This window comes from Saccopteryx leptura, chromosome 2, assembly GCF_036850995.1.
Source record: "Saccopteryx leptura isolate mSacLep1 chromosome 2, mSacLep1_pri_phased_curated, whole genome shotgun sequence".
Lineage (NCBI taxonomy): Eukaryota > Metazoa > Chordata > Mammalia > Chiroptera > Emballonuridae > Saccopteryx > Saccopteryx leptura.
In genome coordinates, this window is record NC_089504.1 from 244,910,573 (window position 1) to 245,033,482 (window position 122,910).

The 122,910-nt window shown below is 41.9% G+C and overlaps 1 protein-coding gene and 1 pseudogene across 1 annotated transcript; one reads left to right on the top strand and one right to left on the bottom strand.

Annotated features, from left to right (window-relative positions):
- Window positions 1–37,709: 37,709 nt before the first annotated feature.
- IFT81 (intraflagellar transport 81) lies at window positions 37,710–102,491 on the bottom strand. Its single transcript, XM_066370946.1, has 19 exons — window positions 102,416–102,491; window positions 98,719–98,883; window positions 98,101–98,204; window positions 96,938–97,118; window positions 95,710–95,799; window positions 93,234–93,299; window positions 92,815–92,925; window positions 91,857–91,941; window positions 86,621–86,784; window positions 84,029–84,124; window positions 82,684–82,830; window positions 65,638–65,787; window positions 59,038–59,166; window positions 57,787–57,876; window positions 48,365–48,451; window positions 47,307–47,378; window positions 47,140–47,225; window positions 43,104–43,149; window positions 37,710–38,351 (listed from the first exon to the last, which is right to left on the bottom strand). The coding sequence occupies exons 2-19, from the start codon at window positions 98,860–98,862 to the stop codon at window positions 38,169–38,171; spliced, it is 2,031 nt and encodes a 676-aa protein (XP_066227043.1). The 5' UTR covers window positions 98,863–98,883; window positions 102,416–102,491; the 3' UTR covers window positions 37,710–38,168.
- Window positions 102,492–120,791: 18,300 nt separating this feature from the next.
- On the top strand, window positions 120,792–121,962 carry LOC136391888 (V-type proton ATPase 16 kDa proteolipid subunit c-like; annotated as a pseudogene).
- Window positions 121,963–122,910: the final 948 nt, after the last annotated feature.

The window sequence follows — 122,910 nt, forward strand, 5'->3', positions numbered from 1 at the left end:
CAGGAAAGTAGAAATCTGATAAGTCATTCTCCTGCCTCCTTATCTCCCATAATACTTGATCATACAGCGTTAGAACACATCATTCTTAGAACACACACACAAAAGCAAAAGCACAGATCATTCTTTTGGTTGTCTACCTGACACAGTCAGCTTGACTTAAGGATCATGGTATATGAAAAATATGTATCTATGTGCTAGGATTGGAACTTGGCACAGTAAGGTGTTTACAGTGATGGTCAGGTAGGAACTAAGGACATCCAACTTAGTCACTTCTGTCATCTCTTACTGACTGGAACACATGCTTGTTGAGAGGAATGATGGGCAAAACTGTCTACACTATTTTTTTTTTAGAAAGATTTTATTTATTGAATTTAGAGAGAGGAAAGAAAGAGAAAGTCATGGTGGAAGAGCAGGAAGCACCAACTTGTAGTTGCTTCTTGTAGGGGCTTAACTAGGCAAGCTGGGGGTTTCAAACCGGTGACCTCTGCATTCCAGGTCAACACTTTTATTTTATTTTATTTTTTATTTATTTATTTATTTATTTATTTATTTTTCTGAAGCTGGAAACGGGGAGAGACAGTCAGACAGACTCCCGCATGCACCCGACCGGGATCCACCCGGCACGCCCACCAGGGGCGAAGCTCTGCCCACCAGGGGGCGATGCTCTGCTTCTTCGGGGCATCGCTCTGCCGTGACCAGAGCCACTCCAGCACCTGGGGCAGAGGCCAAGGAGCCATCCCCAGCACCCGGGCCATCTTTGCTCCAATGGAGCCTTGGCTGCGGGAGGGGAAGAGAGAGACAGAGAGGAAGGAGGGGGGGGGTGGAGAAGCAAACGGGCGCTTCTCCTATGTGCCCTGGCCGGGAATCGAACCCGGGTCCCCCACACGCCAGGCCAATGCTTTACCGCTGAGCCAACCGGCCAGGGCCCAGGTCAACACTTTTATCAGCTGCACCACCACAGGCCAGGCTTAAATTCTTTGTTATATAAATTAGTCTCTAGGGTGATTATGGGGTGATAGTGCACTGCACTATTAGCTAGCCCACATCTCTCTACTTGTCTATAAGAACTTAATGAGAGCCTGACCGGGCAGTGACGCAGTGGATAGAGCGTCGGACTGGGACACAAGGTTCGAAACACCGAGGTCACCAGCTTGAGCATGGGTTCATCTAGTTTGAGCAAAGCTCACCAGCTTAGGCCCAAGGTCGCTGGCTTGAGCAAGGGGTCACTTGGTCTGCTGTAGCCCCACGGTCAAGGCACATATGAGAAAGCAATCAATGAACAACTAAAATGCCACAACGAGGCCCTGGCCGGTTGGCTCAGTGGTAGAGCGTCAGCCTGGCGTGCAGGAGTCCCGGGTTCGATTCCCAGCCAGGGCACACAGGAGAAGCACCCATCTGCTTCTTCACCCCTCCCCCTCTCCTTCCTCTCTGTCTCTCTCTTCCCCTTCTGCAGCCAAGGCTCCATTGGAACAAAATTTACCCAGGCACTGAGGATGGCTTTGTGGCCTCTGCCTCAGGCACTAGAATGGCTCTGGTTACAACAGAGCGACGCCTGGATGGGCAGAGGATCGCTCCCTGGTGGGCATGCCAGGTGGATCCTGGTTGGGTGCATGCGGGAGTCTGTCTGACTGCCTCCCCGTTTCTGGCTTCGGAAAAATACAAAAAAAAAAAAAAAAAAAGCCACACGAAGAACTGATGCTTCTCATCTCTCTCCCTTCCTGTCTGTCCCTATCTATCCTTCTCTCTGACTCTGTCTCTGTCAAAAAAGAACTTAATGAGAGGACTCACAAGTGTGTTGCTCACATCTAAGTACATTGTCTACAATGGTTTCCAAGCCCACATTCCTAATAATCACAGTTGGCCAAGTTTAGCGATTTCCATAGGGGAAAGGTCTAATATTTTCTCACGGTCACGTGCCCCACATTGAGGCATGGGCTGTGGTCAGCCCCACCTGAATTCTGTGGACTGAGAGTGGGGAAGAAGTGATCCCCTAGGGCAGTGGTCACTGAACTTCAGCATTAACTAGCATCACCTAGTGGGCCAATGAAGACAGACTGCTGGGCCTCACCTCCAGAATTCTAATTTATGTGGTCTGGGGTGGAACCCCAAAATTTGCATTTCTAACAAGTTCCCAGGTGATATTAATCTGCTAGTCTGGGCCCTGTACCCTGGAAAACAATGCGCCAAAGGAAAAATCATGGTGTTGGAACCAGGAGGAGGAGAATAAATGTTGGGTTGGCCAAACAAAAAGTGTCCACCTCCCTGAGGAAAGTCAAAGATCTGTGCCTCAACTCAGGCAGCTCCTGACGCTTGGATCTGCCCGGTGAGCCCTTACTATCCTTTCAAGATGAAGGTTCAAATCCCACCCCATCTGGGAAGCCCTCTCTGATAATGGCTCTCTCCATCACTTCCATTCTCGCCACCCAGAAATCAGGTGCTGCTCCGACGTCCCACGCAGCATTTTGTATATTGTTCAGCTATATTCCAGTAACTCAGGTTTGCCTCCTGCTTCTCTGGCCGATCTTTTGTGACCTCCTTTCCATACCTCTCCAATCATTTACTTGACTTGAAACGTGCAGCTGCCCAGGACTCAGGACTTGGCATTCTTCCCCATCTACGATCTTCCCTTGGCCCTTTGCTTGGAATGCCACAAAAATACTAATGACATATGTGTGACTCCTATACCGAGCTGTCGACCTGACCTTGCCACTTAACTGGGACATAGACTCACATGGGAAAGTGACAGGCAGAGGGCAAGGCGGTAGGTTGGTCATCTTCCCCTGAGAAGCGAGCCATGAATAACTTGCACCATTTGCATTTTCAGCGCAGCAGTGGGGGCAGAAGGAAAAGCAAAGGGGCAAACAAACATATGAAGAGTTCTCTCTTTCATAGCACTTATCACCCAGGTCACTTGTTTACTGTCTGTCTTCTTCCACCAGATTGTAAACTCCAGGAGAACCCGCTTCATACCCACTCAGACGGTGCACAATAACGAATGAATGCATGATAATGATTTGCTTTCAGGGCTTTGTATCCTCGGTGCCTAGCGCAGTGTGAGGTATGTAGCAGGTGCTCAGTACATATCTGCCAAACGAATGAGGTCTTTCACTTGCTTCGTGACCACTGCTTTGGAAAAATAAATGTGGACATTAAAAAAAGAAAGAAAAGGCCTGACCAGTGGTGGCGCAGTACATAAAGTGTCAACCTGGAATGCTGAGGTCGCTGGTTCAAAACCTCGAGCTTGCCTGGTCAAGGCACATATGAGAAGCAACTACTACAAGTTGATGCTTCCTACTACTCCCCCCACCTTTCTCTCTCTCACTCCTCTATCTAAAAATTAAATAAATAAAATTTTTTTAAAAAAAGAAGAAAAGAGTGGTGCAGTGAACAGAGCGTTGATTGGAGCGTGGGCTTATCAGGCATGAGCACAGGCTCACCAGCTTGAGTGTGGGGTCACTGGTTTGAGCCCAAGGTCACTGGCTTGAGCAAAGGATCACTGTCTCAGCTTGAGCCCCCCAGTGGATGAACAACTAAAATGATGTAGCTACAAGTTGATGCTTCTCATCCATCTCTCTCCCTTCCTGTCTCTTTCTCAAAAAAAAAAAAAAAAAAAAAAACTTGCTAAAGGAAAAAAAGGACTAAAAAAAAACTAAAGAAACCCATGTGGTAGTGCCAAACAAAGTCCTGCAGAATGGTATTCAAAACCATAGCTCCCTGATGGGATAATGTAGTTTAAATATAGCAGCGATTTTTCTCTCCAGTTGGTTTGTTCTTTGATTTCTGTGGAAGGATTTCAAAAGTTCCTCCCCCACCGCCCTCCTTCCTCACCCCCATCCCCAAGGTGCTCAGACCTTAAACAGTGAAATGCTTAAAATGCAGCCCTGACAGGGCCTCCCAAGCCTGGTGGAAGACGAACAGTGATTAGATGCAATTTGAATTTTAAATGATGAGTTACTCAGACTCCGCCTCCGCTGCTGGGTGCCGGGGTGCTGCTCCAGCAGAGGGGGTAGCACAGCGAGCAGGTAGAGTTTCCTTCGGGCAGAAGTCCCAGGACTGTGAGTGTGATGGATAGGGTTGCAGTGGACAAATTCCTAGAATAGGATCTTTGTTCCTGAGCTGACCAGCTCACTCCCTTGATGTCCCACAGTAGACAAAAAAAAAGGAGGGTGGTGGTGAAGGCATGTCTAGGTCTCCTATTGTGATCCCTCTGTAGTTACCTGATAGTTCACAAAAGGTCCCAGGAGGTTGGCTGCCCTCTCAAGTCACCTTGTGATTCTCTCCTGATTTTGGAGAGGGGGAGGACGGGGGACACTGTGTATCCTGGGGGAAGCGTGTCTGACCAGCCTGATCCCTTCCATCTGGAAGGAGGCCCTGGTGAGCCCCATCAGGCTCCAGCAGGTCCTGTCCGGGCTCACCCCGCCTGCTTCTGTCCCTCTGCAGCCTGTTCAGTCTTCATCTTCCCCCGAAAGCAGCAGTTCCGGCTTCTCTCAGTTGCAAGAACCCCCTCTCTTCCTGGGCCTGGCCTTTTTTTTTTCAGTCCCCCTTTCTCCTCTCTCCACCTCTCTGAAGGCGTGGAGTTGAATGGAAGTTCTCTCATGCAGGGACAGCCCTGTTCATTCACTCAATCCTCCCACACCGCCCAGATCTTGTCCTCATTGGGAGACAAATCTACCCATTGCAAACTCCCATCCTGCATCTCACACGCTGGAGTCCAGAGGTACCAGCTGACGGCTTCCCCTTCTCTCAAGGGCTTTCCCTCCCAAACTCATGCCTCCTGCTTTAGCTTTCAAGCTTAGCATTGAAATCTTCTGTGGTGGGGTGAGTCTGCCTAGTGGGGGGATGGGTGGAGTACAAGAAAGCCAAGGCTTGGCTGGAGATGTTTGCAAACATTAGAAGTTTCTCTTCCATGACTCATCAGAGGAGAGCAGAGTCCTCCCTCTTCCTGGAAGGCAGCAAATCCATGCCCAACTCCTGACCCACCCCACCCCCAAAATAAAACAACCCACACTCAGAGCTTTGTCCTCAAAAATCACATTTCCCCCAAGGATCTGACATGACTACTTGGGAAGGACAGCTTTCTGAGTCCTCAGAAGAGCAGTCTCTAAGAGCATCCTCTGACCCAGAGAGATAGGGAGCTGCAGAAACAGCCTGGTCACTCACAAGCAAAGAAAGTGCATGTGTTGGTAGCATGGGTCTTTTCAGGAAAAGTGGCTTCATAGTCTCATCCGCTTCTCCCAAGCTTTCTACTCAGTGACTTCCTGCTAGAGAACCTGGGATAGCCCATCTTTGGGCCATTCCAGCTAGACTTGATTTCAGTGGTCCACAAAAGGGTTTAAGGAAAATAAAAAGGCGGACGGAAACAAAAAGACATCACTTATCAAACATGTATTTGCCAGGCATGCCATGTGCTGGCAACTTCTCATGTGTTGTCTCACTCCATCCTCAGGACAAGCCTGTCTGGTAGGTATCATTATCATTACTATTTTTTCAGATACCGAAAGCTGATTCTCAGAGAGGACAAGTCATTTGCTGAACTTACACAACTAGAAATCACTATTCACTGAAGTGTTGAGAATAGGCTATTTGTAAGAATTAGATTGGACCCATTCCTAACACCATGAAGTGCAATACATTTCATATGAAAAAGAATTAAATGTTAGAGGAAAAAAGCTGTAAAACAATTAGAAGAAGCAACAAAAGAAAATATGTATGGAAAGGAGATACATTTCTAAGGACTTCAGATAAAGAAATGTTTCAGATAAAGAAACATTTTTAATTTGTATAACAAAATGTTACAAAACAAATGGAGAAAATAGATGCCTCCAGTTTTGGAAACAAACTAGACGTTCCTGAAAACCCTTTAAAGCAAGGAGTCTGTGAGATGTTCTGTGACACATGCACAGAGATCCTAACTGTAGCAAATGTCTCCCAGGCTGGTCCTTGGACCAAGTTAATTTCCAGGTCCCAGATCAGTCCCCTCCTCCAACTGCGGTAAAAGGAGGAGATAACCCTGAGTCCCACAGAACTGTATCCTCCCCAGGGTGGAGAAGGGACAGCTGTTTAATTCACTGCACACGGAGCTGAGAACGAGGCAAAGCAGAAAGCTACATCCAGTGAAAACTGCACAAGGAGGCTTCCGCCAGCAGAATGCGGTGACCTGAGCTGGAATTCGGCCAGGACAATGGGATTAACTTCCCAAGCGCTGGCCAAAATGGGCCCCAGGGTTTTTATTTTTATTCATTTTCCATTACAACTGCACGGCAACGCAAACCAGCCCCAAAACAATGTGAGCCACCAAGAGGCATTTTTCCTTGCGAGGTGCCATCTCAATACCACACATCTTGCTGACCTTATCTTACCCAAGTGCTTTTTAAACACTGATTGATTGATTGATTGATTGTAGAGAGAAAGGAAGAGAGAGAGAAAGACAGGAACATAAATCTGTTCCTGTATGTGCAACCTCTGCGCTTCAGGATGATGCTCTAACCCAGTGGTCCCCAACCTTTTTTGGGCCACGGACCGGTTTAATGTCAGAAAATACTTTCATGGACCGGCCTTTAGGGTGGGACGGATAAATGCACAAAATAAAATTATGCGACCGGCGTAAAAACTGTGGTATTTTAAAATATAATTGTCGAACTTATGAGACAAGCATCAAGAGTGAGTCTTAGACGGATGTAACAGAGGGAATCTGGTCATTTTTTAAAAATAAAACATCGTTCAGACTTAAATATAAATAAAATGGAAATAATGTAAGTTATTTATTCTTTCTCTGCGGACCGGTACCAAATGGCCCACGGACCGGTATTGGTCCGCGGCCCAGGGGTTGGGGACCACTGATCTAACCAACCAAGCTATCCTATCCATCCAATGCTCTAACCAACATTTTAAATCGAGAGTTTGATTACTCACTTCCCTATCAATGATAATAGGAGAAAGATATTCTAAGATTGTCTAATTAAAACAGTATGCATTAAAAAAAGGGGGTGGGTATAAAGCAGTGGTAGTCAACCTGGTCCATACCGCTCACTAGTGGGCGTTCCAGCTTTCATGGTGGGTGGTAGCGGAGCAACCAAAATATAAATAAAAAGATAGATTTAACTATAGTAAGTTGTTTTTTAAAGACTTATTCTGTCAGACTTAGCGAAAATCTGACATAAAGTACTTGGTAAGTAATTATTATTATATGCTTTAACTTGCTGTAACTCTGCTTTATAAACTTTATAAAGTAAAGTTACTTCCCTACTTTATAAATCACCATTACTGTGGAAACAGTGGGCGGTTAGAAAATTTTACTAACAGAGATACAAAAGTGGGCGGTAGGTATAAAAAGGTTGACTACCCCTGGTATAAAGCAAGATATGCCCATAGTAAGCAGGAATAAAAACTTGAGAAGTTCGTGGAAATCTAGGAAAAGAAAGTCTAGCTCTCCCAGTCCGCCAAGATCAGGTGACCCGTAGGCACTGGGATTGAAAAAGGTCTGACTGCAGGCAACTTAGCTTCAGACTTCAGGCTAAGGACACAATCAGAGGATGCTCTGGATGAGTCAGATATTAGGTATGTCTTTACTTGTGATTTGCTCTGTTCTTCCACCTACATGATTCCATGTTACCACAGGTCCTCAAAGTATCACCTTTTGGAAATTGTAGGAAAACAAATTCAGAAAATTGCAGTCATCTGGTAAGGAATGTATGATCTTAGGCAAATGACCTAACCCATGTTCCTAGTTCCTAAGTTGGTCAAACATGGATAAGAGAATCTACCTCTTGTGGCTTTCGTGAGAGTTAAATGAGAGAAGGCACATTAAATACATAGCATAGCCTCTGACAGAGCTGATGAGAGACTTTATCTTGGGCTCATCAGAAGATCAGCCCTCTTAAACTGTCTAGTTCAATCTCATAACAACAATCGGATTGATCAATATAATTGAAGATACAGAGGTTTCATATTTTTCATTTTTTTTTTTTTAGCAAGAATCATGCCGGACATATAAAAAAGTACAATAATAATATAATAAATATCTGTATAGCCACCATCCCGTTTAAAAATTACATAATAAAAAAGACAAGAAAAGAAATACCTGATTGGTACAAGAGGAGTTTCTTGTGAGCTCCTCAAATTCATTCTTCTTGCTTTTCAAGTGGTAACCTCTGTTCTGAATTTGGAGTTTGTTGTCGTCATGTATTTTGAAAAAAATTTTTCCATTGATTTGAGAGAGAGAGAGAGGAAGAGAAAGGGAAACATTGATTTGTTGTTCCACCTGTTGACGTGTTCGTTGGTTGATTCTTGTATGTGCCCTGACCAGGGATCAAACTCGCAACCTTGGTGTATCGGGAGGACACTCTAACCAACTGAGGTACCTGACCAGAACACATTTGTTATTTAAATAAACAAGACAGGCCCTGGCCGGTTGGCTCAGTGGTAGAGCGTCGGCCTGGCGTGTGGGAGTCCTGGGTTCAATTCCTGGCCAGGGCACACAGGAGAAGCACCCATCTGCTTCTCCACCCCTCCCCCTCTCCTTCCTCTCTGTCTCTCTCTTCCCCTCCCGCAGCCAAGGCTCCATTGGAACAAAGTTGGCCCGGGCGCTGAGGATGGCTCTGTGGCCTCTGCCTCAGGTGCTAGAATGGCTCTGATTGCGGCAGAGCAACGCCCCAGATGGGCAGAGCATCGCCCCCTGGTGGGTATGCCGGGTGGATCCTGGTTGGGCGCACGCGGGAGTCTGTCTGACTGCCTCCCCGTTTTCAACCTCAGAAAAATACAAAAAAAATAAAATAAGTAAATAAATAAACAAGACAACACAGAAAAAGCTGAAATCCTCATCGTTCCTTTTCCTCTGCAGTTCATATTATATGTAGCTTACAATATCAGGTTTCCCAGATAAAATCAAAGATGAGGATTTCATTTTCTCTCTCTTCTGCCAAACTCTTAGCTCTGTTTTCCCCCCTGCTTCCAAAATTGATGACCAAATTGGTCTTATTACGACCCAATGAGGCCCAGAAACGCGACTTCTACATCTTTTGTTTTCCTTACCCTAACAGCTGCTCTACCCAAAGACAGGGCCACTGGTGCTCTACCAGCACAAGCAAAGTGCCTTCCTTGGCCTTCCGATGCATGTCATTATCCTGTCCCTTCACAAGTGCCAGCACCTTCACGGTGTGGAGCATACCTCCCATCTTCTGATATGCTAGAATCATAGAAGGGGGCCGAAACATGACCCGAAATAGGGAAAAGAGCCAAAGACATGACTTTGATGTAAAAAACAATAGTAGATGCCCTGGCCAGGTAGCTCAGTTGGCTGGAACATTGTCCCGATGTGTCAGGGTTGTGGGTTCGCTCCCTGGGCAGAACACGTGCAAGAAAGAATCAACCAGGAGTTGTGCCCAAATATTGACTGAGGGCACAGTGGTACTGAGTGGGTCCACTGATCTGACAGCTGCTCTGTACTTGTGTGGCTTTCTTTTCCTCAATGCTTATTATTATTTTTAAAAAATCTATATAATTTGTTTAGAGAAATTTTTATGGTGTGAGATGTCAATTGAACAAACACAAAATTGAATATTCCTTCAGCTTTCATTATATATAAAATGTTTCTGATACATAGAAATAGATGTGTGCTAATTGATTGAATGATTAAAAATACAAAATGTCATTACCAGATCTGTTATTCTAAAAAATGTATGACTCCATTATTATTTTATTTTAAAAGAGATGGGTCTTTTAAATGTTCCATTATAGATGTTTAAAACCTGATTGATAAATACATGTTCTTTAAGGGTCTCAGATTTTTAAATCCACTTTCAGCTCACTTTTTAAACAGATTAGAATTAGAATAAATGCCAATTAAAACAAAATCCAATTTACTTTTCTCGTTTAATTACAGGAATATTCTAGGATATCTAACAGAGTAATGCAACACAATTAACTGTGCATTACATACTTTATAAAACTGTAATCTTGAAATGTTTCATAGTTAAACAATCAAAAAACAATTTCAGAAATCAATAGTGTCAAGATAATGTTTAGAGAATAAATCAAAGCATTTGATCAAATGTCCACTATCAGAGGAAAAAATGGTTTAAGGGGAACTATATTAATGCATTTTTAATAGTGTTCTACATCATAATATATAGTATTATGAAATTGATCAGATTGACTTCATATAGTAATATATTTTACATAGTTTTATTAAATTACATTCAGTGCTTTGTAATAATTTAAAGAAATGTCATTTTAAATGTTATAATGTGTTAAATTGTTAAATAATTTAATGTACCAGGGTTTATAGAAAATTAGTTTATCTTTTACTCCTGAATCTTTAAAATAAGGAGTCTCAGTATATGATAATTAATTTGTATTTTGTCTTTTAAAGATTCCCCTTTAGTAGATTTAGAATACAATACTTTTGTGAATCTAATAAAATTATTAACTTTGAAAAAAAAATCAACCAATGAGTGCATAAATAAGTGGAACAACAAATTAATGATTTTCTCTCTCTCCCTTCCTCTCTCTTTAAAATCAACTTTACAAATTTTTTTAAAATTGGAGTTATGTCAGGAGGCTAAGGAAAGGTCTTATTGTCCAGTCCTCAGGCCATACTTGTCCTTCTCCACGTGCCAGACCAGCAGAGATTGGAAGTCCCCTCTGGTTCCATGCAGGCAAAACCTGAAAGAACTTGAAGGCCCAACAACCTGAGCCAAAGCTCTTAAGTGGAGGTGAGGAGAGGGAATCATGGTGGCTAAAAACTAGAGCTTGCTGGAGGAAAGAATCCACAGAAGGGAGATTCCCAAGTTCTCCAATGACGGTAAGAGAGCCCCACCCAAAGTGAACACACAGTCCAGACAGGCATTTCGGGCTGAGCCTAAAGCCAGGAGGTCTGTGCAAATTCCTTCTGGATCCAACCCAGGAGGTCTGTTCAAATTCCTTCTGGACCCCGAGGGCACGTGAGGAACCATCTAGCACCTTCTGAAGGTTTGTAGCTCCAGGCAGAAGGGGATACTTAACCTGTCGGAGTGAAGGGTTTCAGGGCTCTTAAAAGACAGGGGTTCCTGGTCAGAAAGCTCTGTAGGGGGGACTCACACAGCCTCAGCCCTGGGGCTCAGGAGAAAGGGAGTTTCTTCTTCTGGCTCCCACCCCTTCCTCACCTCCTGAGAACAAAAGGAATTGAAGCTTCTTGGGAGGAGAAAGCAGAGTTCATGGGCCTCATGGGCTATAGCTTAGCTACTTCCTGAATAAAACTCAACTGTCCCCAGAAAGATCTGAGATTGAAGACTGCGCTTCAGGCTGTCAGGAGAGCCTTGAACTCTGGCCTTTCCTCTGAGGCGGAGCAATTCTGAGCAAATTGCACAGTGTGGCCAGAGCCACGAGGAGGGACAGCAGGGGCAGGATGGGGACACCAGCCCTCACTAAGAGCGAAGTTCTACTGGATATATCAAATATGAAAGAATTTTCCCTTGCTGATGCATTCCTACATTATCTGGGTCCAGGCTGAAACGCAAAATCAACAGTGAGAGAGAGAGAGAGAGAGAGAGAGAGAGAGGGCTGGCAGGAATGACAAGCTACAATCTGTGACGATTACTCATGGATCCACAACTCATAAAGGCATGAAAGAAATGTTCACCCTCACGAGCAATCAAAGAAATGCACATTAAAGAGAAAACCATTTTTACTGACTAAACAAGATTGTTCTCAAAGAACAATGCGGGTGGGAGTGCGTATGACTTTCTGGAAAAAGCCACTGGTAATAAATATATAGCAAGGCTTTTAAAGCAATGACTCTGTCATTTCACTTCTAGGAAAGGATTCTAAAGGAATAACAAAAGATGTGAACACAGATGATTTTATGCCCAGATGATTAGTGCTTCATTATAAGAGCAGAAAAAGGCAACAATTAAAATGTTCAAAGGAGAAGACTTAATCATGATACATCTACATTGGAGAATATTAGGTAGTCATAAATACGGCCATTGGCATAGGCAATTTGATTGAAAGATGTGTGAAATCTGTCCCTGGCTGGGTAGCTCAGTTGGTTGGAGCATCATCTTGATTTACCAAGATTGTAGGTTTGATCCCCGGTCAGGGCACATACAGGAAGTAACCAATGAATGCATAACTAAGTGGAACAACAAATTGATGCTTCTATCTTTTTCTCTCCCTTCTCTCTCTCTCAAATCAATCATTACACTTTTTAAAAATGTGTGAAATCCCATAGGCATTTTAAGTCTTTATTAGCTGGGACAAGTTCTTTTACTTCTGTAAGGCTTCATTCTCCTTGTCTGTAAAGTGAGTTTATCAGTATCTACCTGGGACAATTAAATATGATCATTGAACCCTTAGCAGGGCTTCCAGCTTATTATAAGACAATCAAGGTGAGCCATGGTTATTTCATCATGGGCGTGTAAAACTATTTTTATTGATTTTTAGAGAGAAAGAAGAAAAAAAAAGAAAACATGGATTTGTTGCTCCACTTACTTATGCATTCATTGGTTGATTCTTGAATGTGCCCTGACCAGGGATATAAGCAGCAACCTTGGTGTACTGGGGTGACACTCTAAACAAATGAGCTATCTGGCCAGGGCCAGGAATATATAGTTTTTTAATAAGGAAAAGAATCCTAATTTGTGTTATTTAAAAAATAATATTTCAGATGGATTTTTGGTGAAATGGAACACAAAAATAACGTATTAAGTATAAAAGCAGAATTCAAGCAACGCATGTGCCTACAATCCCCCTTCTGCAAATGCGCATACATCTGTACACAGAGATGTGCACCCATTTCAAAAACACTGAAAAGAGCAACCAGTAGTCAAATTGTGGGTCATGGGTGATTTTCGTTTTCTCCTTTATACATTAGTATATTTTCAAAGGTTTCTACAATAAGCCCTTCACAGTTGTAAAAAACATTTTCAGGAGATTCCGGATCTGCGGTGGGAAGAACACAGAAGGGAGAACTGTGACCTCCAGCTGTGAGCGGCCCCTCAGTGGGAGCTATGCTCTCCAGAGAGGCCAGAGTCACCCCTGTGGGGCCAGGGTGTCCTGTGAAATATATAGACCAGGGTCAGACCAGCTCCTGAGGCACTGTGGCCTCAGCAGACCTTTCCAGGGAGCGGGCACTCTGCCACCCGGCCTGTATCGTAATGAGATAATGTCTGTGAAAGCACTTTGCCAAAGAGAAAACTCTGTCCAGATAGGTGATTCTGAGGCTTATTCCAAAGAAAGGAGGTTCTCCGGGCACATTCCATTAAGGAATTTCACACTCTGCCTCCTCCTCCAAACTCTTCTCTTTGTCTCCCTCCCCTGAACAGAAATATATTTAGTAACCCCTATCTAAATCCTCTTCTTTCCCTTAATTTTGATTAAGGAGCCAGGGGAGCAAGGGGTGAGGTGGGAGGTGAACAGAGGGGGAGACTGCGTTATGGGGAAAGATTAGAGGAGCTGACTGGCTATCTCGGGCCGAGTGACGGCGGAGTGTGGACAGGACAAGGGCCTCCAGCTACTTAGTGCAGAAGCTGAGAGGGCAGAGGGAGGGAACACAGCTAGTTGATCACGGAGCAGCCCCATAAGGGGGGCGAGACCCAAATCAGGGAGGGTCACACTTTGAGGATGAAGCAGGAGAATAGTGGGGACGTCTCCTAAAGGAGGCACTGGCGCTCCTCTGGGTCTCTTCTGGTTTTTTGGAGCTCTAGGGTGGGGGTCTCAAACTCAACTCAGCATGTGGGCCGCAGAGCAAGATCACAGCCATTCGGCGGGCCGCACTAGGTCTACAAAAGGCAACTGTTACGCAACACTTTTCTCACTGCAGTTGAAAACAAAAAAAAATCAGTACAAAATTGTTCAGCGGGCCGCGAGTTTGAGACCCCTGCTCTAGGGTCTCCAGATCCTTAAGAAGTTCCAATGGCCCTGGCTGGTTCACTCAGTGGCAGAGCGTCGGCCTGGTGTGTGGAAGTCCTGGGTTCGATTCCCGGCCAGGGCACACAGGAGAAGTGCCCATTTGCTTCTCCACCCTTTCTCTTCTCTTTCCTCTCTGTTTCTCTCTTCCCCTCCCACAGCCAAGGCTCCATTGAAGCAAAGCTGGCCCAGGCGCTGAGGATGACTCCATGGCCTCTGCCTCAGGCGCTAGAATGACTCTGGTTGTGGCAGAGCAACGGCCCAGAGGGGCCAAGCATCGCCCCCTAGTGGGCATGCCGGGTGGATCCTGGTCGGGCACATGTGGGTGTCTGTCTGCCTGCCTGCCTCCCCACTTCTCACTTCGGAAAAATACAAAAAAAAAAAAAAAGTTCTAAGGAACTAACGGGCTTAACTCCTGCTATGTGTTAGGGACTTTTGCATACACCGACTAATTCATAATAGTTGAGGAAATTATCACCAACCATGAAGCTGATGCTCAGAGGCAATCTTGTGCCCGTAAGCAAGTGGTTGTTAGTGGGTGGGGAAACTGAGGCTTGGGTCCAGCTCTGCCTGCTTCGACCGCGCTCCCTGACAAACGTTATCCTTGGGAGGAAAGTAATAGCAGCCAGCATTTATTTAGCCCTGTAGGCCTTGTGCTAAGTGGTTCTGTTCAATCCTCACCATGTCTTCATGAGGTTGAAGACTATTAATAACCCCATTTTACAAAGGAGCAACCTGAGGCTTAGGGTAAACAATGAAGCAGTAGTTAGAGTGACCGAGGGGGACCCCAGAGAACCTGGGAAGGTACAGGAAGGTTGGGCATGAGGCACTGCGGGTGAGAGGGGCCCTTGCTTTCTATGTGCCTGGTGGCCCCTCACTCAAGGACAGGGACCTTGCCTTGTGGATCCTGTCCTGCCAGCCCTGAACACAATGCCTGGAGCAAAGGGAACGTTGGCTGGAATAACCAGTGGTACCTGATCAGCTTGGCCAAGGGAGAGTCACTGTCGGGGCCAGCATGCAGAGGGTTAAGTGAGACCTATTTGTCTAGGGATTTCCGAGTCTAAAAGGTCACGGTGCAGGGCTTCAGGAAGGGCTCCAAAGGCTGTGTTGGCAAGGGGATCCCTACAGGCAGCATTAAAGGTGACCAGAACCTTGACAATAGGCAGGCCCAGGGCAAGGGCTACAGCTCCCTTGCGGGACTGGATTCAGACTGAAGTGACGAAGGAAATGGCGGGGTGGGGGGAGGCTCTGGCACATGCTCCCCACTGGTTCCTTCCACAGGGACAGATCAAGGACATCTCCAGACCCCAGGGACTAAAGCAGTATGGGAGATGGGGTGGGGGTAGGGGGGTGGACAGGGGGTGGGAAAAGTGCCAACTGGCCAGCTCAGAAAGACAGGACAGAGAAGTGGGAGGTTAGTGCTTAATCAACAGGGGCCTAAGACTCTTCCTGAAATGGGTTAGAAAGAATAAAGGCAGAAAGTTGGTCTCCTGTCGAGAGAACTAACATCCTCCCGGACGTCAGGCTTCAGCAGGAGTCTCTTGCTGATTAATAAATATCTCGTTGCCTTAGGGGCCCCACAGCTGTACACGGAGCACGCGTGGCTCCCCTCCTGCTGTGAGCAGGAGGAAGGCCTCCAAAGGGCAGAGAACAGAAACAGCCACCCAGTTCCTGGGCCAAGTCCAGGCTTCCTGGCCCGTATTCAGCCAGCCTTGGCCTTTCTCCCCCTCTTGCCACAGTTCTGGGTGTCTTTATGTGAGCTGCTTATTAACCAGAGGCCATCAGGATGCAGGGAGGGGTGAGGTGGCCAGCATGATTTGGAAATGGAGAGCGGGATGGAGCCAGAGCGTGCCGTCTACGTGAGAGAGCTGGCTGGCTGGGCCGGATGAACCAGACCCTGGTCACCGTGTTGGAGGGTCCTGTGACCTTTGAGGAGGGCCAGGAGAGCCACGGGCTCACTGGCCAACACTGTTGGTCTGTAGAAGAGTTCCATCAGCCAGGACGAAGGCTACAGATGGCTTTGAAGGCAGCTGGAGAAATCCTAGTTGGGGTGGGACAAGGCATTGTGTTGACAGTCCCCTCTCAAAACAACACATGGAGGGAGCTCTTTCAATGCTGAGGGAACTCCTGGACCATCTTCCTTTTCCAGAGACGACTTTTCTAGACGAGACCCCAAATGAAAGATGAAAATCCTGGGCTTCGCCTTCTATCTCTTCTGTAAGCTGCTGCTGACAGTCCAGTCCACAGAATTACTACTAGTGGGCTTCATGGTTCATCTGACCCGTTGGGGTCCTATGGGCCAGCTGACCCCTTGGGGTCAAACCAAGGAAGCAGAGTCCCTCCTGGGCCCTGAAATGGTTCTTGATACTAGACCACAGGATGGCTTCCCACTGCATTTAAAGAAATACGGCTGAGCCAGGCTTCAGTTGCTACATGTCTTAGGTTTCAAGCTGGTACCAGCTGCACGGAGGGGAAACGGTTGGGGAAGTTCTCCCATTTGGCTTCTTTCCACATGGAGGCTGGCGAAAGGAAGAGAGAGCTTAGGGCTGCTGTGTGGGTGCTGGTGCCTTAGAAATAATGATATAAACACAGCCACAAAAGTCAGCCGGTGGAGTCCCTGATGTGGACCAGAGGAGAAATGGTGTCCTGACTCACCCTGCAACTCCACGCACAGAAGTGACCCAGCCCTCATCCATCACCTCAGAAACTAAACAACTTCCTCAGATGGTCCCATGGGTATAAAAGGGCAGAGCCCAGCTTCTAAGAAGCCTGCGCCCAACTGCAGAAATACTTGTCCTCATATTCTTTCTTCCTCAACGTCCAGAACAGGGTGCTCGCGAGTCATTAACGCAGATGAATAGGGCAGGTCACTTTAGGTCGTTACTCAACTCCTCTGAGCCCGATCCTCACCTGTAAATGGGGAGCCTGTCATGGCTACCTTAGGGGTTTGAGTTGGAATTTAAACGTGATAACTCAAGAAGACTGCTGAGTATAGCACCGCGATGAATGTTACCTGCTCTATCATTGGCTGAAGGCCATTCCCAGGTACAAAGAAGGAAAACAACCCCCCCCCCCCCCAATACCACTCCTAATTTGAATCTCAAACAAGGAGAGCTGTGGGTCAGAGCCTGTGATTTCATCATGCACAAAGCTTCTTCCTCTTGCTGGCTCTCACGCCAAATCGTGCCAGACCTGGTTATGCTTGGCAACCTCGATGGCCTTCAACTTGTTCAAAACTCTCACGGCGAATCCCAACAGCTACTTAGACTTGCTGGAGCAGAGACCGATGCAAACACACTGGGGTGGCGATGAAACGAGGTAGTCTAAGAAGTCATGATAAAGAAATTTTGCTCAGGTTTTAAGTGCCTGAAGAGCAGTAGTTTATACAGAGGACCCACCCCCCTTTTCAGACACGTAGGGGAGGGAGCTAGCTTACAAATTCTTTCCTCTCCAGCATACTCCTAGGATAGCATCATAACATGCGTAACAAACAGGTAAAGACACGCCAGCCCTGAGATTTTAAAGCTATCGAATGCCAATGCCTTCGCTTCTGCCCAGGTGTCCTAACCTTCCCGGCCCAGGAACTGGATCTGGGGTAATGGGTGACCCAGCAGGCTCAGAGATGACAGATTCATGCGTCGTGTAGCAACGCCAGGACAACCTGGGGCAGTGAGCCTGGCGGAGAGGCAGGCTTGGAGAGGCAGCCTTGAGTACACCGACCTTTGTCCCTGTTTGCTCTTGGTGAGGGCAGGAACTGCCAACTCTGCTCTCGGTGTCCGCCTGGGATGCCTGGCCAATCACAGTGCTTTTGGGGAACGGAGAAATCCTGACCCTGGTGCGTGGCAAGCAGAGACCTCTTCAGACCTCAAAGGGTGCTTGGAACCTCGTTCAAGACATGGCAGGTGCCGACTCTTAGGCATGTGGGCACGTCTGCCCTCCTCCCCACGCCGCCCGCCCAAAAAAAAAAAAAAAAAAAAAAAAAAAAAAAAAAAAATCTCTTCCCTTCTGGCTTTGTCCCAGCTAGAAGGCTTATCATTAATCAGCCACCTGCCCCTCTAGAAAGCTCCGTCTACTCTGGAGCACTGCATTTAAACCACTACAGGGTTCAAAGGAACATGGTCAAGGACAGGATCCCCACCTCTGAGCTCAGCAGGGCTGCCTGTCCTCTGGGGAGGCCAACGCCCCTGTTTCTGCCTCGCTCGCTGTCCCGAGGAACCTGCACGTCCCTTCTCCTGGCAAGGTTCTCCGGCCCTTGGGTTCCCCAGGCTGGATGAGGTCTGGTGGGGGGGGTGCGTTCTGGCTCTTTCAGGGTCACACCTCTTTTTTTCTTTCTTCTTCCTTTTTGTTCTTAATTTCACTGAATGATGTTGCTGGAGCTGGAGGCCGATCGAGCCAGAAAAGCAGTGTCTCTTTAGAAAAGTCTGAGGGTTTTCTCTTCTATGTAGGAAGTTAGGCCCTGGTTCCCAGTCCCCTTCACCTAATGGAGGGCACGGTGCCTGCCGGGTCCCAGCCAGCTGGCGGCGGAGCCCGTGGCCGCAGAGAAGCATCCTTGTCTTTAGCAAATAAACAAACCCAATCCATGTGCTAGAGGACTTAGGGTATATTAATAGCCAGATATTTTGTTTTCCTATTCTGGTGCTTATCCCCTTCTACTTGTATGAAAGATAAGGGAACACAAAATGTTCTCCACCGGCCACCCTTCTCTGTCTCCCCCAGGGAGAGGCAAGCCAGGGGGCGTGAGCTATTCTGCTTAAAGCTATTACTGATGTCTGACTCTGAGAAAATAGACTTAAAAGTTTATATTCAGTCTCTCTTGGCTACTGTTGCCGCTCAGCAAAGAAACTCTATATTGTTTAAATGCTCCAGGCAAATGGGTTGCAAGGCAACCTTCAAACAATAGAAAATACTCTAAACTAAAAATAAAGGCATGGAAGGAAGGATGGAAGGTGGGGTGGTGCTTTGGTGAGGCGATTCCAAAATCGGGGTGAAGAAGAACGTAGTCAACTAGGCTACTTTTGCCTTTGTTAATTGAGTTTCTTATATCCCGGACATACTGGGTGCCTCTTCTGTTTATTCCTGGACTCTAAGTTCTTTCCATGGTCATCAACACCTTTCAGTCCAAGGAGGGCGAGAGGGGAGCTCAGATGGCCTGTTATGTTGGGCTGCCTCCTGTCCTAAGGAAAATTCCAAAGACTAATCAATGTATTTCCCACTGGCTCCAGCCCTGACAATGACTAGAACTCCTATCCTAAAAAGTCCTCAGAAACCCAAGAAAGGAGAGGGCCAGGGCCCAACTTAATCACAAGGGTCAGAGTTGGAAATGTGATGATAGAAACGAGGTTGAAATTATAGGCTTGGAAGACAGATGAAGGGACCACAAGCCAAGGAATGCAGGCGGCCTCCAGAAGCTGGAAAAGACAAGGAGTTGGCTTCTGCCCTAGGGCTGCCAGCAGCAACCAGCTCTGCCTACACCTTGATTTTATTTATTTACTTTTTTAGATTTTATTTATTCATTTTTATTAGAGAGAGAGGGGAGAGGGAGAGAGAGGGAGAGATAGAGAGAGAACAGGGGGAGGAGCGGGAAGCATCAACTCCCATATGTGCCTTGACCAGGCAAGCCCAGGGTTTTGAACCGGCGACCTCAGCATTTCCAGGTCGACGCTTTATCCACTGCGCCACCACAGGTCAGGCCCCACACCTTGATTTTAGCCTCAGAGACTCTGACCTCCAGAAATGTAAGAAAACGCATTTGTGTTGTTTTAAGTTTGTGTTAATTTCATACAGCAACAAAAGGAGGCTAAAACAGCAACTGAAAACCTGAGGATCTTTCATAAGGACAAGAAACCAACGGTTGGCTCTTGGGCGAACTAAGGTGTTTTCTTCATGGTACACCTGACCACGGACGACCAGAACATCGGAGGGCACTGAATCAGATGGGCTGATTCCTTACCACCTGTCAGGGCTCCTTTAAACAAACAATCAAATAAACACAAATTGATAAAAAGCCTCTTCTTTTTCTTACCCACTGACTAGGCAGGCTGATCAATGTATTACACAATAGGCAGGCGTGAGCAGCTGGGACATTGTTTTCTCTCATAACCTGTGGCCCCACCCCAACCAGTGTCAGTCAAAGACAGATCTGGCCAGAAAGGGAAACTGGAAGAAAGAAAAATAAATCTCCTCTATCCTCCTACGCCAGGCTGCCGGCCAGAAACTACTGAAGAATCTCCTGGAAACACTTGAGAGACTTTAAGGCTCCTTTTCTCGTGTGAACAGGTTTGCTTCCCCCAGACTCTTTTCTGATTAAATGTCTTCTAAGGGCTTGAATGAGAGTGTCTAGGAAACCCTATCTCAACAAAAAAGGACAAAAACCACAGAACTTCCCTGGTCCCCTGCTCCCAGACTCATAAGTGCTTGAAGTTCACCATTTACTTTGTTCTCATGATATTTCTAGGTGACAAAACCCATCAGCCTTCTTTTATAATTTGGGACCCTGTATTATAGAGAGGGCAAGCAACATGGCCACAGTCACATGGCAAATCAGACCAACTCGGCCAAACCACAACAGGGCTCTGCCAGCTGCAAGATGGGCACTGCCTTCCTGATCATGTGCTCGGTCTCGGGCTCTAGCTGACCAGGTCAGCAGGGTGGGGCCTCTGGGTTGGTGGTCCCTGTGGAATGCAGAGATATAAACCCATTAATCCTGTCATCACAAGACAAGCTCCTGATGCTTCGATGCAAAGATTTTCCAGACCAGAGCTTCGAATTGCTCCATGTGTCTGATGAGTGCCTGCACGTGCATGTGTTTAAAACTGGAAGGGGGTTCAGGGTTGCAAAACAACAGCCAGGTCAGTGTATTTGCACTCTACCTTGCATAAGTCAACCCATGGAGAGCTCTTTTTTCTTTCTAGCATCAATACAAATCTCATTCTAGCTTCTTTCTCCTTCATTGCTCCTCCTCTCCCGTTCCTCTACCATCCTTCTGAGCAAAACTAATGGATTTCCCAACATGCCCTGCAAGGGGTGTGGTGCTGGCTTCTACAGAAGAGCTGCTGAAGCTCTGGGGCCAGAATATCGATGCCTACAACTCCGCACACATGCTCAGAAGCGCTGCATGTTGTCTCCCATGTTTACTGCCCTTCCACACACAGTGCACTTTACAGAGCCACCTTCTCTCTATTTTTTTTAAAAATTAATTAATTAATTATTTTTTTTACAGGGACAGAGAGAGAGTCAGAGGGATAGACAGGGACAGACAGACAGGAACGGAGAGAGATGAGAAGTATCAATCATTAGTTTTTTGTTACGAGACCTTAGTTGTTCATTGATTGCTTTCTCATATGTGCCTTGACCGCGGGCCTTCAGCAGACTGAGTAACCCCTTGCTCGAGCCAGCGACCTTGGGACCAAGCTGGTGAGCTTTTGCTTAAGCCAGGTGAACCCGTGCTCAAGCTGGTAACTTTGGGGTCTTGAACCTGGGTTCTCTGTATCCCAGTCCAATGCTCTATCCACTGCGCCACCGCCTGGTCAGGCACCACCTCCTCTCTTGCCACCCACATTTGGTGACTCTCAAAGACTACAAAAGGACGTTCCTCTCTCTTCTTGAAGGTATAAAGAAAGGAGAATGGAGTGAGTTGGTTTAAGTATTGTAAAAGTGTAACAGACTCCTCCTAATGGGGTTGTCACGTAAAAGCGGATGTGGAGATGAGGCTGATATTGCTAGGCTGCCTTCCCTAAGGACCCAGAGTGGGCAGAGCCATGACATGGACCCCATGTCACGTCAGGCAGAGGGCAGAAAACAGTAGCTGACAAAGGCCAGGTCAATGAGCCTGAACATCTAAATGAAGGAGGTGATAAAATACCACCACTGGGTCCAAAGATAAGATGAAAGTTAGGACTGGCACTTGGAAAGGACTGGTTAGTGTTTTTTAAAACCAGAGCTATCTCAGGTTTGGGTTTGATTGACTATCCTTCGACCTTATATTAGTCCTAAACAAAAAATAACCGATGCCCTCAAGTCCCCTTCCCTTACGATAGAGATGCACACACAGGCACAATAGGAGAGAGAAATGGATTTTACTGGTGCAGAGAAGTGGGAAAGGAAGACGGGAACCCAGGGCAAAGGATCCGACGGCAGAGATCCTTTTTATTTTCATAAAATATTTATTAGTTTTTTGTGGGGTTTTTTTGAGAAAGATCAATTTGTTGTTCTACACATTCACGCATTCATCGGGTGACTTCTATATGTACTCTGACCTGAGATTGAACCCACAACCTTGGTGCATCAGGACGATGCTCTAACCATCTGAGCTATCTAGTCAGGGCCTCCCAGAACCTCTTTATAAGATTAACTCCTGAAAAGAAAACTACTACGAATCCAAAAATAATCATGACTGCTGCTCCAAGTCAGACACATCATAGAAGATGTGTACATAAGTGAGGTGACTGAATGTCCAGTTACTGTGCTTATAGCCATTCGAGAACGACAACAGGGGGAAATACCCTCTGGTCTGGAGCACCCACGAAGTTGTAAGGGAATAACGAGAAAGACTATTGAATGGAACTCAAGAGCATTGAGGATGGAGGAGTAGATGGGAGGAGGCAATGAGAATTGAGTCTCCAATCTCTATCTGCAGCCCTCACTACTCTTTGGAATACCAGACTCCTAAATGTAGCTCCTACCTGACAATTTCTCTTGTGTGTCCAACAGGCACCTTCAACTTAATGTGGACATGGCATATCTCTTCACTTGACCCAACCTGCCTAAATGTGCTTCTCTTTTAGTTGTTCCTAACTCAGCCCATGACAAAAATCTGAAAGTCATCCTTGATACCCCTCCCCTGACCCCTGACCTACAGAAAGTCTGTGACTCTACCTCCAAAATTCCCTCCCAAATCTGTCCACTTCTATGTCCACTGCCATTGTCCTCGTCAAAGCCATCATCATCTCTCATCTAAGTTATTACCATTGAATTTTTAAATGGGTAAATTGTATGGTATGTGAATTATATCTCAAAATATACCGCTTAAAAAGTTAAGATAGAGAAGACTGAAAATGAATGACCTCTGTTTCTTTTTAAAAATGAGTATTGTTAGGTTCTGTGACCTAACAGTATCTATAGCTGATGACTGTATTCTCTTAATGAGCTGTGGACCATGAGGCTGTTGCTATGACAGAATAGGGAAGGAGAGGTCTTCACAAACAGGAATATAGTTAACCCAATCTGAAGAAGTTAGAAAGAGGCTTGAAGGAAAAATATAACCCAACAGCAGAGATAGATTAGAAGGCACTTAAAAAAAAAAAGTGGTAATAGGTCAAATACATTTCTAGACAAATAAGACAACTCAAAACCGCCAATACAAGGGGCTTGCCAAAGGTTTTTCAGGCCTGATTGCTAGCTAATTTACCATTAAATCATTTTTCTCACACTGGTGAAGCCCTACATTGTTTAATTACTTTGTAATCTCTCTTGATTTCCTGTCAAGGGAATTTGGAAGGTCAAACGTGCATTTCAACTTGCTTCTCATCGGTCTGCATTTGAACAGGCTCCTGGAACATTAAAATAGATAATACTGGTGAAGATGTTTGAGATTAGAATAGACTGTACTATAAAAATGACATTAAAAAGGACTGTTCAGCCTTAAAAAGGAAGGAAATTCTGTCACATGCTACAGTGTGGATGAACCTTGAGGACATTATGCTAAGTAAAATAAACCGATCAAAAACAAAGATAAATATTGTATGACTCCACTCATATGAGGAACCTAGGGTAGTTAAATTCATAGAGACAGAAAGTACCATGGTGTTGCCAGGGGCTGGGGGAGGGGGAATGGAAAGTTGTTTAATGGGTAGAGAGTTTCACTTTTGCAACATGAAAATGTTCTCAAGATATATTGCACAACAGTGTAACTATATTAACACTACTGAACATTTAAAGATGGTTAATATAGTAAATTTTAGATTGTTCTTTTTTTCACTACATTTAAAAAAATTTAAAGGACCATGTTGAATTAAAAGCCTTAATAAAAATTTCATTCTCTTAAGGTATGACTGACATGGAAGGAATTTTCAAATTTGAAAAAGAAACTCGCTGGCTGTTTGCTGTTTATCATTTTTTATTCTGGCTGGAGTAATAAAAACAGACCACTTGGTTTAATTTTGTGATTATCTTTACTCCCTGGTTCCTGCCTAATTATGCAATGCTTTTGGTTACCAATAGAAAAAAAGGAAAGTTTGTGTGCTAGTCTATTATTTTTATGGCATTATATTACAAAGGACTAGACCAAGAAATATTTCTACTTACATCAAGTTTTTATAGAAACTTATTTCTAAATAAATTGGATTTTGGGGGCCTGGGCCACAAGGTAAGGTCTCTTCCCTAAGGCCTGTGGGCTGATTCTATTTTATATGTCCAAGTGTATTCTAAATTTAACTGGTTTTACAATATATACTTGCTTCCTCTTTAAACCAACTTAAAAGGTAATAGAAACTATCTTGGGTGAGACATACAATCTCTCATAAATTTTGATTTTATCACATTCATTCCAAAATGTAACCACTGCTTTAAAATGGTCTCTGAAAATCTGACACAAGATAAGTAAAAAAGGACAGATGTTCATTATAATTATGTAACTCTGAGAATAGCTACTATTCCATACATATATCACATGCTTGCCTGAGTTGTCATCTATTTTTAAGCAATAATCATACAGATGCATTTGTGTTGAAGGCTTGACATCATTTTCTATAAACTTTATCTGAGGTCTGATGGGTGTTCTAGCATTAGATTTATAAAAGATACTCTTGAATACTGAGAACAAGGCAGTGGTTAAGATATCAGAGTCTTTAGAATATACTAATTATAAAGCTGTATTATGTAAATAATTACAGGTTATTTCTAATTATAAACTTACATTATATGTACTTTATTCTTCATTTGGTTAACAAAGAAGATGATCGTTGGGCAGTTGCTACAGTAGGGACTCCTTGGCCTGACTGGCAACTGAGCCTAGCTCTGTAAAAATAATTAGACAACCAACTTGGAGAGGGCTTCCAAGCTGACCCACACCTTCACACATTACAGCTGTCCCTTGGTATCTGCGGCGGTTTGGTTCCAGGAACCCCCTCAGATACTACAATCTGTGAATGCTCAAGTCCCTTATATAAAATGGCATAGTATTTGCGTTTAACCTACAAACATCTTTCTGTATACTTTAAATCATTTCTAGATTACTTATAATACCAAATACCATGTAAATGCTACATAAATAGTTGTTATACTGTATTGTTGAGGGAATGACAAGAAATAAAAGTCTGTACATTACCTTACAGATGCAACCATCATAGGCCTAACTACATAGGAAATGTCAGCAACAGCATTACATTTTTTTCCTGAGTATTTTCCACCGCGGGTTGAATCTGTGAATGCAGAACCCACGGATACGGAGGGCTGACTATACCTTGTTTAATCCTTTCAATAATTCTTTGAAGTTGCCAGAGAAAGAAACTGAGGTTCAAAGCTATTAAGTGATTTACTCAAGGTCACATTCGTTCACTTTTCATTCATTCATTATTCTAGTACAATATTTATTGATCAAAGTTGCCTATGCGCCTAAGTAGGTAACAGAATACAACCCTGGATTCCATGCTTCTACAGTCCGAAATGGGATTCAGATAAGGAAACATGGTTACCACACAGGACTCGTGTCTTTGAACGGCTGGCCTTTTTTTTTTTTTTTTTAATTTTAGTGAGAGGAGAGGAGGCAGAGACAGACTCCGGTATGTGCCCTGACAGGGATCCACCCAGCAAGACCACTAAGGGGCGAGGCTCTGCCCATCTGGGGCCCTTGTTCTATTGCAACTGGAGCCATTTTAGCATCTGAGGTTGAGGCCATGGAGCCAACCTCAGCACCTGGGGTCAACTTACCCTAATCGAGCCATGGCTGCAGGAGGAAAAGAGAAAAGAGAGGGGGCAAGGAGGAGTGGAGAAGTAGATGGGCCCTTACTGGGAATTGAACCCAGGACATCCACATGTCAGGTATATACTCTACCACTGAACCGACTGGCCAGGGCCGAATAGCTGACCTTCTATGGGAATAATTTTACTTTTCCCCAGGTGTCTTCTGCATGCTCCTGTCTTGGCTTACAAACCTCATCTCCTGTTTTGTGTGTATGTGTGTGTGTGTGTGTGTGTGTGTGTATGTGTGTGTGTGTAATTATATATACATATATGGTACACACCTACATAAACATACATAAGTCCATATCTACATTGAAAGCAAACGTGTGTGCTTTCACAGAATTCCTCTGTCCCTCATGTGATTAAGGGATCACAGAGCTCCATCTCCTCCACTGGAAGACCTACCGGCTCCTAGGAAACCTAATCCAGCGGGGCCCTGGTAGTGACAGGGCAGTGTCAAGGAAAGAATGCTAATGATTTTTCCACTAGCTGATCCCATCGAATATTTATGTAACACCTTGATTAAAAGAGCTCAAAGCAATATTCTAAGTAACTGAGTTGAAACCTCATTTTGTAAACGGTGTGTTTTAAATACAAAAATAAGCTGCTTTACCAATCCTCATCGTTTCTTAAAACTAATCACAGGGCAACTTTCACAGAAAGAAGACTGGAAGTAAAATTATGAACCAGCCTAACCTGCGGTGGTGCAGTGGGTAAAAGCATCGACCTGGAACACTGAGGTCACGGGTTTGAAACCCCGGGCTTCCCTGGTCAAGGCACATATGGGAGTTGATGCTTTCTGCTCCTCCCTCCCTTCTCTCTCTGTCTCTGTCTCTCTCTCTCTCTCTTCTCTCTAAAATGAATAAATAAAATCTAAAAAAATAAAATTATGAACCATAATCATCTCTGAGTGCTGGGATTATAGGTGATTTAACTTATTTCCTGTATTATTTAAGATTTCTACAATTAACATTACAGACTTTTCAATTAGAAAAAATACATTACATAAGAAATTTAAAAATAGGTCATAAAAACTCAACCTCAATCATAATTTTAAAAATAGCAATTAAAATAATTCATTAAATCTATCATATCGACAAAAATGTTATAAAGCCAGTATACCTCGGGTAGGCAAGGGGACAGCAAACTAGGCCCCGTCGTACATGACGCATGGGATTTCAAATTGTCACCAGCTTGTTGGAAGGCAATTTGGCAACAGCCATCAAAATTTTACCTGCACATACTTTTTTTTTTTTTTTTGTATTTTTCCAAAGCTGGAAACGGGGAGGCAGTCAGACAGACTCCCGCATGCACATACTTTTGAATCCAACAATTCTACTGCTAAGGTGTTTTTTTTTCTTGCATAAGGGTGCAAAGATATATGTAGAAGGATGTTCAATAAGTAACTTGTTAATTAAATTGTACTATATCCATGGAGTAAAATACTCTGAAACTGTTAAGAATAAGATGACTTTCTATGTACATATGATTATAGTTTACTGTTTGGTGCAAAAAACAAGTTGCAAATCTGTGAATATAACTTTTGTATATAATATTAAAAAGCTGTAAATACATATACATGTGCTTGTGTATCCAATTAAAATATCTGGAAGGCTATTCTAAAATCTAACTGTGAAAATACCTCTGAGAGTCAGAAGACTGAGATAGGTAAGGGCATTTTTAAAAAAACTAATACTGCTTGATATTATTTGAATTGTGTTACATTAAGCATATGTTTTTAGGCTTTTTAAAAATAAATTTAAAAAATTTATTTATTGATTTTTTTTAGAGAGAGAGAAGGGGGAAAGAGCAGGAAGCATCAACTTGTGGCTTCTCCTATGTGCCTTGACCAGGCAAGCCTGGGTTTTGAACTGGTGACCTCAGCATTCAAGGTCAATGCTCTATCCACTGAGCCACCACAGGTCAGGCTGTGTTTTTAGTTTTAACAGCTTTATTGGGACATACTTCTCATACCAATAGACTCATCAATATAAAGTGGTTTTTAGTGTATTCACACATTCAGTGTTTTTCAGTATATTCACGGTTCTACAATTATCACCACAGCATGCATTTTTATTTATTTTTTAAAGATTTTATTTATTCATTATAGAGAGGGGAGCGGGGGAGGAGCAGGAAGCATCAACTCCCATATGTGCCATGACCAGGCAAGCCCAGGGTTTTGAACCGGCAACCTCAGCGTTTCCAGGTTGACGCTTTATCCACTGCACCACCACAGGTCAGGCTCAGCATGCATTTTTAAAATGATAACTCTTTTCTGAAAGAAGCTCCCAAAGTGGCAAGAGAACGTGCATACGAGATATGATCAGAAGAAGTTTCAACAGAAAGGGAATGGTGCACATAAACAGGGGAGGGAAAAAATGAGAACAAAAGAAGACAGAGTGTGTCAGAGACAAAAAAGGAAAGATGTTAAAATGAGTTTTAACGAAGAACATGTTAGGTCTGCTTTTGCTAAATAAACACATCTGGATTTTGTAACAAATAGATCAAGGTAAGATATTCAAGCATGATAAGGAGAAAAAGAAAATAAAGAAACTCGTGATTCGATGGTACTACAAATATTTGGATAAACCAGATTCGACATAAATCTGTGGACAGCTGGATATGAAGTCTATCTTCAGAAGACACAGATAAAAAAAGAAATTAGAGAAATATATTCACATTGTAGTTGCTGGAAGTCTCTTGTGTCTTAGAAAGGCTGACAAAGGGATACTAATGCTCAGGCAAGGAGTACTGCCTGGGCATCATAACGCTCTGATTTGGTTAAGAGGATCAGAGGCCGCAAGGAGGGCCGGACGGAGGGCAGGGCTCCCGACACACACCGACAGACTGACTCACGGACCACACAGGAATATGCCGACTCTGGCCACAAATTTTGTGTATGTTTTTAGAAGAAGGAGGACAAAGCATACATGTGAAAGATAGCGTTTTATGGAAAACGTTCAGCAAAACTCACATTTAATCTGTGTTACTTCAAGGAAAATTATATTTTTTCTGAGACTTGCCCTCATTAAAATCTTCTTTTGAGCACAATAGATTATAGGAACGTTTTGTAGAAAATTACCTTATTTTCCTCTTCCATATTTTTAAAAAAGCACAGGTCAAATGTCTCTGGCACTAGAAAAAGCACACTTCACTGCTTATCCTATAAAACCAATTAGCTTGGGTCCTAGGAGCTCTTATTTACTTAATCAGGGAAGTGCGGTGACTGTAGCAATTGCACTAGTTTAACATCAATAAAATAATGGAAATGTACACAGGATAGCCACACCCATGCAAAACCTGTTTTTATATAGGAGTAAATGTCAGATGAAAAATAAAAGTCACCCATTTTTGAATTAGGAAACTTCAAAATAATGCTGGTGAAAATTTTATAACAATTTATATTTTAAGATCAGTGTTATCTGATGGGGCAGATCATCTCTATGCTTCTCTCTCTCTAAAAAATCAATTAAAAAACCTTTATAAAAGTATCATAGCTTAATAATAGTTTTAAAATCTGTTGACTACCTGTTCAAAATCATTCACTTTGTGGCTATCAGTTGACATAATATTTGCTTCCAACTCAAGAAACAAGGAATCCTCAATAACAAGCTATCCTTTGAAGTATTATAATACGGTGTGTTTTTCTTAATAGCTTTTTATTTTTGATTCTTAAAAATTGACTTTAGAGAGGGAAGAAAGGGGGAGAGGAGAGAGAGAGAGAGGGAGAGGAACATCAATCTGTTCCTATATGTTCCCTGACTGGGGATCGAACCAACAGCCTCTGTGCTTTGGGATGAGGCTCTAACCAACCGAGCTATCCGGCCAGGGCATATTTCTCTATTTCTACATGTGCTTGTATGTGTGTGCATGTAATACAACATTTGACTGGGAATTAATGTATTGTGTGTGCTGGAGACTGTTGCTAACAACATAATTATCCTCTGATTGACTGTAACATCTTAGGAAACCGTGTGAAAATAGAAAATATTACTATTCCTGGTAATATGTCATGTAGGACAATATTCAAACCATAATTCTTAGTAATTATTTTACTTAAAAGTAAAGTCACTTTATCAAGAAGGTTGCCTAAGTCTTGTCCTGTGACTGTGACAACAAATTAAAAATGGAACTGCTTATGCCTTCAAAATGTACAAAATGGTGACCGAAAGAACGTTGCTTTAATGATAGTTAAAACCATCCATCTCCACGGGCTAAATGTAGATACAACTGGAAGCTAACCTTGGCTTTCAGGCTTGAGGTTAGACTAGCAGGACTTCTATTGTCATCTGGACAGGTGGCAATAACCTTAGACGGGGATGTCAGAGCCTCCAAAGTCTTCTTTTAGATCTTACATCAAGCTACAATGAACCTTGGCTTGGAAACAAATTGTGAATGCCAGAAAGCAAAGGTGAAGGGTTAAGTGCTTGTTATTTTTTATTTCTTAGATGTTAAAATGTTTTAAAAAGCAAGGACAGCTCAATTTAGATTACAAAAAGGCACTCTGATGAAAAGCAAATGTGTTCCTACAATGTATTTTGAAGTAGATGGTTAGAAAGCTAATATAGAGTTTGTGGTCTAAATATATCATTCTTTTAGAGGCAGAACATATTGCTGAGAGGAAAAAAAACACCCTCTTTGCCATAGGACGTATGGCATATAGTAACTAAAATGTTTCGCCATTCGTTGACTTTTCAATGTTAAGGAGTATTATTCAGTAGACCCAGAGAGAAGTCCTAAATTGGAAAAGCAGCTGAGCCCAAGGTCATCTCTCTTGTTTCCAAATATATCTTGAAACAAATGCAAGAAGGGCACTTTGCTGAGTGTTATCTGGACATATATAGTTTCAATCAAATTCTTCAAGAAGTGTCAGAATAAAAGTTGAACATTTGTTTGACACTGCCAACTCACTAGCAAGTGGGTCTCTTTCGGGGCTGAGGCTCTACTCGGAGACCTGGCAATTATTACAACAAAAAGAGGTTCTTTTTCCTACTCTCAAGATAAAGAAATCAAGCACGGTTAAACACCAGCTCTGAATTTTTTCTCACATTTTTTTGATATATAGGAAATCATATAAACATAAAAATATCTCTTAACAAAAAGATAACTTTTAAATATTCTGCTTCCCAGCTAAATTGCTGGGGCTTATCAAGTCTTTTTACATATCTGAAAATGTTATATGTAACCAAGAAGGGAGGGTGGGGATGACATAGGGTTGTAGTCTGAATCAGAGAATAAGATGCTTATTCTCTAAGTTAGTGTAAAATATACCCCCTCCCCATACAAAGAAACAAATAACTGGTTAATTGCCTATATTGCTCTCCTTCGTTATAAAAAACAAACAAAACCAAACTTAGTCCAAGATAGCCGTCTCTAGTGGAGGTAATCATTTGTCATTCTCTACAAGGTAGTGAAGCTCTCATTTCGTCAAGGGTCCAAAAGGAAGCAGGAATATTAAGAACAACTCCGATTATTATGTACCAAGTGGACAATGACTCGCAATCGCACCAACTGGAAACCTCCAGCAATTTTGTCTTTCTCCTTTTCCAGCTTCAGCTCCCTTATTCCCTCCAGCCTTGTTGGCTCTTCCTCATGGCATTCCCTTCCTCTTCTCCACGGAGCTCCTCCCCGAGCCAGATTCCCGCACGCTCACAGGAGGGTTTCACCTCGCACTGCCTCCTCCTCCAGCCTGCCCAGATTGCTCCAGCCCTGCAGGGTTTTCCCACCTTTTAATTACTTTAGGACTACTAATTCTTGATTCTATTCCCCCAAAGCTGAACTGAAACTTTTAGAGACCCTAACCCCACACCCGCCAAGAATGTAAGGAAGTCTAACAGAGTTCTGATTTTTCTAATGAAAACTTCTTTGATTTCTAAAACAGCACACACTTTCAGAAAATTCGAGGTGTTTGCTTGACTACTAGATAAAGTAATCCAGGGCTGTAAACTGTTTCAACCGTTGGGTGCATTTCTCATCTTGATAACTGGACTTGAAGCTCCCCCTGAGAGGAAGAGCCACGCCTTCTCCTGCTTGTCTGCGTCACGCAGTGCGGGGTGCAGGAGAGGGACAACGCGTCCTTGTTGGTTTCTTTCCCCCCCCCCCCCACCGCGGTCTTCCCTGTCCTCGCGTGCTCCCCCATCCCATCCACACATCCGATTCTAACTCATCCTCCTAGGCCCAGATCACTTCTCCCTCCCTGACGCAGACTTCTGAACTTCCCTTTGATCCTTTAATTTTCCCTAGATTTCCACTTTGATTGAAGTTCAATAGCACCACAAAATTGAGCACTTGCCTTTTAGGTTTTAATATGTTTATTGTGTTTAGTGTATGGTTAGTCCTGTTAACAACAGGAGACATGTCTTACATTTTTTATTACACCTTTTCATAGAATCTAGCTGAGTGCCCAGCACATCAAAGCGCAAGAGCTTGGCACCTTATAGGAACTCCTTCTCTCTCCCCATGCAACTGGGTAACTAACTGTACCATACTAGACTTCTTGTCATCCCCTGAATATGCCATGTCCTTAATTGCCTTTATGTTTTCCACCTTACCTAGGCCTATCAAGGTGTTAACTCATCCTTACAAACCCAGCTCTAGTCCAATCTCTTCCATCTATCCTTATCCCCCATGTCAGAATTAATTGCTTCTTCCTGAGATCCTTGTTCTTCTTAAAAACAAGAACTTGACATTTTTTTTTTTTTGCTACAGATTATAAGAGTCTTCTAGACAGTGAGATCTTCCACAGCAAAAACCAGGTCTTGTTCATTTTATATTTAACAGCACACAGAAGACAATTAATATGTGCATATAAATAAATGAATCAACTTACAATTTCATTCTCCAATTAATCATGTAATATCTTACTAAGTTCTTTGGTTTAGTTTTGGCATTTTCATAGAGGAAGACAAAAAAATGGCTATAAAATTATTCAATGGATTCTATATTTGACCAAATTAAAATAATATTGTGGCTTTGCTTAATATTGATATTTCATTGTATTTCAATCTTTAAGTTTCACTGCAGCATTGTCATAAAGTAAAAAACTGAAATTAATCGAAATGTCCAGCAACAGGAGACATGTATGATTTAAACATTTTCATAGAGAAAGGTTTAAATTATTATTATTATTTTTTATTTTCATTCAGTGAGAGGGGAGGCAGAGAGAAAGACTCCTGCATGTGCCCCAACTGAGATCCACCCAGCAAGCCCACTAGGGGATGATGATCTGCCCATCTGGGATGTTGCTCCATTGCTCAGCAACTGAGTTCTTCTTCGCGCCTGAGGTGGAGGCCATGGAGCCATCTTCAGCGCCTAGGGACAACTCACTTCAATCCACCATGGCTGCAGGCATGGGGGGGGGGGAGAGATGGGGGGGTGGAGAAGCAGATGGGCACCTCTCCTGTGTGCCCTGACTGGGAATTGAACCCGGGACATCCATACACTGGGCGACGCTCTACCACTAAGCCCACCAGCCAGGGCTGAGAAAGATATAAATTATAACCTACAAAGCTTCCATTTGCTCTGTATCTAAAACTGCTATTCATTTTTTTAACGCATTTACTTGACATTTATTTCTAGTATAATTCCCTCATCTGGTTGGTTCAGTTTATTTAATCACTTAGCAAAGTTTGTTATTCAGGTATAGTTAGTGAACACATTAAAAGAAAAAAAGAACTATAAGACATATTAAAAATAACTCCACACATATTCTAGTTCATCAATGGATATCAACCTGTCTGCACCTACACAAGCAGCATGTACATGGATGGGCACACTGCAGTGCAGTGTCAAGTTAAGAGTACAGGTCTTAGACCCTGGCTCTGCCCCAGTTATTAGCTGTGTTAATACTGTAGATACCTCAGCATTACTGAGGATAACAGTATGTACCTCATAGACTTATTGTGAGAGTTACAATGTTTCTTCCACGTAAAGCACTTAGGACAGTGTTTGGTATATACCAAGCGCTCAACAATGGCTTAGCTGTTGGCATCGTCATCATGATCATGATTATGATTGCAGAGCTACAGGGAGTCAAGTTTGTTAGATCTCGCTTTGCCTAACTGCTGTTTAAAAATTAATTGTTTTTCCTCCTCTGTGAGTGTGCTTCACTTTCAGGACCAAGAAACTAATCAGACTGTGCTCCTTAACAACATAACAGGCTCCCTAGTGAGGAGCGAGCAGCACTGCGGTTACTTACCCGGGTTGGGGGGCGGTCTGCTACACTTGCTACAGTGCCAACTGCTGCACTGTGCAGAGGCTGAGAGAGGTCCTTCAAAGTTCCCAACCTAATAAATGATTACATGAACCATTCTGAGGCTCCTTTCAAGGTCAAAAATTCTGTGACTGTTGACCAGGTTTCCACATGCAGCGCTCAGCAGCAGCCTTGCCTGGAACCTGAACTGAGGTGGAAACTAATGCTTTCACTGAAAAGAAGAAATCTGTAATCTCCTCCTGTGTTCTGGGGAGTGAATTTCCATAAAGTCAACCAAGTTTGGTGACTCAGGTCTCTGAGCAATTCTAGACAGGAAATTGTGAAATTTCGAGTTTGCTGAGAAAATACTTCCGGTTTGTCAAAAGAGGGAGCACAAGAGCAGACAGCGTGTGGGAAAGTGCTTCCGATTTGCGGAAAGAGGGAGTATAGGAGCAAGAGACCGTGCAGCTAAGCCTTTGTAAAAAGTTCTCTGCTGGATTCCGTTTTAGTCTTTGATTACTTTTGCAAGGATGGGCCCGGACTGCACAACAGGTATAGCTAACTTTCTGCTGTCAGACTGCCTTAAGAGAGGAGGGTCAAATACTGAAAATATACAGATAACTTGGAACAATCACTCTCTTTCCTCCCCAGAGAAGGATGCTCACCTCATGCCTGGCTGCCCCACAGCAAACAACTCTAATTAAAGTGCTCTCGTTAAAAGATAGGAGAAACAATTACAGATTCAATAAAAATGCAACTTTATTTCTCTCCTAGCTGCCACGGATTGTTAAAAAAAAGTATTCGTTGTAATCTGGATCTTACCTTCATTCATTATAACAATGTAGAAGTTATTGATATAACCAAGTTTAATAAATGTTACCCACTCCCTAGGGCCAGACACTCCTTCCTGCCAAGCAAGAGCAATGATATAAGCGCCTAGAACCCTTTGTAGAAACAAGTCTCTGATTCACACTCATTAGTCACTAATGGGTGAACAAATGCCTGTGTAAGACAAGGTTTCTATAAGACACACATTCTCCATACAAAGCCATTTTTCAATACAAACGATTCTGCTTTTGTCAAGGCAGCTTTGGAAAATGACCCTTTTGTGTGTATTTTCAAATTCAATTCAGAAGAATTCTACAAATTTATACATTTTTAGTTTCAGCAACATATTCAAGTCCCTTATTTTACTCAAATTACTCTATATCACATAAGCCTACACACTTAAGAAACTCAGAAAATGCAGAGCTGAAAATTTTCCAAAAAATTTATATATGTTTTATAAACTAATTAGGCAAAGAACATTTGGATTTGATAGTTTAATAAAATGGTTTCTTTTTTATTGCTGTCCACGGAAGTAAAGCAAGATGATAAAAAGTATTCATCTAAACAAGAAAGTTAAATGTTCTGCAATTTGCTGAGACCTGTTTTGATTCTCATGTCAGGTGTCGGGAACCTATGGCTCGCGAGCCAGATGTGGCTCTTTTGATGGCTGCATCTGGCTCGCAGACAAATCTTTAATAAGCAAAAGAATAACGTTAAAAATATAAAACATTCTCATATATTACAATCCAATCATTTCCTACCGTTCATGTTCATGGTTGCAGGTAGCTGGGGCCAATCACAGCTGTCCTCCAGGACACCACCAAATTTTTATTGGATAATGCCTAACGTACATGGGTCGTTGTATGGCTCTCACAGAATTACATTTTAAAATATGAGGCGTTCATGGCTCTCTCAGCCAAAAAAGTTCCTGACCCCTGCCATATGCCCTTGAACAATATTCTAAGAGCCTTCTGGGACTCTCTCTGGACCCAGAAAATACATGGTCTTGGATTCAGTTGTTAATAGGTTTATAGCAGAAAAGACGTTATCCTATTAGAAAATTCTTCTTCCAGGACAACCTTTAAGATTGGATTATTCCTGGAACTGATGCAGAAAGCAAGGTAAGTAGTGGCCTTTGAAACTGAGAGTCAGCCCTATGCAACAGCAGCTGGCGACGCCACGCCCTCGAGCCCTCAGAGAGGCAGCTGTGGACACCGTGCAGGTTGCACAGGCACATTCTTCTCCTTTATTTGGGCCATCATATGGAAGACATTATTTTCCGAAACAATTAAGCATGCTCATCAATAAGCTAGTGAGAGTTTCAGTCCTGAAGGGGAAATGTAATAAGCTCTTCTGTTAGGGCCAGCTGTCAAGAACTGTTAGAGTCAGTCAAAGCTTTTTAATGGTACAATCAGATCTCAAAATGAGTGGAAAGTCACCATACAAAACCCATTAAGCTGCATTACTAAATGTCCAATGTTACATAAAAACTATAAATAACTTTGTACTTTTGGTTTTATTTTATTTTTTTCCAATTTGCTTTTCTTGAAGTAATGGTGATGTTCTGCTTCAGTTAATAAAGTAATTTTGAGGCTGCCTTAGTGTTTAATCCACACACTCTTTCTGTGTGGAATGAAACGGCAAGCAATAACCAGATCAAAATTAAAAGCATTCCTGGGAGTATCTGTCGTTAACAATTTTAAGAATTAAGAGAAGAGCACCAAAGATAATGAAGGCTAAAAAATTAAACACGAGGCTTAATCATCTTACAAGCCGACGTTCCTCTGGTAAATAAAATGCTGTTTCTGTAAAGGGTATCTTGTCTTTTTCAACTATTTGCAAAGGGATTCATGCTCTGGTTAAAGAACATCACTACTTAAAAATAACCAGCCAACAGCCAACACAGAGCAAACACATCTACCTCAACGTTCAAAAACTGATCAATGAGTTAAGCAGGGTTTGTTTCCACATACTGAACACAGCCTTTGCTCTTTCTAGGATGTGGTGGCTCTAACGGCTGACCTAAAGGCATAGGTGAGAAGGCTGGTAGTGGACATCTGCCCCACTAGGAGGCTAAAGTAAGCTGAGGACCACATTCAAACCACTTAATAACAAACAAAATGCTTTTCTTCCTTAAAATTTGTTAAAAGAAATTTTCTTTTACTTTTCCTGGAAAGTTCTTCCTTGGATCCCATCTCTTCTTGTGGTAGCTTTGAGAATAACCAATAATCTCCATGCTGGTAATTTTCTCTGATTACCAAGAAAGAAGCGTTTAAACAAAAATTACAAGTGGGACACAATAGGGAACAAAGGTCCAAAGCCATATCAAGTTCGTATAGTTTGCATAGGGCAGAAACTATCTTCTTCATCAATTTTTTTTCCCCAGGATAGCCAGAAAGAACTAACCCAAGATGGACATGCTCATAATTTGGAATGAAGCAAATGACAGCATATAAATTTAATATCTTTCCTTAAGGAAAAATCAAAGAAACCCTTCATTACCTTGTCCAAATGAAGAGAGATTGGTTGCACTTTAAACTCTTGAATTTCACTTGGAATCCTGTGCTAACTTTTTAGCACATGACATCTACATTCTATGACAGTTTTTTATATTTAAAATAATAGTCCCTAAGACCTAAATACCAGTTTAGATTTTTGGTAAAAATAAGTGATAATCCTTAAATTTAATACAATACTATAATATGAATAGTTACTTAAAAACTAAAATTTGACACTAAATAATTTAAAAATAAATAGCCATGATATGTACACCAAATTTTATTTGCCTTTAAATAATGCAAATAGAACAAAGATGTTATTCAAAATATTAAATTTTCTTGAATTTTACAGAAGAAAAAGAAACTAAAGTGAAACTGTAGGAATTGCTGAACTTCAGATAAATCTTTCTTCAAAACAAAAGATATTAGTTCCTAAAAGATTCTTCTAAAGTTAAAAAAAGATTAAGAAAAACATGAAGCCACTGGGCTATTACATTAAAAAAAAACAACTACATGTTTCTTAATGGACATAAGTTTACATTTACAGATAGTAAACTTATTCTCCTGTCTCATAAAACTCGTAAGACACCACTGACATCTAAACTAAGTAAAAATAAAACCCTTCCTTTCATATTAAAAAAATTCTAAAACCGAAATCCGCCTTTACATTATTTTCCAGGAAAACTTAAGAGGGAACAGCTAATCTGAAAGCAAAATGTCTTACAAATCACTTTGAAGAAGAGGAACACATCACGGGAGCGTGCTCACAGCCAGCTGTAGCAACTGAGACCTGAATGGCGACCTGGGACTCAGAGGATCAGCTGGTCCTTTCCTCCCTCCTGGATTACCTGACCAATGGAAGTTTGGTTTTGTTGTTTCAGAAAGCACTGCTTCTTACATTCCATCAATTGTTCAAAATCCTGCCACATTTTCACTTGTTTCATATTTGGACCATGACTTTCTCGTACAGCTTTTTGTTTCTCTCGAAGTTTCTATTATTAAAAAATAAAATCAAGAATAATTAAATTGCAGTTATAGGGATTCACTTCTATTGCTACCATCAGAAAAATATGGTATGCTTTGTATAGGTGATGAACCAGGTTCTTCTGTGATGTATAAAAACTTAGATTATACAAGTTAAATAAATTTATGATTGATGCAGAACAGAAAAATATAAAAGAAAAAGAGAGGAAAAAACAAAAGGAGTTAGTAAAGTGGAACGGTATTATGTTGTAGAAAAAAGAATGTAGATTTGGGGAGTCAGAAGACTTGAGTTCAACACTGGCTTTGCCACAAGCTTTAAGTAAGACACTTCATTTCTCTGAACTTCAGTTTTCTAAATGGTCAAGTAAGGCTAATAAGGGGGAAGACGTATAAAGTAATCTGCTGTGTAAGATTTTTTTACATGACATAGATATAAAAATGCATGATAAACTACCATATGTTATGTTATTATTATAGCACATTCTTTCCTGACTCAGTGTATGTGATCTATGGATGCCCCCCCAATCATATTGTATGCATCTATTTCTAAGAGAGAAAATCTAGCGATTTTTAAAAAAGTACATTATTAAATGGGCTCAAATCCTTATTAGAATTGTTTTTGTTACTAACAGCTGATAAGGTTCCACCTACCAAAACTTCTATTTACTGACTTTAAAATTATAAACAGAAAGAAGAAAAAATTTCATTAAATTGCAAAAGTGTCTATGCTATGACAAACTGAGGAAGGGTGGCTGACAGGAGAGGTGGCAGGAAGTCAGAGACAGTGAGAGGCCAGCCCTGAAGGAAGGAGAGAAGGGGGAAAGCAGAAGATGAGAGTGCACACGAGGAAGCCATGTGGCAGAAACACCCGACACCGGGTATGCCAAATCGTCAATAAAGACAGAAAAATGAGCAAAGCCACAGAAACAGAAGCATCCCCATCTTTTCTTCTTTTAGGATATATTAGAGCGAACAGTTGACCCAAGGACACAAATGAGAAGGCTGGTAGTTGATATTTGCCCAGATAAGAGGATTCAAACCACTTACTAAAAACTGCCCTTCCCAGGTACAGCTAATGAAAGCAAAGGTAGGGGCAAGCAGCGAGAGAAAACAAAACAAAATTAAGAAAATGTAAATACAACCAGCAAGTTTTTAACATAACACCAGGCATGCTAATACATCTATTTAAATCTATGTTACAAATAAAGCATCTTATAACAAATATTTTTATCATCATATATTAAAACAAAAGGAGTAAAAAAACACACATGCAAAAAGAGTGAATCAGACCAAGAATTTTAAAAGTTCTGAGCATGATTTAAGATTAAGTTGCTACTTAAACTATAACTTTTCTTATATTATTGGAATAATTTCCTCCTCAACAATTCTAACAACCTATAATAGTTATTTAAAGAACCAAAGACAGGATGTAGGCACTGTGTCAGAAATACTAAATTTAATTTGCTTCATAACCACCTGTGTTTGAAACCTTTAGCTTATGACTACGACTAATGTTAGCATATTATTTATTTATTTATTTTTGTGACAGAGACAGAGAGAGGAACAGACAGACTGGAAGGAAGAGAGATGAGAAGCATCAATTCTTTGTTGTGGCACCTTAGTTTCTCAATGATTGCTTTCTCATATGTGCCTTGACCAGGGGCTACAGCAGACCGAGTAACCCCTTGCTCAAACTAGCGACCTTGGGGTCAAGCTGGTGAGTCTTGCTCAAACCAGATGAGCCCATGCTCAAGCTGGCGACCTCTGGGTTTCAAACCTGGGTCCCCCGCATCCCAGTCCTACGCTCTATCCACTGTGCCACTGCCTGGTCAGGCAGTATATAATTTATTTTTAATGTTACTGCCATTTAATACAGATTTTTTTTTGTTGATAGTTGCAATGTACAAAATGGGCTTGTCACAGATTTCATTGTTCTTTATAGGGGGAGATGGGATATAGGAGGAGGAAAGTTGCAACTTCTAGTACAATATTCTATAGCCTTGGTTAGGCAGATTCTAGTATATGTGGAATGAATTGTAGCACTGTAGGTGGGCCTAATTTCAGAAACTCAGGTGGCCTGAGGAGGTCTATAAATGTCCACTCTGTGCTAGTTGGAAGGCTTAGCTTATCATCACTTTGCAAGGCTAGGACTGTCCTATGTTTGTCTTAAGATGTTATATTATTTCTTTTTTTCCATTTGGTATGGCATGCCATTCCACAAATGGACTAAGTTGCCAAGAGCTCATAATTTCTCTGATAAAATGGAGGAATCAGCTTTGATGTGTCCTTTTATTTTTTATTTACATGTGTTAATATGACGGACATTTATTCACAAATCATACAGGAAGAACAGATGAACACTTTTTAGAGAAAAGGCTGATTCCAGGTATGGGACAGAAATGTTCAGGGTGAGCCTGAACTTTCTGTCATACCAGAAAATAAAGAAGCTTCAAAGTCTATTAGCAGGATCATTTCAAAAGGATTCGGGAACTTCCACTGGCCAAACACAGCAATTTGATAGAAATAAGAATTGCAATAGAGTGAAACATCAAATATGCTAAATCACGAAGTCATAAAGATGCTTTTGAAAGATAATAAAGAACCAATTCATCATTTTGAAAACTAGTAAATAAGCAAATCGAGCAGTTCTCCATCTTTCTTATATGAACTGTACCTTAGGGTAACTAAGTAGTTGAGAAGAAGTTGCTCTTTACAGAATTATTCCAGCCAATAAGTGAAAAAGAAACAACTTAATTAGAATGTCACTGTTTTGCAACCTCTAATGCATTACTGGATCTATGCTACAAAAAGACAGCCTCTTGACAGAAGTGCATCCTACCACTCAGGAAGTATGCTTCCCAAATATCAAGTCATATTTAATTAAGCCTCTAGGTCTAACTATTCACATGACATACTAGGGACAGAAGAGCATGCTAATTGACACCACAAGGATGACATCAACAAAGTTCAGGATGTTGGAAACCTACCAGGACAAGTGATCAGGTTTTTATTTCCTAACGCAGAATTTGTAAAGAAAAAAGATGGAGGAGTAACCTAGAAAAAAAGGGACTTAAGAAATATATCAACTAATAACAACGTATGGACTCTTATTAGGATCCTGATTTGAACAAATAAAACATTAAAAAACTACAAGACAACTAACTGGTGAATTTGGAACAATGACTGGGTATTGGGTACTATACAATTATTGTGAAATTATTTTTGGTGTCATAATTATATTGTAGTTATGTTCAAAAGGAGTCTTCATGATACATACTGAACTATGATCACATAAAAAAAAAATCTCTTACATTTGCCTAAAAATAATTTGGGGTAGATAGGTGGAACCATGGATATCACAAGACAGGTCACAGGTTATTATTATTATTATTTTTACAAAGATCATTGGGTTTGTTTGTTTATTTATTTATTTATTTGTGAGAAAGACAGACAGGAAGGGAGCGAGATAAGAAGCATCAATTCTTTGTTGTGGCACCTTCTTGTTCATTGATTGCTTTCTCATACATGCCTTGACCAGCAGGCTACAGCAGAGCCAGTGACCCCTTGCTCAAGCCAGCAACCTTGGGCTTGGGCCAGCGACCTTGGGCTTAAAGGCAGTGATCTTTGGGCCCAAGCCAGTGCCAATGGGGTTATGTCTATGATCCCAGGCTCAAGGCAGGGACTCCGCGCTCAAGCTGGTGAGCCCGTGCGCAAACCAGATGAGCCTGTGCTCAAGCCGGTGACGTTAGGGTTTTAAACCTGGGTCCTCAGCATCCCAGGCCGACACTCTATCCACTGCATCACCACCTGGTCAGGCCTCGATTTTCAATAGTGAGACTGAATAACAAACAGATAAATGATGTATAGTGAAGTGCAGTTAGCCTGCACTATACAACATAGACTTAAAATAATTGAGAATGATCTTGCAATGCATGTAGATAATTTAATTAAAAATTTAATCTACCTATTTCAGTTTAAATATGAGAAAATAAACTTTAAAGTGGTTAAGGGGTTTGTCCAGAACCATAAACTTAGGACTGAAGCCAGCTTACTTGATGACTAGTCCTGACTTGTTGATAAATACAGGTCTTTTTTTAAAAAAAGGAAAGACAGAGCTGGTGTCTTTAAAATAACTGTTCAAATGTGTTGATTTATGAAGTCATTAGAATAACCAATTAGTTAGTATTAAACCCTGATGGTCAAGGCCCTTACTGTCTACCACCTCTTCTCCTCAAAGTTGCTCAGAGAACTGAGAATTAAGACTCAATCACACACTCCTATTTTCAGTAGCCCTCACTTAAGACTGGCAGGGAGGGAGCTGAATAGCTCAAGGCTTTCTGATGAGCTGTATTAAATGAATCAATATTTGTAAAGGGCTTAGACCAGTGCTTGACTCATAGTTAAAGCTTGTGTATATTAAATAAAAGAGATGAATAAGTTTGTACTTATCTCATAGACTAAGATAACTAAGAATAATTAGAAAATTTAGTTCACTATACCTGGCAATTTATTTGTTATGCAGAACCTTCTCATGAGCTCTTTGTTAAAACCATATATATATATTTCCAAAAGTCCATGTGCTTTTACTTTCATAAAACTAAATTTCGAAGGAAAGTTTTCGTCTTTGAAAGGGACTAGGAACGACCCCATTTCCCTATGAAAACATTACTAACCTTTTTAAAAAGAACAACAATGTCATAGCCAGATACTGAAAGCCTGAATTAGACACATTTGAAAAAAAATAAGTGATACGTTCTTACCTTCCCAAGGTTTTCCTGTTCAGCAATATTTCTGGTGTACTGTTCCCTACAGAGGCAACATAATGATTTAGTTTCAACTTACTTTACTTGATGGGATCATACAACTAAATTATAAATTAACATATCTGTCTAAGTATATTAAACTATATAGTTTAGAATACCGAAGTCAGAAGGAAACCCATTATCAGATACTCTCTTTTCTCATCCTTGGTTCTTAGAACTAAACTCGAGTAAATAGTAATTTAAGGGAAAAAAGGCAAAACACTACATAAGAAATTAAGAGAATTAAAATGGTAAGGACTATTTCTGGTTAATCTACCCTTAAAACAATGTCAACCTATTTGCTTAAATTACTTTGTTTTGCTCTGGCGGGTTGGCTCAGTGGATAGTGTGAGCCTGGCAGGTGGATGTCCTGGGTTCAATCCCAGGTCAAGGCACACATGAGAAGCAACCATCTGCTTGTCTTTCCCTCCCTCTCCCCCTCTCTCTCTTGCAGCTGGCTCAGCTGGACCCGGGGTTGAGGATAGCCCCGCTGATTTGAGTACTGGCCCCAGACGGGGGTTGCCAGGTGGATCCCGGTTGGAGCACATGGGGGAGTCTCTCTATCTCCCCTCCTCTCAATTAAAAAAAAATTACTTTGTTTTTGAGGAGGTTTGCAAAAGGGAGAAAGGATACACATTTAAAATAAACACTAGATAGCATCTAACCTTGGAACTCCAATTCTAGGAAGTCATCCTACAGAAAAACTCTCATAACTTAATAAAGATAAAACAAAAACCATTTATTTCACCATAACAAAAAATTTGCAAATAAACTAAAGTTGATAGATGGGGAAATGTTTAAATAAAAGAATAATACTGAGTTGTAAAAAGAATGAGATAGATCTATAAGTACTAAAGTGGAACGAATTCTAGATAAATTATGAAAAGAAAATTGTACGTGTAGTTTAATTTTATTTTTGTATACACACACACACAAAATTTCCCAAGCATCTTCTAACACACACACAGTAAATGCATGGCAAAAGAATATGGAATAATGTACACCAAAATATTAACATTAAACATTTCTGAGGTATGGCAATACAGACAATATTCAATTTTTTGAGTACTGTATTTCCTAATGATTATTTTTTGTTTTTATAAGTATTTCTTTTGCACTCTACAAAAACCTGCAAAATTTTAATGTAAAATAAAAATACAAATAACTTTGTATTACAGTTTTAAACAAAAGTATCACTGTATTTTAATACTATATAAGACAAAAAGTGAGATTTAAAGTGTTAAGGACAAAGATTAAAGGATGAAGAGAGATTTAGACCTCACATTTGGATGGAAAAGGATTGTTTCTGTGTAAACTACACTATAGTACTGAAGAAGAAATTAAATAACACAAAATTGAGACTCTAAGAAATCACAGACCGCAGAGAAACCGTAGGTGTCTGAGTGAAGGAAGATTCACATTTATGAAAAAAGGGAGGTAAGTGTGGTTAGAAAAGAGAGAATGTCAATCCAAAGTTCCCCAAGTGCTTACACAGCTGAAGTTAAAGTAGAATTTGTGCCCAGGAATGAGGGAATGAATACAGACTGGAGGAACCTTCGTTTTGCTTTCAGAATTCATGAGACACTATGCCAAACCGTGTGCCTTTCCAGCTCTCCCATGAAAAACTGCTGGGAGGCTGTAAACGACATACTGGCCTAGGAAGAACATATGGTTATAGTTCAGATAGCTTTAAATATTCTTTATTACCCTCCGCCTGAGAAATGTCCAAATGTTTTAGAATTTCCATTTATATTTTATCAAGACATCAACAGGCTCATACTCTTTTCCCATAACACTAATGTGTAATTTTAACTGATTTAAGAAATAATCATGGAGCACCTGTTATGTACCAAGCATGCCCTGGGCTTTCAAGAAGTAAACAGGAAAGACAGTGGCCCTTATGCTCCAAGAACGTATACTCTATAAGTTCCCAAACACTCCTGCACACAGTAGATTTAACCGTCTTCCGTGATATATATTGTTTACCGTATCTTACAATGAGGAAGTGATGTGCTCAGGGTCACAAAACTAGTAACTGGAAGAATCAGGTTAGAAATAAATTTTATAGTCCCTCTCAGTACTTTGAAATAAAACATGCTTCCTCTTCAAATAAAATTCAAATTTGCAGATGATCTTTCAAAACCAAGATAATTTCTTAAAACTTAGGCCTTTAACCAGAAAGTACCAGAAAAATAGAAAATGGAATAACAATAAAAATATTGTATCTATAATAGCAATAACATTTTAAACATGTGTGAGCTTACAGTAGTTAACTCCATTATATTCATAATATTCTGATCATGTACAGCTCTAGTCAAGCCCAATATTTTTCTGTAGAAAAACCAAGGAATGATAGAGGTTTATAATCATTTTTAAAATGATGAAGAGGAATATCAGGTTAGAAAACTGACCAGAAAACTAATAGTTTAGGAGCAATATTTTCTTCTTTATTATTTATATTGATCACTTTGGAAGAAAAGGAATTTAATTTCTACAACTTTTTATTTTTCAAGAACAAAATGAACTTCTCACATTTGTGAAGTATTAGTATTTACTATATAGATTTGAGTTACGTTTATATTCAGTGAAAGAATCTGAATAAGTACATTTAATATGTTTAAATACGTTAAAATATTTTAAAAATTCTATTTATAGGATATCTTCAGTCTGGCTTGCATTCCAGTATGTTATATACAAAAAATTTAGACTCGGCCAAAACCTTCTCTATGTCTTAGATTCCTTTTTGTAACATCAATGGATATGCCACTAGAGCTCTCAACTGCAATCTAGAATAAATGTGAATCATACACTTTGAGTTCTTACTGGAGGATAAAAGCAAAACATTCGAAGCGGGTAAGGGGCAAAGAAAATGTATCTTGTTCAATTACTGTATTTTATTACCGCCAACAATTCGACTATAAATGTATTTTATTAGGCAGCATTTGAGTTACGACAGTATGCTGCAAGCTATGATTGAAACACTACCACTATATAAGGACTAGTGTATTCGCACGCCCTTCCTCGTTTTGAAGGCTGGTACACTGCAAGCCCACAGTTTCTAGCTGAAATGCAGTCACTCACACAGCACAACTAGCAGGCCAATGATTAGAGTCCGAGCCATGTGGGACTTTAAAAATAGACAATCCTTAGTGCTCAGAAAAAAACAACTATCAAATTATATGTATTCCTGGGAGGGAAGACTAGGGAATTATTAATAATTACAGGAGTTTCTGTCTAGTGTGATGAAAAAGTTTTGGTAATATATAGTTGTGATGGTTGCACAATAACAATAATACTGTGAATGTAATCAGTGCAAGTGACTTGTACAGTTAGAATGGTTACAATGGCAAATTTTATGGTCCATATATTTTGTGACAACAGAAAAGGCAAATAAGAAAGAAAATTACATGTATTCCTATTTAGTTAGTGGGCTAGACTATACAGAAGATAAAGCTTAACAAGCTTTAAACCTAAATAATATCTTAGTATCTGCTTATGTAAGTACTCCAGATTTTATAATTTCTTATTTATAAAACTTCTATAGGTGGGCCCTGGCCGGTTGGCTCAGCGGTAGAGCATCGGCCTAGCGTGCGGAGGACCCGGGTTCGATTCCCGGAGAAGCGCCCATTTGCTTCTCCACCCCTCCGCCGCGCTTTCCTCTCTGTCTCTCTCTTCCCCTCCCGCAGCTAAGGCTCCATTGGAGCAAAGATGGCCCGGGTGCTGGGGATGGCTCTGTGGCCTCTGCCTCAGGCGCTAGAGTGGCTCTGGTCGCAACATGGCGACCCCCCGGAGGGGCAAAGCATCGCCCCCTGGTGGGCAGAGCGTCGCCCCATGGTGGGCGTGCCGGGTGGATCCCGGTCGGGTGCATGCGGGAGTCTGTCTGACTGTCTCTCCCTGTTTCCAGCTTCAGAAAAATGAAAAAAAAAAAACAAAAAAAAAAAAACTTCTATAGGTGAAAACATTAACTCAATATAAAAGCAACAAAATTACTTGCCTAATTGCTTTTCTTTTTTCTTGTGGATCAGAAGAGACATATGCTTTCATCTCATCAGTAGCACGACAGAGCTGTACTTTCAGGTTCTAAGTGGAAAGAGGAGGTATAGTTCAGTTGATACAGAAAAAAATCTCAGGGAAGGTTCTGATTCCCTTTCTTGGTCTTACCTTAATCATGCAATTTGTATAATGGTATTTACTTTCCTCTTGAAGACATTCTTCGCGGAGTCCTCTGACTTCCTACAACAGATGATTTTAAATGGGCAACATTACTGAAAAGATCATCAGATGCAGAGAGGATGACTGCATGCACAACCAGAGAGATACCGTCAGTCTTTCCTCTTCCACGAGTAGAACTTGGTCACTGCGGCCGACCAGGCTGCAGTCATTTCTACATACAGACCACTCACAGCGTTCTAAAAGCTCACGCTCAGATCGTTTATTCAGTCCCCAGCTCTGTGGCAGGTGCTGGTGACACAGCAGTGCACAAGACAAGGCCTTGCTCTCATTCAGGAAGAGGAAACAGACTTTACAAGGAAACACATAACGAAGGTCGCGTTAGACGGGGAAAAGGACTACAAATAAAATTCGGCAGGGCAATGTGACAGGGTGACTGCGTGGGCAGCATCAGCTGGGTCAGAGAGCTCCAGGAGGAGGCGACATGCAGGCTGGGACCTGAGAGTTGAAAAGGAGAGATCAAAGCAGGCGTTGGGGGCACGGTGGCCCAGAGAGGGAAGGGCTCCATAGAACCCTGGGATGGAAACAAAGGCAGGCCGTGGGCAGCACAAGAGGGCAGCAGTGTGGCCGCAGCCCTGCGAACGGGGAGCAGAGCACATGGACAACTAGCTGACGAGGCATGCGGGGCCTTCAGACCCCAGTTTGCAATGGGAAGCCTAAGGCGGGTGGACAAAGTTTTACTCAAGGTTGTTTTTGGCTACTGTTTGGAGACTAAGCCATAGGAAGGCAAGAGTGGAAGTGGGAGAGCAGGTGGGTGGGTTATGGTGGGAGTCGAGGGATACACGGTGGGGGCCTGGCCTTGGTGGCAGTGGTACAGATGGAGAAGTCAGGTGAACATACCAAGTTTGGAGAAATAAAGATCTCTAGAACTTAGGAGACAGACTTGGGGGATCAGGACAAAGAGTCAGGAATCTTTTGACATTGGTGTAATAGAAATATAAACACAGGCAGTCTCTGCTCAATTGTTAAAACAAAATCTATCTTCTCACCTGTTCTAATCTGGACCAATTGCTTTCAAGGCCCGCTGCACAGCTATCATAGTGGGATTTCTTTTCTTCACACTCCTGGGTTAGCTCCTGGTATAAAAAAGGGTAAATGATTGAATAAGTAAAAAACAAAGGCCTCAAATGTGGCTCTGACACAATGCCTGCCCTTGTGAGCCTTGTAACTTAACACTAAGCTTCTTGGCATACTTAAGGGTTATTTATACAACAATCAGACATTTGAGAATTATGACAGATGAAGGTGCTGATAAAAACAATGGCTGCCATGTCCTGAGCCGTGTGCCAGGCTCTTTGTTAGGAGCTGGGGATATAAGAGCAAACAAAACAGCCAAGAGCTCTCCCTCAGGTCATGTTCCAACTGCCTAGTGTGATGACAGGTAAATGTGAGGTGTCGCAGGGGTACATGGGCCTCTCCTTGGATCAACACCAGGCGTGGGGATCAGTGGGGACAACTTCCTGGAGAAACCGATATCTAAGCTGAGGTATGAGGATTAGTAAGAATAGTAAGGGGGAGGGTGGACAGGGCAGGAGAATGTTCAGAAGGAAGGAACACCATGTATAAAGGCTTGGAAGCTAGCCTTCGGTGGCCAGTAGTTTGTGACACTGCAGTGTGTCTGGGAAGCATGAGAAAAGGCTGAGACTTCGGCGGGGATCTGGTCAGGGCTCTGTAAATCACATTAGGGGCTCTGAGCTTTATCCCTGATGAGAACTAATCTCACAACAACTCCTTGAGGTACTACTCTCCCCACAGGAAGCCTGGAAAAGGTTCGGGGAGGCTCATTACCTTGCTAAAGATTAAACTGCTGGGAAGTGTCAGAATTTGGACTCAGGCTGTTTGAGTATTTTCAAACTTTCTTCTAATGTAATATTTTGGATTAGATACATAATTTGAAAATCTACTTCAAACACCTATAAATCTTAAAAGTATCAACAAATGTTTGATTAGGTAAACATTCTTTCAAATCCAGAGACAACTGACCTCTCAAGAAAGTCTGAGGAATTAGCAGAGCCAATAACGAACGATGACACCCTGTGACTGTCCTTAGAGGAGGGGAGCTGGAGGGTGTCAGTCTGGTGACAAGAGTGACTATAGCCTGACCAGGTGGTGGCGCAGTAGATAGCGTCGGACTGGGATGCGGAGGACCCGGGTTCGAGACCCCGAGGTCGCCAGCTTGAGTGCGGGCTCATCTGGTTTGAGGAAAAGCCCACCAGCTTGAACCCAAGGTCGCTGGCTCCAGCAAGGGGTTACTCAGTCTGCTGAAGGCCCACGGTCAAGGCACATATGAGAAAGCAATCAATAAACACCTAAGGTGTTGCAACGCGCAATGAAAAACTAATGATTGATGCTTCTCATCTCTCTCCATTCCTGTCTGTCTGTCCCTGTCTATCCCTCTCTCTGACTCACTCTCTGTCTCTGTAAAAAAAAATAAAAATAAAAAAATTAAAATTAAAATTAAAAAAAAAAAAAGAGTGACTATAATGTCCAAGCAGAGCAGAAGACAAAGTCCTAGGCCTCTGCAGAGAGGGGAGTCGTAAATGAGAGGCCCACAGTAAACCCAAACTGTTTTTCAGCCCAGGAACCCGGGAATAAAGGGTTAACTGCAGGCCTGGGCTGATGAGGGCCAGCCTCAGAATGACCTTGGCTTCACACTACACAGTTTCCTTGGGAACCGGAGAGTTAACATAAATGGGTAACAGTTGTGTGGGAATGCATCTGGTTTAAGGTGACTAACAAAGTAAAAAGATTGGTGGAAAAAAAGAGCTGCAGCTTTTATGTGTCAAAGTGACCTCCAGACACGGAAGGCTCTCCTGGGTGACAGTCATACCCTCCCTAACTAGGAGAGGGGGCAACAAAGGCTGTTACTTAGGTGGCTGCTGGGCCTCCCAATGAGATGATGATAGTTCAGTGGATGAAAGCCTTGTTTTGTCTGGGAGTCCGATGGTCAGTGGCCAGACTGATTGGCCACGCTGCTGCAGAGGCGGATGGAAGAAAGGGCCCCACCTCAGGCAGGTTTGGGGTTTGGATTTACCCTCCCTACAAGGGCTAAAAACTCCCATGCTGAGAGAGCTCAAAACTAGCTCCCAGTTCGAGATATTCCTAAAGCACCTGACAGAACAACTGCAATCCAGTCTGGAGGGACACACCCTCCATCCTAGCTGCCAGGACTCAAGAGACAAAGCCTCAAGAGAAGCTCACGGCACAGAAGTATACACCTGTAAGAAAATAATCAATCCATCATGAGTGAGAAGCAGAAGACACACAAAACAGCAGGACTATACCTCCAGAGACTCTGAACACTAGAAATAAGCCTATTTAATAAGTATGCTTAAAATAAATAAAGGAGGAACTGAAAACAAAAAACTTAAAAAGGGACAGTGAGTAAAAATTGACAAAATGAAAATCACTGTCATTGAAGTTAAAAACTAAGTAGTGGCATAAGCATAAGATTAGACAAGTACAACTCAAGAGATAAAAAAAAAATGAACTAGAAAATAGAGCTGAAGAAATTATCCAAAATTCATCACAGAGAAATGAAAAGATAAAAACACCGAAGTGAGGTTAATCAATAGGGAACAATATAAATATGTCTAACATACTGATTGGAATCTCTGGAGAAGAAACCAGAAAGACAGGCAAAAGAATATTTGAAGATATATGTAGAATTTTTCCAGAATTAATAGAAAACAAAACCCACAAATTTCATCACAGTCAACAAAACTAAAACTATACTCAGATCATGGCAGTGAAACTGGATAACACTGAAGACAAAGGTAAAAAATATTAAAACCAGTGATAGGAATGATATTACCTAAAAAGAAAAAATTAAACTGATGGTAGACCCTGCCATCACAACAAGAGGAATCAGAAAGCCATAAAAATACGTTTTTTCTGACTAAGCCATTACTGAAGAACAAAAAAAAAGATGGTTTACTTATAGTTATGATTCTTTACTGAGAGAACCGCTAAAAGAAAACAAAACAAGGAAATTAAAATTCAGGAAAAAGGAAACTGAATCCAGAAGGAAAGATTAAAATACAAGAAGCAATAGTGGAAACTGCCAAATATGTGGGTAAATCTAAACAGGAAATGATATATAAAGTAGTAATTATAATGACCACCCTGACAACCACTTTTATAGATGAAGAAATAAAATGGAAATAAAATACCAGCGGATAACAATATACATGTAGCAGGAGAGGGTATTAAACTTTCCAAAGATCCCTATGTTGCCTGAGAGAAGCTGGTTAATTTCAGACTTTAAGCCAGGAAAATATATGTTAAAAATTTAAGAGGAAACAGTATCAGAATAGATGAATATAAAAAAGGAAATACATACAGAGGGAAAAAAGATAAAAGAGAACAGGACTGGTGCAATGGAGGGTAGGAAAGAAAAAAAGAAGCAATGAAAAAGCACAGTAAATAGGGTGTCCAAACTAGATATACTGGTAAATCCCAATGTATTAACAATAAAAGTAAACATGAATGGGATTCAAGTCACCAATTAAAAGATAAGATTCTCAAACTCAAAGTAAGGAACCACACCCACACTAAATCCAGCTATCCACTATGCATAGACACAGACACACAAAATTAGGACACAGAAAGCCAAAAGTCAACAGAAATAAAAATATACCAACCAATATTAATCATAGAAAGATGGCATACTTATATTAATAGCAGACACAACAAGACTCCATATTTCAAAAGAAATATGTATTGCCAGGAATAGTAAAAAAATAATGATAAAACAAATTAGGAAGTTTTAAAAACAATCTGGAATCTCTTTTTAATTGTAGTAAAATATACACTGATATAAAATTTACCGACTTAAATATGTTTAAGTGTACAGTTCAGTAGTGTTAAGTGCATTCACATTCACCAGTCTCCAGACTCTTTTTATCTTGCAAAACTGAAATTCTATCCCCGTTAAACAACAGCTCCCCATTCACCAGGAAGTTTTGACCAACACATTCAAGAAGCCTGGTAAGATGAACACGTGGAAACCCAGTCCTCAACAACTAGAAAATACATTCTTTTCAAGATTGAGTCACTAAAAAAATTAGGTTGGCTTCAGATATCTCCACAGACACACTTAACTCTACAAGGCTGTGGTGATATACTTTAAAAATCCTCAATGAAAGAAAGAATGATGTTAGAATTTTATGCTAGTCAAGCTGTTGTTGAAATATTTAAGACAACAGACTCTAGAACATGTAACAACACATCAGGGGATACTGTTCTTATGAACCTTTTTTGAGAATTATTTAAAAAAATGATTTTTGAGAAACAGAGGAAGGAAGGGAGAGAGAGAGGCATTTCTCTATTGTTCCACTTAGTCATGCATTTATTGGTTGCTTCCCATATGTGCCATGACTGGGGATAGAAACTGCAGCCTTGGACCTGCAACCTTGGTGCTTCTGGATGATGCTCCAACCAATCAGGGCCTTGAGGATTCTTTCAACCCCCCTCCCATTGATTTTTGAGAGAGGAAGGAAGGGAGAGAAAGAGAGACAGAGACAGAGAGAGAAAGAGAGAAGCATCAACTTGTTGTTCCACTTAGTTACGTACCCACTGATTATTTCTCACACATGCCCTGACAAGTGCCCTCGGGATCTAGCCAGCAACCTGGGATCTAGCAGGCAACCCTAGGATTGAGTCAGCTACCTCAGGATGGAGCCAGCAACTGTAGGATTGAACTGGCAACCTCAGTGCTCCGGGACAATGCTCTATCCACTGCACCACCAGCCAGGACAAGGACTCTTTTTTTTTTTTTTTTTTTTTTTTTGTATTTTTCCTAAGTTAGAAGTGGGGAGGCAGTCAGACAGACTCCGGCATGTGCCTGACCGGGATCCACCCTGCATGCCCACCAGGGGGTGATGCTCTGCCCATCTGGGGCATTGCTCCATTGCGGCCAGAGACATCCTAGTGCCTGAGGCAGAGGCCACAGAGCTGTCCACAGTGGCCGGGCCAACTTTGCTCCAATGGAGCCTTGGCTGCGGGAGGGAAAGAGAGAGAGAGAGAGAGAGAAAGGAGAGAGAGGGAAGGGTGGAGAAGCAGATGGGCGCTTCTCCTGTGTGCCCTGCTGGGAATCGAACCCAGGACTTCCACACGCCGGGCCAACGCTCTACCACTGAGCCAACTGGCCAGGACCTAAGGACTCTTTTTGGGCAGCTATTTCCAACCAATGTGATGTAAAAAATTTTAAAGCATGCAATACCTGACTATTTAGCCAGGGGCACTCACTTCTTTTTCTTTAGATTAAATACAAAAAATGACAACAGCCAACACAACAATAACTGTCTGTGTAAATGAATCAATTTTATATCTTTTTTTCTGGTCAGATCATCAAAAAATGTATTTTTTGGTGTGCTACAGAATGTTAGTAATTCATTTATGTGTGCTATGAGATGAAAAAGGTTGAAAATCACCATACTAGAGGACAAATCAGAGACAAAAAGTAGAGAAAAAGGCTGGGGAAGAAGTGGTGATGACACTGCATCTAATGATGACAGGCCTAATACTAGAAACAAAAGTGGAAATTTGGGTAAAAGAACAACGGCAATGTTACATGCCCTAACAATGTAGAAATGATATAACGAAACCAGCAAGGGGGGGGGGGAGGGAGAGAAGGTGGACAGCAGAATAAGTTAGCTGGTTTCATTACTTTTTAACTGCTGCAGATGGGGGCAGGGGCAGATGTCAAAGGATATAATCGAAAGCTGACAATTCAAGTCATAGCATAGCATATTAAAAATATCTAGGTAGGTCTTGGCTGGGTTGCTCAGTGGATAGAGCATTATCCTGGTGCACTGAGGTCATGGGTTTGATCCCCAATCAGGGCACATATGAGAAGCAACCAATGAATTGCTTATAAATGGAACTAAGTGGAACAATAAATTGATGCTTTTCTCTCTCTCTCTCTCCCCCTTCCCCTACCCCAAATCAATGGAAAAATTAAAAAAAAAAAAAAAGGTAAACAGCCCTGGCCGGTTGGCTCAGTGGTAAAGCGTCGGCTTGGCGTGCAGAAGTCCCGAGTTCGATTCCCGGCCAGGGCACACAGGAGAAGCGCCCATCTGCTTCTCCACCCCTCCCCCTCTCCTTCCTCTCTGTCTCTCTCTTCCCCTCCCGCAGCCGAGGCTCCATTGGAGCAAAGATGGCCCGGGCGTTGGGGATGGCTCCTTGGCCTCTGCCCCAGGCGCTAGAGTGGCCCTGGTCGCAATAGAGTGACGCCCCGGAGAGGCAAAGCATCTCCCCCTGGTGGGCGTGCCGGGTGGATCCTGGTCGGGCGCATGCAGGAGTCTGTCTGACTGTCTCTTCCCGTTTCCAGCTTCAGAAAAATACAAAAAAAAAAAAAAAAAAAAAAAGGTAAACAGTAAGAAAGACAATACAATCGACTAAAATCAGGTGCTAAAGAGAAGAGAGGGAGAAAGAAGAAAAATACACCAATTTCATTACCATTTACTGTGTGAATAGATACATACTATCTACAGAAACGGATGATTAATGGTGGAATTATATAAACACTAGAGCAAAACTACAAGCCAGCACACACACACACACACTCAGGAAGGGGGTAGGTAGGAGAGAGAGGTAGAAAGAGAACACACACAGGATATTTTATAAGCTTTAAAATTGAAAGCAAACATAAAATACATCATTAGGGCCAAATATGTCTGCACATCAATAAATATAAATAGGATAAAATTATCTATTAAAACAACCTTTCAGATTACATCACATAACAAAACCCAATTCAAGATCTATTCAGAGACAAACCAAAAACAAGGTAATTTTTTTTAAGTTGAAAGCAAAAGATGGGCAAAAGTATAGCAGGTTAATACAAACCAAGGAAGCAGACATTCTAATCTTAACATCAGAGTTTAATTCTAACCAATAAAAAAAGGCTTTATTTTTTCACAAAGTAAAATAAAGATGTAGAGAGCAAACCTTAGGTAGCTTATTCATTAATAGTCAGGAAATCTGGAAAATTCATAAGGAACTGTTAACAATTATTACTTCTGGGGAGTGTGCTGTGGGTTGCAGAGAAAGGAATAATTTCTATTCTTTTCCTTAAACAATTCTTTACAGTTTGAATTCTTGCCAAGATCACAGTGTTACTTTTATAAGAAAAAGTAATCAATAGAAAATATTTTATTGAAATCAGTAATTTTGCTTTTTCTCATACATTAGCAGTCAGAGGTGGATTAAGGTTGGTTGAGGCCCCGGGCGCAGAAGAAAATATTGGGCCCCTTACATTAGAAAAAGTGTAAAGCTGGGATTTTGTGGGGCCCTTCAGATGTCAGGGCCCAGGGAGCACTGCCATTTAATTACATTTCATTTATAGCATTGGTCCTAAGAAAACAAACATGACACTTTTCAAGGTCTTGCTCTAATTCTAGATAATTATAAATAATTTAAATATGTTATAAACCTTAAGTTGTGATGTTCTAATTTTTAAACAGTTGTCAATATTCAAATTTAGAACAACATACAAGTACAAAAAAGGGAAATGTAATAATAATACCTCACTATAAAGTTTTCTAAATATTTGAGATCTGTCCAATAAAGCAAGAAATATATATATTTTTAAATTTTATTTATTGATTTTAGTGAGAGAGCAAGGGAGGGAGAGAGAGAGAGACAGAAACATAGATCTGCTCCTGTATGTGCCCTGACCAGGGATCAAACTGGCAACCTCTGTGCTTTGGGATGATGCTCTAACCAACGGAGCTATTCGGCCACGGCAAATCATTTTTAAGTGTACAGTTCAGTGGCATTAAGTACATTCACATTGGTGACAATCACTTCATTTCGTTCCTCTTTTCTTATCAGTTAAGTATATACAAATATTGATTGACTTACGACCTATGCAACTTACGACCATTCAACTTTACAACCACAATCTCTAGCCATGACTGCTCCGCGTCTGGCAGCGCAAGCATTGCCCAGCTGGGCGTATGACAGTGCGGACTAGCTTCCAGGAGTACTACCATCTCCGCGTGCACCATTTCAACTGTTATCCCAGACTCGGTACAGCAATTTGTGTTTTGTGTCTTGGATATTTTTCATCAAACCCCTCCCAAGATGTCTACCAAGAGGAAATTGTCTTATTAAACCAGTTGTACTGGTAATGCAGTGTTTTACTTAAACCTGACGAATGTAAAAATAAGAAACAAAATGGTGTAGAGATGATACAAATGGCATAAAATGTACAAAGAAAATTATGATGTATAACAATAATGAAAGAAAATTATGATAAAATATGACTTAAAGATTTTTATAACATCATTTCACAGTACTGTACATATAGCCTACTCAACTTACGACCAAATCGTGTTACGACCAGTCTGTCGGAACCAATCATGGTCGTAAGTCAAGCTCTAGCTGTATATGATTCTGATTAAATTCTTTTTCTATATTGTTCTCAAATTGAGCTCTCTTTTGTTTGTTTTCTTGAATTTCTTCATGTGTTTGTCCCATTTCAGCTCATAGAGCATCAACTCCAGAGAACAGGGGCCTGTGTCTCCCATTTTGTTTATGCTGGCTGTGGTACACCATGGGACATGCAGGAGATTTGAATTAAGATGATATAGATGCCACAGTCAAGCCCCAAATCTCCCACTTCCTACTTTTCTGTTGGGATAAGTCATTAAACTGTGTCAGACTCCATGGCATTTCCTATGAAAAGGAAACGATGTCTATCTGATACCAAAGTCCACGTGATTTTTCACTATGCTTCTCTGACTCTGATGGATGGCACTCCCGATGAGTTTTACAATTCCGTTCTCAGGCACGTGCAGCACAACTCCCATTCAAACCTAAGATTACTACATGGAAAGTGGTAAAATAACAACTGCTAATGTCAAATGGCGGAGGTCACTAGATTGGGTTTGTGAAGGGTATTCAGCTCCTAACAGTTTATTTATCTTTAAAGCAGTGGTTAGAATTAACTTCCAAGTAACGGCATTTCATTGCTTATCATAAGCTATCATAGTTTGCCCCCCAGCAAAGCAAGTTCATTAATCTAAAGTTAACTTGTTACCCATCACTCATTAGCAGACTTTGAGCTTTCACCTGGGCACAGAAGAATGCGACTTCATATTTATAGCTCTGATGTGATTTTAAAAGCAAAAAGCTCATCTGACTGCCCTTGTGATTTCAGCTTCAGTTCCTTCTTCTCCTTCTCTCCTCCCCCAATAATGTATGACAAAACAAGTAGCATAAATTAAAGAGAAACATTTGCAGGTCACATTATTTTTCTCTTTTGCAGAATCTTATCAATATAATAATAGTAATAACAATAATTTCTTTTCTATAAATTACCGAAGTAAAATGTTCAGGATTCTAATTCTTACATTGCAACAAGGTAAAATACTAAAAGTATCACAATATCAAATTCACTTACTTGACATTTTTGACGCAATTGTCGTAGTTCTTTTATAACTGGGGCTAGAACTGACTTCTTTTCAGATACCAGTGAATTCAGTTTTTTGACCTATCATTAAAACAAAAAATATGACATCTAAAAAAAAGAACCGCAAAGAACAGAAATACTACATGCATAAAGATATTTACTGGCCCTAGACAGTTGGCTCAGTGGTCGAGTGTTGGCCCAGTGTGGGGATGTCCCAGGTTCAATTCCCAGTCAGGGCACACAGGAAAAGCGACCATCTGCTTCTCCACTCCCCCCCTCTCCTTTCTTTCTCTCTCTTTCTCTCCTGCCACCATGGCTCCACTGGAGCAACTTGGCCCTGGCCACTGAGGATGGCTCCAATGCTCTGCCTCAGGTGCTAAAATAGCTCGGTTGCTGAGCAATGGAGCAACTCACCAGATGGGCAGAGTATTGCCCTGTAGTGGGCTTTCAGGGTGGATACCGGCTGAGGCATATGCGAGTCTGTCTCTCTGCCTCCCCTCTATTCACTAAATTAAAAAAAAAAGAGGTATTTATTGACCTATTAAAGATATTTATAGAGGTGAGCCCAGTCTTGCAGGCCTCTGCTGTGCTGAATGTTGATCTTTTCAAGAGTAGGACTGTGGTGAGGCCCTGGGGTTCCGGGCAAGTGATCAGTGTGGACAAGACAGGCTGAGGCAGTGCCCTGAGAGCTGGGGCAGCAGCTCTTTGCCAGGAGCTGAGGCAAGATTTCAACACTGCAGCGCCTGATGAAGCGGGAGCAGTGCACTCTGGCTGACCAGCAGCCCTGAATGTGGGAAGATACTAGATACTGAGAACACATACAACAATGAAAAGATTTTATCAGGGTGGTGTGATTTGGGAAAACTATTTTTATATATTTCCTTAATGCTGTAGAACGAACGCACAGTGCAGTGTACAGATGATGTATTATGGAATGGAACACCGGAAACCTGCAGAATTTTATTAATCAATGTCACCCCAATAGATTCAATTTAAAAAAATAAAAACAATTGATAATTTAAAAACCAACCCCCCCCCCACAAAATGCATAAGCTTTTATAAGTTGAACAACCTTACTAGAATAAAAAATTCAAAAGAGAGCAATAGAGACAGATAAAAAATATAAACAAAATGCAGAAATAAAAACTGGAATGTTTCACTGAAAACAGAACAAATTCAACAATATCTGCCTTCTAGCTACACAATAAAAAATAAACAACCCTAGAAAGTATGCATAAGCACCATTTCAGACATGTCGTCCAGTGTTCGCCCCTTCCTCTCATCCACTTCACTCTTCAGTGTGGACACTCTCTCTAGCTCTTCTTGGGTATAGCTATACCCAGACACACCCTTTTTCTCCTCCATAGTTTGCTAAAAGTAAAGAAGAAACATAGGTATCAAAAGTGGGGGGCCACGAAATGGGCATCAAAACCCTGATGATTCCATAAGAAGTATACAGATTTAAGACATAACAATGAAGTTGTAAATGAGTCAGTTTAGCATCCTAAAGGACAACCTTTATCGACTTCAATAATAATTGTATACCTTTATAAGTAATAAATTTACACTAAATTATATTATCTTCAGGTTCATAGGAAGTATTTCTAATTTTAGACTTAAAAATGCTATGTACTTAGCACAGAATCTAAAACATAGGGCATACTCAATAAATATTTGGTGAATGGGCCCTGGCCGGTTAGCTCAGTGGCAGAGCATCGGCCTGGCGTGCAGGAGTCCCAGGTTCGATTCCCGGCCAGGGCACACAGGAGAAGCGCCCATCTGCTTCTCCACCCCTCCCCCTCTCCTTCCTCTCTGTCTCTCTCTTCCCCTCCCGCAGCCAAGGCTCCATTGGAGCAAAAGTTTGCCCGGGCGCTGAGGGTGGCTCTGTGGCCTCTGCCTCAGGCGCTAGAATGGCTCTGATTGCGGCAGAGCGATGCCCCAGATTGGCAGAGCATGGCCCCCTGGTGGGCGTGCCGGGTGGATCCCGGTCAGGCGCATGCGGGAGTCTGTCTGACTGCCTCCCCGTTTCCAACTTAAAAAAAAAAAAATTTGGTGAATGAATGAATTCTCAAGTGATCCAGCCGATGTGCTTTTGCTCACTCATTCAATATCTGTTTTATACCTAAGTGTGCCAAGCACAGGTCTAGGCCGTGGACAAATTAGGAAAACAAATCCTCTCCCTCACAGAGCTTACTTCTAATGAGAGTGAACAAGTAATAGGTAAACAAGTACAATACAGGTAGGATGAGCTGAGAGTGGGGTTGAATCTTAAGTATAAAGGTGGCTAGAGAGGTCTTCTTGAGAAGATGACATCTAGGACAGCCCTGAAGGAGGGGGAGGAGCCATGCGGATGCTGGGAGGTGAGCGAGTGTACAGGGCAGGAGGAAGGAGGCAGGAGCATCCAGGCCTGCTCACCAAACAGCTAGGAGACCCATGGAGCTGCAAACAGTGAGAATGAGATGGGCAGGGGAGGGAGCACATGGGACTCGGCTGGTTGGTTGGGACAGTCTCAGTTTATGTCATTGTCCTTTGCATTCTCAAGTGTCCTAGTTTAGATGATAAATTATACTGTTACCTTATTTTTAGGCCAATGAAAGAGTTTGGACTTATTTTAACTGAGATGGGAGGCTTGTTGGAGGGTTCAGAGTCAAGGAATTGTTAAGCAATCAGTTTCATATCTATGCTGAGATCAAGGGTGGCTGCAGGGGAGCCAGCGAGAAGACTATGCTAATAATTCCAGTCAGAGACAATGATAGCGTGAGCCAGGTGGTGAGAGAGGCATGAGAAGTGGTTCTCTATACATTTTGAAGAAAGGTCCAACAAGATATTATGACAGCTTAGATGTGGGGATGAGGGAAACTGAGGTGTAAAGAATGACTCCAGCCCTGGCTGGCTGGCTCAATGGTAGAGCATCGGCCTGGCGTGCAGGAGTACCGGGTTTGATTCCCGGCCAGGGCACACAGGAGAAGCACCCATCTGCTTCTCCACCCCTCCCCCTCTCCTTCCTCTCTGTCTCTCTCTTCCCCTCCTGCAGCCAAGGCTCCATTGGAGCAAAGTTGGCCTGGGCACTGAGGATGGCTCCGTGGCCTCTGCCTCAGGCGCTAGAATGTCTCTGGTTGCAACAGAGCAACGTCCCAGATGGGCAGAGCATCGCCCCCTGGTGGGTGTGCCAGGTGGATCCCGGTCAGGCGCATGTGGGAGTCTGTCTGACTGCCTCCCCGTTTCCAACTTCAGAAAAATACAACAAAAAAAAAAAGAATAACTCCAGCCTGACCAGGTGGTGGCGCAGTAGTTAGAGCATCAGACTGGGATGCAGAGGACCCAGGTTCGAGACCCCGAGGTTGCCAGCTTGAGCGCAAGCTCATCTGGTTTGAGCAAAGCTCACCAGCTTGGACCCAAGGTCGCTGGGCTCCAGCAAGGGGTTACTCGGTCTGCTGTAGCCCTACGGTCAAGGCACATATGAGAAAGCAGTCAATGAACAACTAAGGCATCGCAACAAAAAACTGATGATTGATGCTTCTTATCTCTCTTCGTTCCTGTCTGTCCCTATCTATCCCTCTCTCTGACTCTCTCTCTCTCTGTAAAAAAACCCCAAAAAACAAACAAAAAACCCCCAAACAACAACAACAACAAAAAGAATGACTCCAAAGTTTCCGGCCTGGAGAACTGGGAGGGTGAAGCTGCCATTTGTTAGGAAGAGGATGAGTTGGGGAGACCAGGTCTGAGGGAGCAGTGAAGGTCAGTTTAGTTTTGAACATGTTAAAAACTAGACCTTGGAGAAAGGAGAAGCCATGGGGTAGACGTGGGAGTGTCAGCATGGAGAGAAAAACAAGAGAGTGTAGACAAGTAAAGAAAATTTTTACAGAAAGAGGGAGTGGTCAACTATGTCAAACACGGCTAACAGGTCAAGTAGGAAAAGAGCTACGACTTGATCACTCCATTTAGCAATGTAAGGTATTGGTGACCTTGGCAAGACAAATTTCAATGAAATGGTAGCTGTGAAAACATCACTGGAGAGGGTTCAAAAGAGAATAGAAGAACCAAATGTAGAGAAAGACAAGGAGAGAGAGAATAAAGGAAGAGTTGGGATTTGAAGCTGCCAATAAGACTGGGACACTTAAGAAAGGAGTAGAGAGGACATCAGAGAATTAGCACAAAATTCTGTATGCAGTTTCCTCCTTAGGCATTCCCAAACCCTAGGCTGTACACAAGCAGGGTAAGACCCAGAAACCAAGCAGCAATCAGCAGATGGCTTACTAACGTGCTGAGCAAAGATTTCAGCAGTCTCACAGGGCTAGGAAGTTCGAGGTAGAAATTCAAGACTTGTCCAAGGGTAGGGGCCTGGGTTAAATGCCCGATCAGCTGAAACCCCCGAAGAACTACTCCTCAGGAGGAAGGACTGTAACCTAGGAGTAAGAGGTGGGCCCTTGGAATCAAGACTACTTCCTAGGAGTCAAGTCTCTGTCACAGCTGTAAGGGCATCTCAGGAGAAAGGGAAAACTGGGAAAATACCAGCTCTAATAAAACTAGATCAGCCACCCTGGCCGGTTGGCTCAGTGGTAGAGCGTCGGCCTGGCATGCAGGAGTCCCGGGTTCGATTCCCGGTCAGGGCATACAGGAGAAGCGCCCATCTGCTTCTCCACCCCCTCTCCTTCCTCTCTGTCTCTCTTCCTCTCCCACAGCCAAGGCTCCATTGGAGCAAAAGTTTGCCCGGGCGCTGAGGATGGCTCTGTGGCCTCTGTCTCAGGCGCTAGAATGGCTCTGATTGCAACAGAGCGATGCCCCCGATGGGCAGAGCATCCCCCCCTGGTGGGCGTGCTGGGTGGATCCCGGTTGGGCGCATGCAGGAGTCTGTCTGACTGCCTCCCCGTTTCTGGCATCGGAAAAAGAAAAAAAAACAAAAAACTAGATCAGCCAATGGCTGGGCACAGCAGGAGTACTGGTGCCAACCCATTCCTGCCTGACAGGGAACGCCCCTAATTGGTGACAGGCTCAGGAACTCCCCATCGCTCTGACCAAAACGTTCTCAAAACGGTGCTGCAATTTGAGGGTCTTCCTGCCTGATCCCCCCTCCTTTCCCCTCTTTCTTTACGAATATCAGACATGCATGAGAGCCTAAAAACTTTCCTCCTGCTGCCTTCCCTGCACCCTTCCCATGTCCTCCCGAAAATCCCTTCCACATCTAACACCATCTCAGTGTCTACTTCTTGGAGGACCTGAACTGTAGAGGGATACACTAATTGTTACAAGGTCACTCGACTGGCTGTTGCTGAGTGAACTCCATTGATAGCTGAAGAGACAAAACGACAGGCTCAAATCCATTAATCAATAATTTAAAGCAAAGTGATAAGGTTAGGGAACCTCAGGAGCTTTAATGAAACCCTCCTTTCCCATGGCTAACGGGAGGAGGGAGCTGAAAACCAGGCATAGGACTTTACCGTAAGACTGGCAAAACTGTAGAGAAGGCTGGATACATTCCATGCCAAAGCCAGGGCTCTGACAGAGAAGAGCGAGGGTGGGGTTGGGGATGGGATAACTGAACAGACTTGCTTGAGAACCTTGAATCCTTAGGTTATCCTTCATAACTCTGGGCAGAGGCAAAGGGCTTAGCTTGTTGGTCAGGGCCTGGGCGAAGCAAGGTAGCAAGGCTGGAAGGCTGAGGACAAGGAGATCTGGGGAAGAGGCATGTGGCTGGACCTATGTGAGTAGACAGACACTAAGTACAAAGATCTTCTCATCACATGTTACCAGCCACCAGAGAATGTCCACAGCAGAAGAGGCTCCAAACAACCAAGTGGAAAGGATAATTTGGCCAGCAGCTGCCAGCCAGCCTCCGTCGCTGAGCACCCAGCACTTGGATAATCGGCTCATGAACAGAATAGCTGCGTTGGCAGAGGTGGAGGCTAAGCACGGGCCAAGCAGTGTAGACTCTCTCTCACTCATGCCCATCCAGCCACTGCCATTGCCACTGCCACGTCTGACCTGGCAGCAAGAGACCAGTTCTGAGCTCTGCACATGGAGTCATCCCTCGAAGAAGCCAATCATCTACTTAATGACAATCTGATAATACCAGATCCTTCCTGACCTGAAAAGGATACCATTTCATACTGACTGGCACTGACCCAGGTTCTGGGTAACAGTTTGCTTTTCTTGCCCACAAGGTTTCAGCCAACACCACTGCCCAAGGGCTCAGAGTGTATGGTCTACCAACATGGGATCCCACATAATATCACCTCAGACTAAGGGATTAACTTTATGGCAAAGGAGATATGGTGGTGGGCACATGCCCCTGGATTTCAGTCACTGTACCACATACCACACCATCCAGAAAGCTAATGGCCTGGCAGAACAGAATAAGGATCTCATGACAGTATAGCTAAGTTGGCAGCTTGGGAATGGTGGCCTGTGAGGATTAGTTCTAGTCTTCAGGACAGAGTATACAGCTTAATGTGTACACCATTGCCCATCATATAGTGCTGTGGTCCAAACAGACTGAATACACGGGTCTTGAAACCATGAGATCAAAGTATGAGTGTTACCACTCACCAGGTTTCCCACTTATCCTTTGGGAATTATACTTCCCTTCTCAACAACTTTAGGCTCTGTGGGTATGGCTATTCTGGTTTCCAGAGCAGGTATGCTTCCACCAGAAGGCACATTAAGAGGCCCTCTATGACCAGGCGGTGGCGCAGTGGATAGAGCGTTGGACTGGGATGCGGAAGACCCAGGTTTGAGACCCCGAGGTTGCCAGCTTGAGTGAGGGCTCATCTGGTTTGAGCAAAAGCTCACCAGTTTGAGCCCAAGGTCGCTGGCTTGAGCAAGGGGTTACTCAGTCTGCTGATGGCCCGTGGTCAAGGCACATAAAAAAAAAAAAAAAAAAAAGAGGCCCTCTAAACTTAATGGTCTCGATGCCAGTAGATCAATAGGCAAAAAAGCATTATTATACTGTGGGACATCATAAGGCTATTAGGACCCTGGCTGGTTGGCTCAGTGGTAGAGCATTGGCCAGGTGTGTGGAAGTCCTAGGTTCAATTCCCAGTTCAGAGCACACAGGAGAGGTGACCATCTGCTTCTCCACTCCTCCCCCTCTCACTTCTCTTTCTTTCTCTCCTCCTCCCACAGCCATGGCTTGAATGGTTTGAGCAAAGTTGGCCCCAGATGCTGAGGACAGCTCCATGGCCTTGCCTCAGGTGTTAAATAGCTCAGTTGCCTAGCAACAGAGCAGCGGCCCAGAAAGGCAGGGCACTGCCTGGTAGCGGGCTTGCCGGGTGGATTCTGGTTGGGACGCATGTTGGGAGTCCATCTCTGGCTCCCTGCCTCTAACTTAAAATAAAATAAAGCTATTACAATAGATGCTGCTACATAATATGGACAGATAGGAACATGTTTGACATTCAGGTGATCCATTAGGGTATATATTGGTACTCCTATGTGCAGTTTTAATAGTAAGTGGGTAAGCATAGCAGGCAAACTTCCATATAGCACCTTGCCTGGATATTTCTTTCCAAAGCTCCATGGAAATTTCCACACAGCAGGCTATGATAAATAAATATTTTATCATCAGTCCTGTGGCATGATAATTTTGCTCATATTAACTAGCAACCCGAAAGAGAAAAAAAAAATCTACTTAGAATTCAACTTCTATTAATTACCCCCAAGTCAGCAAGCATAACAGAGTACTTACGCTAATTAAAAATAAACAAATCAACTTATATGACAGTTCTGTAATTCACCAGAAAAAAGTTAATAATTGCAGGATTTTTCCAATAAAACCAATAAAGCTACAACCCCTAAACCTCTCGGCATTCATACTTTTAGCACCCCCAGAAAGTACTGCATTACCAGTTGATGTTGAATATTTTCATGACGTTGCTTAAGAAGTTCTTCTGTCCTCTGCAAGAGAGCGAACTCAGCCTTAAATTCAGCTATTATCTGATGCTTCTTTTTGAAAACTGTACTCTTGCTTCGAAGTTTACTGACATATCGTTTGAACTGTAAAAGAATGAAATATGTAGTTTAATGAGTCGAAAAGTAGCTAAGTATCATAATCTTAACATGTTAGAAAAATTTTCTTTTCTACTGTCTAATACATGTGTCCCAAGTATATAATAACAAATTAAGTTTTATTAGAAAATTTGGAAAGGCTAATTGCTTAATTAAAATACTTTGTGTATGTTTTGATTTTTTGGATTCACCTAAATATTGTAAATCCTTATGTAAAAGCTATTCATTTTGGGCCTTACAAATATGAACTAATGAACTAAGAAAACAGAAACTCAATCCTCCAAAAGTAAAAAAGTTAAAAAAAAAAGGAAGAAAGAAAAAGTGGGAGAACAATCCTGGCTGTTTTTTACCGTGATATTTCTTATGTATTACTAACTGTATTATGGTAGTACTGAATCTACTAGGACTAAGAGAGCCAATCAGAAGAATCCTTTGTAGCCACTATTCCTCCTTTGAGAAATGTACTGTGAACATATACTCTAAGAAGCACCTTAAACATTGGGGTAACACTCATCCCACATGTTAAAAACCTAAGAATATTACAAGTTAGTGGGCACTCATAGTTGCTTAATTCAGCTATTTACCTACTAAAGACATTAAATTTATAACTGCTCTACTGCAACAGAAAGACCCCAATATTAAGTAAGATCAACTAGAGTTTGGAAAAGCAAGCAAGATAAATATTTAAAGAAATTCATTAGATAAGTACTATCTATTAATTATTATGCATGAGGCACTGTGCCAGACACTCAGGATACAACTCCAAACAAGACACGCACAGGGCCTGCCTTCATCAGGCTTAAGGAATAGTGGAGGATACAAACACTGAATTGATGTTTACAACCATGGTGAACACTGTGAAGAAATAAAGGGGTCCTGAGAATAAATAACAGGAGTTTAACCTGGTTGGGATGAAGGTTGGGATTTAGGGGAGAGGGTCTGGCAATCTTCTCTTAATAACTATATTTAAAGCGAGACTGAAGAAGTAGGAGTGTGTTAGCCGAAGGAGAAAGGGGCAGGGAATAGCATTTCAGGTTAAGGAAACAGTAGTTTTCAAGGTCCAGAGACACTGGCTCATTAAAACTACTGCTCAATATGAGCAGCAAATACCAGAAGTAAATGTGAGAAATTTCTGGTATTTCCGAAACAGAACATAACATTAAAAAAAAAAAATCAAATTCTTATGTACCATTAGCACGAATAATTTTCAGATTCCTTTTTTTTACTTCATAATATACTTTTTTCCTTTTATTAACTACATTATAAAGAAATGACCAAAGTAAGAATCTGGCCTATTAAATTTAAACACATCACTTAAAAACAAAAGTAAGCTTTCATATTACCTAATATACAATAATTCTTTGAGAATCTTAGCATTTTTAATGCCTAGCCCATTTAAAGACTAATTGGGGGGAGGGTTATGAATAATTTTATAAATAATAAAAGTAATGAATGTATTACTGAAATTTTACTCACAGCCACTATCCCAATGCAAGCTCTATTACCGTGTTGGTATTTTTCCTTTTAAATTTTATAGCTAAATCTAAGGTTAATAGTTCTAAATTTGTAAAGCAGTAAAATAGGAAGTATAAGATTTCTAAAATTTGGGTACTCTTTTCTTAAAGACTTGATTTGTTATCCAAAGAATACCCTTAAAAACAGTAAGATTAAAAGCTCTTCACATAAAAATAACCTAGCTGATACCAGTAGGATTATCTGTTCACAGATGCATAAAATTCTTTTAAAATTAAAAAAAACACAAAAACCTTTTTTTTTTTACAGGGACAGACAGAGAGTCAGACAGGAATGGAGAAAGATGAGAAGCATCAATCATCAGTTTTTTGTTGCGACACCTTAGTTGTTCACTGATTGCTTTCTCATATGTGCCTTGACCGTGGGTCTTCAGCAGACCAAGTAGCCCCTAGCTCAAGCCAGCGACCTTGGGCTCAAGCTGGTGAGCCTTGCTCAAACCAGATGAACCCGCACTCAACCTGGCAACCTCAGGGTCTCGAACCTGGGTCCTTCTGCATCCCAGTCCAATGCTCTATCCACTGTGCCACCGCCTGGTCAGGCAAAAAAAAAGAACCTTCTAATTCCTAGTTTAGCCATCATTTTAAAGTTGACTTAAACTTTGTGTTTTTTTGGGGGGTTTTTTTTTTTTTTTGTATTTTTCTGAAGTTGGAAACAGGGAGGCAGTCAGACAGACTCCCCGCATGCGCCCGACCGGGATCCACCCGGCATGCCCACCAGGGGGCGATGCTCTGCCCATCTGGGGCATTGCTTTGTTGCAACCAGAGCCATTCTAGCACCGGAGGCAGAGGCCATAGAGCCACCCCAGCGCCTGGGCCAACTTTGCTCCAATGGAGCCCTGGCTGTGGGAGGGGAAGAGAGAGACAGAGAGGAAGGGGGGGGGGTGGAGAAGCAGGTGGGCGCTTCTCCTATGTGCCCTGGCCGGGAATCAAACCAGGGACTCCTGCACGCCAGGCCAACGCTCAACCATTGAGCCAACCGGCCAGGACCTGAAGTTGACTTAAACTTTGAAAGAAATAAAGAACACATTGTATTTTAGAGGAAGGAAGTTCAAAATATTTTTCTAACCATGATTAAGTTTTAATATTAAGGTAGCTGGTCTACACACAGCAAATTATCAATGGCTGGATTATAGTGATGGTTTTAAGATTTAAAGTCATACCAAAGTACCTAGAGTCTAATAACTTGCAATTTTTAAAGAATAAATGTGTGAGCCTGACATAACCACAGACTCCGAGTCCCTAGAGTGACTATACATGTTCTATTAAAAGTGTCCTGGGCAAAGTGCCCAGAATGAAATCAATCCTGCTCATCCGCTATCCTGTACATTATGTAGGCCGACTTTCCCCTTCTCTATCTTGCTGTGCTCCAGAACTATTTTTAAAAGCTAAAAGCTATAAACGTTTTTGGTGAAAGAACCAACCCACCAATCACTCAATATGCTCTATGCCGATTGGCTATTATTTGACATTCATTGGACAAACTATTTAAGGGAAGGACAGGGGTCAGATTAATGATGGACCACACAATTAAGCAACAGGTGGCCATCACAGCACTCTCAGGGCTCCACTCCCCTGAATAAATTAGAGGAAAGAAAATGTATTATCAATGTTTTTCTTCCACTGAAGTTTCTTCTGTTAAAAAAAAACACAGAAAAATGGCCCAAGCTCTGGCTGGGTAGCTCAATTGCTTAAAACATTGTCCCATATGCCAAGGTTGTGGGTTCAATCCCTGGTCAGGGCGCATATAAGAATCAACCAATGAATGCATAAATGAATGGAACAACAAATCAAAGTTTCTCTCTCTCTCCCCTCTTCTTTGTCTCTAAAATCAATCAAAAAAATTTTTTTAAAGAAAAGAGGCCCAAAATGAGTCACTTAAACTAAGCTCCATGTAATCAAACCAAGATTTAGTATCTAACCTAATTATAGTTGCAGCCCCACCCAGGAATGGAATCTTAAACCAGTCAATTACCGGGTCAGCAGGAGTAAGGTAATCCGCCTGACAGATCTCTGATGTCCCCAAAGGAAGGGGTCCACAACCAATCCGCTTTTTGCTAGTGTAACTTCCTTGTCCAGCTCCCTTAAGCCTATAAAAGTCTTCCATTTTGTACATATCCTCAGAACTGCTCTCTGCTAATTGGGATGCTGCCGATTCGTGAATCGTTAAATAAAGCCAGTAAGATTTAAAACATTTCCTCAACTGAATTGTTTTTTAACATTTCTATCATTTGGATTTGAGATTATTTCTGATTTTCGAATTATGAAAATAAAACCATGATAAACATATTGAATATGAATCTTTACACACATTCTTTTTTTTTTTTTTTCATTTTTCATTTTTCTGAAGCTGGAAACAGGGAGAGAGAGTCAGACAGACTCCCGCATGCGCCCGACCGGGATCCACCCGGCACGCCCACCATGGGGCGACGCTCTGCCCACCAGGGGGCGATGCTCTGCCCATCCCTGGGGTCGCCATGTTGCGACCAGAGCCACTCTAGCGCCTGAGGCAGAGGCCACAGAGCCATCCCCAGCGCCCAGGCCATCTTTGCTCCAATGGAGCCTTGGCTGTGGGAGGGGAAGAGAGAGACAGAGAGGAAGGAGAAGGGGAGGGGTGGAGAAGCAGATGGGCACCTCTCCTGTGTGCCCTGGCCAGGAATCGAACCCGGGACTCCCACACACCAGGTTGACGCTCTACCACCGAGCCAACCGGCCAGGGCTAACATACCATTTTAATACTGACCGAATTAGCAAAAATAAACAGTCCTTCAATACTAAGTGCTGGGGAGGATGTGGAGGAAGCAGAGCGACTATACACCTCTGGGAGTGGGGAATACATCATTTAGAACATCAGTTTAGAAAACAATATGGCATATCTACTAAAGCTGACATTGCACTCACCCCAGATCCCTAAAACTCAGCTCCTAGGAAGAGTAGGCTTCTCAAACTTATCTATGATGATGGACCAGTTTTTAAAGATTTCCAATTATCTGTGAACTGGATCCTTTATAAAATAATAAAATATCAAATAACAATTGATATTTATAAAATAGGGAATATCAAATAACGTTAATGTTGCCTCTCAACTCATATGGTCATGGATTAGTAACAAACAGTTTGTGGACTAGAACCCCAGTTTAAGTATTAATAGCACTGCATCAGAACAGAGCTTCCTAAATGGCATATACTCTAGTATATTCACGTGACACAAATGTTATGTGTGCCAAAACATTAGTACAGTCAGATATTGCAGCATTTAGGTAAAACGTTATAAAGAACTCCCAAGCTAGTCATGCTCAGATATAAGTACCTTGTCCTTTTACCTCAGTATGTTGAACAATGTGTCATATTATTAGTCCCCTGGAAAACCTCTTGTGCATGGTGAGTGGAAGACATTGATTTTAGAGACAAAGGGAGAGAAAGAGAAACATCAATTTGTTGTTCCACTTATTTATGCATTTATTGGTTGATTTTTGTGTGTGCCCTGCCAGGGATTAAACCCGCAACCTTGGTGTATTGGCACAATGCTTTAATCAACTGAGCTACCTGGCCAGGGCTAGTAGCCAATTCTTGAATGTATGTTATATACTATATAAAGGGTTTTTATAACCTTTGAGGATTGAAACATATAATGTTATAAAATGAATGATTATTTGTCTAAAATAAAACTAGGTATTTTAAAAGTATTATATATAAAATTACTAAAATTCTGTAGAAATTGAACGGATAATGATGAATGTCTGTCATTCTATTGAAAACCGTTAAAGAGTACTTAGAAATGAGGTAATTACTGCTCCTTCTAAATGTTAAAGAAATAAAGAAATATCAAGTAATTAGAATAAACAAAAAATAAAGATCTAGGTGTGATGGTTAACCTTTAGAACTAAAATAGAATAATCACTATTGCAAGCCCCTACAAGTCTACATCCTCTGTATACGTCTATATACAAAGATTAGGAGAGAATTAAGAAGTAAAAATAGCTGTTGTGTTGGGCAGTTGGTTATGAGTGAATTATTCGAGATTTATTTTTCAATTATCTAAAAAATTTAACAATAATTTTAAAGGAACTCTGGCACAGGAGATGTGCGACAAATCCTTGGAATATTAAGGAAAAGGCATTCTATAGTCCACTATAGCAGCAGCAGGTCAATCAAACCAATTTGTCATTAAACTGAACTATAAAGCTTGTCACTGTGCAGGAAGGTGCATTATAGCAGCTATTACTAATCATTTGGACTAATATATATTTGTAAACTAAATTTGTCATTTATGAAAGAGCAGCCATCATTTTAGATGCTGAGATCAATAAAATTAATGCTGTAGAGTGCTGTCTCCTGGCTTGGGACCAGTTTACAGACCCAGCTCTTTCATGATCAAAATGGAATTTGACAGCTGTTCGTTCTCCTTTTGCCCATTTAATATGTTTTAGAACCTGTAATAGTAATGATTAAAATATAGGCTAGCTTTTTTTTTAAGCTATTTTTTTTATTTATTCATTTTTTGAGAGGAGAGAGGGGGAGAGAGAGGAGAGAGAGGGAGAGAGAGAGAAGAGGGAGGAGCTGGAAGCATTAACTCCCATATGTGCCTTGACCAGTCAAGCCCAGGGTTTTGAACCGGTGACCTCAGCATTTCCATGTCGACACTTTATCCACTGCACCACCACAGGTCAGGCAAAATATAGGCTAGCTTTTTAAATGGCCAAGGCAGCTTATTTCCCTAAGTATGTAACCATCCGAATGCTTTTAAAGCTTATCTGGAACTCAAAAGTATGACTGGGTTCCAGGCACACTCTGGATATTAATGTGGAAACAAGAATCTCCACTCCTGCTGCAAATTTTCCACCTCAGCAAGACTACTATTTCCACAGGAATGAGCTGTGAGGACTTTATAAGACAACCATATAATAAGTATATTGTCAAGAACGAAGAACTATTTTTTTTTCAAAGCTATGGGTTTTTTTAAAATTAAATTTATTATATTAGGGTGACATTAGTTAACATAATTATACAGGGGTTATTGGTATATAGAAATGCAACTGATATCTGGATATTTATTTTGTATTCTGCTACTTTACTCAATTCACTTATCAGTTCTAGTAGCTTTTTGGTGGAATCTTTAGAGCTCTCTATATACAGTATCATGTCATCTGCAAATAATGATAGTTTTACTTCTTTCCAACTTGGATGCCTTTTATTTCTTCTTCTTGTCTGACTGCTGTGGCTAGCACTTCCAGTACTATGTTGAATAAGAGTGGTGATAGTGGACATCCCTGTCTTTTCCTGATTTTAAGCGAAACACTTATAGTTTTTGCCCATTGAATATGATGTTGGCTGTGGGTTTATCATATATAGCCTTTGGTACATTGAGGTATAAGAACTTTTTTTTTTTAAAGCACCACTCCCAGGAGAGGAAGTTGTAGGGGAGGGGTGAGGGGAAGGGAGTAAAGAGGGACAAATATATGGTGATGGAAGATGATTTGACTTTGGGTGATGGGTACACAATATGATCAACAGTTCAAATGCTATAGAAATGTTTTCCTGAAACCTATGTACTCTTACTGATCAATGTCACCATGCTATTTTTTTTTTTAAAGGGACAGAGAGAGAATCAGAGAGAGGGATAGATAGAGACAGACAAACAGGAATGCAGAGATGAGAAGCATCAATCATCAGTTTTTTGTTGCAACACCTTAGTTGTTCATTGATTGCTTTCTCATATGTGCCTTGACCGCAGGCCTTCAGCAGACTGAGTAACCCCTTGCTTGAGCCAGTGACCTTGGGTCCAAGCTGGTGAGCTTTTTGCTCAAGCCAGATGAGCCTGCGCTGAAGCTGGCGACCTCGGGGTCTTGAACCTGGGTCCTCCGCATCCCAGTCCGACACTCTATCCACTGCGCCACAGCCTGGTTAGGCACCATCCTAAATTTAAGTTTCTAAATAGAAGTTTAGAAGAAAGCACTACTCCCAATTTAAAGAGAAGAAAACCTGTAGAGAACTTAATCCAATTCACCAAGGTTCAGCAAATGAGAAGAACTGGATTAGAATGAGCACTTCTGTCTTTAAATCCTGTTAGTCCAACAGCTATGCTATTTTCCATTTATTAATTAAATCACATCTTTGCCAGTTATTTTATTGAATGATTTTTAAGTACAGAAAACCACAAACTTAGGTCCAAGAGAGTTAGATGTGCAATGAAATAGTACCAACTATTCAAGAGGTGCATGACTAGACTCAATGGTCACATTTTTTTTTTTGCCCCTTTGTCTGTGTCTTATGTTCTGTCTGAAGTCAGACTTGTAGAAAACCTGAAAAGGCCATCTTTTCATGTCATACTTCTTATCACAAATTATTTGGATTCCCTGAAGTCTGATCTCAGAATTGCCATTTATTTTAAAGCAAGAAAAAAATGGTGTTGTTTTTTCTTTTTTCCGAAGTTGGAAACGGGGAGGCAGTCAGACAGACTCCCACATGCGCCTGACCGGGATCCACCCGGGAATCAAACCCGGGACTCCTGCACGCCAGGCTGATGCTCTACCACTGAGCCAACCAGCCAGGGCTGAAAAAAATGTTTCAAAGCAACCTTTGTTTTCTACTAAAATGCCAGTCTTTTCAAATCACCCATCAAAACTAGTGCTGAATATCTAAACACACAAATACTAACAGGTATTTGTGTTACTATTATGTTTCTAACTTTAAATTAAAAAAATCTCACCAAGCCAAGCACAAACAATATAATTGCCTATATATGTGGCAATGGATAGTTAACTACTAATTCTATTTTTTCTTTTTTCTTTTTTTTTTGGTGTGTGTCAGAGACAGAGAGAGAGACAGACAGGGACAGACAGACAGGAAGGGAAAGAGGTGAGAAGCACCAATTCTTTGTTGTAGCACCTTAGTTGTTCATTGATTGCTTTCTCATATTGCCTTGGTCGGGGGCTACAGTAGACTGAGGACCCCTTGCTCAAGCCAGCAACCTTGGACTCAAGCCAGCGACATTTGGGCTCAATCCAGCGACCATGGGGTCATATCTATGCTCCCATGCGCAAGCCAGCGACCCCGCGCTCAAGCTGGTGAGCCCATGCTCAAGCCAGATGAGCCCACGCTCAAGCTGGCGACCTTGGGGTTTTGAACCTGGGTCCTCCGCATCCCAGTCCAACGCTCTATCCACTGCACCACCGCCTTGTCAGGCTCTCTTCTTTTTTTTTAAAGAGAATTTTTCTCATAGTCGTAGCTTCTTGTATGTGCCTTGACCAGGCAAGCCAGGGTTTTGAACCAGTGAACTCAGCATTCCCGGTCAATGTTTTAAATACTATGCCACCATCGGTCAGGCTAGCTGCTAATTCTTTTGAAAGAGTTTATGACAAGCAACATGATATATGCTGGTAGAAAACTGTTTTACTAGAAACTTATGGCACAGGAACACCCATCTGTGAAATAAGTTAATCACATCCTCCAAGGTCTGTGTGCTTCTATTACAAACCAAGTCACCAGCACACAGCTGTTACTGTGTCCCAAATGGCTTTTTCAACTGCTGTCCACACAGTTAACTCTCACAAATTTCTCTGAGAGGTTTTCAAATTTTGGGTTAAAATTGTGGAATTATCTAGAGTACATATATATTACATTACTGCTATTACAGTGAATCGACCCAAAATTATTTGATTCTGTTTTGTTCCAACTCTTAGGAAATTTTAGGGGCCTCAGGTCCTGCTATGAACTCTAAAGAGTATAATGTGATTTGAAAGGTTCTAAAAATATCACAGGTTTGCCTTGGCACACTTAGAAGGGTGATGATTCAATTATAAGTGTCAAAATTTGATTCCTAATTTTTCAGGATCTGACAGCTGCAGTAAACCTTGCCAGGATTCCCTTATCTTTATTGTGCTTCTCTTTGAAGTATTTAAAGACGATTTCATAATCTTGGCAATTTAGTTCTAGGATTTCTGTCAGTAGCTGTAGAATGAATTGCTTGGGCCTTTCTAAAGCTCCTTATAAATATTTGGCCAAGTATATTTTTAAGTAGCCATTGACAGCAAAGCAGCTGAGTTTCTTGAGAAGGTTAGGGGAGAAAACACAAGGGACTCTACCCAGGTACCATAAACCAGGAGTGGCCTTTCATTGCGTGAAGTGCCATGGAAGGAACCTAGCCCGAAGGTTCTGTTTTTGTTATAAAATGGTTCAGACCCAAAAGGCATGCATTCATTTGAATGACAACGCTGGGAAGAGTACCAGCACTGCAGCACTAGGACTGACTTTTTTGTTTGCTTTTCTACTAATGAAAGCAGAGATTCAGATAGCAAGATGATTACAAGACTGTAAAGATCAGTAGCTACACAGCGCTACTGCAAGAAGCACAGGCTCTATTCTTTGTCCTTCCAGCGAGTGAGACCGAGTCATCAAGCTCAGATTGTTGCCTGTGAAAGGAGACAAATCACTTACCAAAAGAACTGCCTGGAGGCTTCCATATTAAATGGCAAATTTAGGTTTGGGGCCAGGTATTTAAAAATTACTTTGTCTATACAATGAAATAAACAACTATGGTTAGGATGAAGAGTTCCACAAAATAATTTTTCTTCTCAACTGAAGTCCTGAGATATTTTTAATATCATCTTTCTAATGAAAAAGTATATCTATATTATAGTGTTCTTTTTCATTTGGGTTTTCTACACATTTACCAAAAGCCTACACAGGCCAACTATGAAGTAAACGGTGGAGAACATGAGATGTGCCGTTGTCAGCACAGGGCTGACCGGTTTCTTAGGGGAGGCAGACCTGAACAAGCGGTCTTCACCCTGCTCTGTTACCATACATGAATACATTTCAGGGTTGTGAGGTGTGAGCTGGGAAAATAATAATAACAGGGTAGGAATGTCTCCTGGAAGAGAGCTTACTTAAGCACTATCTGTTATCTTACTGCTTTGTTATCCTCTCACACTGAATCTGCATACAGATATTTTTATGTAAACATTTTTAAAACATTCCAAATTATGGAACACTGAGGTTACTAATACTTGAAGTCATCATAACTTGAAATAACAGCAATAATTTATACTTTTAAGTATATGCAGTTTATTGTATGTTAATTACATCTCAGTAAAGCTGTTTGGAGAAAAGGGAATAAAACCCTCTGTGTAACAAAAGAACCACCTAAAAAGTTAACAGACGAGAAGAGCCTGACCAGGCAGTGGCGCAGCGGATAGAGCATTGGACTGGGATGCGGAGGACCCAGGTTTGAAACCCCAAGGTTGCCAGCTTGAGCACAGGCTCATCTGGTTTGAGCAAGGCTCACCACCTCAAACCCAAGGTTGCTGGCTTGAGAAAGGGGTCACTCGGTCTGCTGTAGCCCCCTCATCAAGGCACTAAGGAGCCACAATGAAGAACTGATGCTTCTCATCTCTCTCCCTTCCTGTCTGTCCCTTTCTCTGTCTCTGTCACCAAAAAAAGAGAACCGGACAAGAAGAAAACAATTACCCAGATTACTTTCCAGAATATATGTAAAAATGTGGTAATATATAGGAAAGAACATCCAACCCATTAGGAAAAAATGAAGAAAATAAACAAGGAAATGACAGAAGGAATATAAATGACCCAAACATGTATGTGGACAGATACTCAATCTCATTCCTAATCAAGAAAAATAAAAATTAAAGCAAAATACTGTCAGAATGGCAAAAAGTTAAAGGCTTGAGGATCAAACAGTGGTGAAGACTTTTAAGTAACAAAGAGAGCAGATATTCTTGTACACTCTTAGTTGGAATAAATCTAGTACTCCCTTCTATGGAATGCAATGTAGCAGTTAACTGAAAAGAAGAATATGATACAGTGTGCATTCAATGTATGTATTACCCTCCCATGGTCAGCAAACTCATTAGTCAACAGATCCAAATATCAACAGTATAACGATTGAAATTTCTTTTGAGAGCCAAATTTTCTAAACTTAAACTATATAGGTTAGGCACATTCCTTATCGAGGTAGCGCCCGCACGTGGTGTTTTGTGGAAGAGCCACGCTCAAGGGGCCAAAGAGCCGCATGTGGCTTGCAAGCTGCAGTTTGCCGACCACTGCTGAGTCCATCCCCAGGTTCAATGACTTGCTATGACAACTCACAGGACCTGGCACATAGTCATACTCTTGGCATGCTTTATGTCAGTGAAAATATACAAAGCAAAACTAGCGAAGGGAAAAGACACATGGGGTCAAGTTTGGAGAAACCCAAGAGTCTTCACCCTTAAGTCCTCCAGCAATAAATTGTGATAATACCTGTGATAGGCTGCCAACCAGGGAAGCTCATTGGAGACCCGGTGCCCACGGTTTTTACCTGGGGCTGGTCACAAAGGCACGCTCTGCCTCACCCATATCAAAATTCCAGACTCCCAGAAAAAAAGCAGGCATTCAACGTAAACCACACTCTGCACGTACAATTTAGGCAGTAAGAGCCATTCTTATCAGGGAATGGTGAGAATCCTTCTAAAATCCAAGTTCCCAGATGCCAGCCAAGGGCCAACTTTGCAAGCAAGCTTTTCTAAGAATAGCAGTTTCAGACCTGCTATGTTAACTCTTTTCTGCATACCATCCTTTCCATAATCCTTTTGATTTTAAATGAAATTTTATTATGTCTTTTTTTTTATTCAGTGAGAAGAGGGGAGGCAGAGACAGACTCCCGCATGCACCCTGATCAGGATCCACCCAGCAAATCCACTAGGGGGTGATGCTCTGCCCATCTGGGGCATTGCTCTATTGCTCAGCAACTGAGCTCTTCTTAGCACCTGAGGCAGAGGCCACAGGGCCATCCTTAACGCCCGGGTCCCACTTGCTCCAATCGAGTGATGGCTGCAGAATGGGAAGAGAGAGAGAGAGAGAGAGAAGCAAGAGGGAGAGGGGTGGAGAAGCAGATGGGCGCTTCTCCTGTGTGTCCTGACTGGGAATAGAAACTGGGATATCCACACGCCAGGCCAACACTCTACCACAGAGACAACCCACCAAGGCTTTTTAGTTTTTTGTTTTTAGTTAATATATAATTCTTTCTACAAAAGTTTCCAGACTTTCCATCCATTTTGGTAACTCTCCTTTGGACCCTGGTTTGACTATATGCCTCTTAAAACATGAAGCCAAAAATATAAAATAATAGTCCAGATTTAATTTCACCATAAATTGGGTATTACACTTTTTGGGGGGGGTATTACATTTTTATGAATGGAGTGCAATATTTTGTTTTTTAAAGCTGTATTACCAATGAATGATGGGTTGAGCTGAAAGACAGAACTTGAATTCTATGACATTTTACTTATAATCCCATGAATGGCATTTTGTTTGTTCAAACACAATGCTCCTACCTCCCAAGATAATTTTGAATCATAATTCTACCATCTGTCTCAGGCTGACTATTCTTTTTGACTCCTGTCCTATGAAAATTATTAAGGGCTTGGGAGCCATACTACCTCAATTCAAATCATGGTACTGCTACTTATTAGCAATGTGATCTTGGGTGTATCAGCATAAATCTTCTGGGTGCCTCACAATCACATCTAGCTCATGGAGTTGTTTAATGAAATAAATAAAATGATGTACATAATAAGCCTAGTAGGGGTCTGGCATACTGTAATCACATAATCAACATTAATTATTATTGTTAATCTAATTTACTGATAAAAATAATACACAGGTCAGGATCAAAGGCAAACCTCCATAGCATGTTTTAGGTGACTTCTCTCAGGGATGCAGCAATCAAAATTCTTTGAGAATATCATGTCAACCAGATTTATACTTAATTATTATATAATTAAACCTGGTACAGATATAAAAAATTAAATATTAATTTTTATCAATTTTTAGTTGTGTCAAGAGATTATAGTCTCTAAACTTAACCTTTTTAGCACCTACTGAATACTACTAGTATAAAGAGCAATAAATCAAGATAGATTCAAGTGGGCAGGAAAATATCCCCCTATGTCGGAAGTCTGGTAGAATATGAGATAAACACATTCCTGTGCTTATTTCTGTGTATTGCCTGAAGCAAAGCAACATAATGAGAATAAAATGTGAAAATGCCCTGGCCAGTTGGCTCAGTGGTAGAGCGTCAGCCTGGCGTGCAGAAGTCCCGGTTTCGATTCCCGGCCAGGGCACATAGGAGAGGCGCCCATCTGCTTCTCCACCCCTCCCACTCTCCTTCCTCTCTGTCTCTCTCTTCCCCTCCCGCAGCGAGGCTCCATTGGAGCAAAGATGGCCCGGGCGCTGGGGATGGCTCCTTGGCCTCTGCCCCAGGCGCTAGAGTGGCTCTGGTCGCGACAGAGCGACGCCCCGGAGGGGCAGAGCATCGCCCCCTGGTGGGCAGAGCGTCACCCCCTGGTGGGTGTGCCAGGTGGATCCCGGTCGGGCGCATGCGGGAGTCTGTCTGACTGTCTCTCCCCATTTCCAGCTTCAGAAAAACACACACACACACACAAAAAAAAGTGAAAATGATAAAATATAATAAACAAGGATCCTTTTTAGATACTCTATCTTAATAAGAGCAATTGCCCCCACTTAATAGATGGAGAAGTGATTTGCTCAAGGTAAAAAGGAACACAGGAGAGAGAGCTGTCTCCCAGCTTGGCCACTTATTAGCTGTGTGACTCTACACTCTCCCTTTACTCCATCGTAAAATTTCAATAACAGTAACATCTCTTATAAGAAGGACACATACATTTGCAAAGCATCTAGCACAGAGCCTTGTATAATAAAAAGTGCTCAGTAAATATTCCCCCCATTTTATTTTTCTATCTGTGAGTCCAGGCCTAGTATTCTTTCCAAACACCGTGCTACTACATCTGGATACCCTCTCACCAACTGTGGTAACAGATGGATGGCAAAGAATGTGATTTTTTTTTGGTGATTACCATGTGGTATCAAATGAAACCTCATTAAAGTCCAGCTATATTATATTATATAATTTTAAGTATAACAAACTTCTTCCCTTTTGTCCATATGATATATCACTTTATCAAAGGAGAAAATAAAATTGGTCTACCAAGATTTGTTACTTGTAAAATTGTGCTTAATGTTCCCCAGTACCTTTTGCTCTTTTAGTTAACTACCAAGTAAGTGATTTTCTTGATTTGTTTTAGCTTCTGACCATTGTTTAAAATTTAATCTGACCATATAATTTCCAAAGGTATCTTTTTCTCATTAAAAAAAAAAGAATGCCTTTTTCTGTCATCACTTTCCTATACAGCATATTTAATAAAAAACAAAGGCTAATAGCTTGGCACTAGGTTCTTTCCCTTCTGTTTGCACACAGGGACTATCTACCACAAAGTTGTAAGCACTACTCATGCCACATGTGGCCATAGCAATTAGCATCTCCTGTCAATTGGGCAGCGTTTTCCTAAGAAAATATGAAAATGCTAGAAGGTAATATGTTCTCTTATAAAGCAAAATTGCTGCATAATCTCTTTTTTCTTGGATAGCAAGGATGTCATGAAGCATGAAGCACATGAAGTTGGCTTCCAAGTGTCATTTAAAAGTATCATTTAAAATACTCCCTTTCCCTAAGCCATCTCCAAGTAATGTGGAAGGGGATGTTAAGAGCCAAAGGAGGCTCTGGCCAGTTGGCTCAGTGGTAGAGCGTCGACCTGGTGTGCAGGAGTCCCGGGTTCGATTCCTGGCCGGGTACACAGGAGAAGCGCCCATCTGCTTCTCCACCCCTCCCCCTCTCCTTCCTCTCTGTCTTTCTCTTCCCCTCCTGCAGCCGAGGCTCCATTGGAGCAAACATGGCCCGGGCACTGAGGATGGCTCTGCGGCCTCTGCCTCAGGCGCTAGAGTGGCTCTGATTGTGGCAGAGCAACGCCCCAAGATGGGCAGAGCATTGCCTCCTGGTGGGCGTGCCGGGTGGATCCCGGTCGGGCACATGCAGGAGTCTGTCTGACTGCCTCCCCGTTTCCAACTTCAGAAAAAAAAAAAAAAAAAAAAAAAAAGAGCCAAAGGAATGTTTCAATCAAATGTTGACTTCTGAAATCGACCACTTCCCCAGTAAGCTAAAAGGCTTATGGGGAGGCTACAATCAGAAGCACCACAGAAAAAAGTGTTTGGCACAGCTAAGGTTCAGGGCCAATTTGTAACAGTAGGAAGTCATTAACTTTACAAAGCCAAAAGGAGGTCTGGACAGAGCAGCTTTTCAAAGTAGCTTTTGCTGAGGCCTAGTAGCTAATATAAAATTAACAAAGCTTAAGAGGTGGTAAAGTACAAGCCATGTTCAGAAATTAAAATGTGATCTATCACTTGATTTGCTAAAAAAAAAGCTCCAAGCTGAAAATATTTTCCTTCATTTATTCATTCTTTCTTGAGCTAACTTTATGTAAAGGGGATGAGGAATTATGTTTCTGGTGCTAAGTTTAACCATCTATAAATGGCAATTATTACTTGTCCTACTAATCTCAAGAGTCTGAAAAAAGGATAAATAAAATAACAGCTGTTAAAGCACTCTTAAAAATTTCAAGTATATATAGCAATATAAGAGACAACTGTATTTTTTAAATTTGTAAGCATCTACCATGAAGTCATTTTAATGGTGTCAGTGTAACTGGTTGAACACACATTATTACAAAGTAACCTAGTAATTTTCTTAGCTCCCTGTGCAATTATATTTAAGAACAGTTGAGAATTTTTTCTTATCTATTCCTAATTATTGTTTCACTTTTATAACTTAATACTTATAATAAATCAATCCAGTATAAATCCACTTAATTAGCCTGACCGGGTGGTGACACAGTGGATAGAGCATCAGACTGGACCGTAAAGGACCCAGGTTCGAAACCCCAAGGTTGCCGGCTAGAGTGTGGGTTCATCCAGCTTGAGCACAGGCTCACCAGCTTGAGTGCAGAGTTGCTGGCTTGAGCATGGGATCATAGACAACCCCATGGTCGCTGGCTTGAGTCCAAGGTCACTGGCTTGAGCAAGGGGTCACTTGCTCTGCTGTAGCCCCCCAGTCAAGGCACATATAAGAGAGCAATCAATGAACAACTAAGGTGCCGCAATGAAGAATTGATGCTTCTCATCTCTCTCCTGTCTGTCCCTCTCTCTGTCTCTGTCACAAAAATAAATAAATAAATAAATAAATAAATAAACAAATAAATAAATAAATAAATCCACTTAATTAAGAAGCGGAAATTTGGAACATTAGCTCATAAAATCACTAAGATCTGTTTTTATACAGCAAGAATACCTTACTATTACGGCAGAGAGTTTTCAGTTTTAAATAGGCTTTATAGAAATAAGATGAACTTCCCATTATCGACATTTAAAGTAAAAAAAAGGCAAAAACATGAATGGTGTCAAACAAAGACAATGCTCGCCTCCTGGTCCTGAGACGAACTCCGCTTACCTCCTCCCCCCTCAGGACCTCCGCACCCCCGAGCCCCCGGGCCTGGCTGGTCTTCGCCGACACCTCCCTCTCCAGGCTTGCTAGCTGCTCCTTGGTCTCCTGAAGCTCTTCAGCTTTTGCTTCTTTTTTACGAGAAATGATGGATGCCTGATAAGCATTAAGTATAAATGTAAAATAAAACACATTCTTCCTATTAAATTGTGAAATTATCTATGTTTTCAGATTTTACCAAGCTGAAATTTCCATGTAAGGTTGGCTTCTCCTGGCCTAGACCAATACCTCTCATCGCCAGTAATGCATTTAGTAGGGGCATGCAATGTCTATTAAACATCAGTCAAATGGAAGACCAAAGCACTGAAAATACAGGACATATTGGCAAAGAAATAAAAATGCAACAGTAACAAAAATATTAAAATCTTGTCAAGTAATATTCAAATGCTTCTGAAAAGACAGACATTCTAGGTAAGTAAGCAGAAGCAGGCACAAGTCTATTGTTTTTCTGCATGGCGGATCTACCTTCACTGGGAGAAAACAAGAGTGCTTTATTTGCAAACCTACAAAACAGGTCGTCCCATCCAAATTCAATATACATACTTTAAAAACGAAATGTTAAAACATCTGTTATATTTGGGACCTTCTAAGAAATACAATGCGGGTTCAAAGTCACACTCCTGAGTCACTAGAATTATGCAGGTGTTGATACAATCTACCTCTGTATATGGTTGAAATCTTCCATTATAGAAACGTTTTGAAAAATTCTAATGTCCTTGAATAATGCTTTGTTACATAGCTTAGTATTTCCTGAGGTTACAGAATGCTCTTCACACTAAACTCTTGCCTGGGTTCTTTTCAGATAATCTATGGCTTTCATTTGAAGCTTTTGTCTAAAAAACATAACAACGTACATACTCCCACAATCTAATAGTTGTGGATAAAATGATAAGTGCCTGATCATGAAAATTTAATGAATTTTATTCTTGCAAACTAACTCTGAACTTGAAACAGTATATTTCTTTTAATTCATTAAAGTTTATAAATATTTTGATTCACAGAACTCAACCTTTCATTTAAACAATCAAATCCCACACTCAGATATAAACTCAAACAGCTTCTATCACCACAGTTGGCAGACGCAAAGGAAACTCAGCATTATCAGGTGTACTGTGTTTCAAACTTGAACACATGTCTTTTGTGGCTTTTTTACAAATTCCTTGTTATAATCTGGAGATTAGCAATGACAGAAGAACTTTTATTCTTCCTTCTCACTTGAACGCTATAGATAACACAGCTTGTCTGGTGTTTATGAAGATGTTCAGAGCTCAGTGCGCCAAAACGATGGTCTTACCTGTTGCCTATACAGGGAGAGCTTGCCCTCTATTGGCTCATTTCTCATTACTTTCTTTTCAATCAGCTGATTGACCTCTGTATTTATTTCATTTATCTAAAACAGCATGAAAATAAGAAAGTTTAAGTCTCTCCCTATGAATATGCAAAGTAAGGGGCAATTTCCCAAACCAAGCTTTGAATTTACAATTTTTATCAGTGATTTGATGGAACAGTTCCGTTAATGTTATGAGTGGGTTGTTATGATCACTTTTAGAAATAATTAATACTTCATGGTTCATGATAAATATTTACACAACATTATTACTTATATGGATTTAACCATTCATATGTCTAAATTATCCTAAAGCATTCAGCATGAAATATTTATACATTACTATTAAAAAAAAGACAATTTCTTGCCTGGCCTGTGGTGGCGCAGTGAATAAAGTGTCAACCTGGAACCCTGAGGTTGCCAGTTCAAAATCCTGGGCTTGCCCAGTCAAGGCACACATGGGATTGAGGCTTCCTGCCCCCCCCCCCGCGTTCTCTCTCTATCTCTCTCTAAAAATAGATAAATAAAATCTAAAAAAAGACAATTTCTTAAAATCTGAAGCTATCCCCTCACCTAGGTTGTGACTTTCAAGTCACTGTAAGTGATAAAGCAAACCCAGATGGGCATTCCCCAGAGGTTTTATAAAGAATTCATGAACCTAGCTGAGAGGTGACATGGATGACATCTGAAAACCTTCCTGTTCTAATCATCTGTGGGTCTAACATAGCTGTCATTTATCATACTCATTAATCTAAACCTTTTCCAATGTAAAAAAGCAAACAAACAAACAAACCTGAATAAAGCCAATAGAAGCATATAGTCCCTTAATAAATAATAATAATAAAAATTACATGGCTTTCAGTATATCTGTCTTTTGAAAAGACGAGAGTTCTCCTATTAAATTCTAATTTATGACTTCAAATTTGAGCCAAACTCTATTTAATTTATGACATTAAATTTGAGCCAAATTTGCCTGACCAGGTGGTGGCGCAGTGGATAGAGCGTCAGACTGGAATGCGGAGGACCCAGGTTCAAGACCCTAAGGTCGCCAGTTTGAGCACGGGCTCATCTGGTTTGAGCAAAGCTCACCAGCTTGGATCCAAGGTCGCTGGCTCGAACAAGGGGTTACTCGGTCTGCTGAAGGCCCACGGTCAAGGCACATATGAGAGGGCAATCAATGAACAACTAAGGTGTTGCAACAAAAAACTGATTATTGATGCTTCTCATCTCTCTTCATTCCTGTCTGTCTGTCCCTATCTATCCCTCTCTCTGACTCTGTAAAAAAAAAAAAAAAAAATTGAGCCAAATTTGACTTGGACCTCTTTCTATAAGTAAATTAAAAGAATAAAATGATCAGAATTATGTATTTAATTGTAGTGGTTATTAAGCACATTAAGAGATTAGCATGTCAAAACCATTCAATTTTTATCATATTTGTTATTTTTTTAAAATAAACATCAAATTAGTATTTTATTTCTACCAAGCAAAAGTGTTATGATACCATGTTTCAATGAGCATTACAAGAAAGTTTAGTGATTGCAAAGCTGGCATAAAAGGCTAATAAATACAGTGTGTCCGTAAAGTCATGGTGCACTTTTGACCGGTCACAGGAAAGCAACAAAAGACAATAGAAATGTGAAATCTGCACCAAATAAAAGGAAAACCCTCCCAGTTTCTGTAGGATGATGTGGCAGCATGTGCACATGCGCAGATGAATGACGTAACACCGTGTATACAGCGGAGCAGCCCATAGCCATGCCAGTCGAGATGTGGACGGTACAGAGAAAAGTTCAGTGTGTTCTGTGGCTCGCTAAATTTGAATCCGTGACCAAAGTGCAACGTGAATATCGGCGTGTTTATAACGAAGCGCCACCACATAGGAATAACATTACTTGGCGGGATAAGCAGTTGAAGGAAACCAGCAGTTTGATGGAGAAACCCCATTCTGGTAGGTCATCAGTCAGTGATGAGTCTGTAGAGGCTATACGGGATAGCTACCTAAGGAGCACTAAAAAATCTGTGTGTGAGCCCACATCGAACTGCACTGAATAGGTATGAAACTGGGAGAGTTTTCCTTTTATTTGGTGCAGATTTCACATATCTATCGTCTTTTGTTGCTTTCCTGTGACCGGTCAAAAGTGCACCATGACTTTACGGACACACTGTACATTAGCTTTAAATATAAAATTGTTATAACATTATTCTTGGAAATAAAAATTAATGATATTTAAAATTTGCCATCTAATTATTATGAATACATTATATTACATTCATATATTATATATTATGAATACATAAACCTATGAGTCTATCATATACATTAATTTATATCCCAGTTACTTAGTTTCCTAACCAGTTGACTAGTTTTTATAACATCATGTATATTAAGTAACAGCATTATATGCTATAATTCCTCATAAAGAGCAACCTCTCATAGAGTTATCAACTCTTACTGCAGGTTAGTTTAAGAGCTGAGAGTAGGACACTATAGAAAGCAAATTTTCACAGGACTAAGGATGAGATAAAATTAGGAGCTATAAAAAGATAATTCTTACTTACTTTCGATTCAAGTTCAAGAAGATCAGAATGGCCCATAGCCGGCTCTGACACCACTTTTTGTAAAAAATGCAATTCTTTTTTCTTGTTCTCTAATTCTTTAGGAAATTTTTCATTTACTATATATGAATTAAACTTTATCTCCTCCTCTAGCCTCTTCATTAAACCTTTGAAAATAAAATAAATAAATATTCAGCCCAAGAGAATAGGTATGATGATATTATGTACATTTTAAAAATATAAAACCTGGCCTGATCAGGCAGTGGCGCAGTGAATAGAATGTTGGACTGGGATGCAGAGGAACCAGGTTCAAGACCCCAAGGTCGCCAGCTTGAGCGCAGGCTCATCTGGTTTGAGCAAAGCTCACCAGCTTGGACCCAAGGTCGCTGGCTTGAGCAAGGGGTTACTCAGTCTGTTGAAGGCCCACGGTCAAGGCACATATGAGAAAGCAATCAATGAATTACTAAGGTGTCACAACAAAAAACTGATGATTGATGCTTCTCATCTCTCTTCGCTCTTGTCTGTCCCTACCTATCCCTCTGTCTCTGTAATTAAAAGAAAAAAATATATAAAACCTGTATAATAGAGCATATCTGTCAAAACACCTAGTAAAGCACTCTGTATACTATTATATCTGTGCATAATATATAGTGCCATACAAGACTGGCTATTGATGTCATTTCATGTTAGAATAATAAAAAAGGACAGTTTACATGGAAAAAAAAATGTTTAAACAATTAAGTACATAGAAGAAGACATAGGTACTCAACTCAGGGACCTGGGTTTTAAAGAGCATTTTATGAATTTGACTCCAATGGCAAGAGAAGTGAAGGCAAAAATTAATGAATGGGACTACATCAGACTAAGAAGTTTTTGCTCAGCAAGAGAAACTGATAACAAAATAAACAGAAAGCCAACTAAATGGGAAATGATTTTTTCAAACGACAGCTCAGATAAGGGCCTAATATCCAAAATATACAAACAACTCATAAAACTCAACAACAAACAAACAAACAATCCAATAAAAAAATGGGAAGAGGATATGAATAGACACTTCTCCCAGGAAGAAATACAAATGGCCAACAGATATATGAAAAGATGCTCATCTTCTTTAGCTATTAGAGAAATGCAAATCAAAACGGCAATGAGATACCACCTCACACCTGTTCGATTAGCTGTTATTAGCAAGTCAGGTAACAGCAAATGTTGGAGAGGCTGTGGAGAAAAAGGAACCCTCATACACTGTTGGTGGGAATGTAAAGTAGTACAACCATTATGGAAGAAAGTATGGTGGTTCCTCAAAAAACTGAAAATAGAACTACCTTATGACCCAGCAATCCCTCTACTGGGTATATATCCCCAAAACTCAGAAACATTGATACGTAAAGACACATGCAGCCCCATGTTTATTGCAGCATTGTTCACAGTGGCCAGGACATGGAAACAACCAAAAAGCCCATCAATAGATGACTGGATAAAGAAGATGTGGCACATATACACTATGGAATACTACTCAGCCATAAGAAATGATGACATCGGAACATTTACAGCAAAATGGTGGGATCTTGATAACATGATACGAAGCGAAATAAGTAAATCAGAAAAAAACAGGAACTGTATTATTCCATACGTAGGTGGGACATAATAGTGAAACTAAGAGACATTTATAAGAGTGTGGTGGTTACGGGGGGGAGGGGGGAATGGGAGAGGGATAGGGGGTGGGGAGGGGCACAAAGAGGGCAAGATAGAAGGTGACAGAGGACAATCTGACTTTGGGTGGTGGGTATGCAACATAATTGAACGACAAGATAACCTGGACTTGTTATCTTTGAATATATGTATCCTGATTTATTGATGTCACCCCATTAAAAAAATAAAATTATATTAAAAAAAAAAAATGTTTAAATATAGTACCGTATTTTTCGCTCCATAAGATGCACCTGACCATAAGACGCACCCTGGATTTTAAGGAGGAAAATAAGGAAAAAAATATTCCGAACCAAATGATGTGTTAAAATATTTAATAAAATACCATATTTTTCGCTCCATAAGATGCACGGGCATTTTCCTCTCCACTTTTTTTGGGGAAAAAGTGCATCTTATGGAGCGAAAAATACAGTGATTGCAGGAAAAATTATATGATCTTTCCAAATTACCACCTAACACTTTTATATTCAAAAACAAACAAACAAGCAAACAAACAAAACCCAACAACATTTGCAGAAAAAGGGCAGATAGAGTGTGGGGGATAATAGTCAACAGTGTCAAGATAACGGAGGATGGGGCCAGATGGGTACTTGGGGCACCGGGGAACCACTCTGTAGAGTAGTGGTCCCCAACCTTTTTTGGGCCGCGGACGGGTTTAATGCCAGAAAATATTTTCACGGACCGGCCTTTAGGGTGGGATGAATAAATATATCACGTGACCGAGACAAGCGTCAAGAGTGAGTCTTAGACGGATGTAACAGAGGGAATCTGGTCATTTTAAAAAAAATAAAACATCGTTCAGACTTAAATAAAAATAAAACGGAAATAATGTAAGTTATTTATTCTTTCTCTGAGGACTGGTACCAAATGGCCATGGACCGGTACCGGTCCGCGGCCCAGGGGTTGGGGACCACTGCTGTAGAGTGCATCATTTTCCCATCAAGCTGTTATATATCCAAAACTGGTGCAGAATGGTATTGAATGGAAACTGTGGGTGAAAAGAAAACAAACAAACAAAAAAAGCCAGATATATTGTTGGCTCACATTCTGCATTCTAAGTAAGAAATCCAAGAACCGAATGAGAACACAAATGAAACCCAGGCTCTTTCTTCTATATGTGACTATTCACTCTTTTTCTTTAGTAACACTTCTGTGGCAGTTCATAGTTCTATTCTATTATTCACAAGTGGTAATACATTACAATTTGTCAGCTTCAAAGCAGAGAACACATCACTAAAAGTGCATGTTAAAATAAAAAAAAAAGAAATTATTACATTTATAAGTGTTTTCCATTTTCCATGTTTGGTAGTTTTGATTTTGTAAAGTATTAGTATACAGTTAAGAGGTAACTTAAATTATATTTTTAAGGTTTAACAGTTTACTTATTTTAGTAGAGTGCACAAATATACACACACACAGACTTTCAGTGAATAATGGTTTTGTTATAAATTCCCAGCCTAGAGAGCTTTTAAAAGTTTATTTCAGATCTTTCCATTACACATTTACAAATTCTGGCTTGACTTTTTAAAACATTGGATTTCCGGTTTAAGTAATCTACGTACATAGGTTGCATAATAAACCTGGCCTGAAGCCTTAAAATTATTTTTAGTTCTGTTGTGCTAACCGTATATTAACATGTAAAAATTTATTATTGGTAAATTCACAAGTTTTCCATTAATCCCTACTACCTCCCCCCCTTTTTAGGGACTGGAGAAAGAGAGGGAAGAGAAAGTGTTTAATGAATCACACTCTAATTATGCAGTCATTCCTATGTGGTTTCTGATGAAATCTACATCCTGGCTTCTCTGGCTAATAGAACACCAGTTTTTCCATTGTCAAGTTCTTAAATATACTGCATGTAATCACAGATGTAAGGAATCAAAGTCTGAAATGTTTTAAAAGATTTAAAATTCTTAAATATTACTTTCTATATTTAAAAAACGTTTCTAATTCTAGAAAACATAAACTAATCTATTGTGACAGCAAGCAGTTCACCAGTGTTCTGGGAACAGGTGGGCGGGTAGAGGGGGCCGGGCAAGACATTACAAAGCGGCACAAGGAAACATTTGGGGTAATGGATGTATCTGTACATATAAAATGTAAGATACTTTCCAATTAAAAAAAACAATTGAAATTGGAATGAATGTGTGTCTAGAATTAAGGAAATACGTATTATCTCTTTCTAACAGTTTTATTGAGATATAATTTACATGCCATAAAATTTATCCATTAGTGTACAATCCAATGATGTTTAGTATATTTACAGAGTTCTGCAACCATTGGCACAATTTTAGAACACTTTATCAGCTCAAAAAGAAGCCTCTATATCCATTAGTAGTTACTTCCTTTTCCTCCTCCCCTAAGCTGTCTGTCCTCTGTGACAATCCCCAACCACAGGCAATCACTAATTCGATTTCTATCCTTATGGATTCGCTTTTATTGGACATTTTACACAAATGGGGTCATATGATCTGTGGTCTTTGTGACTCATTTCTTTCCCTCATCATGTTTTTGAGGTTTATAGTTATATCAATACTTTATTCCTTTCATTGTTGAATAACATCCCACTGTATGGATGGACCACCTTTTGTTTATTCATTTTTCAGTTTATGGACAGTTGGGTTGCTTCTGCCTTTTAGTTATTACGAATAATGCTGCCATGAACATTTGTATACAGGTTTTTGTGTGGACATATGTTCTCTTGGGTAGATATTTAGAAGTGAAATTGCTGGATCATATGGTAATTTTATGCTTAACATTTTGAGGAACTGCCAAACTATTTTCCAAAAATGCTGCATTTTATATTCCTACCAGCAATGTATGAGGGTTCTAATTTCTCTACATTCTCACCAACACTTGTTATTGTCTTTTCTTATTATAGCCATTCTATGCTTTATATGTTAAGAGTGTAATATTTCAAAGAGTACCACAGAAAAATGAATTAACCTTCTAACAGCTGGATGTTTACATCGGAATATTTTCCCAATACCAATGGGAGCTCTGTCCTGCCCTTACAGTTTCTGTGGTGTCCCTTCTGATGAACAGAAACATTTTTAAAATGCATCAGATGGGTTCAGTGGTGTAATCTGCGATATTAAAACAATATATCCTCTATGTAAAGCTAATGTGACAACAGAGATACCTACACATCATTAGCACAACCCCCAAAATGTGAAAAACACTCAGTTTTAAGGGCCCAGCATTTTACTTTGTCTTTACAGCCCTGGCTTTAAAACAACGGTTCACATTTTTCCCATCCAACCCTTTTAGAACACCCACCCTAAGCACTTCATATACTCACAGACTACACAATGGTTTCCATGACCTTCATCCTCTGACAAAACCCTGGGAAGGAATATAAAAACCCAGGTGACAACTTAAAGATGTCTGCATCAGGGTCCTCCTGACTCATTAGCTAGGAAATGACACTCCCAATGCCAAGAGAGCACAAGATGGTAATTCTCACTTGTTGACTGCTCTGAGGAAGACTCCGGTGTAAACACTCCCTGCTCATCTAACCATTGCCACTTACTCTCAGGCTTTGCATCTGCTGCCGCATAGCGCATGCTCTTCAGCTGGTTTTGGACTCTCTGCAGTCTCTGCACCGCATGAAACAGCTTTAAAACAGAATTAGACCCATTACTTACTTGGTCTATTCAAACCCACTGCTCATATTAAGAAATGAAAAATACAAGTCCCACATAATTCTTGGGATAGAAAAGGGAACAAATAATAAGAGCTAAGAAAAGTACTCTGTTAAATCCCTAATAAAAATGGTCTTGTTATAACATGGTCTTCTTAACTTTATAACCTTTAAGGAATGCAAGCACTCTCACCAGTGACAACTCAGAATCACAGGTCGATGCTAAGTAACCATGCAGGCCGGCCAATGCCGCTTACTGCTGTAGGGGAGCTACCACAATGCCAAACCAGTTCTAACAGAGCCAGACACCTAGCTGCCCGCTTAGAAGGAAATGGAGTTGATCTGAGCTATACTTTTAATACATGAGTCTTCTCAGTTTAAAGAACTTGTAACAAAACAAAAGTAGTATTTTCTGGCCAAATTATTTGTCTAAAAATGTGGATTGTGGGTGTTTTTGAGCCTTTTCATGATTTGCTTACTTACAAGTAGAGTGAAGTACAGGATACTGTGATCAGTGGAACAGAAAGGATGTTATCATAAGCCCCAGAATCTCAGGACACCCTTGAGAGAGTCTAGAAGTTTTATCAACAGTTAACCTTACTGCTTAACATTAGAATGACTATGCTGTAGTGTTGGAACATCATGATTTCAGCATATATACTGAGTACAGAACCCAAAAGGTGGTACTGTTGCTGCTGTTGGCACCACAAAATACTCTTAAAGGAGTATTCCATTATGTTCACAAAGGGGAATGCGACCTTTTAAAATTCTTCTTTCTTTACATTTGATTTAGCAAAAGGAACTACTTCTTTCATCATGAGAATATAAACTTTTATTATGGGGATACCTGATTCTTTTGTTCCTGTTTCTGTTGTGCAAGAAATTCTTCCCTCTCTTTTTCAACTCGAAGTTGGCTTGCTATTTGAAGCATCCGTTGATGATTCTGAACTGTCTCCACCTACAGTAAGGGAGTAAGTAGTACATGGTACTGTCAGGTTGAAGAAACAAGCAGGTCACGTGACCCAGACATCCACTGATCATTTCCTTTTAGTAAACAGTACTCCCTAGAGATGACAGTCAAGTTGAGGAGTCCAGGTCCTTAAAGGTTTTGGGCTCCTGCCTAGGGAGATTCCCTTTCAGTCAGAGTTCTTTGAGTCCGTCCTCAGATGTAAACCCATGCCTTGCTTAATCTTTATTTGCATTCCTAAGTCTTTGCAAGTGCTTAACACTTGGGGCCAAAGTCTTACATGCTAATTCTTGCCTTACCCTTTTCTTCAACCGCTCCACTCTCTTAATGAGCTGATCCTTCTCTTCCTCCATCGCACTGATATCCTAAAAGGTAGTCAAAAAGATATTATAATAAGAAAAAAGTATTCTTTGTAGAATTCAAATAAGGTTTTTATATGATTACATCTCTATCATTTTCATCAGTTATAACCAGGGCACTAAGGAACAAAGATCTCGTTGGGATGAAAGACATTTCTGTTCTATAAAGAGCACCCCCAGGGTTCTTTGTGCCCAGTGATTTATTTGGCAGCTCGGTATTCATCTAGGAAAGCAACTAAAACAGGTTGGAACATGGCAAGGTAAAGCTGCCAGCCAGCCAGCACACTTGTGTTCTGATTCCAAATATGGGCACATGATTTTTCAGAAATCTTCTATAATGGCAAGTGTGCAGGTCTAAAAACATGAACAACAGCTGCTGACACCCCATCTGCTCTGCTAAATACCAAACTATATATTCTGCCGATATTCCATCAAAATTCTTTTTAAGGCTGTGGTGTTTTCAAGACATAACTCTGTGTCTGGTTTTGTCAATTAACAAATTCCCTTCCTAAAAATAAAGACTTCAAAAAATAAAGCACCTTCCTTTTAACCAGCTCCATGATATTTTCTAAAGAAAACAGACAAATCCTTCCTAAACCTAAAATATTAATAGCCTAACTAGCACAGTAATACTAAAAGTAAAACTACGCACGGTAGTCAGTACTGACAGGATTTGAGGAAACAGGTACCTTACTCACTCGGGGTGACAACGTATTAAAGAACAATATCAAAAGTCTTAAAATATATGTATATACCTTCTAGCCCAGTAATTCCACCTCCAGGAATTTGTCCTAATAACATATGTATGAAAGGTCACTGACTTCTCTATAAAGATTCTCACAGTTGCTAATTATACCTAAAATTTAAAAGTGACCCAAATGTCTAAGGACTATTAAACAAACTATGCTATTATACAATGAAAGTCATTAAAAATTCTGCAGAATGTAGCCTGGTCTGTGGTGGCTCAGTGGATAAACTGTCGACCTGGAACACCGAGGTCACCAGTTCAAAACTGGGCTTGCTGGTCAAGGCACATACAACAAGCAACCAATGAACAGCTAGCGTAAAGCAACTACTTCTCGTTCCCTACCCTCCTCTCTCTGTAAAATCAATAAATAAAATCTTAAAAAAAAATTCTGCAGAATGTTTAATGACATGAGAAAACAAATCCATGAAAGTGAAATCAGCAAGTATTTGAGGAAAGAACTTATATGCCTGGTAAGAATGTAAAGTATTTTTTGGAGAGTATTAAATAACATGTATCAAAAGTCCTAAAATTTTCATGTTTTAATAAGTAATTCCATTTATGGAAATTTATCCTAAGGAAATGATAACAAATATGCAAAAGTAAATTTATGTAGAAGCCCAAGGTTGCTGGCTTGAACTCAAGGTCACTGGCTTAAGCAAGAAATCACTGGCTTGGCTTGAGCCCTCCACTCACCCCCCTCCACCGTCAATCAATGAAAAACTAAAAAATGTGACCCAACTCAGAGTTGATGCTACTCATCTTTCTAAATAAATAAATAAATAAATAAATAAATAAAGGAACTCACTGTGAATTTACCATGGCCTCATCAATTTCTTCCATAGAGCCTGACCAGGCGGTGCAGTGAATAGAGCATCAGACTGGGATGTGGAGGACCCAGGTTCAAGACCCCAAAGTCACCAGCTTGAGCACGGGCTCAATTGGTTTGAGCAAGGCTCACCAGCTTGAGCCCAAGGTCGCTGGTTCAAGCAAGAGGTCACTCGTTCTGCTGTAGCCCCCCGGTCAAGGCACATATGAGAAATCAATCAATGAACAATGAAGGAATCACAATGAAGAATTGATGTTTCTCATCTCTCTCCCTTCATGTCTGTCTGTCCCTATCTGTCCCTCTCTCTGACTCTCTCTGTCTCTCCCACACACACAAAAAAATTTCTTCCATAGAGAACTAGCCTAACAAAGGTCCTACAAAAGAAAATCTGTGTTTTGCTATCACTAGTTTCCAAGTAGTCTTTCTTTTTTCAGTGAGAGAGAGAGAGAGACAGACAGACAGGAGAGGAGAGAGATTAAGAAGCATCAACTCATAGTTGTAACACTTTAGTTGTTCATTGATTGCTTTCTAATATGTGCCTTGACCAGGAAGCTCCAGCCGAGCCAGTTGACCCCTTGTTCAAGCCAGAGACCTTTGGGCCCAAGCCAGTGACCTTGGGTCCAAGCTGGTGAGCTTTGTTCAAACCAGATGAGCCCGCGCTCAAGCTGGCGACCTCAGGGTCTCGAACCTGGGTCCTCCGCATCCCAGTCTGATGCTCTATCCACTGCGCCACCACCTGGTCAGGCTCCATGTAGTCTTAAGTCTCATAATTAACTAAAAATAAGAATACTCAACCTAATGTTATTCAAATTAAAACTACTGTTATCTGTTCTTTTCTTTACCCTTCTTATTTCTGCTGTGGAAAATCCAGATGTCTTAAGCTGCTCACATTCTTTATGCAGAGTTTTGAAGGCTTCCATCAACTCTTCATACTGAAAGAACAAGTCAAAAAATTATCAACTAATGACTACATCCAGTAGGATTTTCTTAATCAGGTTACCTATAAACTTATGGTGATTACTTAAATGTATCAAAAATACATCTTTAAACATTCATATAAGACAGAAAAAAGCAGGCCTGTAAAATCTGGTTAGTAAATACTTGTCCTGCTTCCTCTCTAGTACCTGTCCTCCCTCACACTCTGTCTTCTAGCTATGCTGGTCCTCTTTCAGCGCCTGGTACAATCCATGCTCTTGTCTCCACTTTACAGACCCTATTCCCTCAGAGAATATTGTATGACTCCCCTCATCCCTAACCTGGATAGCTCCCATGCATCCTTCAGGGCTCGGCATAGCTACCATTGCCCTCATGGAAGACTTCTCTAGCCCTACATCAGAGTATCATGACATCAGCGTAGACATCATGTGAAATGATAATTGTCTAGTTAACCATCTGTCTTCCTCCATTCGACAGTGAGAACCAGGAGGGTAAGAACTATATCCATCACGTACACATCTGTATCCGTGGGGCCCAGCAGTGCGCACATAACTCATATAGGAGTTCAATAAAGAGTAGATGAATGAACAAAAAACAATCAAACTTACTCAAATTCCTGGCTCTTTCTCTACTTTCTGCTGGACTGGAAAGTCCTCTGAGACTGTAAGCCTAGCTTTGTTGCCCATTCACAATCGTTCAGGGGCTTACACATCTCAATTTGCCTGGAATAGTGTCAATTTATACCTTTTGTCCTGGTAATTATTATGACCGTCCCTTTCTGATTTGGATGATAAACTGTATAGTCACCTAACTGATGAGCAAAGCAGCCTGTAGTCCCAAGCCCAGGATCCAATTCACCCACAATTCTTAAGTAATAAATTATGCTACAATCATTACTTTCATTGTTTTTTTTTCCTATCCACAGAGCCCTATCACTGAATGGTATTTGTGTGTAAATGTCAGTATTTTAATACATGATTGCAGGTGAACACTAGCTAGTAACTGTTTCACCTTTTGGCCTCACCTAAAAATACAGAGAGCAAATAAACTAAGGAGAGATGAACATGTATTTAAACATGTGCACCTTGAAATCCATTACAGGGAGTTTTAAAATACTATTTATGTATTGAATACCTGTTTATTGGTATCAGCCACAGTTTCATCCTGAAGAAACTCACTTGGTACCTCAAGTTTTATTAAAAAACGAGCTAAATATGCTCTTTTCTTCAGTTCATTAGTCCTCTGAAGAAGCCAGTGAAGCACAGGGTAAATTACAGGTTTACTTCCAATCACCAGACCCTGACGAAAGGTACTCCTATAAAAAGAAAACACAAACATGCACATATACACACACAGATTTGTAATTAAACCCTGAAAAGAGAAAACATTTCCTCAAAATCTGATTTACAATGTCCTGATTGCTTTTCATGACAATTTTATTATACTAAAATTTTTTTTTCTATTTACTGATTTTAGAGAGAGAGCAGAAGAAAGGGAGAGAAAGAGAAATATCAATTTGTTGTTCCACTTATTTATGCATTCATTGGTTGACTCTTGTATGTGCCCTGACCAGGGTTCAAACCTGCAACCTTGGTGTACTGGGACAACACTAACCAACTGAGCTAAAGGGCAAGGGTTCCATGACAATTAAAAAAAAGATAAAACCAAGGCTATTCTAAAGTCAGTTCTGTACATTAACAATAAAAATAAAATTAGGCCTTTAATATATCACTGGAACATATGGAAAGGTTGTGTTGGAACCATTAACTGGTATAATCAGCCTTAATAACTTACTGTTTTTATCTAGGATGGCCGATAGATGATAAAATAGAACAGTGGATTTGCCTGACTTTTTGATTAGGAGAAAAAACTGACCCACTTAAGACTTCTGCATGACAAAATAACATTGAAAATTCAAGATTATTTTGAAATTCAGTGATGTTTCTGAGGCCACTGACTAAGGGAGACCAGGCATGAAAGTTGGGCTATTAAAGCATAGTTTAAGGAAAGCTACATGTAATAAAATTAAATAAATTTAAGAAATAAAGTTTCTCTGAATTAAAAAAAGAAAGAAAGAAGGAAGGGAGGGAGGGAAGTAGGAGGGAGGGAAAGAGGGAGGGAGGGAGAAAGGGAAGAAGGAAGGAAAGAAGGAGAGAAGGAAGGAAGGAAGGAAGGAAGGAAGGAAGGAAGGAAGGAAGGAAGGAAGGAAGGAAGGAAGGGAGGGAGGGAGGGAGGGAGGAAAGAAGGGAGGAAGGAAGGAAGGAAGGCAAGCAAGCAACACACAATCAGATTCTTACATGTCTGTGGCATTTCCTGGAGGTTTATATTTAAGGATACCAAGGAGGGTCAACATCCGTTTGGCTGTCTGCTCTGGCATCTCCTCTCTGATATCAACAACTTGCTAACAAATAAAGAAATGAGAAAAATATGCTATTGTTGTATATCTAACAAAGAACGATAAGTAAACTCACAAAATTGTTCTGCTAGAGCATAACGGGCACAACGGTCTCTTAATAAAGCAGATTAAATATGGAGATCCCCAGATTCCAAGTGAAGGTGCATTATAAATCAGAGCAGGATTCACATTAAGAATGTCAAGCATAAAAAGCCTCCAGGGCAGAGACGTGAGCTAATCTGCAATATAATAAAACCTTTTGTAACAGCATTTTTATTCCTGGGCCAAATCTATTTATGTTTGGAAGTAGAAAAACATCTTCTAAATATAATTTAATTTTTGAGTTAACATAGATACCTTAAAGATCATTTACTACTATTTTACAAGCATAAGGTTTATAAACTAAGGCATCATGAAAATAAAAGTCCAAAGAGGGTAAATAATTTGCCCAAGACAGATATTCAGAGGCAGAACTGGCTTTCCTGACACCCTTTCTATCACAGAGAAGGAGAAAACTTACCTTTGGGTCAATCTCAGCCAGTACATCATTGAGAACTTGTAATAGTTGCATTGGCTCCAGGGAATCAAATGTGATTAAATTATAGTTCTTCCTAAAAGGTTCCTTATTGAGATTGTCCACAATGAATTTTATTTGATCACTCATAATCAGGTCTTATAACTTAAACTAAAGAGTAAAAATAGAGAAAAAATTTGCTCAATTCTGATAACAAAAGTTCTGGAAAAAAAATTAGTATTAAGATCATCAGAAGTAGGCATGAAAAGCATAATTCTACATTTTGTTGAAAGAAATTAGCGGGAAGACTTTATTAAGATTGCTAAGTATAAACTGTTAATATTTAATGCCAAATGTTTTCGTATATGCATCTTGTGTGATGGTAGTCATTTGAGTTAACATGGACAAATGAATAATAACCCACCCCACCCCACCCCCTGGCCACACACACACACATTAACATCTTTTCCATTTAGTTCTACAACTTCTACCCAGGAATAAAAACTTGTTAGACTGCAGACATATTTCTAATTTTTTAAAATTAGTAGCCCATGTTTTAAAATTGGGAGATATTTTTACATTCAAATTAAGATTTCCAGTATCTCTTGAAAATCAGATCTGGCAAGCCTGGGCCCACATTTCTGCATGGCCACCCCCAAAGGAAGCTGAGTAGAAGCTGCAGGCTTTAGCCTGGGTATGCTTTCTTTGGTTTGCTTTGGTTTCTGCCACCAAGCAGTCTTCATGCACTGATGTTCTGGGCTTGGCCCTTTAGGCTTTGCCTCTGTCACCACCATTGAGTAACTCAGGCCTTCATTTCCTTGGCCTTCAATAACACAACAGCCTCATGTTTTCTGGTCTCTACCTCTCCCGTTCCTAATCTTCTGTAGCCTTCTCATTGTCCACAAAATAAACTCCAAACTTAATGGATTTAGAGATACTTTAACATCTAGCTCAATTTAGCCTTTCCCAACTGTATTTCCAAATTGTTACTTTTCACCCTTTCAAACTTGAGCAGACTGAAGTGGTCACTCCCTACTTGTTCCACCTTACCTTCAGTTAATGATGTTTTCTTTGCCTCTAAGGGCTGTTCTCCTTTTCTCTCTCTCCAGAGGTACAAATCCTAATGATTTCCCAAGCCTTACTCTCTGATGGCCAATTCCTCTAGGAAATCCTTACACCACCCACCATACTACCCATCACGCTCTGCATCAGAGTAACAGCGCTGCCCACCAAGCTGACCACACCTTCATCCGCACTGCTGTCCTTGAGTCACTTTTCTATTTTGTGATAGTCACCTATGTACAGTTTCTCTTCTCTGCTAAACTGTGAATTCCATGAGGACCTCTCTGTGACTAATTCCACCTTTGAATACCCACTGCATCTAAAACACTGCTTCCACTAGACTGAATGAATTTGATCAGAGGCCCAAGGCCAGAAAAAAACAAACAAAAAAACATATCGAATATCTGATTATTTAATTGCTGAAACAGCTTTACCAAGGTTCCTAGTGTCTCCTGCTTGCAGACATCACTTGTTTAAAATGGGAAGTAGTACAAATTTGGCAAGCAGGCAGGCAGGCAATTTTTTAAACTAGTGATTTTTAAAAACAAATTTTAAAATGAACTGCTAGAAAAAGAAATAAAGAATTACTTCAGTGCTCTCTAATAGTTTTTAACCATAAAATGGATAGATGGTATTTTACCATCTATCTAAGACATTAGTTAGGACAGCATGCATCATGTTCTGAAAAAGGTTTCTTTTCTTTCTTTCTTTTTTTTCTTTGCTAGTAGAGACAGACAGAAAGGGAGAGAGATGAGAAGCATCAACTCATAGCTGTGTCACTTTAGTTGTTCATTGACTGCTTCTCACACATGCCTTGAGGTAGGGGGGGTGGGAAGGCCTCTGCCAGTGAACCCTTGCTCAAGCCATCAACCTTTGAGCTCAAACCAGCAACCACGGGGTCATGTCTATGATCCCATGCTCAAGCTGGTGAGCCTGTGCTCAAGTCAAATGAGCCTGCTCAAGCCAGCGGAGTTTTGGACATGAGTCCTCAGTGTCCCAGGTCCAGACCCCATCAGGTTAGGTTTCTTAAATGGGGTGGGTGGAGCTGGATATTTAGAAAACATCAAAATGAGAAAAGACATTCTACAGTGTGTCCGTAAAGTCATGGTGCACTTTTGACCAGTCACAGGAAAGCAACAAAAGACGACAGAAATGTGAAATCTGCACCAAATAAAAGGAAAACTCTCCCAGTTTTATACCTATTCAGTGCAGTTCGATGTGGGCTCATGCACAGGTTTTTTAGGGCTCCTTAGGTAGCTATCCAGTATACCCTCTACAGACTCATCACTGACTGATGGCCTACCAGAACGGGGTTTCTCCACCAAACTGCCAGTTTGCTTCAACTGCTTATCCCACCGAGTAATGTTATTCCTATGTGGTGGCGCTTCCTTATAAACGCGCTGATATTCACGTTGCACTTTGGTCACAGATTTGAATTTAGCAAGCCACAGAGCACACTGAACTTTCCTCTGTACCATCCACATCTCGACTGGCATGAATGTGGGCTGCTCCACTGTATACACGGTGTTACGTCATTATCTGTGCATGTGCACATGCTGCCACATCATCCTACAGAAACTGGGAGAATTTTCCTTTTATTTGGTGCAGAATTCACATTTCTATTGTCTTTTGTTGCTTTCCTGTGACCGGTCAAAAGTGCACCATGACTTTATGGACACACTGTATTTCTCCATAATTATGATAAAATTATGAGTAAATGATTATTATTAAGAGTAAGTCAAAAAACAGTAGGAAGAATAACCAATGTGGTTTATAAATTTGAGGTTTTAAGCTGTAAAAAGAAAAGCTTTACATAAATTATATAAAAATTCATGTTGGCAATGCAAATTTTCCAATGTTAAAAGTATTTTAAGTGAAAGTCCATGTCATAACTTTCACACACACGTTTAATTTCCAATGATTTCGAAATTAAATATATGCAATATTTATAACACACACATAGATATTTTTCCCTTTTGGAAAACAATAAAAAAAAAGACCCTTGAAAAATGTTATGAGGACAGTAGAAGAAAACTAGTTGGGTTTCCCTACTAGTTGCCCAGCAGCTTTCAGATGGTCACCCACTAAGGACAAAGATGCGCTGAACTGGTAGATTGTCTATGCCCAGTGGGCTCTGTGTTCTAAAATTAGCAAAAGCAATTACTGTCCCTTTTCCAGCCGAAGGCTGCCACACTAATTCGTAAGCACTTACCCTCATAAGAACCCGAGGGGCTGGGGTGAGGGCAGAAATTAAAACCAGGACATGCGTTTATCTGGCACAACTAGAGACAAGACAGACAGCACGGCGCCCTGGTCTCAGGCTGGCACGAGCACTGGCCAGCAACCTTGCAGGATTCCCCAAAATAGTGTCCCCCCTCCCCGACCCCCGGGCTCGGGAGAGGGGAAGGGACCCCTACATCCGACCCGAGCACCTCGGGGCTCCCAGACGACTCATTCTGCGGGGGAGCGGCCTCCACCACGGCGCGGCCACGCAGGACTGACGGCCCAGGATGATGGGACTTAACTGCTACGACCCCCTCACTTGCGAGATGCAGCCTTGGGGAGGGAGGGGGGACGGGGAGGGAGTTCTCTCCTATCTTGGGGTTCGGGGAAGTTTCAGACCGCGGGTTGCCGACGTTACCTCAAATTCTCCTCACGAAACCACTTTCCCCCACCCCCAGCTGGTATCCGGGCTGTCGTGGGATCCTAGAGACAAGCTCCTTGGCAACGGTTGCTAGACCGTGTCACGTCACTTCCGGCGGGTGCGGGCGGGCGCGTTTCCGGGGGGACCCCCGGCGCGGGCGCTGCGGCCCAAGCTCTGCAGGGTCAAGGGCGAAGGGGTGCGGGGCGCACGTGCCAAGTCAAGTCACAGGTTCTGAGCCACTGCGGACACCCTCGAGAATTTCGGGTTGTTACCGCGGCAGTACACTAGCGCGAACGTTCTGCAGTTTGCAGTTGACAACATACTCTATCCATGGAAACATGGGGGACAACTTCTCTGCTTGAGGCAGGGTCAGAGATATTTGAACTGCGGAAGCATTTGGCCCCAGCTTCAAATTTAGGTTTTTGACATAATCTCCAAATGAGTCTTACAGTCTAGCAGGATTAAAAGAAGACACATTCATCATAGCGGTTTCAGCTTCTTTGTCACATTATCTAGGTCACATAGCCTGTTCTGGGAATTAAATTTTTTAGAATCCAGTAATTTTTATTTTAATATGCTGAGAGCCGGGGTGGGCTGGGGTAGGGGGATGGGGAAAGGAAATGGCTGAAGGCTCTTTTGACTTCTAAAAGCCTCTTTATAGGCACCTGCAGAAATGAAAGAGGTTCTCTTGACAGTCTTCATGGAGTTCATATCCTATCAAGTAGGCTGAAGGAAGATCTTCGTGCCAGATCACAGACAGGCCAGGAAATCTGCTGGAACAGAGACCCATTGCTCTAACTGGCTTGGGGGAGACTTTAGTTGGTGAATGGTATTTTGAACCTCCCCTTTCATTAGTGATGTCAGTGAAGAAAACTAGAAAAAAACCCCGAAATTCCTCATACCCTGTAAACTTAGTTGCATCTTGGAAGAAACCAACTACAGATTTAGCATCAGCCTTACAAACAAATTCCATGTTAGGTATTCCTCTATGCCCCACACTGTGCTGGCTGCTGGAGGCAGTCAGTGGAGGGTAGGCATCACCTGGCGCCTGTGGTGGTGGAGCTGACAGTCTAGTGTCGGAAGAGAGACAAGTGAATGGGCCACACCCATACAACTATGATAAATGCTATAATAAAAGGACTCAATGATGGGGGAGCCCAGATGAAAGGTCCCAAGTTTATATGGGGCTGAAAGGACTGTGCTATCAGGAAAGTTTCCATCAAACAAAGTGTTTAAAGATCAGTAATCAGCCAAACCCAAAAGGGGAGAGTTTATCAGACAGAAGGACAGAACACTCCCAAGGCGTGTCCATTCTGGCTGTCTTCTGACTGTTGAACTACCAAGCAAAAGCACTTGGAGAGATCCTACGAGTGGTCCTAGCTCACAGATACTCATCGCCAGGACGAGGCAACGTGTAAAACCTTTAAAAGTTAAACAACTTAAATAATTCTGGGAGAAACAATAAAAGGGTATGTTAGGAGATTCTCCTAACTGCCTAGATTTGAATCCTGGATCTGCCATCATGTGGTCTCACCTCTCTCAGCTTTCCTGATCTATAAACTGTGGCTATAATAATACCTGCCTCAAAAGGGTTGATGTGAAGATCGACCTGATACAGGTAAAGTGCTTAGAACAATACCTGACACTGAAAGAGCTAAAAGCATTTTACCTTTTTTCCCTTCTTTAAAAAAAGTGAAATGGTTAGGTTTGCTCCTTCCATAGAGTCTGCAGATGTGGGCTATACAAAGGTAAGAGTGGGTTATCTGGTAGTTCTTAGTTTCTCCTCTGCCTGTTGCTTCTATTATTGGAACACTGTACTTTTCGGTTATGAGAATGCAATCCTGTGTAACTTCAAGTAAGCAATGGAATCTACTCTTTGCTCTCAGACTTGAATTGATTTTATGCTTAATGTCTTTGCTCTGGAACACAGAAAAGAATTTGAAGCCACTCAGCTTGAGATACTGAGAAGCATATATTCCAACTGGAAGCAAAACAGAGACATGGATAGGTCTGCCCATATTGGGTCCCTGCCCATCTACAGGGCTCAGATACAGGCCAAAGGAAGGCCTGCTACCACCCCCTGACTCATTCAAGGTAAAAAAAATTCTATGAGCGGTCCAAGAAGAAGTCAGCAACAGTTTCATAACAGTGAAGGCATTGCTGATTATATCCCAAGTTAAGCCATCCATTTGAAGACCTTTTCTTCCTTAGATGCTGTATTGAGTATTCCTTGTAAAACCCTTCTTGGCTGAACTATATTTGACATTTTTAATAGGTGAAGGGAAGTCCCAGTCATATGAGACAGCCTTTTGGAAAGATTGCTACTCCTCCCCTATCTCTTTTTGTTTAATAGGTTTGTTAAGATATAATTCACATACATAGGATTCACCCAGTTAAAGTATACAATTCAGTTGTTTTTAGCATATTCACAATGTTATGTGACCATCACCACTATCTAATTTCAGAACATTTGTGTTACTCCCCAAAAGAAACGCTGTTCCCTCTCTCTAGCCATCATCTCCCAGTTTGCAATAAAAATAAACAAAAAAATCTCACTTCCCAGCCTCTGGCAACCACTAATCCGTTTTTCTTCTCTATGGATTTGCCTTTTCTGGAAATTTCCTATAAATGGAATCATAAAATATGTGGCTCTTTGTATCTGGCTTCTTTCACTTAGTAGAATGTTTTCAAGGTTCATCCATGTTGTAGCATGGATCAGGACTTTATTTCTTTTTCTGGCTGAATAATATTTCATTGTATGGATTTTTGTTCATCCATTTATCTGTTGATAGAAATTTGGATTGCTTCCACTTTTGGCTGTAACGAATAATGGACATTTGTGTACAAACCTCCACTCGCTCAAGCGCTTCCGTTGGTTAAGTCAGGTGAGTGGGGAATGTGCGTCAGGGACATAGGTAAGTAGGAGGGTCTCCATTCATTCTTGGGTTTTTCTTTCAATTTTTGTTAATTTTGTTCTCTTCAGTGCTCATGACTGTAGACTACAGGGCCGAAGATATGTATTCTTTAGCGGTTTTTGGTTGTAACAACAGGCTGTTGTTGAAACCTATGCTATGGAAGCACTAAAATGTCCAATCTGCTTCTCACCCAAAGCCCTCTGACAAGAAAATGATGTTATGAGGAAGTTTCCTTTAAACGTTCACTGGCCTCCAGTGGAGGCCAGGGTGGGATGAGGTGGGAGGAGGGGAGAGAAACTGAAAGCTTCCCTTTCAAACTCCCTTATTTAACTCTAGACCCCGGTCGGGCGCATGCGGGAGTCTGTCTGACTGTCTCTCCCCATTTCCGGCTTCAGAAAAATACAGAAAAAAAAAAAAAAAAGCTGGACAGACAAAATGAGCCTATACTTATTGTGGGCAGTATCTGTTATTGCAAGAAACATCCACTGTTGTGAACCTCTGCCCTGATTATTCAGAGAAGAAAAAATAACTCCTAGTAAGGTGTATTTTTTGAGACTCAGTTTAGTATAGGATAAAAAATAAGGAGAGGAGTCATTGTTTCATGCAATTGTGAAGACCAAGGATATTACTAACTTCAGGTATGGCTTGATCTAGGAGTTCAGTACTGTCATCTTGTCATTCTTTCTGCCTTTATCTCTCCGCTTCTCATCCCCACTTTCCTCTGAATGGGCTGCTAGCAGCAAAAGGGTTACATCCTTCCAGCCTAGGAACCTCAAAAAAAGTATAATCTTTTCTTCACCAGTTCTAGCAAATTCCCAGGGTTGACTTTCATTGGTCTGAAGTGTGTCAGACCATTCTCGAATCAACTGCTATGATTCTGATGGACGTAAGAATAGACTAAGTGAGGGTGGCTCCCAAAAAGGAAGGGCTGCGTTCTGTTACCAGGGGTAGACAGGCCATGCAAACAAGAACAGATGTCCTATACAGGTGGTCAGGGAAGGTGGTTAAACCTTAAAAGCTGGACAGGCAGGCCCTGGCCCGTTGGCTCAGTGGTAGAGCGTCAGCCTGGCGTGCAGAAGTCCCGGGTTCAATTCCCGGCCAGGGCACACAGGAGAAGCGCCCATCTGCTTCTCCACCCCTCCCCCTCTCCTTCCTCTCTGTCTCTCTCTTCCCCTCCTGCAGCCGAGGCTCCACTGGAGCAAAGATGGCCCGGGCGCTGGGGATGGCTCCTCAGCTTTTGCCCCAGGCGCTAGAGTGGCTCTGGTCGCAACAGAGCGTCGCCCCCTGGTGGGCGTGCCGGGTGGATCCCAGTCGGGCGCATGCGGGAGTCTGTCTGACTGTCTCTCCTTGTTTCCGGCTTCAGAAAAATACAGAAAAAAACAAAAAAAAGCTGGACAGACAAAATGAGCCTATACTTATTGTGGGCAGTATCTGTTATCAATTTGAACTCTCTCCCTGATTTTCTACCAACAAATTCTCTTTCTTCAATGCAAGCTTCTATCGTGGGCCTAGTGAGATCTTGGTATAACAGAGGACCCTCCAGGTCCCCACAGAAATCTGAGGATGCCGTGAACATAGTGTCTCTGGCCCCTTCTCATTTCAGAACTTCCAAACAAGAACTTTCCTGTGCAGAGTACAGGGAAGCCAAGGCAGTTTTTCTGTTTTTGGTATTAAATTTAGACCTTTCATCCTGACCATGAGATATTTCTGGATTGTGTACGAGCATTCAGCAAATGCCAGTTTTCAAGATGTTATCCCATCTGGGGCTACTCTGCACCCTGCCCACTTTATCTCGTTCTTTTAAAACTGAGAAAAATGACCCAGACACAGGAATAAATTCGGAAGTGGGTTATTCTGTTATCCGTTAATTGTCATGTAATGCCTTAGCCATCTAGGTTACTTGGAGATGAAAGAAACTAGATTTAAACGGAAACCTGAGTTCATTTTTGCAGAAATCCTACATTGTCTCTGCTCTGGCAATTTAATTGCATGGATACGCAGTAGCAGAATGTACGTTCCTAAAAGGTAAATAATACATGAAACAGCCAACTGAATGGATGACATTAAATGTGTGCCTGGTACCACACCACGTTTTGGTCAAATAGTTTTAAAATGGGTTTTGTGAGAGTAATGGACAATGTACAGGAGTCAAGTAATATGCAATTCATGTTCAATCCTCAGTTATGGGTTGAAAATAGGATGTACCTTACATTCTTATAGTCCCAATAATAATCATGTCGTCACTTAGTGGTGTTTACTGTGTCACTTTCCTCCTCTTAAAACCATTTGCCATTTGCATTGCCTTGAGTTTTTCAGGTTGAAATCAGAAGCTGTTTTTTGTGTTTTGTTTTTGTTTTTTGTAAAGGTCTGAAGTCTTTGGAGGAGATTTTACCAGTTGTCCTCAAGAGTAAAGCAGAGCCTGACTAGGCGGTGGCGCAGTGGATAGAGTGTCAGACTGGGATGCAGAGGACCCAGGTTTGAGACCCCGAGGTCACCAGCTTGAGCACAGGCTCATCTGGTTTGAGCAAGACTCGCCAGCTTGAGCCCAAGGTCGCTGGCTCGAGCAAGGGGTCACTTGGTCTGCAGTAGCCGCCCAGTCAAGGCACATATGAGAAATCAATTAATGAACAACTAAGGAGCTGCAACAAAGAATTGATATTTCTCATCTCTCCCTTTTTGTCTGTCCCTATCTGTCCCTCTCTCTGACTCTCTCTGTCTCTGCCATAAATAAATAAATAAATAAATAAGAGTGGAGCAGAGAGAGGACTTCCTTCTAAAGTAAGAAGAGAGAAGTGAGATGCTAAGGAGACTGGGAAAAGGTCACAGGTTAATTCCAGAGCAACTCCTAAGCAGGGAGGAGTACCAAAGGAGACCAACACCATGCTTCCAGTGTCTCTGCTGTGGCTAAAGCTTTCCTTGTCCCAGGCCTGACATGGAGGTACTAATGACATTAGACCTGAAAGAACCAGGCTGCCTAGGGTGATTGGTGGATGACCAAGCAGTCACCAGGACGGGCCACTGACAGAAGATTTCAAGCGAGTCTCTGAAGCTTTGTCACTGTAAAAGATCCCAGGGACTTGGAATCCTCGAGGATGTGTGGGAAGATAAGATGTCCAATAATGACAAGACGTGGACTCAGGGTTGGATTTCAGTTGATTATAAAATCGTTTACTTCCTTTTGCAAATCTGAGTTGTCGACTGAAATGGATAATGTCTGTATCAGTCAGCATCCTGGCATGATCAAGACGGCATACTCTGGGCACCTGAGGAGAGCTTAATAAAGGAGTATCTGTAAAGGTGTGGGCAAGGCTTAGGGGATCCAACAAGCAACCAACAGCAAAGGTGGCCGTTGCTGCCCTACACCCTCATCAGTCCGGGAAGAGAACGGGCACCAGAAGCTTGTAAACAGAGCAGCCTATCTTGGCCTCACATTCCTCCCACCCTCTGATCTACTGGCTGGCTTCCCATGAGCTAAACCCAATGGGGCGCCAGACAGCAGGCCACCACTTGAGGTCATCTGTGCAGATTGTCCTCCCAGGGAAGAAAACAGCAGAATGAGGATCTGGAAGAGCAGACTGAAGGAATTATACATCGAACTGTGTACTGAATTATACAACTGAGATGACGAGCAGTCAGGCTCTGTGAGGTCAGCCCCATGTCTCCAAGCCGCCCTGGCTTGGTCGCTGAAGTTCCGGCAGCACAGGGAGTTAGGCCTCATTTCATTGCAGCACACTGCCCACGTCCACATCGTCTCATTTCATCTTCCCAACAGGGCTGCAAGGACAGGATTGCTTTCTTTCCATTTTGTAATGAAGGAAATTGAGGCCTGGAGAGTCAACAGAGGGCCCGCATTCACATTGCTAGTAGCTGGCTAAGTCAAGATTCAAACAGAGGTCTGCTTGATCCCAGAGCCATTTTCCTCAACCTACTGAACTGCCTCAAACCTGGCTCAGCAGAGTCTGGAGGAAGGACTGTAACAGGCCACTGAGGCTGGAGACAGAGGGATTTCCTGTGTGTGTGTGTGTGTGTGTGTGTGTGTGTGTGTGTGTGTGTGTGGAGGGGGCAGCGTTTACATGCATCTGGTTTTCTCTGCCACCCAGGCTTTGTCAAGGAAACTTTTCTCGTACTGGGCAGGGTAATGGTTGGAAACCTAAGCACTTACCCCGGAACCAAAAACAGGGAAGACGGAGAGAAAACACTTGGCCAATGATGGGAAAAAGTATATTTTCATTTCAGATGCCTCTCCAGTTCTTTTCCCAGCTGAGTGTTGGTGTATTTATAGAATTCAGGAGGAGTTCTTAAGGGGAGTAAGCAGCGGGCTGCATTTGGGCCATTAGGAAACTGCCAATGGCGCAGGAAAAGGTTGATGACAGGAGACAAGAAAAGGCCAGGAGCAGCAGGGGCACAAACTGGCCTTCTTCATGTTGCTGAGACCTTTTCCTGGGTTGATGATGTCAAATGAAGGTCTACAAAAGCACTGTAGATGGAATCGGAGTCCAAATGATGGACAAACAGATGAACAGCTAAACAAACCGTGGTGTGAACATACAGCAGAATATTACTCAGGCATAAAAAGAAATGCTTGATACATGTGACAATAGGGACCAACCGTGAAAACATCAAGGGAGAGAAGGCAGACACAAAAGGCTATGTATTGTACATGGAATCTCTAAAAAAGGCACATCCATAGGGACAGAATGCAGATTGGTGATGGCCAGGGGCTGGGGGAGGGGAGAACAGGGAGCAACTGCTCAGCAGGTAGAGGGATTCCCAATGGGGGGAGGAGAATCTTCTGGTGGCACAATATTGTGAATGTAGCCAATGCCACTGAATTTTCCCATTAAAAAGGCTAATTTTTTTTAATTATGTGAATCTCCCCTCAATTAAAAGGAAAAGAAAAGAGGGACAGTCAGGGCCTTGGGAGATCAAGCCTCCATCCAAGTCTCTCAAGCTGTCTGCTCGCTCAGTGGAGGTCCCAGGATCTGCAGGGCGGAAGGCCGGATTCCATTCCGGGCTTCCCTGTTCTCTCTGCTTCCCAAGTACTTACTGGCTTCCTGTCTACTGCTCAAACACAGCAAACCCACCCCAAACTCAAGACCTATGCCCTGCTCTTTCTCTGGTCTGGCTGTTCTCTCCCTGCATCTTCCCCAGCCTGGCTCTCTCTCCGCATTCAGGCTTCGGCTGGCTCCAGTGTTCCTCAGGGGACTTCTCTGACCCTCTGCCTAGAGGAACCTGCCTGCCAGTCATTCTCCATCACCGTGTTTGTTGGACTGTTGGTTATGGGTGATTAGTGGGTACTGCAATCAGTTTAATGGGTCTTGATTAACATTTGTGTGTTTGTGTGACAGAGAGAGAGAGAGGGAGAGAAAAAGATAGATAGGGACAGAGAGACAGGAAGGGGGAGAGATGAGAAGCGTCAGTTCTTTGTTGCAGCACCTTAGTGGTTGATTAACATTTTAAAAAAATGAAGTGGAAAAGAAAATATCACAGAATAAAGGTAACTATTTGTGTCAGAAATACACTGCTCACAAAAATTAGGGGGTATTTCAAAATGAATATGAAGCAATAAAAAAAAAGCATTTGATTTTTTTTATCAAACAAGAACATCAGAAAAGCAAACAAGTGCAAGAAAGTTATTTGATTATGCAAATGAGATGCAAAACCAACTTTTATTTCATTGGTGAAAATGCACTGTACAAAAGGAGTATCTGCACGTTCCCTGATCCCCTAATTTTGTGAGAAGTGTGTATATATGTTTTTTGCTTCAGTAACAAACAACTCCACATTTATTGGCTTGAAACACCTTTCCCCCCCTCAAATCTGTGGGGTAGCTGGGCTCAGTGGGGCAGTTCTGTTCCATGTGGTATCTGCTGGGGTTTCCTCATGGCTGAGCTCAGCTATGAGTGACCTCGTCTGAGCCTAGAACATTCAAGGTGGCGTCCCTCCTTTCTGGGCCCCAGCTCCCATTTCTCCTTCATGTGAACTCTCCTGGAGGTCTCTCATCCTTTCACGGTCTAATCTGAGCCTCCTTATGGCAGCTAGGTGCTTAAAAGATAAACTAAGCATATTAGAATTTCTAAGTTTACCTGAGCAAAAATTGATACCAGTCATGCTGCACCAAACCAGAAGTGGTTAGGAGTACACTCCATAGGGCCTGGGAGGGACTTATATAGAGAAACGGTGTAAGCAAGAAAAAGAATTATTTGATTGTCTGTCACTAAAAGCCTAGTTGGCTGTTTGTGATTTGTTGCCCTTTGAGCTTTGATTTTGTGACCTTGAGACATTTATAGGCTTGGATGTTGGTTTGCTTACACTGGCCACCAGGGCATTTGAGACACGTCTATCTCCTTGTTTGATTAAGTTAACAGTAGCCAGAGCACAAAAGGGAAAGCCACCAGGCCTCTTTAAGCTGAGTCCCAATACAGTCATCTCTGTCGCACCCTATTGGTCAGAGCAAGTCGTAAGACCCACCCAGGTTCAAGGAAAGGAGGAGAGTCTACCCCTAACCAGGGAGTGGCATGTGCATACCAGGAAGGATGTTGGCTGAATTGCTGGCAGACATCTTTGCAGGCAATCTACCACAATTGTTTTTTGTGAAAGTTTTCTTTGTTTAATCAACGTGCACGTGTGTTCATTCTTAATAAACATTTCTTGCTGTGCGTCACAGTCAAAAAGTTTGAAAAACACACTTCTTCCACACTCCTTTTTAAATTTCTTCTATGGCACTTAGGACTCTCTGAAGTTATATGTATATGTTCCTTGTTAGAATACAAGCACCCTAAGGTCTGTCTTGTTCACTGCTAGATCCCCGGTACCTATCAGGGCCTGACACTTCGTAAGTACTTAATAAACATCTGCTGTTATTGAATAAGATAGTAACAGCTACCATTTATTTGGTGCTGAGCACTTAAAAGCATTATCTTAATCTGTTCACATAGTTGAGCACCTACTATGTGCCAGGCACTAGTCTAGGTGGCTGGTGATACAACAGTGAACAGAATAGACAATAATCCCTGCCCTCACGCAGTTCACATTTCATTATGACACTAGATAGATAGTATGGAGTAGATTTGTTACTATTTTGACAGGTAAGGAAACAGAGTCAGAGAGGTCAGGCAACTTGCCCAAGGTCACACAGCTAATCATTTCACCCTGATACCTGGCTTTTCTCCACTCAGTTGCAAATGTTGGGTTTTGCCCAGTGATGGGCATAAGTGGTTTTGGATCTCAGTTCCTGCAATTGCTTCCCTGAAGGATCAAATTGTCTTTCTGGGAATCAGACACAGGATAGTGGTAAGAGGTGACTTCCATGACCTCAGAGTCCCTGCCCCCCCCACCTCCCCACTCTGTGACGACATCTCACACCTGGGGTGTTGCAGAGTCGAGCCACAGGTCTCAGTCACCCCCACCGTCTTATCGGCATGTGACATCCCCAAGTGGCTGGGGCCTGCGGGCCTGGCAAAGAATGCAGCCAGAACAAAAATAAACCTGCCACATTCCTTGGCAGCCCCTTGCCCCTTCCCGCTCTCCAGCCATCCATCCTCACAGTGCTGCCTGCCAGGGGAGGCCGAGAAAGGGACAGTGGGGTGGAGGAAGCAGGCATTGCTGCTGTCCAACCCCAAGAAAGCGAGGGAGAGGGGAAGAGAGGAAGAGAAAAGAGAGAGAGATCACCTTATATGGGAACGTGCGCAGACACTGTGTGGCAATGGCTTGAGGGCAGTGGAGGTCAGATACCAGACAGATGGAAGAAATTAAACATGGGACAGAGCGTGTTCCTCGGCCCTGGAAACAGCTCTTGTTTCACAGTGAGTTCGCACAAAGCCTGGCCCGTTTTCCTTTTTTGCCTAAGCTGAGCAAGATGTGAGTCCTAAACTTGACAGGACTTTGAACCAGGCCCTGGCTTGGCAGAGGGCTCAATCCCCTCAAGTAATTTCTTTGATGAACAAAACTCCTCTTTGCAAATAAAAAGGAAAAGACTGGGCCTATCTCCCAAGAGTTTCCAATATCTTCCTAAAGCGTGTAAATTAGTGATTAATGAGTAAATACTCTTTTCATTTCTCATTCATTCATTCAACAAAAATAGAAAACCAATTAGACACTGAGCCAGGGGTTGGGAAGACAGTGCTGATTGATTGATGATGATGATGATAGTTAATAATAGTTACCATTTGCTGATTTGCACTCATCTGATAAATAAATTCATAATAATTTACTTAGCACCTTCCATGTTTTGATCGTTGGTCATACAGAACATTGATCTAGAATCACCTGGTCCCTGACCTACAGAATTTGCAAGGGGGGGTGAGAAAAACAGAAATGGAAATGACAGGTACTGAACAGATGATCCCATTCCATGTTCACAGCAGCCTTTCGAATTAGCTACTGTTACCATCCCCATTGAACACAGGGTGTCTCAACCTTAGTGCTCTGGATATCTTGGGCTGGATCATTCTTTGGTGTGTGTGTGTGTGTGTGTGTGTGTGTGTGTGTGTGTGTGTGTGTGTAATGGGGGCTGCTCTGTGCGCTACTATAGGATATTTAGTAACAGCCCTGGCCTTTACCCACTAGATGTCAGTAACAAGCAAAAACAATGTCTCCAGACAGTGTCAACTGTTCCCTGGGGGATAAAATCTCTGCTAGTTGAGAATCACCAATTCAACAGTGAAGAAGAGGCTCAGGGCCACTTAAGAAACTTTCTAAAGTACATCTACTGGCAAGGAGGACTCCCGACTCACACTCACACACTGGTTGTTCGAATTTCTGTGCCCGTAGACCTGACCATTACAATTTTAAAACCTGTCTCCTCGACAACATATATTGTGGGTTTGGATGGCTGTAGGCTTCATGAACTCCACAAAATGGACATTATCTGTGTTAGTTGAGATTCTCTGAGAAGCAGATGCCAAGACTGGCTCAGACTTGCAAAGGATTTACTGAGAATTTATTTACTCGTGCCTGTGAAGGACAAAGGGGAAGGGAGCTAGAGGAGGCAGGAGAGTCTTCAGACTGTGATGCTAGGCTGACTCGTGCGGAGGGAGAGGGTGAAGAAAGGACTGTGTAGGAAGAGCCTCAGACAGCAGAGAGTTTCAGTCGAGCCACAGTCACCCGTAAGAGAAGCCCCACGTGGGTCAGCAATGGGGCTCCATGCGCCACCCACTGTGCCCGGTCACTGACTGTGAGCAGCCCTGGGGAAGCATGGCCTTGGCAGGAACTTGCCGGATCCAGTGGGGCGGGCTCTAGGGCTGTCAGTCAGCCATGCTCCTCCGAACCGACTCTGTTGAAGGAGATGTGTGGCGCAGTCCGTCTGCCACCTCACCAGAGAGGTCCTGCCCAGTAGTTCCACTCACCCTCCAGCAAGGGGATTTAAAAGGCACCAGACATGCAGTGGATAACAAACCAGCTTTGGCCTCTTTTAAGCAAAAGGGTTCATTTTCCTTGCAATGTCTTGAGCTTCTTACTGACCTTCAAAGTCAGCTCCAATTTCAGTACCACCATCGAGGAGGGAGAGTGCGGCCCTGAGTGATTATTTCATAGCTTGTGAAGGTGGGTACTCACTGAGCCTCAGTTTCCTCATCTGAATGATGAAATTAACCTGCCTTATCTCATAGCGTTGATGTGAGGATTGAATGAATGTTTATGGAACTGCTTTTCAGATGAAGATGCTGGTCCTCCTGCATGAACTTCCTGCCCATCCCTAGGTTTTGTACAGACATCCTCCTACTAGACACCCTCTCTCATCCTTCCAACTAAGACTCATCTTGGCACCTACACTGGGGGGAAAAAAACTAGCATCCCCAGGACTAGGTGTGACAGATTGACAAGTTGTGTTTGGCTCACAGAATGCTAAACAGAGGTCTCAACTAACATCCCTAGCAAAAGGGAGTGGTGGGATTGGCAAACTGAATGGTGCATGTCCCATCTGAAGCAGATAGCCTCTTCTCAGCTCTGACTAATCTGCCTCACAATGTATTCAGATTTCTTCAGTTTTCAATGAATCCCAGAAATAGTCTCAAAAGTGAAACTGAGTCTCATTGGCCCTGATTGGCTTGATCTAGTCATGTGCTCATCCATGAGCCAATCACTGACCACAGAGTGGTATTCAGACTTGGTCACATGGCCACCTCCCTTTTGAGTTCCACTGTTGACCTAAGCCTATTCCAGTTTTCCACGGAATTATTAATAACCTATGTAGATGCTGAGACAGAGGGAGGCGCTTAATTCCTTTTGCAAAACAAAGAGCAATATTTGAAAGAGAACCCACTACATCCCATCACATCAAAACTTTGCAAAACACCAAGTTTTTAAAGCTATTTCTGGAGTCCACTAAATAGCCTCTAAGATGAAGCTGATTAAGAAAATGATGAGCCACCCTGGCTAGATAGCTCAGTTAGTTAGAGCATCCTCCTGAAGCGCAGAGGTTAACGGTTCGATCCCTGGTCAGGGCACAGACAGGAACAGATCGATGTTCCTCTCTCTTCCTCTCTCACTAAAATCAATAAATAATATTTTTAAAATTTTAAGATTAATAAAAAAGGAAAGACAATGATAAGCCAAATGGCATAACATCTAGAAGCCTCGGTTTGGTCATCTATACACTGAATAGAATAAAATAAGAATTTTCTAATACTGAGAATCAGAAAGTGCTTTGTGAACCAGAAGGCAGGTTAAGTGGTTCTCAATGCTCAGCCCAGACATACAGCAATGCCTTCTTGGTACTCAAATGGCCTCAGTTTAGGATGTGGTGTGACCAAAACTGCCAGTGGATTGGTTTATACATAGCCTTAAATTTCTTATGCTCCTGAGGCTTCACTTTCACATCTGTATACTGGGCAAGACCTATCCTTACTGTGTGCTGAGTATAAAATAAGGACCCTTGAAAAAGAAATTAACCTGCCTTATCTCATAGTGTTGATGTGAGGATTGAATGAATGTTTATGGAACTGCTTTCCAGATGAAGATGCTGGTCCTCCTGCATGAACTCCCTGCCCATCCCTCGTTTGGCTATTATCATTTCACCTCAATTCTCTCGTCCAGGTTCAGACGATAGCAAAACAGCAAACCAAACTGAACTTGGAGGCTCAGACTCCAGAGCGATGCTGGTGCACTGCTGCCCTCTGCTGGCCAGAAGTGGTGCCTCCGACGGTTTCCTACAGGGGAGAGTTTTTGGAGCTCAAGCTTGGCTCTCTATTATTGTAAGGCATGGAGGAGGGATGTCACCTCAAGCTCCTCACATACAATTTGGTCCTTTACAATATCATCTGTGGAAAGTAGCCACGGCACTTAAACATATGTCAGCGTGGAAAGGAGAAATCTAGAGAAATTATCCTTCTAATCATACTATGTTAACCTTTAAAAATACTGAGACACATTTTACATCTTCTTGTGTTAGATTGCCTTATATGTTTATTATAGATGTAACCAAATGGACAGCTGAAAATTATTCTATAACTTGCAACAAGTGTGCTTCCATTCTTTTTAATAAAATAGTCAAAGTCTATACATTTTAAGAGCCAGAACAGGAGTCTGGATTTCAGTACAGATGCATGGCAAGATTCCCCTTCCATGATGCTGTTACAACATCTTATTCAGTCTTTGAATCGAACCAAAAGACTAGTTGGACTGATCATCATCATTATTATAGGACTAATAGCTGTGACCACCGTGGCTGCTGTATCTGGAACTGTATTACATCAAAGCATATAGACTGTGGACTTCGTACAAAAATGGCATGAAGATTCTGAATAACTGTGGACTTCTCAACGATGTATAAATAGTAACATTAATGCTAAAGTTAATGATTTAGAACAGACTACACTATGATTATGTTAGGAGATCAAATTGTTAGCCTGAAAAGACTAATTAAGCTAAAATGTGATTGGAATGTAACTACTTTTTGTGTTACCCCTATTCCTTGAAATCATACTTATGGAATGTTTATGGAACTGCTTTTCAGATGAAGATGCTGGTCCTCCTGCATGAACTTCCTGCCCATCCCTAGGTTTTGTACAGACATCCTCCTACTAGACACCCTCTCTCATCCTTCCAACTAAGACTCATCTTGGCACCTACACTGGGGGGAAAAAAACTAGCATCCCCAGGACTAGGTGTGACAGATTGACAAGTTGTGTTTGGCTCACAGAATGCTAAACAGAGGTCTCAACTAACATCCCTAGCAAAAGGGAGTGGTGGGATTGGCAAACTGAATGGTGCATGTCCCATCTGAAGCAGATAGCCTCTTCTCAGCTCTGACTAATCTGCCTCACAATGTATTCAGATTTCTTCAGTTTTCAATGAATCCCAGAAATAGTCTCAAAAGTGAAACTGAGTCTCATTGGCCCTGATTGGCTTGATCTAGTCATGTGCTCATCCATGAGCCAATCACTGACCACAGAGTGGTATTCAGACTTGGTCACATGGCCACCTCCCTTTTGAGTTCCACTGTTGACCTAAGCCTATTCCAGTTTTCCACGGAATTATTAATAACCTCCTGCAGCCAAGGCTCCATTGGAGCAAAGATGGCCCGGGCGCTGGGGATGGCTCCTTGGCCTCTGCCCCAGGCGCTAGAGTGGCTCTGGTCACGACAGAGCGACGCCCGGAGGGGCAGAGCATCACCCCCTGGTGGGCAGAGCGTCGCCCCCTGGTGGGCGTGCCGGGTGGATCCTGGTCAGGCACATGCGGGAGTCTGTCTGACTGTCTATCCCCGTTTCCAGCTTCAGAAAAACACACACACAAAAAGAACTAATAAAGGTGAGGCTCGAACCCTCACCCTGGAGAATACAGGAGACTGTTCTCCTGAAATAGTGGACATCATCCACTGTCCAGAGCACCTTAAGAGGAGGACTCTGTGGAAACTCTACAATGTGTCCGTAAAGTCATGGTACACTTTTGACCAGTCACAGGAAAGCAAAAAAAGACGATAGAAATGTGAAATCTGCACCAAATAAAAGGAAAACCCTCCCAGTTTCTGTAGGATGATGTGGCAGCATGTGCGCATGCACAGATGATGATGTAACACCGTGTATACAGGGGAGCAGCCCAACAGTCATGCCAGTCGAGATGTGGACAGTACAGAGGAAAGTTCAGTGTGTTCTGTGGCTCACTAAATTCGAATCCATGACCAAAGTGCAACGTGAATATTGGCGCGTTTATAACAAAGCGCCACCACATAGGAATAACACTACTTGGTGGGATAAGCAGTTGAAGGAAACCAGCAGTTTGGTGGAGAAACCCAGTTCTGGTAGGTCATCAGTCAGTGACGAGTCTGTAGAGGCTATACGGGATAGCTACCTAAGGAGCCCTAAAAAGTCTGTGCATGAGCCCACATCGAACTGCATTGAATAGGTATAAAACTGGGAGAGTTTTCCTTTTATTTGGTGCAGATTTCATATTTCTATCGTCTTTTGTTGCTTTCCTGTGACCGGTCAAAAGTGCACCATGACTTTACAGACACACTGTAGAAAAACCAAGCAGCTGATGATACTACCAATAAGGTAGCCCTAAAATCAGTAGGGTTTGGGGGAAATTTTAGTAAATTTATTAGAACCCTTGTTGCCAAAGGTTTTTTGGGGCTTTTTTTGCAACCAATTAGAAAAAGATTTTACCAGCAAGAAAGGGACGATTAGGTATAAGTAGTAGTCAGAAAAGTCAGTGTAGGCTAAATAATAAAGAAAAAAGGGGGATATATAGGAGACGACTCTGCACCAATATAAACGACAGTTAACTGCAGAGCAAGGGTTAATTGGAGACAAGAGATCTTGGAATATGTTAGCCATGGGGAGACACTGGCCTGGGTTACTTGAATGCAAGTACTCAGAATTCTTGGAGGAATGCCTCAAAGACCCAGATGTACTTTGTGATTGATAAGCTCTGGGACTCTGACTCTTCTTGTGTCCTTGTTCATGAAAAGAAACAGTAGACATCCAGGGTTGGGGATAAAACGGATGGGAAAAAAGGCTTGTGTAACTTTCTAGTTTTATCTGCTGAGCTATGGCTTTTGGAACTCAATAAATATGCAGTGGTGCTGTTTCTCGGGGCTGGATCCACCTAAGAGTTTCAGCCCTCTGCCCATTAACTTGCATCTGGTGTGTCTTGCCTCGTGAGTCCAAACCATAAAGAAATTCATAACACTGAACCACAGCCAGTAGGCCATTCTGTCTGCAAGCCATGAGAACACCATTTCCAGCTGTGCACAGGTGGCTCTTCAGGGGAAACATTTGCAAGAATGAGTCAATAACCATTTACTGAACGGCCACTCTGACAGTCCTGTACCAGACCCTTGGCTGATCATTCATTTGATCATTCATTCATTCATTCATTCATACGGTTATCAGTCACTGAGCACCTACTATGTGCCTTGCACTGTGGCCCTTGATTTCACAGTTTACAACTGAATTTACAGCATTGGTGCCAACACCGTGTAGACCAGGGTTTCTCAACCTTTGGCACTACTGACATTTGAAGAAGAGTATGTGTGGTGTCATTGTATCATCACTGCAAATCCAAGCTGGTATTGATACCAACGGCAGTTTGAATGGGAAGAAGAACCAAACGCTGGCCAGATGAGAGAGTGGTGTTGTCATCAGTTACTTGTGAGAGCATCCAGTTACCTTTGCATTTTTTACTATAATGCAAAATAGGCGCAACACTCACAGAATGATAACTTGAATGTCCCATTTTTTGGAGCTATCTTGCTCGCATTTGATAACTCATCACATTTCAAACAGTTACACAACTTTTTAAGTGTGGAACCATTAGAATACCATACCCTCTCTCCCTCTACCAACTTCATCTAAATAGCTAGCCAACTGCTCTATTGTGAATTATTTCTTTCTCCCCTGATTTGAAATGTTTTTATCATATGCTCCATTCCCACTTAATCATATTTAATACTTGACTGTATCTTGTTCCATTAATTTATGTCAGTTCCTCACTAGTAGCTTTCAATCACATCCAGGATTGGAAGCCAGGCAGCTAGTCCCTCAGTACCTGTGTTCTAACTACCAGGCTTTATTGCCTTAATGGGAGTCCTATGGACCTCTTCTTTTTTCCAGAGGAGATTACTGTATCTGCAGAGTCCCAGCAGAAAAATGATGGCATGCTCCAGTGGGGTAACTACTGGTGGGGCCATTTATAAAGGTGTTTGTTGACAGAGTTAAGAAAAAGCCATAAAGGACAGTGGGTCACCTGGGGCAGGTGACAGCAGGGAGGCCCTACCACCCCCAGGCCTGAAGGGCAAGGAGAGAGCAGTGCCCAGAGGCCTTGCCATCTGCATCTGGGCGGGGAAGAGCCAGGAAGATTCACACTCACCCTCACCGTCTCCTGCTGTCCTGTCTCCTGAACTAGGAGCAAGGAGGGAGGGAAGCCCCCTGATACAGCTCACTGGGTGGAAAGGTAACATTTAGCCCAGACTGGCAGAGTGAAAATTCGGCTGGGCCATTTAGCAAGCCCAAAGAGCAGAGATGGGTAACGTCAGCTGCCAAAATGAGAGGAAACAGTATTTCTCTGAAGCTGTAGGGATAATGCCCCCCATCTTGAGTGACTAGGGCGGCTTTCTTACTTACTGGGAAATGCCATCCTCTGCCCTCGCAGACCATCAGAATCTTTGCTATTTGAAATTGTGTCAATAAGAATTGAAATACTCCACTCTTACCTGGAGGGTCTGTCACCTTGCCACAGAGAAGCAGCTTCCATGTGCACTCAGGTTGGAGCTTCAGGTGAAGGATTCTTGGAACGTTCGACATTTTAGTTGTATTGCTTCCAAGGAAACACAGCCCTGGGTCCACTTTAAAATCCAGACCTGAAGTTGACCGTTTTATACAAAACCTGCTTTGCTTTGAGCCTGTCAGAATCTGCTTTCATTTAAATTTGATCTAGAGCCTTGGCAGTGGTCTGGTCGCTCACCTCACTCTCGCTCCCCCAGCCCCCGCCCACCTTGTCCAGCCCATCCTCACCCCAGCCTCGGCCGCTGAGCTCGCTCCCTCCCCATCCACAGACAAGTCCGAGACTAAGAACAGCCCCGAGTACGCCTCCCTTTTCGCGGTCATGGCGCCTCGGCCGCCATGGTCTTCAGCGCCCTGGGTGCTGCCTATGGTACAGCCAAGAGTGGCACAGGCATTGCAGCCATGTCTGTCATGCGGCCAGAGCTGATCATGAAGTCCATCATCCCAGTGGTTATGGCTGGCAACATTGCCATCTACGGCTTGGTGGTGGCAGTCCTTATCGCCAACTCCATGACTGAAACCATGTCACTCTACAGGAGTTTCCTTCAGCTGGGCACGGGCCTGAGTGTGGGTCTGAGTGGGCTGGCAGCCGGCTTTGCTATTGGCATTGTAGGGGACGCCGGTGTGCGAGGCACTGCCCAGCAGCCCCGACTATTCGTGGGCATGATCCTGATCCTCATCTTTGCAGAGGTGCTGGGCCTCTACGAGTTCAACGTGGCCCTAATCCTCTCCACAAAGTAACCCCTTTCCAAGCCCACCAGCCACAGAATATGATATAAAGACCACCCCTCCTCATTCCAGAATGAACAGCCTGACACACACGCACGGGGCAGCTGCTCCTCCCCCCAGTAGTTAGTTGGTCTTGTAAATGCGCAGTGTCCTAGTGCCCATCGTCTGTTGCCCCTTCTCGCCCCATGCCGTGGACATCTGGGCCCATTCATCACCCATCCAGGTCCCCAAGAGAATAAATAAATAAAAATAAATTTGATCTAAACTCTGCCTCCCCCCCTCCGCCCGAATCCTATGGTAACTCTGCCCCTTTGACTGGTGATGCCCCCACACACCACCACCACCACCCCCCTGCCAGTTCCTCTGGCATGGGTTCTCCCTCGCTAAATAGATCAAACTGAGCTTCATTGGATGGCAGGTTTGTTCCTGGTGGTCTTAGGCTGACCAGCCCAGGTCATGGGTAGACCTTCTGGGACACAGAGCAGGACAGAAGAGGGTCTAGAGCAGTGGTTCTCAAAGTGTGCTCCAGGGCACACTGGTGCACCCTAGAAGATTTCCAGGTGGGCCCTATGGTATTCCAGAGAAATATGTGCCTGTTGGGGACCAAAAAACCAACAGGGTTTTTGGAGTTTAGATTTTTGGGGGACAGAGGTGTGGGGAATTTCTATAAGCTGACAGTCTGCCCAACCCTCACCTCACTTGCCTAATTAGGTTGCAAAAGGCTGTTAAGCTGTGGTGTTGGATTGTTTACACTACCCCCCATGTTCCCTGGAAAGACTGGAGGCAAGTTTCTTCTATCCTTTGTTTGGTGTAAAGTTAAGATGATATGTATGGTGGGAGTTTTGGATTGATAATTAAACATAAGGAATTGTCTCTTGAAGCCTTTTGGATTTCTATAAAAGAAGAATATTTGGCAATATCTAAAAAAGCTTTGAACATTTTACTACAATTTTCAACATCCTATTTATGTGAATTAGGATTTTCTACCCTCAACACAATTAGGAGTAAAAAGAGAGGAATTCTTCAATGTATTGACGAGGAAATGAGAGTGTGCCTTTCAAATATATGCCCAAACATTGAAGAAATCACTAGGACACATCAGGCTCATGTTTCTCATAAACACAAGAAT

What these genes read in the sequence shown, in the direction of transcription:
- IFT81 (XM_066370946.1), bottom strand. Translation starts at nt 98,862, where the DNA reads ATGAGTGATCAAATAAAATTCATTGTGGACAATCTCAATAAGGAACCT. An exon ending in TGGACGACATGTCTGAAATG is followed by an intron (nt 57,877 to 59,037) that starts GTGCTTATGCAT and finishes TTTTAATGATAG; the next exon opens with GTCAAAAAACTGAATTCACT. An exon ending in GAAAAAAGAAAAGCAATTAG is followed by an intron (nt 43,150 to 47,139) that starts GCAAGTAATTTT and finishes TTGCCTCTGTAG; the next exon opens with GGAACAGTACACCAGAAATA.